Here is a 144179-nt window from a genome sequence, read left to right on the forward strand (position 1 = left end):
TAATCACCTGAAAATAAAAACAGTTCAGTCTCCGTCGCCTTAGAATAAGTCTTTTATGTGTTCTTTAAGGCGAGGGCCTTGCTCGATGTGTTTTCACAGCAGCTTGGACAGACGTGCAGTTCATGTTGTGAAGTGGCAGCTCACTATGCAAATGAAGAAAAACATCAGAGGTGTGGGGTGAGTGTGAGAGCTTTCTGGTATGCGAAGGCCGGAGTAGGTGCGCAAGAGTGCTTGGTCTGTTGAGCTGTGTTTCCATCATGGTACAGTTCATTTTGGTACAGAACAGTACGGTTCGGTTTAGAATGGTGAAAAGCCTTGGGTCAGGCTTGCATTTCGACTGAGAAAGGTACTTTACTTGTAGTCGACGGCTGCGTCAGCGAGATGCGTAAGCGTTGCACGTTGCGTTGTACCGGTGCGCCGACAACGAACAACAACGTCAAATGTGAAACAACAGACTACAAAGGAGGACATCCAGCAGCTCGCTGTTAGCATCTTCCTCTGCATGTTAGACACACTCTCTCACTGTCCACTTTTAAAATGCTTTATTTGTGTTGTTTTGATACATTCTACAGTATCTGATTTTTTTTATTGTATGTTTTATTGCTTGTTTTAAGGTCTATGAAGTCTTTTTTAAGGTCTATGAAGTCTTTTTTGAGGTCTATTAGGTGCTTTTAATACATATTTTTTTTCTCACCTCTACTCCAACTTGTTTGTAGTTGGCTCGCTTTACTAGCGCAATGTTGACATTTCCTCTCTGTATTTTGACGTATCTTATTAGAAAATAACTATGGTAGAAGTTGAAGTCACTTTGTTTCAGTTGTTTTTAATGTGCTTTTTAAATAAAAATTGGATCGGATCGATACTGTTCCTAATGAAAACGCAAAAATAAAAGCATACACTACCAAAACTGTTGCACTTGGTGGAAACACATCATCGTATTCTGCATGTTTTACACACTGGACCTTTAATAGCAAATGTATAAGAATAAGAAATACTACAAGTGGCTCTGTGAAGTTGCACATTACATGTGTCGACCAGGTTAACCTGGTTAAGCCATTAAAACATGTGTATTTCACAATAAAAGCAGATGAGATAACTGATATTAAAAATATAAATCAGTGTTTGCATAAACCACAGCTCGTCAGTACAGGTGGATAATTAATAGCTTATGTGTGTTTGGCTTAAATGCAAACATCAATGAGCTCATGCTGAAAATGCTAACATGCTGTTGTAAATATTTGATGTTTATGAACCATCTGACTGACATTGTTAAATAACACCACCGTGATTAAAAAGAATCACATAAATGAGTAATATTTTTACTACATAGCTTCACATCGACTCATTGATCTGATTGATTGTGTTGCCATAAATCCAGTTTATACAAACAAGTGTATGTGTACTTTAATCTGAGAATAGCCTGTACATCACATCTCACGTTCCTGCATATGAGCACAACCTGTGGGGACCGTACGGCCGTTAAATGTCTGGTAAGGAAGTAGATCTTTTTAAAATGTTGCGTGGGAAATGTTTATTAAAAAAAAGAAATTCTCATAATAAATTCTGTTTAGTTTGGGTGAGTTTCGTTTGAACTGTTTCCCAGGAAAGCACACAGAGAGATGGAAGAACTGGGAAGAAAAGACGAGAACGTTTCAAGCTCACGTTGTCTTCTGTGTAGACTCAAGTAGCAGCTACCATACATATGGTGAGCAAATGTCCTCAAGATCCACTCGCAGAACCAAAACACATGATTAACTAAATAAATTCAAACATCTGACACAAGTGCAAAATAAATTGGAGTGAAGTAAAAACAATAAACCAAAAGTATTCTGATATTTTTCTTAGTATTTCTTTTTTTTTAACAGTACAAACATGTATATACTGTATGTATCCAACACAATAATGCTAAAGTGTCTTGGCTCAAGGACACATATAGACGAGCAGAGCCGGTAATTTAACCCACAACCTTCCAGTTGAAAAACAACTTGCCCTACCCCTTTTACTTAAAGGCGCCATATGTAAGAATGTGGCCAAAAACAGTTACTACATTCAAATTCAAAATACCGAGGTCTTTTAGGTTTGGTTTTCTGACGTAACTGGCAACCCGTGGTTGCTCGGCAGCTGAGACTCTACTGACTGCAATGATTGGTAGATGGCGGTAGGTGGCGCCACATGCCAAAAACATGATTTCAAAACATAAACATGATTTGCAGTCCGCAAAAAAAAATTTTTTAATGCAAATATTTTGTCTGTACTGTTGTTGTTGGTGAGTTCAGTTTGTTATATGAACATTATTCCTGAGTCTCTGTGACATATTAGGAGGATTTTATGGCCAGTTGCTTTAGATTTATTACATAATGCACCTTTAAGTAATATTATAAAAAGTGACTTCAACTTCTACCAAAGTCATTTTATAGTAAGATATGTCAAAACAGACGGAGGAAACAGCAACATTGCGCTAGTAAAGCGAGGCAACTGCAAACACATTGGAGTGTTTGACTGAAAACACAAAGAAGTTTGGCAGTTTTTTGGGAAAAAATCCTTCTTGCCCCCACCTGACAGTGCACTGCTGCTGTATACACACAAACTCCCTCAGTCAAGTCTGATAGTTTTGCTTGACAAAGCCCACTCATTCAAATAATTTTTACTATGTTTCTGTTCATGTGGACCAAACTGACATCATCATCATCATCATCAACAACAACATCAACAAAATCACCAACATCTACACTCTGCAGCTTTAAGTAAAGCTTCTGACCTTTTGCTTTTATCTGATAAAAAGAAGAAACAGGATGACAGAGCAGCAGAATGACATGCACTGAATGATCTGGCCCGGGCCTGGAATCGAGGGGCTTGCTGTTCCAGACGTGGCGTTCACCCATGTGGCATGCACCCCAAACCATTTGGCTTTTAATTCACCCCAACTTTTTAATATGTTTCAGTCCGTAGTAAAGAGGACAAAACTACATTGCCATCTAAAGAAGAGCTGAGTCTGTTCAATACGAGACAACAAGCGATGTCTGTTTAGTGTCGAGATCACGTTAACGGAGACGGAATATGTTGTTCTGTGTCAGATTCTACAGTGTGTGTATATACATGTCTATAGTAGGCTTTGGGGATACATTTAGATTTAAACCTATCTTTGTGAGGACATTTGGTCTGTTCTGCAACAGGCCTTTTAAGGGTTTAAGGGTTAGAATTGGTTTATTCTTCAGGGTTAGTTTGTCATTCAGTTTCAGGTGAGGGGCTAGGGAATGAGTGCCTCACTACAAAAGGGTCCTTCTACGAGGGCTGAGGTTCTACCTGGAACCATTTGGTTTTTCAATTTCAATTTTGGTTCTTGGTGATCCAGAGAACCCTTTAAAACCCCTTTCCTGAATAAAGGGTTTTAAAAGGTTCTTGGTGGAAACCCTCCAAAATGGTTTCCAGGTGGAATCTTTATGAAAAGGTTCTACCTGGGAGCCAAAAAAAGGTTCTACTGTGAGGACAAGCCGAAGAACCTTACATGGTTCTACTTAGCACTTTTATTTCTAAGAGTGTAAGAATGCTGTCCAAGAATATATATCTCTGTGAATGTGTGAAACCTGTCTTTGTGGGGATATTTTGGCTGGGCCACACAACTTTGAAGGGCTTTTTGAGGACTAAAACCCAGTTTTAGGGTTAGGGTTAGGGTTAGGCATTTAGTTGCGAAAGTTAAAGTTAAGGTAATGTAAGGGAATGCATGTGTGTGCATGTATGTCCTTGTATGGGTATCTTTGTAAGGAAAAAAACCCATAAAGTGAGGACATTTTGCTAAGTAAGGACATTTTGGCTGGCCCTCACATTCTGTCAACTCTTACAAGGACTTTTTGAGTATAACAAACTATGAATCTGTTAACAACACGTTTGTGCTGAGCCATTATAAGCGATCTCAAGAAAGACGCAATGATCCAACTGTCACATACAGACGAAATAAACGGTCCACAACACGACTCAGCTAAAATACTGCTGCTGATTTGGGTTTTAAAATTTTACAGTCTGGATATTGGACTTATACCAACACAGACAAATGGTATTGGCTCATCCCTAGTTATGCATTGGTTTTAGGGTTTTAATTGGGTTAGGGTTAGGCATGTAAGTTGTGATGTTTAGGGTAAAGGGGCCTAGGAGTGCATTATGGGTTAGGGTTAGGGGTTAGGGTTAGGGCCTAGGAGTGCATTATGTCTATGAGTGTCATCACTATGAATGAAGAACAAACGTGTGTGTATGTCTCTCTGTGTGTATGTGTGTGTGTGTGTGTGTGTGTGTGTGTGTGTGTGTTCAGGGTGGTCCTCTCTGCTCTGTAACATCCCCCTTTTTCTTCTTCAGCCCCCGCCCAGTACAGACATCTGTCAACAGGGCCGCTCATCACTTTGAAGACGAGGAGTCGCCTGACAGATCAGACTGATGGATTTTCATCTGGAGAGACACAACTTATTATGAACAAACGCAGATTTATGTCTTCTGCGTTTTGCAGGGAACGAGGAACGCGCCGGGAGCTTGTTACTCAATTGGTGTTTGTCGGATCAGTGAAGTATTGTTCTGCTATTTTCAGTGTGTTTTCTTTGAACCTTTTTACCCATACTGTCCCAAATAACGAAGTTTCCTGCCTTTGGCTCGACTTAACCTGTGTGCATTCTGCTTATCTCGGGCAAAAATTTGTAGACTTACAATAGGCCCACTCGGGACATTCATGTGGCACCTCAGGGGTCCGCAGATTCTAATCGCCAAACAAAGATATGAACTTTTCCTGTTTTTGCTCTCGCTTCCCCTCTGAATTAGCGTTCGCTCAGAGATTCAAAACAAATGTCAAGCAGGAAGAATGCGGAGGAATCGAGACACACGAGCCTCAGAACGTATCCACGTACAGATTAAGTGAATAAAATATTTGGATCCTTCCGTCTCAACACTTAATCCTCGCTCCGTGAGTCACCGACTGCATGCAAACAAACAAAGAGAGCTGGGATTTACTGTCGCTCTCACATCCAAAGAATTTATGTACAGTTAAATGGACGGAGATTCACAATCTCAGACCATGACTGTACATCATATTAAGACACTGTTGTTTTATGAAGAATATTATGACCATGTTATCATAATTTAAAGTACTTCACTTAGCATAGTGCACTAGCTGCTAGTGAAGGTTGTGCTTTAGCTGCTGATGCCAATGTGACTCAATGTTTCTCAAATGGTGACCAAAGAACCGTGACGTCACACGATCTGAAGCCTCCGGAATCACAAATTTGTCCAGCACCATGAGGTCATTTTTGCAAAGAGAGATTCAGAGGCATCAACTACACTCATATGTGCCCGTGCTTTATCATCTATATTCCTCTAATCATGACGCAACATTTACAAAATTGACATTGTGTTCTGGGCCACACAGTTGGTGTAGTGGTTAGTGCTCATGCCTTAGAGCACGTGTCAAACTCAAGAGTCGTGAGTGACGAATTGGTCACGAAAAATCTGTGTTAAAATAGGTCTATGCTGCTTTAAAGGTGAAGTAAGTAGTTTATAGTGTCATCTAGAGGAGAGGCTGAAATTTACAACAAAGACCTGCTGCTCTGCTCACCCCCTCCCTTCCCTGAGCGCTACGGTATCCGCAGCCGGTCAAATGTCGTCCTCGTCGTCTTTCTCCGTGTCAGCAGATGAGGTTCGTGAGGCGAGGGAGAGGGCGAGCTACCGCGGCCGTAGCAGACGAAGCGGAGAGAGAGGAGGCGGGACTTCCGCTACAAGTAAAGAGACGCTTGATTTGTTCTCTCGCGTTTGTCCTTACAGGCTCCGGTAGAAACATGGCGTCTCGCTGCTAACAGTGGCTATGCAACCACGGCCCGCGACCGTGTTATTTTACATGACTTTTTGAAACACTACGAAAATGAAACAAAAACTATTATACAGCAACTAGACAATGCAGGAGCACATAATATGTATAAAAAAGTGGATTTTGGGTTATATAAACCCATAAATACTACATATTGTCCCTTTAAGGCGTGTGTTGACCGTAAACTACATTTCCCACAATGCACAGGGATTGCGTTACCCGCAAAGTGACGGCACCGCCACTAGATCGCAGTGTATCATTGTATATGCATCATGCAACGAGTGAAATTGAATAAGTAATAAATACAGAGAGTTATTTAGCAAAATGTTACAGAGTGTAACCCCACCTTTGACCCTATGTCAGCTGGGATTGGCACCAACGACCCTCATGTGGAGGATAAAGAGGTGAAAGATGGATGTTCTATTAAAGAAGACCTGAAACTAGTGTTTGAGACCATTATCTCCTCAGGAAAGAAAAAACTAAGCTCATTTTCCCATTGATATCCATTCAAACGGACTTCTCTTTGCAACCGGTGGAGTCGCCACCTGGTGGCTATTAAACATACATAATATAAAGTAATCAATGTAAGTCTTTGTAGTCTATGCTTGTGCTGCAGTGTGCATGCTATGCAGCTCATTATGGTGCAGATGGTTTTTACTATTTTTCCCAATTTTTTTTTTTAAGCGTACAGCAATTAAAATGTGACATTTTTGATTCACATTTTAGTTCCTTTAGCTCGCTTGCCACACTTTTCCACACTGATCTAAAATTGCATGTGTCTTCTTGTAGCAGTTTTGGTGCGACGTGTCACTAACAACCTCACGGACTCCAACATGTCGCAAAACTTGTCTACAAGAGGCTTCGCGAGCGCTGGCCAAGCAAGTTTTGGTCCCAAACAAAATTGTGATTGGTCACATTTCTGAAGAATAACTCTCCGTGCAGCTATATGTGAGCAAACAGTTTATTTGACATGATTTCAACGTCAAAACGTGCAGCACATTATTGCATTAATGTAAGAAGACAATGCACAAACACGAACTGAGTCTCACAATCCCTATGTGACATGTTATTTTTTTTGAAAAAAAGAGTATGTTCTGGCCTGGTTTGAAGGGGTTTGATGCAATTTGTGCAAGTTGCTCTCAGCGGATCAGCGCTGTCACACGGAGGTTGATCCCCGTACACTGCGGTTGCTGTTGTCCTTTGCCGAAGCCTGTGACAATCAGATTTAGTGCTGGAACAGTGGGGGCGAACACGTCCTGGAGAAAGAGAAGAGAGGAGAACCATAAGAAAGACAAATTGATTCCAAGAAAGTGGAAAGTGCAGTTTACTTTGGCAGCCGAGCGTTGCTTATTACTCCCTGTTAAAAAAACACATAACAAGCAACAGATGAGAGCGCAGCGGCTGAACAATGTGAACCACTGTACGGAGACAAATTAAAGGAAAAACCAAGTGTCCTGGGTAAGACGCCGGGCCATCGAGAACTGCCAGATCCGCATTAATGTGCCTTAACGTTGATTCCGCAAGTGCATGACCTCTTCTGGAGGAACGGACGACGTTTCTCTTGAAATGAATTATACAACATATTCCCCTGTTTGGTGTTTCCATGATGATGCCGGTGGAGGGCACGCTCTGAAATGCTCGTAGGTGTTCAATTAGGTTTAGACCCAGTGACATTAAGCGTATTACGGTGTGTGTGTGTTAAGACGCGTACACACCGCCACGTTTGTATGCGAGAGTGTGCCGATCATTTGTGCTGCCTGCTGGCTATGTGATAAGAGAGTGATGATTTTTGTGCAAACAGCTGGAGCGAGTTATTCTGTCACACGTTGATGAACCTGGCGATAATCAGGACGCTGTTGTTCATCAAAGGATCACTTTTTGTGTGTGTGTTTGTCATTGCAAAATAATGTAAATGTGCACCCAGGATTTATTTGCATGTATTGATCAATAACTCCATAATAACCCGTCAGCACGACATCAACCTCCAAAGTAAATTAAAGAGAACGACACTCATGCAGCTCCTCATGCGCTTTTAGGAGATTTTTTTTTCATTTTTCACAGATTGTCCATGGTTTGCGACACAGATCTAATAAACTCAAAGTATGATGTGTGCGAGCTGTTTCGTCGCAGCCTCCCGCGCGTTATTAGAGCAGATCGATAAAACCTGTGCGCATGCTGTCGAAACGGTTAAAGACGTTTCTGACGTCATCTGGAACTCTTTGGGGTCATGAGATAATGACGTTTGAACCTCTGTGTGATTATTTCATGTTGTCGTCTGGGACAGACCAAAATCACCCTATGTCAGCTGGGATTGGCACCAGTGACCCTCATGTTGAGGATAAAGCATTAGAAGATTTATGGATGGATAACTGGGCAGTAAACTCTTAGAGATAAGGGTTCCAAAAGTGTTCTTCTACAAGGGCTGAGGTTCTACCTGGAACCATTTGTTTTTCAAGGGTTCTTAGTAACACTAATGGTTCCAGTAACCATTTTGATCCAGAGAACCCTTTAAAACCTCTTTCCTGAATAAAGGGTTTTAAAAGGGTTCTTGGTAACATTAAGGTTTTCTTTATAAAAAAAAAGGTTCTACCTGGAACCAAAAAAGGTTCTCCTATGAGGACAAGCTTACAACAACCTTTATATGGTTCTACTGAGCACTTTTATTTCTAAGAGTGTGGGGAAACTGACCAATCACAGGGTCATTCATAGAAAGAGGGTCTGTGTGTGTATTGATATGTATACACACACAGCAAAATCACTTTTTTTCAATGAATATAACATTAAATTAATCATAAATACACTCTGTACATTGTTAATGTGGTAAACGACTATTCTAGCTGCAAACGTCTGGTTTTTAATGGAATATGTACATAGGTGTATAGAGGCACATTTCCAGTGTTCTAATGGTACATTGTGTTTGCTAATCGCGTTAGAAGACTATTGGATGATTAGAAAACCATTGTGCAATAATGTTAACACAGCTGAAAACAGTTTTGCTGGTTCTTTGACGAAAGGGCAAAATTAATATTTGGAATAAAAATCATTATTTCTAATCTTGTCAATGTCTTGACTCTATTTTCTATTCATTTCGCAACTCCTTTGATAAATAAAAGTGTGACTTTTAATGGAAAACACAAAAAAATTGTATAGGTGACCCCAAACTTTTGCACGGAAGTGTATATAGTGCTTTTCTAGTCTTGATGACCGCTCAAAGCTGCTTTATACTACAGGGGCAACGTGGGATTAAGCGTCTTGACCAAGCACATGTCAGCATGTAGACTAGCAGAGCAGGGAATCGCACCCACAACCTTCAAGTTGAGAGGAGACTCGATCTACCGCTGAGCTACCATCGCGCTTTAGTGAAAAAGTCACACCTAGAGCTTTAGTAGCACCTGCCTATGCTGCAAAGCAACCTGCAAAAAAAAAAACAAGAGTCAGACAAGATGCAAACATTGATTAAAACGCGTGTCTTCACATCACCACACACACAATCATACGTCAACTTGTTGGAATCATTTATGTAATTCTTCACTTTAAAGAATAACACAAAAAACGCCTGATGCAATGCCGCGTGCTATTGGTTAAAGATGGGAGTGTTTGGATTCAAAGTGGAGCCCCGTGATATTTGTGTGTGCTCAAGGTGTTTGCGTGTTGGCAGGCGGTCGGAGCGCAACAAAACATCTGCCGCCGCCCGCATCACACAGCTCCGCTCGTTCTGTTCCTGTTTAAACCAAATCAAACAACTAATTACACTGAGTCACATCTCAGTGTTTCATTTAGGGCATCAAATATTTCCAAAGAAACAAAGCACTCCGTTGTCTTTCTCTCACCATTTGTCAGTGAAAATATTTACCCCTGACCTATGTTCTTCTCTGTGATCGTTTCGGTGACTCTACCAGGATGTACCACCCCAAGTGTCAACAGGGTTTTGGCTATGGATAAGCTGCAGAGAATGAGTGAATTCAGTAAAGAGAAAATAATAGTATAAAATGAAGTAATTGCAATGACACAATGTAGACATGACATTAAAGTAGACATTCACATAATGAACATGTCTGTGACATGCTTTGGTCAAAACACCTTAAAGATGAAGCACCACAGCAGTTCATTCACCCTGCCAAAGCAGCCCTGTTCAGAATGCTCTCTTTTGAGTTCCTGTCTCTTTAAATATGCAAATGAGACACAGGAAGCTATGTCAGCGTCACTGAGGCTCCGGCAGCTAACAGCAGTTAGCATTTGGAAAAGCCATCATTTGCCGACTCTAGTCGTCACATTGCCGTCATATATAAAATGCAAATCCTCCGAGGCTGGAAGTTTGTGTAGAACTGCACCGTGCAGCCAAGAATAGAACACTTGGCCGATTTCCGCTCTTCCGCATACTATTGCCATCGCCTGCACTCTCACGTTCTTTTAGGGACAAAGCAGAGCTCCGCGAGACAACAATTCCATGAATGTGTCATTGTGACGTAGCAATTAGCCCGGAAGTCAACATTGCGTGTTTTATCTCCTGTACTTAGGCTGAGGAGAACCAAAAAAACATATTTTTTTCACAATTTGCAGACTCATAGGGCCTCCAGAGTCCCAAATATAAGGATTAAAATGATTAAAGCTCACATAGAGTGGTCCTGTCGCACATATATATTAGTTATGGAGGTCTACTTACATACTAACTTGTTTTTATGGTCAAAAACCTCCTAGTTGCTGTAAACGAGCCGATAGAAATCCTCTTTTCTAATGCTGTTCCTCAGCCGCGATATTTCAGACATAAATCTCACACCCAGAAGACAGACTGTGTTGTGATTGGCCAGCCAGCATAGAGGCTTCCCAACAGTCTTGTTATTGGCCAATACCAGGAAGTGACATATTCAGCACACCAGCTCTCAGAAGCGCAGCTCCCCCCTCTGGAACGGTGGATGCACTGCTACTCATTATCAAAACATTGTTTTAACAGTGTTTAAAAAATAGCTTTGTCACGACTCCCCACCGCAGTCCCTTTTATGACTTTGACCCAGAGTCAGAAGACACTATCGCTCGTGAAACACCTCCACAACGAACGTTTTTCTTCTTCTGTGGTTCAATGTACGCAACTGGATGTGCCCGGACTAGTGCCCGGAGCAGGACGATCTGCTGTTCAGGAGAACCGATGTTTACGTAACCAGAACAGGTTTTTTCAGAGATCTCGCTGAGCCCAAGAATACAATAAAACACAGTGTTCTCAGCAGTGGCGGAACTGTTTGTTTGGAACCTTCAGGGCTTCTTAAACAAGGTAATGACGCAGATACACACTATAAAAACAGCGTTAATTGGAACTTCCGGTCTAAGTCCGCTTTAAAAAGTTGATTTAGCACAATATGTCTCCTTGAAGAGCAGGTACACAGCGGCGGTTTGTTGTACTTGGACGCGGCAGAAGAATGAACTTGTATTCATGTGGTTCAGGTCACTCCTCATTTCCCCATGATGTCATTCTTTCCCATCAGCAGACAAACGAACGGGGGGGGGGGGGAATAAAAGACGACGATGATCCACACACAGATGTCGGCTTGGATGAGCTCTGGAGCCTCGGCACGTCCAAGTGAAACAAAAGGACACTTCAGGACACAAACATTGTGGTGACAGGAATCCCTTTCCAAAGGCTTGAAACCTGCTTCAAACATACACAGCTCTGACAGAAGCTCAGCCACTGCACCGTCTGTGCACCGACATCCGTGCGAAAAGCTGTGACGCGATGGAATCCACGTCTTCAAACACACACTCTCACATTTGACGAACTCATTAACCCACGTCGATGAGAATCATCGCTCTCATTTCCACTTTGAGCTGACGCCGTCACCTCCAAACTCTCCAGGTCAATAAGAATCGATCCTGGAGGCCGAGCCGGTGTCATAAATATGGAGCTCCGCGTGTAATTAAAGCCCGTTTTGTGTCAGGTTGATTGTGACTCTTGCTGAGCTTGAGGATTATTGTTCCGCCTCATTAAATCTGAACCCAGAGCAGCTATCGTTCATGTTTTTTCATTTTTTTTTTTCATACGAACATGTGGTTTCTTTCTTTATTTGAAAGTGCTGCTGGTGATAAAGCATACACTTGGCTTCCTGCGTGACAGCGACACGCTGCAACCGACCTCTCTGCATTTGACTTTTTTTTTTTTTTTTTATTCCTTTCACCAAGGAGGTTAAGTTTTTGGCTGCATGTGTTTCTGTCTCTTTGTGAGCAGCGTAAATCAAAGAGGTTTTTCTAAGTTATGGGTCCAAGGAAGGAATGATTCGATTGTCACGATGATGTAAACATGGACCCCGATTCAGGATTTGAGGCAATCAAACAAACAAAACAACTGGTAATCTTGCGAGACAGGAATGTGTAACATCACTGTTGGAAGGCGAGCGGACCTTGGTGGAGGTTTTGAAGTCGTCTTTTGAAATCTGTCGTGAGAGCGTGTACGTCTGAATTCAATGGAGTAACATAAAATCATTAGTAGACGCTAATATCTGGCGAAAGTGATCGACAGCTATTCAAAGAACTCAGAACAAGTGGTTTTTCAGTACGGAAAAACACCCGTTAATTAAAAAACGACTTCAAGTAGTCATTAAAATAGCAAGATTTATAGCAGACGACATGGTTATAAACTGTTTACACATTTGTGGAGTCATGCTGACGATGGAATCTTCAATATTTACTCTCCTTTTAAAGCTCATTTCAGCCCTGAGGCAAACTCTTTGACTGTTACACAGCTCAAGGACCCCGATATGTTGCTGTTGCTGCTGCATTTCACACATTTTGATTAAAAAAAACAAAGGAAAACTGTTGCTTAATGTGGCTCAAAATGCAGCAAATCATCAAAAATTGCATATTGTTTATCTAAAAACAATATATGAAAATGTTGCTTATTGCAGCTTCAAAAATAGGGAGGAAAATGTTAATATAGGCATGTGTGGACAGTATATAGGCGGCTCATCATCACCATCACCATCCTTTCGCCCACTCGACGACGTACAAAACTCCTGCGTGATGAACCGAAGATTTCAAACTTTGATTCTTCAGTCCATAACACCTTCTTCCAGACTTCAGTAGTCCATTGGCGGTGTTTCATGGCCCAGGCGAGCCTCTTCTTATTATTCTGACGTCTTAGCAATGGCTTTCTTTGCTGCAACTCGAAGTCTTCTCAGAAACTCGTCTTCTGATTCTGGTGTGGCTTTGGCTCTGCCAGACCTCTTCCTGTCAGAGTTTCTGGCAAAAGGAAAGGAAACTGTACTCACTGACACCTTACCTTTGTACCATTTACAAGCTATTTATTGGACTCGAATGGCTTGAATTTCAATAAAACCAGAAAAATTGGTGTGTTCTAAAACTTTTGACCGGTAGTGTATATGCATATCTGATGTAAAATACCAGCTTTTATTATCTATGACATGTGATATATATATGGATTATTATCTTAATCATTTTTAATAAACTGCAGCAGGAGTGAATGAAGTAAGCCCCAGTGGAGATCATTTCCACATTATGGTCAATGATTTGCCTCCATTTCTTCTTTCCAACTATTCAAGTCAAACCCATAAAGATGAAGCTGCAGCTCCCCCTAGTGGCCACAGCCCATGTCAACCCAGGAGAAACAAATAACTGAATGACCTAGAAAGCACTCGGGGAGCGCAGACCTCCGCCAAGGCAGCTCAGTGCCTACAAAATGTACAGATCACGCCCACAATTTAAACCACTTGTTCCTGGTCCCATTGTGGACATTTCCTGAAGATTTCATCCAAAGACAGACAGATAAAAAACTCCAGTGAAAACGTATATACTTCCTGGTGGAGGTCAATAAAGAATGTGATGCAGCGCGTGTGAAATTGAAATCACATTTATTGTTTGTTCTGGAGTTGATTCACTTAAAACTTACCCCCTTTTTGTGTACAGTACAGTTCTTTCCTCGACTGCATCTTTTTCTTTATCGTCACCGTCATCGTCTTTTACGCACACACACGCACACGCGCACACACACACACGCACACACACTAAGCAGCCAGTTACACTGGCCTAGGCTTTTTCAGGTCATCTTAAAAAGGGGGAACTCTGATGCACCTCCCATCTCACTCAGAGAGAGAGGGAGATAAGCTCAAAGTGCAAAGTCGTCCCCTTTAATTTAAAACGTCTGCTTATTAGAGTCCTCTGATACCAGGACGTGACAATCGCGTTACAATGTTTCCCCCCCTCGTGTTTCAGTCACTCTCCATCTCTGACCTGCAACATTCTCGCCAGCACCAAAGTTTCAGCTCGGAGAGACTAACGCATTACAAATTAAAAAATACTCTAAAAGATTCACCTTGCAGGACTGCAAATACAGAAATTGCACAGAGCAATAAAAATACATTGATCAAATGTTGAACTCAAATCACACCAGAGGAATTAGGATCACTTAATTTTCACTTTTTTTCTTGTTTTTTTTGTTTTTCTCTTTTAAAACTACCTCGCTATCAGAACTGCGGCTAGCTCTAGTAGCATCAACAGCTTCTTAAGTACATGTAGTTATATAGTATGTATCTATACTCCATAAAAGGGGTCAGGGGGGGGTATCATCTGGATTGAACAGTCATGTTTTCAAACACTGGAACAAACTTCAAAAAAAAAAAAAACGCCAGCAGCCTAACAAGTGGACCCTTTAGTTATTGCTTCAGCTCTACGTTTGATATGAACACACACTCTGAAGCATCGTAGAAAGACACACAAACGCAGGCATCGGCGGCGTCTCTGACCTCTTCCACAGAAGGTCGCGCGGTTTTAATCTGTGTTCAAATCCAATTGGAATAATCTAACCCTATTGTAACAACATGAGTCCCATGAAGCTGCGAGTCTTTCAAACTTGGGGGTGGTGGGGGGTGTGTGGGGGGGGGTCACCACTGGTTCAGTCCATTGTTCGGTGTGGAACTGTGCAGAGTTTCCTCCACCATCAGGTCCAATGTAAACAGCTGTTACAGAGGCAAGACAAGGAAGTAAACAGACTCTTTGGCACATCCTAACACGATGATGGATGCAGTAAAGTCCTGACCACACTACGTACAGACGGGCCCCTCCCGCATTTTTGGTTCGCCTTGAACCGCGGAGGTGGAGGCGTCTTCCTATCAAGCAAGTTTCACTTCAGGTCTTTTCTCTTTCAAAACGAGAAACCAAAAACCACTTAGGTTTTTTTTTTGCTATGTATGTACACAAACGTACAAACTAGTGCTGGGCTACTAGGCTAACGCACGCTAACGGCACGACGCGTTTTCATGACGACCGACGTGAAAAAAGACGCGCGTGACGTCATGTTTGCGTGCCGCGACACCGGAGTCCAGGCAACGATTACCAGTTAGCTCCGTTAGCTCCTTTAGCGCCGTTAGCGCGCCTACATCAGCGATACACATAACCAGCATACCTGTGTACTGCGTATGTGTGCTTCTGTTTTTAAAAGTTTAGCGTTACTTTAGAGACTAATTTTTACAATCCTTCGTCACACTTCGCTTCTTTTTCCGGTCAGTCGTCGATGGAAATGCGTCATGCGCTAACGCCGTTAAACCGTCGCTATCGCGTTAGCGCGCCCAGCACTCGTACAGACTAAGACAAACACTCGGCTCGCGCGCTAGAGCGAAAGTGCAACGCTGATCTATTTTCTCAAAAAACATTCCAAAGATCTACTTTAGCTTCAAAAAAGGAACCGAACCTACCCGAAACATTCGGATGCATAATAACAATAAATAAATAACGGTCTGGGCGACACTGAACAATGGCAGGAAGAAAAAAATGGCAACACTGTGAACGGAGAGACTCAAAATGAAACATTGTCTATGGACCCCCCGGCTTCTGATATCACAAACATTATTGTTTTTTTTTTAAAAAAGCAACTGTGTCAGTGACACAACAGCAGCCCTATCTGCTGAAAACAGCAAACCGTGGAGTCAGCAACATCGTAAAAGGCAAGAAAACGTCAATGGTGTCGTAACATGGGGGCGTACGTTTGATTGTGCGCATATAAGGTTTCAATAGGTGCTTTTTTAGCTACATTCAAGCAAAATGTACTGTGTTTTGTTTTTTTTCGGGGGGAGTACTACATTACATGAGGAATATTCCCTTTTTTGGGGGCGTGTGCTTCCACTTCTTGCTCCTTTAACCAATAGCTCGATTAAGTCAAATTTCACCCATTTAAATGGGTGTTACATTAAGTGCTGAGTGACTATGTCAATGGTAAAAGTGCCTTCTTTTTTTATATATATATATATATATATATAACACCAAGTGTTAACGTAAGATTAGCATGATCATAAATGTCATTCAATCTCAGTCCAGAGGTGGGAATGAGGAGTTGGGGGGGGGGGGGGACAAGGGAATGAAGTTTTGATTAATCCCCCCTGAAAACTGCCCAGGGAATGAAAGGAGAGCCACCGTCCAAATCATCGCATCGACATTCAGTATAAACAAGACACAAAAAAACACATTAGTTCTTCCTTTCTTATAACCTTGGACAGTTCACACACAATTCCCAGTGTGCAGATAAGCCAGGAGAGCTTTGTTCCCATGGTGACGGGACTTACTACCAGGCTAGAAAGCTGCTTCAAAAAGGTGCTTGGGGAGCAGAGGGCTCTTTGTCGAGGGGGCGACATTCCTCCACAACAACACTTTGTAAAGAAACAGATGGAACGAAAAAAAGAAAGTATAAAAAGGCAGGAGGAAAACAAGAGAGGCTAAAATGACAGTGAGCGATGAGTCTGAGCTTACACCACCTGTGCGGGGAGGGGAACAGGAGTCGCAGTTAGGGTGGGCTGCTCCTCCGAGACCTTTACGATCTCCGTGGCAGTGGTGGTGCGAGCGCACTCGGCTACAGGCGTAGGGGAGCGGCTGTTAGGTGCTGTGGTGGTGCGTGTCGGGGTGGAGGCGAGGGCGAGCGTGGCGGAGGTGGTGGTGCTGGAGGTAGAGGTGGAGGCTGGCGCAGAGGCCTGGGCTGAGGTCGGGTCATCCGTCGGGGCAGGGAGTTCTGCGGGATCTGCTTTGGGCGGAGCGGGCTTGCTGTAGTTCATCTTGAGGATGTGCTGCTGGAGGTGTCTGATCCAGTCCTCCTGCACCGACATTGGACCGTGAAACTCGACCTCGCAGAACCTGACGCAGGCAGAGAAACACAGTCAAAGGTGCATTATGTAATAAATCTAAAGCAACTGGCCATAAAATCCTCCTAATATGTCACAGAGACTCAGGAATAATGTTCATATAACAAACTGAACTCACCAACAACAACAGTACAGACAAAATATTTGCGTTAAAAAACTGCAAATCATGTTTATGTTTTGAAATCATGTTTTGGCATGTGGCACCACCTACTGCCGTCTACCAATCATTGCAGTCAGTAGAGTCTCAGCTGCCGAGCAACCACGGGTTGTCAGTTACGAAACCTAAAAGACCTCGGTATTTTGAATTTGAACGTAGTAACCGTTTTTGGCCACATTCTTACATATGGCACCTTTAACCCTCTTATGATCATCACCTCATGTGTTCAATGAGTGAGTTCTTCTGACCCTTTTTCCAAGACAACCTTCACTTTCCATATCTGGCAGTTATTCAACTCTTTGGGAATTACGGTACTGAGAAGCTAACGTAAACACTCTGCAAATTCTCGTCTGTGATTTGACGGTGGTTCCCGCAGAAGTCCTGAGGTCTACCGTAATGACCAAGTACAATAATGTTCAAAAGTTTGGGGTCACCTATACAATTTTTTTTGTGTTTTCCATTAAAAGTCACACTTTTATTCATCAAAAGAGTTGCAAAATTAATAGGAAATATGAGAAATAATGATTTTTATTCAAAATGGTTCACTATTCAAAATATAACATACTACCGCTGTAGTGTTCAGTGGGGGGCGATCGCTGCTTGGGATTAAAAGACTGTGCTGCTGATGCACAACCTCCAACTTCAAAGTGATAGTTATTTTCTATCTTTTTTTTTTTTATGAGCTACTGTCACACCGTCAGTGCTAACGCCACCATTCATGCTGCGAGTGCTTGTGCTGCCTCCAGCAACAACTTTAGCCCGACGACATTTGCAGTAAATCGCCGTTTGGTCCATGTCAGACTATGTTGTACTGAAACGTGTATGGAAACCTCAATTTCTTCAACTTTTGCCACTCGAAACCTGTTTTTACTACCACAGTTACTTCTTCAGCTAAGTCCTTAGCACTAGCTAAGCCCTTAGCACTAGCACTGGTGCAGTGGTGAAAAGGCTGTGCCAATGCTCTGTTTTCTTGCAGTATCTGAAAAATGAATATCATAAAATAATACCAGTGTTCATTATGAACCAGTATATGATGTACGGAAACCTCAATTTCTTCAACTTTTGCCACTCGAAACCTGCTTTTGCTAACACAGTTACTTCTTTAGCTAAGCCCTTAGCACTAGCACTGCGGCAGTGGTGAAAAGGCTGTGCCAACGCTTTTCTTGCAGTATCTGAAAAATGAATATCATAAAATAATAATAATAATAAATGAATACCAGTGTTCATTATGAACTAGTATATGATGTACTGAAACCTCAATTTCTTCAACTTTAGCCACTCGAAACCTGTTTTTGCTAACACAGTTACTTCTTCAGCTAAGCCCTTAGCACTAGCACTGGTGCAGTGGTGAAAAGGCTGTGCCAACGCTCCGTTTTCTAGCCGTATCTGAAAAATGAATATCATAAAATAATAATAAATGAATACCAGTGTTCATTATGAACCAGTATACCACCTAGTTTGTGTCAAATACATCCAAAGTATTTCAAACTCTCAAGTCACAAAATAAATGTGAAAGCTAATCAACAACTCGCTTATTTTATTGTGTGCCATGATGTAAAAATCGCTGATTTTCTCTATGGACTTTGGTACGGGAAGCGAGGCAAGTGAGCGGTAAACATATTTTAAAGATATAGTCTTAAGAAGGCATTTATTTTATTTAGTCAGCCTCATATTCTGCTCTAACCGTACAGGTGTCACTCACCGGCACTTCAGGGTGTAGAACTTGCCCACCAGTTTGACCAGTGGGTAGGAGGGAGGTTTGGGCACCAGGGCAGGGACTGTGCCTGTGCGGGGGGGCTTAGGGGGGCCGCTGTCCCTTTCCATTCCATCTGGACAAGACGGATGCTTCAAGGGTCGTCGCTCAAAACCTTAGCAGGAGGCAAAGTTTGGTGAAAAATGGCGCTTCACCAGAACTATCTAAACACAAGCTAGCAAATGGGTCACATGGATAACAGCGCAAGACCAGGGACGACTGAATCCATAAACCAGAAGTCAACAACAGGCGCCAACTGACAAGTGAGTGAACACATAATAAATACAGGCACATGTATAGGAAACACATAGATGCTGGATCGTCACATACCTCTTGGCAGGCGCACGTTCAGCTCACTGCGTGCCACCTGCGCTTGAAGCGGGAAGCCGCTCGCGAGACGGGAGGGACTGGGACTGCTGCGGGCCAACCGGACGGCCGCGGCCCGCAGGTCGGTGCCGGTCTCGATGCCGTCCACGACCTTGGACGACCCGTAGCTCGCGTCGCGGCTCGGCGGCTGCACCAGGCTCACGGCCAACGAGGAAGACCACTGCGAGGACGACGAGGAGGAGGAAGAGGTGGTCTTCTGCGAGAGGAGAGGCGAAATGTAAGATCAGAGATCTGCTTCACTGGCAGATTGGAGAACCCATCTATTTAGGCTGAATCCCAATTCCGCTCCTTCCCCCTACCCCTTTGTCGGAGTTCCCCTTGGCCCTCAATACAGAGTTGAGGGTGCTAGGGGTGAGAACACACCTCAATTACGTCATGACGTGATCCGGACTTGACGCTCGCGGACTGCTAGGGGTGGAATTGGGATTCAGCCTAAGTAGCGTATTCAGCAGTGTGTCTCAAAACTACCAGGACAGCATGCGTCTGTAAGGTCTACCTCACAATATTCTGCCATATATATATATTAAGCAAAGCCCTAGCCTGGTTTAACCTACTTAAAGGGATAGTTCGGAATTTTGAACATTAGACCTATTTTCCAACTCAGCCGGTGTGATGGAGACGTTTTCCAGAAATTTCATTCAGTTCTTCTAGTTGCAGAGTTCGCTGATGCTATGGCTAGCGCAAGTCAATGGTACAAGTTAGCATAGCATTAGAAACACTCATACCGACTCCACAGTGCACCCGAGGCAAATCGATTGTAACGGCAGACTATCGATGTACATATCTGTGTTGATAGAATAATATTTGAAACAAAACTAATGTCGCATCGCATGAATTTTTGAGGGACTACTTTCTCAGCACTATACTACTATATGCAGCGGAATCAGTTCGCCGCTGCCGGAAGTATGACGCGCTGCTGTTGCTGCTGAGACATAAATCCTTCAAATTGCAAGGTTGGTTTTATTTCAAACATTCTAAGAACTAAATGAAATTTCTTGAAAACGTCTCCAGACGTCTCCATCACACCGGCTGATTTGGAAAATAGGTCTTATGTCCAAAATTCCAAACTATCACTTTAATATGACAAAAGGTGGAACTTTTGTGGCTTAAAAGTGTCTGATAGTTTCATGTAACGTTGATAGAGAAATGGCACCAACCATTGCTTTGTGAAAATGTGAAAATCTGACAATAAAACCAAGTACATCCAAGTTATTTCCATCACTGATTAATCTGACAAATTAGAAGAAAGACCACACCTTTTTTCCTTGAGAAACTGGGCACACAGACGGTTTCTGTTAATCCAACAATCGATAAACAGTCTATAAATATGCTTTTACAATACGACAAGGGCATTTAAAAGGCGATCCATTCCGTATGTGTGTCACATCACATTCAGGGAAAAAGATATGAAGGTGGCGCAAATGCACCAGAAACTAATTCAGCAGGGAGAGGAGAGGGAAAAAAAAAAAGTACATTCTCTTCTATCAACGGCATGCCATAATTTATCTGAAGATGAAACATAAGCTGCCAGGCACCCCGGTTACTATGGCAACTATCAAGTCAATAGCCGAGTTGTTCTGGCATCTGTCCCCACAGTGATTTTCTTTTGCTGGGTGTAAAAGGCACAGGATCCACAGTGAGACTCAGAAAGCTGTTAGACAACACGTCTGAGGCTTTCCAACACACAAAATGTCTGTCTGTGGAGCCACCGGCTGAGGAACGTTAGATTTCAGAAGCATGACGTCTCTGTTCAAAGACACCGGGATGGGAAAAGTGAGCGTTGTCAGAAAATGTAGCACACAGTGGGTTTTTTTTTATCTTTCATTGCGATGCTGCTCGGCTTTTTCTACGTCATTTGCTTGAAAAGGGAAAAAAACCTCCTCCAAAATTTATACACGCAGTGTGTCTTTTTTTTGCTGGAATATCTGAGAACAAAGATAACTCCATGTGAGGCCCTGATTTATCTTTCTACACTGAACAAAAGACCTGCTCAACCCCCCCTGCTTTTTTAAACTGGTTACCCGAGTAAAATGAGGCTCCAGGCAACAGTGGGAACCCAAGACCTGGACGAATACATTAATGTCTTCTTAATCTGCTTAATTTTTTGGAATTTGTGCAACACACAGATGCACAGTCATCTTCTGAACCTTAGTTTTTACAACGTTACATCACTCAGTATTTAATAGTTCATTTTATTAGCGACTTAAAATCATGCATTCACCACTGAGTTTTTAAAAGGTACATACACTACAGTTCAAAAGGTCGGGGTCACTGAGAAATGTTCTTTTTTTTTCAATGAATATAACATTAAAGGTGCATTATGTAATAAATCTAAAGCAACTGGTCATAAAATCCTCCTAATATATGACACAGAGACTCAGGAAAAATGTTCATAAAACAAATAGAACTCACCAACAACAGTACAGACAAAATATTTGCATTAAAAAATATATATTTTGCAGACTGCAAATCATGTTTATGTTTTGAAATCATGTTTTGGCCTGTGGCGCCACCTACCGCCGTCTACCAATCATTGCAGTCAGCAGAGATGCTGCAAGATATGTCAGAAAACGAAACCAAAAAGACCTCCGTATGTTGAATTTGAATGTAGTAACCGTTTTTGGCATCTTACATATGGCACCTTTAAATGAATCAGATATACACTCTATACATTGTTAATGTGGAAAACGACTATTCTAGCTGCAAACGTCTGGTTTTTAAGGTGTATAGAGGCCCATTTCCAGTGTTCTAATGGTACATTGTGTTTGCTAATAGCGCTAGAAAGCTATTGGATGATTAGAAAGCCCTTGAAAATTTTTGTGCAATGATGTTAGCACAGCTGAAAACAGTTTTGTGTTTTGTTTCCCGTACATTTCTGACATCTCATCTTATGCAGGGTTTAAAAAAACACCAAAGCCAGACCAACCGCTGGCAATGGGAATGGTGTTAATTGGCTTTTTTTTTTTTTTTGAGCAGGTCCACCCAGGTAAACCCACTCATTTTGCTTCCCCCTCACCTTCTTCAGGGCAGAGCGGCTCCCCTGCATGTAGCTGCGGTGCATCTCCAACACCTTCTGTGGCCTGCTGCGTATCCAAGCGCTGAGCGTCTCGATGGGGGATCCGTTGACACACCACTCGGTCACGCCAAACTGCCTCAGGTGGGCTCGTGCGTGGCTGGCCAGAGCTTTTCTGTTCTCAAAGTAGAACCCGCACAGCTCACAGCTGGGATCTAAAAAAAAAAAAAACACAAAAAAATATTAAGCGTCGTGTATAACAGGGTTCTTCGAGCCTGGACCTGGGGAGATTCAAATGTTCAGCTCATCAACAAGCTCTGCAAAAGCCTGATCATTTGAATCAGGTGTGTTGGAGCAAGGAAACTTCTAAAGCATGCAGCCATGGAACATTGGTGAAATACAGACTCTGCAAATCAAAGACTCACCTCGGTGTGCGTGCTTGTCTGGGGAGGGTTTTCTTTTGTAGGTGAAATCACGAGGCAGAGGTGAGAAGGTCTTCAGCTGATGTGACGGCGAGTGGGACGCCTCCACAGACAGGGCCTCCTCCGACAGAGGCCTTTTCCCCAGCGACGTCATCCTGAAAAGCTTCCCCGCAGGCGAAGCGGAGGATTGGCCCAAAGACGCCAGGCTCTGCCTGTGAAGTCTCAACCCCGACTGCAGCAAACTGAGCGGCGATTTGCGGAATTTTGGCGACTGGTAGCTCGAACCCACCAAACCCTCCGAACCGCCGGCGGTCTCCCACCGGGGACTGTTGGCTCCCTGGATCGACTCCTTCTTCACGCCCTGGTCCGAGGAGGCGCTCACTCCTCTCTTGTGCATAACCTCCCGCAGGGTGTCGATCGGCGAGCCGTTGACGGTCCACTCTGTGATACCCATCTGGCGCAAGTGGGAGCGGGCGTGACTGGAAAGGCCTTTGCGGTTCTCGAAATATTCCCCGCAGAACTCGCAGCGGATGTCCCTCGTTGGCTCCACTTCATGGGCCAACGCTGAGGAAGGACCAGAGGAATATTGACAACATATTTAACCAACAGACACCAACTTTCTTAACTAGCCCTTTTCAGATATCAACTCCGGGTCATTGGGTTAGGGTTGGGGTTAGGGTTGGGGTTGGGGTTGGGCTTGAGGTTAACCCATTTTTTAATTCAGTGAATGACTAAAACCAGTTAATAAGTCCATTTCCCAAAGGGTCCAACTATTTCTTTCAGTTATAATAAATAACAATTTACCCAGGTTGAGGGGAAATGCACCGTCCGTGTCGCTCCACCTGCAGCCGAGAGGTTCAGCGGAGAAGCTCGCAGATCTCCCCACAGCTCCAGGCGTGGTGACCTCCAGCTGCACCGGCTCGGGCTTCAGCTTGAGGACGAGCCCGCCGGAGGGCGTCGGCGGAGCCGAGCTCGATTTCGACGTGGCGGGCGGCCGTGGACTGGAGGGCCGCGCGAAGGCAAAGGGCAGGCGACCGATCAGGGTGGAGGAAGGCGAGGAAGAGGTGGACAGAGGAGAGCGAGGAGGTCCCGGAGAGGACGGAGGAGGAGTTTTGAGAGGTTTGAGGGGAAGGGCGCATGGCAGGCCCCGTCTCGCGATGACCTCCCTCAGGGTGTCGATCGGGGAGCCGTTCACAGACCACTCGGTAATGCCCATCTGGCGGAGGTGAGAGCGGGCGTGACTCGAGAGCCCTTTGCGATTCTCAAAATACTCCCCACAGTACTCACAGCCTATTTCCTTTGGAGGTTCACCTAAGATTTTGATGTTGTGTAAAAAAGGAACACATGAGAACACATGGAACTCTTATCGCACTTTCCACCACATCTCCTCCTCCAAGCATTACAGTTCCATATGTAATGAAATATTAGCATTTGGCACTGTAAGCCATTACCATGCTGTCCTAACCTTCTGTTTGGGGAACTAGCACAATGTTCCAACACCCAAAGGATGGATCTGGACTCACTGCAGTCCATTGACTGCTTGAGAGACAAAGCTGTTAATTATCTGGAAGTGGTCCAGGTAATGGAACGGATAAAGAAAATGCACAAAAACATTGTTTTTCCCAATATTCTGTGCTGAAAAAATAATGTAAGGACACAGCAGTGACCCATTTTTTTTACAGCAAAACAACACAACATCACAGCATCTTATTTTTTACAATGAGCCAAGAGGGCATTCAAGCTGCATTCACAGCTCCCCGTGTTGGACGATGTTGTAATGATTACGACAGACTATCTGAGCACTTCTAGGCTGTATATTTGGAAACAAAACATTTACAGTTTGAGTTTTAATAGTGCTCCCTAACCCCCGGATTCCCACTGGACACACGTTACAAACACGGCACGTCAGTGGCACGGTTCTGCTTCGACCTCTGCCCAGAGGCAATCCCCACAGGGAGCGTTACAGCAGGGGCGCGGTGCCTTGGGAGCCAGCGGTATTCACGGAAGATCGTGAGATAATCTCGAACGCTAGTTCGCGAGATCCCGCGATAGACTGTGTGTATAAAGGAAACTACAACACGGCTTCTTTTCATTCTCCGACGTGGAAGAACTGTTGATCTGGTGTCATAAATACTTTTATGTTTCTCTACTTCAACAATCAGTCTCTTGTCGTACATTAGCGAGACGCTCTTATTAATTGACTATTGACCAGGCAGCACCGGTCACAACGTAATGTTGATGTGAAGTTGCGTTAGGCTATATGACATACGTATTGTGTTTTATTTTGAAAGGGGGGGCGGGAGTGTTTTACTTTGAGTCTGTGTCGGACTTCCCGTCTGGTGCGATCTGCTCCGTTGAAATTTACGCGATTCAGCAGCGGCAACAGCAAAAATAGAACTGCTACCTATCGATATCGCTGTGGCGCGGCGAGCCGCTTCTGGGACGCTGCTGTAACGCGTCCATGGTAAGTCTGAACGGACATGTGAACTTCAAATAAAAAGTGACAGCCCTAGGCTCAGATTGTACCATTCCAAACCATACCATAGTGAGTTGAAACTGCACTGTACCGCGTGACGGAAACGCAGCTTCTGTGTTTTATCACTTCATACAAAACAGGCATCACTTACTGTGCGGAAGAGCCATGAGCTCACCACTACTCAGGCGGAAGAGCTGCATGGAAGAAGACTTAAGACGCTTGGCAGGTGGGCCAAGTAAAGACGAGGCAGAGGTAGCTTTGGACGTGGAGCCTCTTCCGGCTGTGGTCACCTTATAGAGGAGGGATGAGGGCGAGGAGGAGGAGAGGTTCAACAGGGACTGTTTTGGGGAGGAGATGGCGGCGGCGACAGGGCTCCGCGGTTCTGCGTCGCCGTCAAGCTGCAACGCGTTGGCTTTGTGCTTGAAGTCGTCAGTGTCAATGAGCTGGTTCAGGAGGTCAATGGGTGAGCCCTTGGACTCTGAGTATTCCACGCCAAAGTGTCGCAGGTGTGCTCGCGCGTGGCTGGACAAGCCTTTCCTCGTCTCAAACCAGGCGCCGCACAGCTGACACACGATGTCCTTGTTGGGGTCCACATCTAGAGCTGCAGATGAAGATGAAACAAACAATGACATTGTGTTACTGAATTGGAAGTACGATCACTTCTACTACAAACTAAATTGAAATATCTGCAACGAGGGATGTTCCAATAACACTTTTTTGTGCCCGATACCGATGCCACAAAGTCGAGTATCTACCAATACCGATATTATTCTGATACAGTCATTTTTATTATTATTATTATTATTATTATTATTATTATTATTATTATTAATTACATTTCTAGAGTGCTTTTCTAGACACCCGAAGCGCTTTACAAATTGGCTATTATTAATTAACACATTCTCAGTGGTGGTGGTAAGCCACAGCTCTGCTCTGGAGCAGACTGACGGAAGCGTGGCTGCCAATGTGCGCCAAACGGCCCCTCCGACCACCACCATCATTCATACATACATTTATCGCATGTTTTTTCGAACTGTGGGAGGAAGCCGGAGAACGCGGAGAAAACCCACGCACACACGGGGAGAAGATGCAAACTCCTTGCAGAAAGGCTTTTGTTTCAACTGGGGTTTGAACCCCTGAACTCAGGCCTAAAGGCGAGAGTGCTAACCACTACACCAACCATGGGCCCAATTTTAGGCCATTATGACCGCTATGACGACACATTTGTCATTTCAAAGACATCATTCTCCAACTTTGTAACAAAAAGAAGAAATAAACAGCCCAAACATGACTTGGCTATAAATGCTTTTGCTCTTTCTGGATTGTATCGGATTTTACATTTTTATCCGTCCGATAACAGATACAGTGATTTTGACCAATATCGGACCAATAGCGATACCGATTCCCATCCCTATGTAAAACCAAAGCATCAGAATGAGGACAAAAGTTGGTTTAAATGACTTGAGCATGAGTATTTTAGTTGTCAGGATGAAAATGTATTGATGGAAGAGATCGTAGGAGAATGACCAGACTATATAATATATAACAATAACTCAATGAATCACATTTTTACAACCAAGGTATAAAGAATTCCATCTCTAAACACTTGAAGGAGCACAGTGGGAAATTTAGCAGGTACACAGAATACCATTTAGTCACCAGTGAGTGTTTTTGGAAAGGAATTTCTATTTTTTGCCAACATTTCCACTCCGCTCTCCAAAAATAGCAGAAGTACCAGAGACATATTTTAAGGTCAGCGTAAAAACAGAAGGAAGCGACACTCACTGAGATTGAGAGGAGCATCGTTCTCCTGCGGTGCCCAGAGGGGTTTGGACGTCGTCATGGTGGCAGAGCCAGAGAGGTTGGAGGTTACGCTTTTCATTCCCCCAGCCTTGTGCTCCAGGGAGCGCAACGGGGAAGACGCCGGCAGCAGAGAGGAAATGGGGGCCTTCCTGACGACTGAAGACGGGGAGCTTGAATGAAGCGGAGCCGGAGAGGCACCGGGAGAAGGTGTGGGTGTCGACGAGGAAGAGGGCGCCGCCGCTTTCGCCGCTTTGGCCAGGATGGAGAGAGCGATCGGTTTCTCGTCCAAGTCCATGTCTTCTAAATCCTCATCCTTGCGTGGAGCAGGAGCGTCGGGGCTCTTGGCCGCGAGCGGCTCCAGAGCGGAGGAGCTTATTTGGCCGTCGATGTTCCGCTCCTTGGCGATTTGGTAGAGGAGTTTGATGGGCGCTCCGCTGCTCTCCGAGACGCTGATGCCCAGCTGGCGCAGGTGCGAGCGGGCGTGGCTGGACAGTCCTCGTCTGGTCCCAAACTGGGCTCCGCACACCTCGCACTTCAAGTTGTGGACTTTAAAAGAGGAAAAAAAAAAAAAAAAGGTAAGATGAGAAACTTTAAACAGCATTTCCAACATTATTTATATTCCGTTTATGTAGAAACGACACAAACGGGCGTTATCGCAGGTTCTTTTAGAGGCCAAACATATCCCGGAGGACGCGTCACCTCACTTACCCTTCCTGTCTACATCTTCACCCAGTCTGCGGGAACACCGGCAGAGTTATCGCCGCTTTTATTAGCTCCTACATACATTTGTCTACCTCTCAGGATTTCCCCGGGGAAAACCCTTTCTGGTGGAGCTTTTTGCTTCGCCTCAAACGCTGACCTCCGGTCAGTTTTACAATTCCCCCCCCCCCCCGCCCCGCTGACAGCTGTGATAAGGTTCTGCTGTGGCAAATCCAATCCTTTTGTCAACACTCGGGGAGGAGCTCTGCGTTCCTGATATTTCTCCCCTCACCCTTGGCGTCTGCATCCTCCTCAGGAGAGAGGCCGTCTGTCTCGCCGCGCAGCGCCGGTTTTCGCCGGCTCGAGCTCAGGTCGTCTGGATGCTGCAGCTCCTGCTCGTCGTCCTCCTCCTCAGCTGCTTCCTCCTCATCCCCTGAAACCCAAACCACAATATCCATCACCTCACCGATCGGAAGCCACTTACTTTTCACTTGTTTATTTAAATAAATAAATAAATAAACTCTCACACTCAGAACGCACCTGCTCGGGCTTTTAACTAGAACTTAAGAGACGCAGCCGTGCCATGTTTTAGCCTCACTTCGCTGGGTTACCTGCTCATTTATTTTGCATTCAATTTAATTAAATTGCATGAATTTTTGCGCCCCCGATTATGGCCAGGCTCCCAGCTCCATCACGGCTGAGTTGAGGCTGGGCACAGCCTCAGAGCCGCCGCAGGATCTGCATACGGTGCCTGAATCCTGCTCCAGGATTGTAAAAAAAAGGTGACTGAGCTCCCTGTGGCTCTGCAAACTCACTGCCTGAGGAACTGAGGCTGCAGAATCAGTGTCATCTTTCACATCTTTCTCTCTCTTTTTTTAGCCTTTTATTCATCTGAGCACATGGTTTTTTACTGCAAGAACTAGTTAGTTCTTTTATTATTGTATGTGCAACTGGCAGTTTAAAAACAGCAGTGTGCAACTTAAATACAATCTATTATCAAATGGATTCACACGATAGAAAAGAAGCCGCATGACGCTGTTTAAAATGTCTCCGTGTTAGAGAATAACATCACAAATGACAAATATCATGACCCTTTTTTTCCCCCTTTACATTCATAGACCGTAACCAGCAAAGAAAGACAGAAAACTGATATATGCATCTCCTTATAAGGCACTTTATAATTTTTTTTTTTTTTTTTTAAAGAGTGACACAAATAAAGTTATCTTGTTTCCTATATTGTTATAATTAGCATTATTTTTGATCGGGGCTGTGGATGTAAATTGGTATTATTGCCATTATTGACGCACTAATCCTATTAAATGCATTTGAGTGTTAATTATGGCGGTCATAAATAACCTTTGGTAATAATGTGTCCAGACAGTGTCTCTGTCAGTCTTTTAAAAGCGTTAGAATATATTCATAGGAAATAAAAAAGGCAGACAAGAATACTGTAATAAAAACATATCGCATCAAAAACGCATAAAAAACACACTGAGAACCTGTCACCAAGGTAAAAAAACATAGAGGAGCCGCCGCTGCTGCGTCCCTGCAGTCAGACATTCCTGGGTACAAAAGTGCCATTTTCTGCGACAAATCGTTAAATCAAAAGAGACGCGGAGACAGACAATGGTTTTTGTCTGGTGGGCGGTTCTGCGCTTGTCACTTCATCTCCTGACTGTAAAGGAGCAGCGATGTGACACCTCACAGAGAGAGAGAGAGAGAGAGAGGAGCGCTGTTAGAACACCGTGGATTAGGAATAAGGAGACAATAGAACACGATCATGTGCGCTATTTATAAGACGGAGCAAAGTGGCAGGAGTTTTGACTTTGTGCTCGTGCAGGAGGAGGAGGAGGAGGAAAATAAAAAAAACGCTGAGAGGAGTAAAAGTGAGACTTCGATTTTTTTTGATTTTTTTTTAAAGGGATACTTGATCCGGATAAGTTGTAATAAGGTTACAGTGCGCAAAGTTGCCATGTTTTACTGCGCCAACAGTTTGGGTATAAAGAGACACAAACGTGTGCACTTGAAAGCACAACGTGTCCCACCCCCCCCCCCATCACAAATATCAAAGTAAAATGGCGAGGATTGGGCAACAGTGAGGGGGAAATGTAGAGATCCTGCAGCAGCGGAGAGTCTGGACGCTTCATCCCAATAACACGCCTCACATATCACACACACACAACACAATCACACAACAACGGAGACAAGAGGATGAAAATCACTGCAATTTACCCGCGCGGCACAGGACGTGAGACACGCGGAACGAGCCCCAGAAAACGTGCGCTGACGTGCGCGTCAGGGGCTACCTGCGACACCCGCTTCTCTCTACATTGCACACGATAATAAAGAGTTTCTCTTTTTCTTTTTTTGTTGTTGTTGTTCTGTTGTCTGGTTCACACAATGTGACAGGAGAAGATGCTGCGGCGGCGGAGACGCGCGGTCAAACGCCGCCGCCGCCGCCGCCGCCGCGAGACGCGAGGGGCAACCGGGGATTTAAAGAGCGAGAGAGAGACAGCGCGGTACTCACCGGTCCGCCGCCGCCGCAGTGCATCGGACTCCCGGCAGCTGAAACCAGACAGTTTCTCCGCTATTGTTTGGGTCTGCGGGGAGGTGGAAGCAGCCATTTTGCCCCCATATGCACCGCTACGCTAAGGCGTGACCAATCGAGTGGAGGCGGAGGTTTGGATAAATGCACTGAGTGCCACATCTACCGCCAGCATCAGTAACTCTCACTCACTCACACTCTCTACACACACACACACACACACACACACACACACACACACACACTTTTGCACAGCTTTTCTTTTCTTTTTTTTAAGGACAGTCTGAACACACTGGTATCTCTCACCACTGATGTCTTAATCCTAATTTTAACCTCACCACAATCCCCAAATTTTAGCCTTAAACTAGACCAGTTCCTCAGAAATGAGGTCCTGTCTCATTAGGGACCAGGTTTTTGGCCACGGAAATGGTCCTAAAGAGGTCACAAATTCAAGTATTCACACATAGATGTGTCATATCATACATGACCCTTTAACCCTTCAGTCTGACATTATATCTTAAGTAAATGCCAAAGTCTAAGCTCAAGCCCAATTTATACACCTGCGTGAAGTGCTCTACGTAGGTTACGCAGACCCCTCTACGTCGCCGGAGAGTCTCTCCTTCGTCTCCGGCTGCATTAAATACTTTTTAAGTGTCCGTCACTCTGTCAAGGGACAACAGAGACGACAAGGGCTGCCAAACTATTAATACGTCATATCTTCATACACAAACCACATGTTTAGACTCTAAAATGGCCAATTTCTCACACAAGATCACAATGATCTTAAAACTGCGTTTCGGGACACAGAAAAGGTGAGAAACAGCCACTGTCAATGTTATTGCACTGCAACAACAACAACAACAACAACAACAACAACAGTCTTTCTCTCTTGGACGCCATTGCTCACTGTAGCCAGAAGCACAACAACCTTGCGCAGCGACCCCTACTGATCGGTGCGGGAAATTGCAGTGTGTATCCAGCACCGCGACGGGGAACTACGAAGGGGTCTGAGGGGTCTCCATGGTTACGCAGTCGGATAACGCATTACGCAGACGGAAAAGTATACTGCCATTGGCAGCCCATGGCCAAGTGGAAATGGAACTTGTCTTGTAACTGGAGGGATGCCGGTTCGAGAAGGTACTCAATCCCCATTGCTATCCAACCCATCTAAGGTTTTCTAGTGGACGATGGGTTAAATGCAGGGAAGGAATTTCCCCCGTGGGACTGATAAAGGACTCATTTATTATCCTTGACCATTAAATCCAACCTCAACACAGACATATACACTCATATTCACGCATGTATGAAGAGCCACATGCGCTCCCATACGTCAACTCGTGCACTCATGACTCTGTAATCTGTCACCGTGACAAGTACGGCTTAAAGACTTTTCATTACTTAAGTGGCATCGCTCCAGGAATGGCTGTCGGTTTCAAACTCGTTTTTGCCTTCGAGTGACACGTCTCAACTGTGCTTGTGTGTGTGTGTGTGTGTGTGTGTGTGTGAGGCAGAAAGTGAAGACGGGACAAACTAAGACAGGCCGTTCTCACTCCAACAGAGTCATATACTGACACTCTGTCACATCGATCACTCCATCCACACTTCAACAGTCAGTCACCGACAAGTAAAATATACTCTACTACTTCTATATGAGTTCTTATTGGTCATGGAAATCCTTGCTGACGGTTATCCCTGTAACCCTAACTTATATCTTAAGGACGTACGTTTGGTTAGAAGACTGGTGGGGGACCTCCCACAGTCCAAAAACATGCGATATGGGGATTAGGTGAATTGGTCGCTCTAAATTGACCGTAGGTGTGTGAGTGAATGGTTGTTTGTCTCTGTTCGTGGCCCTGCGATGGACTGGCGAACTGTCCAGGGTGTACCCTGCCTATCGCCCAATGTCAGCCCCCGCGACCCTGTCGGTGGAGGATAAAGCGGTAGATAATGGATGGATGGATGGACGAAAGCAATGCATTGCTTCCTCATAGTAAAATTGTGCATGTGCTTCATACTCTTAGCCTCTAAAGGCTCGTCTCTGCACATAAACAATGAGAATAACGGCGTAGTAAGTCATGTTAGTTAATGCGTGTTAAGCGCAGTACATTACTAGTGTTTTAATTGTCAGTCGCAGCCCTGATTACAATCACTAATTAAAGTAACGCTGAGTAACAGCATCACTAAGATCAGAATTTGTATTTTCTGCCTTTTAGATCACGTTTATCTAGTTTAAGGTCACCAGGTAACGGCCCACAAACACACACAACAACAACAACAACAACAACACAGCAGGACGTGGTCTAAGTGGTACAAGACGGTTTAATTCAGAGAGCACGTACCTTCACACTTTTCTGCCTTCTTCCAGCGTTGAGGGGATGCTAAAGGCACGGCGTCAGAAATGGCAGCATTCAGCAAACGCTCAGTCCTCTCGAGCTTCACCTGAGTGATTCCCTCCTCCTCCTCTTCTTCCTCCTCCTCATCATCCTCATCATCCTCCAGCGGCGAGCTGAGGCTCCGAGGAGGCGCTGTGGGGATGACGAGGTCGGGCCTGCTGGAGAACAACTCCCTCAGGATGTGTATCGGCGAGATGGTCACGTCCCAGTTGGTGATGCCAAAGTCGCGCAGGTGGGCGCGGGCGTGGCTGGACAGGCCGGCGCGCGTGTCGAAGCCGGCGCTGCAGAACTCGCAGTGCATCACGCTGAAGGTGTCCGGGTCAAAGTTGGCAACTGCGGCAGAGGAGAGGTCAGTGAAATGTGAGGCGAGAACACGGATAACAAACACAACAAAGGGGGGAGGAGAGGCGAGGGGAACACGATACGTTACATACAATACTAATGCATTTGTCTTAGAGTTGTGCTTTGCACAGATATAAATAGAGTTGGTATAAATACACATGTTCACATGTGCCTCACACATACAGATGCAATCACACTCTACACTTCACTCTACCAACAAATACTAATAATATAGTGTATGATACATGCATGTGACGATGAGACTTATAATAGAATGAATCGGTCAAGGTGACAAGTTCAATTTGGTCAAGAGTGACATTTACCTCAACTACTAATGGAAAGAAGGTCTTCTTGCTCTCCAAACTCTTAGAAATAAGGGTTCCAAAAGGGTTCTTCTACAATGGCTGAGGTTCTACCTGGAACCATTTGCTTCTAAAAAAAAGAAACTTTCCCAAAGAAAGGGTTTTTCAAGGGTTCTTGGTAACACTAATGGTTCCAGTAAGAACCATTTTGATCCAGAGAACCCTTTAAAACCCCCTTTCCTGAATAAAGGGTTTTAAAAGGGTTCTTGGTGAAACCCTCCAAAAGGGTTCCAAGTAGAACCTTTATAAAAAAGATTCTACCTGGAGCCAAAAAGGGTTCTCCTTTGAGGACAAGATGAAGAACATTATATGGTTCTACTTAGCACTTTTATTTCTAAAAGCGCAGAGGATGAATCCCACATTTTGATGCGCCAACACCAGGTCCAAATAAAGTTGGGTTGGATTGGATATCTGCAACCATCAATCATATCCTTCTTACATGACCGGTGGCAGACGACTTTCTTTACCGCACGTGGCCTTTGTTTAGTAAGTTTATTTTTACTGTATATAACTTTTAGGATTAACAAGATTGTATCAGTCAGTATTTGGACCAGGGTATACCCCAACCGTTCGCCCTATGTCAGCTAAGATTAGTGCCAGAGTAAAGGTACAGTATCGCATTGGTTCATCCCCTAGTCACCAAACATGTTGAGATGTGTGGTATTTGAATGAAATATTGGATGGATTAATGCTAAAATTGGATCAAAGTGACATTCCACCTTCTGCCTCAGCTGCAATTTGGGTGAATTCCAATTCCTTGCTTAACTCTCAATCTTAACCCTCAATCTCAAAAATGTGCGCTCCCTCTAGTGCAAGTGCTGTCCCGATTCTCAGACAAATTAAGTTGAGGGGCAAGTTTAAGGGCTGTATCGTCCTCAATATTGAGATTTTCCGAGACCACCCTTGGGAGCAAGGGCTACCCAGAATGCATTGCATGTTTTGACAAAACAAAGATGGTGTCGAAAGCAGCGAAACGAGTACGCTACTAATTAAGTATTTTCTTTGTTAATAGAGATATAAAAATGATGAAAACCATTATATTATCTTAGTTTAGGCCAATATTATGGATTACTGACGTCATTGTTGCATAACATTTATTTTTATTTTACGATATTTTGTCAATAGTCGGCCGGTGCGGACAAGCGATGGTTTGCTATGGTTTACTTTTCAATAAGTCGTGGTGTGTGGTAACTGTCAGCTGAATATGTCTGTGGTTGTGGTATTTGTATGAGTATCATCTTATAACTAACTGACAACCTAATAACTTGACTGACAAACGGATCTTAATAAATAATCCTGACGTAAATGTGTTCTTCTTCTTCTTCTTTTTTGAAGTTGACAGACTGGACGCAGCTTTCGCGTTATTCTGCCCCCTACAGTCTGAAGACGTATCTGCATTTAAGGGGTATCCCATTATTAAGTGACAAAATAACCCTCAACACTTGGTTTTGAGGACCAGTTAAGATTAAGGGTTGAGCTTGAGGGTTAAGATAGGAATTGGAATTTGCCCTTTGTCTTCTGTGTTCACCAGCAAATGCTAACACAATAAACCCCAAGTGCAGTAATCAATATACGTGCAAAACCTGAGCACTGATCATGTTGACATTTACCTCAAAAAAACCATCGTGTCCATCATGAGTTATTGACCCGTTAAGCTCGACCGTAGGCTTCATAATATTTCTATAGAGTAAATCTTAAAGGTCCAGTGCATACACATTAGTGACATCTACTGGTGATTCTGCAGATTCTAACAAACAGAGGATATGTAAGAGAACAGCAGTGGCCTTGACATACCAGAGAGACTGTTTACACCTCGAAATGCATAACGCACACTTTGGCTGGTTTGTGCTGCGGTAGAAAAAAAGAAACGGTAAAGCAAGGTCATTGTCTTAAAGCTCTTATACGTACTTTGTGGTCGTGTATTCGTGTTCTGCTGAAACCTTTGTAATCGTTATACACTGGACCTTTAAGACACGAGGGCTTTGTCTGCTATAGTTGGAAGAATCTGCACTGAAAACATCGTCACAGCCTGAAACAGGTGCAATAAGCTGCTGACCTTTCTTCTTCTTCTTCTGATAGGAGAACTTCCTCTCGATGGCGTTGACCTCCTCGGGGGAAATGAAGTGACGCACGTTGTAGCTGACGCCCACTCGGTTCAGGTGGCCTCTCACGTGATTGGCGAGCCCGATGCCGTTGTGAAAGCGATCGGGGCAGTAGGGGCACTTCCTCTCCACGGTCCTGAGCGCCTTTTCCTGCTCGTCGCTGTCGTCGTCGTCGTCGTCGTCGTCGTCTCCGTCCAAGATGGCCTCGGACAGGAAGGCCCGCACTCGCTCCTCGTCAATGTCGTCGTCCTCATCGTCGTCGCTGTCAGTTTCAGCGGGCGTGGCGGTGACGCGGGTGCTCCTCCTCAAAATTAAAACCTTTCCACCTTTCTGCACTCCCTGCTTGACTTCATCCTTTACACTCTTGGATAATGTGGGACTCTGCACATCTACGACAAAAAAAATAATAATATAAAATAAAAAAATCAATGTTGAACAACCAGACATGTACTCAAACTGAATCAGTAGCACCTAGCATGCTGTGTTTCAGGTGAGAGCTCCTTCAGAACTCCACTGAGGACTGAATTTATCACTATTATGACTTTTTTTAATGTGAAAAAAGTCACTGATTTCAGCTTAAAGGTCCAGTCTGTAACTTTTAGGAGGGGTTTATGGACAGAACCTGAATGTACCACCAGTGTTGTAATGTAACGAAGTACAAATACTTTGTTACTGTACTTCACATATATGTACTTTACTTCGTTATTTACATTTCTGAGAACTTTTACTCCACTACATTTCCTAAATAGTATGTGTGTACTTTTACTCTGATAGGTTTCCCTTAAAGGTGCCATATGTAAGAATGTGGCCAAAAACGGTTACTACATTCAAATTCATGGCCAGTTGTCACATTACATTAGCCGCTCAGCTGTTAGCCGCTCAGCTGTTAGCCGCTCAGCTGTTAGCCGCTCAGCTGTTAGCCGCTCAGCTGTTAGCCGCTCAGCTGTTAGCCATTCAGGTGTTAGCCTCTCCGCTGTTAGCCGCAGATTTCGGCTCCGAGTGGACTTAAAACATACCAGCGGCTCCTTATTTACTTGTTACTTCTAATACTTCAGTACATTTTAAATGTCAGGTACTTCAAGTAATATTGTGAAAGGCGACTTTAACTTATACCAAAGTCATTTTCTGGTAAGATACTTTTACTCAAGAATCGCTTTCATGTACTTTATGCAAGACTGTGTACCACCCATACTTATGTACAATAGCCATAAAATAAACATGTACTTGGTTTCCATTGCCTTTTATATGTACTTCGTGCAAGGGCCTTACTCGATGATGTACGTATTCCACCATCTTTGTCGTGTCTCTACAGCAGCTCAAACACAACAAGCAAACCCAGCCAGAGAGAGTGTGTTTCACATTTGGAGGCAGAGGCTTACAGCACAAACAATGCAGAGGGACATCCTGTCTGGTATGCAAAGGCCACCATACTTGATACCTGATACGCTGGGGGTAGGAAAGCAGGGGGTGAGCGGAGGAGGCTGCCCTTTTTAAAATAAAAAAACACAATCCTCAGTCACAATTAGATGCCACTAAACTGCATTGCATTGCATTGTATGGATGAAATCAAATCAATGAATGAAGAAAATAATGTGATGAGTGAATGTCCTCCAACTGGAACGTAACTATGGGTCGTATGCTGGGATTACGACCCATGGGTACGTTTTTAAAACACACGCCCCCTAGCTGTAGTATTAATAACAGCCATCTGGTACCTTGGGTGTGTCGTTATCAAGTAGCTTCGATGAGGTTTCTGCTGGCGGTTTTGCTTAGTGGTTAAAGCATTGTATTTTTATTGTTTTTAGTGGCTCTGTGCATCTGTTTGTTTGTGTTTCCGCACTTGCACTTGCCAATATGACCAACAGAGGCCGCCAGAGGCTTGTTTGAGAGAATGGGGTGAAGTCTGCCATCTCTGATTGCCTTGTTTTTTTAATGTTATTTATGTTATTTACTTTTAGCCTCAACCTCACCAACACTAAACATACCTATGGGTTGCATTCAGGGCCAAAACGATCCATATTGGAAACAATCGTTAGCTGCGGCCCAATAATAATTAGTAAAAATCCAGAGGAAGTTTTAGCTGATGTACAAATAGTTGACATTACCTGTGACCTCTTGAATAAAGTCAACAAGCTGAAGTCTGCACACACTGTTTATGACATTTACACTGAGAATTTAGTTCATGCTTCCCCCTGACGACTGTCCCACATTGGCCCTTTTCTTGCATCATTGCAGCACATTGGAACAGATCACTGCCACTCCTGTTTCTGCTAAACCTTCTGCAGTCTCTCCTCCCAGCACACACACACACACACACACACACACATGCACGTTTATGTGCAAGTCCCCTCTTGACTTCCAAAATTACCCTTAACTGTAATTTCCTAATGGCATTTTTGGCACTGGAAATTTCAGTGTGGAAGTAGAGAGCCTGCTTCTCTTTTGTAGTTGCGTACGGGAAATCGGGTTCATGAAAAACACACCGCGGTGACTGAATGTTAGCAGAAGGGTTTATTAAACTCTGGAAAAGTCATTAGCTGACAGCTCTTGAACCGTCTTAGCTTTTAAGGATGAGGACGTCCAAAACTGTGACTTATCAACATTAAAGGCGCCATATGTAAGAATGTGGCCAAAAACGGTTACTACATTCAAATTCAAAATACCGACGTCTTTTAGGTTTCGTTTTCAGACTTAACTGGCAACCCGTGGTTGCTCGGCAGCTGAGACTCTACTGACTGCAATGATTGGTAGACGGCGGTAGGTGGCGCCACATGTGAAAACATGATTTCAAAACATAAACATGATTTGCAGTCTGCAAAATATTGTTTTTAGAGTTCAGTTTGTTATATGAACATTATTCCTGAGTCTCTGTGACATATTAGGAGGATTTTATGGCCAATTGCTTTAGATTTATCACATAATGCACCTTTAAAACTGATGATCTGTACATATCTTTACCAGCATTCTGCAGCTTTATATATATATATGTGCATTACAACTGTCTCAGAGTGTCGGCTGTGATTTTAGAGAAATCACACTAATATCCTGACATGCATTATTGATGTATGAGGGAACATTAAATTGCATAGAAACTCAGGTCCATGAGACATGTTAGAGAACCTCACCTGTGTTGGATCGAGCTCTCGCGTACCGTTTCACTCCTGCAGGTGAGCTGGCCTCTCGCTCTGTGCTCTCCCCGTACTCGTCCTGCTCTTCTTTGTCGTCCGTCTTCGTCAGCTCGGTCCAGGCCTTTCCTCTCCTGCTGAACCTCCTGTTCCCGGTGCACGTGAAGCCCGCCAGGCTCGCAGGCCGAGCCGCGGCCGATTGCTCAGACTCTGCGCCGTCCTCGGGCGCAGCGAGTCCTCGCTGGGTTTGGCCTTGAGCTGCACCGGGCAGGGATCCAGACTCGGGGAGGCGGTCAGCATTAAGGAGAGGTTTGGAACCTCGAGCGATGACATTATACTCTGAACCCTGGCCAGTTTCGTCAGCCGACGCCCCGCTGATGGAGAGCCGTCCCGGGTGAGTTCGTTTCTGGTGTTCCCTCAGCACCGTCTCGCTTGACGTATGGAAGGCACAGTGAGCGCAGGCCAGGGAAGTGGGTGTCAAACACGACGGCGAACCAGGATACGGTGAGTCAGCCTGAGCAGTGTTTTTCTTCCTGTTGTGTGTTTTGGAGTGATTGGCCAGCGCCTGCGAGGTCCTACCATTGAAGCTGCACTTAGCGCAGGCAAAGCGGCGGCGGTAGGAGACGGCGCGGCCGGGAGCCGAGGGTCGAGCCGAGTTTGAAGGAGTCGCGTCCGAGTCGACGGCTCCTCGCTCCGCTTTGGGCGTTGAAACATGCGCGGGGGATTGAGGTGGAGACGTGATCGTTTCTGGCTCTGACTCTTTGCCTGGATTCGAGACCAGGCTCGAGTCTTGCATCACAGCAGAGTCTGAGAGGCTGAAATCCGCCACCGCCGCCGCCTCGCCGTCCACTTTCTGAATCTCTCTCGTCATCCCGTTTCCGTTCAGCTTCTCGATCTCCCCCAGGATCTTCAGACGCGACTCCTCGTGTCTTTTGCGGTGCTCCGCCAGCGACGGGCGACTCGGCAGGTTCCATCCGCACTCGGCGCACCGAAAGCGACCGACTTTCCCGGCGACGCGCCGGCCTCCCCCCGAGCCGCTCTGACAGTGTTCGACCATGTGCTCCTGCAGGTGGATCTGTTTGTTGAAGTAAATGCTGCACTCCACGCAGGTGAATATGTCCCGTCCCGACTCGGCCTCGCCCTCCTCCTCCTTGTCCGCCGTCTCTCCGAACTCTATCAGCTCGTCCGCCGCGCCCTCTCCGAAGCCGACGTCGTCGAAATCGTACACGCCTCCGTCTTCGGCCGCCGGCGGCGCCGCCGTCTCGGAGGACCTCGTCTTCTGGAGAGTCGCTCCCGTCTGGTGGCCAGTGTCAGGTAATGTGCAATTCAAGGTGCCAGAGAAGGGCCTGAGCAGCACTCTCTTCTTTCTGCACCGCTGAATGAATGTGCAATGAGCCCAAGGAGCAGGAGGGGGACTCTCTGGGTCCGAGTCTCCAGGGAAGGTGTAAACATCTCTCTCTGACTCCTTAGTTTCCTTTCCCTTGGGCCTCTTCTCTCCCTCATTCCCCTCGCTATTGTCCACCTCCTCTTCCTCCGTCGGGCAGCCTCCCTTTGGTTTTATCTTGGACAGAAACAGCTCAGCTCCCTCGGATACGCTCCAGATTTTGCTCTCTGCCACTGCGAGAAGAAAACGGCACATTTATTAATTGGGGGGAGGTGGGGAGGAGGACATGCCAAAGATGTGACACTCGGCGTGCAGGCAGATTGTGTTTCTCTCTGTAAGGCACTCACATTCTGTTTGGCCGAGCTGAGCTGCATTCGACTCCTCTGCCTTTGCGCTCTCATTGTTGTCGTTGTCGTCGTCGCGCCCCTCCTCAGGGGGAGATGGATTCATTTTACTGTGCAACGGCTGCAGTTTTTCAGATTCTGGGTCATCTTCGTTATCAGGTCTAGACAGCATTGAGAGGGAGAAAACACATTTAATTCATTTAATTTAATAAGTAAAGGCTGAGCATCTTTGCCAGTCATACACGACCGATCAAAAGTTTGGGCTCACTTAGAAATGTCCTTATTTTGGAAGGAAAAGCACTTTTTTTTCAATGAATATAACATTAAATAAATCAGAAAACACTCTATACATTGTTAATGTGGTAAACAACTATTCTATCTGCAAACGTCTTGTTTTTAATGGAAGGGGCCAATTTCCAGTGTTCTAATGGTACATTGTGTTTGCTAATGGTGTTAGAAGGCTATTGGATGATTAGAAAACCCTTGAAAACCCTTGTGCAGTCATGTTAGCACAGCTGAAAACTTTATTTCTAATCTTGTCAATGTCTTGACTATATTTTCTATTCATTTTGCAACTCTTTTGATGAATAAAAGTGTGACTTTTAATGGAAAACAAACAAAAAATTGTATAGATGACCCCAAACTTTTGAACAGTAGTGTAAGATCTTTGACTTATTAGACGTTTTTAAAATGATCTGTGTCATATTTTGTGGACACATCTTCCCGTTTTATCTCCTTCTGTCTCGTTTGTCGATTGCATTCACCTGTGTTGTGTAAGTCACACCTGCTCCTTGTTGTCTCAGATCACTTCATATTCTGAACACCTTGCCTATTTTTGGATCTTCCATGTGTGTTTTTAGACTCTACCCCTTGTGCCTTTTCTTGTTTACAGATTATCTTGCTTGTGACTAGTCTTTTGTTTTTCGGAGCCTGCTTTATGTGATTGAATTTGGATTTTTTTCGTCCTGCAGTCGTCCTAACCCTAGATACATCCATATGGCAGCGTTTTTCACATAAAAATTAATCTGCGTCCATACTACCACGTCTGAAATCACACTGGAAATGCATGTGATGGTAGTTTCAGAAAGTTTTTGTTGTTGATAGATCCTACAACTAGTCTGAAGCTAATCCAGGAACCACCAGATGCTAACAAGTTGAAAGGTGGGTGTGTAGCCACCCCATGGAGCAGAGGTAGACACACATCAATCAATCAATCAATCAATTACCCCACTAGTGCATGTACACAGGGACAAGGATGCATGGAAAATGAACAGACGACTAACTCTTCCTCCTTCAGCTCCACCTCACCTGAGTTCTGCGGAGGGAGATCCTGGGCTGTGAGCAGCCAGACCGTGAGGGTTAGAAAAGTGCTGTAGCTCCTCCTCTGACACACGAAACAGCGCACAAAAAAACACACAACCACAGAAACGTCACTTTTGACAGCTCGACAGTTAAAACAAATAAAACAGGTTACACACAGAGAGAGAGAGGTGAGAGACTTCTGACTGCAAACAGACATTTAAAACAAAATTAGGAGAACAATGATAGTTACACTGGAGCGATCATATTCTGTAGAGCACGTGTCAAACTCAAGGCCCGGGGTCCAGATGTGGCCCGTCAAGTCATTTTATGTGGCCCGCGAGTGATTAATCGGTCTTAAAAATCTGTGTTAAAATAGGTCTATGCTGCTTTAAGGCGTGCGTTGACCATAAACTACATTTCCCACAATGCATGGCGATTGCGTTACCCGCAAAGTGACGGCATCACCATCGCGTACCGGGTTACATCTATAATGCATCATATTTGTAACGTGAATGAGTAATAAATGCAGAAGGTTATTTAGCAATATGTTACCTTTATTTTACATTATATCTGGTTACATTTAATTACATTTATTCTCTATGACGGTCACATCTGGCCCTTTGAGGGTAACAATTATGCCAATGTGGCCCTCAGTGAAAATGAGTTCGACACCCCTGCTGTAGAGGTGGATATTAAAGCATGTGTTACCATCTAGTGTTTCTTTCTCCGAGTCAGAGTCCCAGCTGAGGGAGGAAGGAAAGGCTGAGGACCTGAATCTCCTCTGTGCGTCCTTCCCCAGGTCTGCGCCGGGCTGAGCGCCCTCACTCTGAATGGAGGCCTCGTCCCCGGCGTGGCCCCACAGGCTTTTGGCAGATACATCCGTCACATCGGGAGGACATGAGGACTATGACGAGAGAGCGGGAGAGAGAGACGTTTCATAATTTTACCACCAAGAGCAGAGGCATGACCGTGCGTTCGTTGATCTTACCTGTAAGGTGCAGCTGAGGAAGCCTTGTGCCGCGTCGACGGGTGGGGGCCCATAACTGGACCCTGGGGTTAGTGGTCCCTCTGGCTCCATGTGTCCCCCAGAGAACAGTGTATGGAGTCCCACTGGTGAGCAGCCTGGCTACATCGTGCAGCCTCCTCTTTTTCTGGGAAACGGTCACACAAAAACATGGAAGAACATTTAAAGGTGCCATATGTAAGAACGTGCCCAAAAACGGTTACTACATTCAAATTCAAAATACAAATTCAATATGACGTAACTGGCAACCCGTGGTTGCTCGGCAGCTAAGACTCTACTGACTGCAATGATTGGTAGACGGCGGTAGGTGGCGCCACATGCCAAAACATGATTTCAAAACATATAAATCATTTGCAGTCTGCAAAAGATTTTTTTTTTATGCAAATATTTTGTCTGTACTGTTGTTGGTGAGTTCAGTTTGTTATATGAACATTATTCCTGAGTCTCTGTGACATATTAGGAGGATTTTACTGCCAGTTGCTTTAGATTTACTATATAATGCCCCTTTAAACAAGTCAGGGTCTGATAGTGTTGCTTGACAAGAGCCACATGAAGGATGACAAGAATCACGGAAAGTTATGCACTTATTACAGAGTGATTCAGACACACTATTTGTCTCTGTAGATGTTATTTTAAGGGCTGTGTGGACTCAGAAATCCAATCGTCAGTTTCCATTTCACTTCAGATTTGGGTCACTTTAGCATGTCGTCCTACTTTGGATACAAATCCAATATGTGTCTATGTAAAAGTGTGAATTAATCGCTTTTTGCCAATGCATAAAAACAAATAAAAACCACAAATGAGAGTTCACAATTCAACAGACAACTCACATGACAGTCAGAACCAAGACAGCTTGAAGTAAATCCGATCTACATCGTTTCAGAACACTGAGGCCGGTAATGTAAACATAGCCTTTGTAAATGTAATTCCTGGTCCGTACTTTAACAGATCTTCAGTTCAGAGACTTTTATTTGTGTGTCCCCAAAACAACCTGAAGGACCAGAGTTGTTCTGTGGAACACACTTCCCTCCCTCTGTCTTTGCATTGTTTAAATTGTTTGGATTCTTTTAAACAAAGGTAGCTAAATACTCTTTTATGCAAGAAGGCTTTTAGTTAGACGAGATCTATTGTATTTTTATATTAATATTTATATTTATATATATATATATATATATATATATATATTGTATTTATTTTACTGTAAAACTTTACTTTTACTTGACTTACTTTCACTAATCAGTGCCAACAACGAGGTTATATTTTCATGTGAGCAGTTTAATTAACATTTCTGAGGATGTAGGTTATTGTCCAAGGGAAGAAATTATAATAGATTCCTACATTATTGACCACACTGGTTGGTGCTTTTGTATATTTTCTGTATATTATTATTTCTATTTAATCTGTGTCACCCGAATAGTTGAGCCCTTACATTCAAACTGGAACACCCGTCTCGTAATTAGTGATGTACTTCTGCGTGATGTGATTTCTGAGCGTGGCTTTTCAAAATGATGTTGATTGAGAGTTTGGTGGTTTATTAAGTTTATTTGGGCCACAGGACACTTAAATTTCATTTAATTTAATTTAGTTTAAATTGAGCCCTGGGGGGATGTTACATTTTGGGAATAGCTATGGTATTAGATGATGATGATGATGATGATGATGATGATGACCTGGATACAGTTAAAGGTTTGTGCGTGAGCGGCATCGCTCGACAAAAGCAAACAACAATATTTTGATGACCTTTTCTGGGGTCAGAGGTTAAACGCCCAAGGATTAGTGGCAATTAGTGCTTTCCCTGGTTTGTTTATGTGTTTGTTTGTTTGTTTGTTTGTTGATGGCATGTCAGGACTCCGAAGATGCAGACACACAAAAAGTGTGACATCTGCAGAGTCGTCTCTGCCCTCTCATCTGCAGTTCTCATCTGACCTATTTTTCGCAGGAAAGAATGAAACGGTGCAACCCAAATGCTTCCATGAATAAGTGGCCTTTATATTCAGGCCCATATCCTCCTCTCCTCCTCCTCTGCTGCTGCTATTGCCCCTCCACGAAAAAAAACACATAATAAGAGCAAGGTATAATGTTCCGAGTACGTGAAGGTGTCCCGCAGCTTTGGAGGACGCAGCCTGGTGTCGGTGCAGTCGCTGTCAGGTGAGCGTTAACAACAATGCATCCATGCACAACGCCCTTTAAACTCAAAAAAACGCCAATGAAGTGCATTTTTTTCCTCCCTCCCTCTCTCTCTCTCCCCCCACAGTGCAAATACTCACTGAAGTCGGCCCTGTTTGCGGATCGCATGCAGCGGAGAGAAGAAGAAGAAGAAGGGGAAAAAAAGAGGGGTCTCTCTCTCTCTCTTTAAGCTCAGTTCGTCATGTTTCCAGGACGCAGCGGAGGCTTCACGCCTCGACGCGGTGTTCCCGTGAATGTGTTCCCCCCCCCCCCAAACACACACACACACTCCGCGTGTTCCCGCGTGGCCGTGGACGAACTTGTGTGCGTGTCTTTTCAGTCGCTGCTCGCCGTTTTCGCTCGGATCCCATGGAGATGCCAGACAGCTGAGGACTCCATGTTATTTGGCTCGCGGTCACGCCACGGCTGTGTGCGTGCGTAACGTCGACGGGGGAGGAGAGTTCCGAGGCGCGCACGCAGCGGGGCCAATAAGTTTATTAACTTTAACTTTTTAACCGCTCATTGATTTCTTTTACATGTTGAAAATGACACTATTCTTGTTCTAATTGAAAAAAAAAAAAACATAATATGGAATAATACATTTTTGAAGCAAAACAAAAAGTATCTCGGAATGACTTGAAATTTACCATCATAATAGTCGACATCGCCCTGAACAAGGATCCGTTGAAAATATTTGCAAACCTCTTAAGGAATCATTTTAATGATTTTTTTAAATTTAGGAAATTATCCATTTGCCCTGATGCACTTTGACTGTGAGCTGACTTTCTTACAAAAAAAACCAAAAAGTTTCTTGGAATGACTTGAAATTTACCATCAAAGTAGTCAGCATCACCATGAACAAGGATCTGTTGGAAATATTTGCAAACCTCTTAAGGAATAATTTTAAGGATTTTTTGAAATTAAGGAAATGATCCATTTGCCCTGATGCACTTTGACAGTGAGCTGAATTTCTTTTTTTTTAAAAAAGGTTGCACAGTGTTTGTATTATGTTCGCCTTTGATTTCTTTTACATGTTAAAATTACACTATTCTTGTTCTAATTGAAAAAAAATAAATATATATATATAATAGAAACATAAACACTGACCAGTGTTTGTTCACAGTTCATATCGATATAATATCCAGGGCCGGCCCAGGCCTCCATGGGGCCCTAAGCAAAATTTGATTTTGGTGCCCTCTGTTACTGCCAATAATAATGATTATTGATCATTCACATGCCTACTTATTCTACTCTGTCACGAATACACTTGTAAAACTAAATTAGAGAACTTTTTGAGAAAAATCTTTCAATTAATATTTTGCAAAATTTAGCAACTCCCCCTACTGGCAACACAGAGAATCAATACATAAAACCAAACGGTTTATAGATAAAATATTAACATATTAAGGTCTGAAAATCTAAAAAGGTGCACAATTTATAAATAAAATATAAAGTTAAATAAGCACATCTAACAACTATGTAAAAACTGTGAAAAAGCTTTATTAAAAATGGGGAGAAAAATTCTAAATAAGCTACAGCAATTCAAACTTTTTTTGTTGAGTGAATTGCTCTTGGGGGCCCTTTATTGGTCACGGGGCCCTAAACAGCGGCTTAGTTCGCTTATGCCTTGGGCCGGCCCTGATAATATCTAATATAAATTGTTATTTGTCATTAGTTTTCACATAAGTTTCTAATTATAACACATTTAATCACAATATTAAATGACATGCATAGCAAATATGGTATTGTACATCAATATTTACCTATGTGTGTGTGGTGTGGACTCTTTTATATTGACTTTAATTTCAAAACATCCCATAAATGCTTCTTTATTGCTCGTTATTAATTATTACATGGTCAACTGCTTCCCTCTACTGGTCATAGAGGCCACAGAGGTGTTTGTGTGTGTGTGTGTGTGTGTGTGCGTGTGTGTGTTAAGTATCAAAATATATATTTTTAAATATTTCTCTAATGGTTAATACACCACTAGATAGAAGCTCTTTTATTTTTAATGCTAAAATATATTCCATGCATTTTCAATTTTACTGTTTTACAGGGGAAAAAAAAACAGGAAAAATAGTAAAGCACATTATTATTTCTTGATTAAGATGTTAAAAGATAGTTATTTACAGAAACATTAGTTTTAGTGGTTTGAACGTTATGCCGGATTAATTTCTGCCTCAAATTTGCATATATGAAACAGTTGAATTCAGGTTGTTATCTGGCATACAAATAACAATAACATGCGTTTTTGGAAAATTCTAATTTAGAGCTTTTATTGTGAAAATATTTGAACTTTTTCCAATAGATTCTGTTGCTAGATTTGACCCAGAAGAATTCAACTGAATGTTTGGTTTGAAAAATACAAATAAAAACACTGCTGTTGTCATGGAGACAGCCTGGTTTGAGGAGTAAATACATGTAATAATAAAAATAACTACAACATCCACATTATTGTTATATTGAGGCAGCAGATATGGATTTTTGTTTGTGCCTGAAGACGTTTTAAGGCACTTTGTCTGATGAAGATATGATGTTTTGGCCCAAATATCCAATTACTTACAAAAAAAATTGGCCCTCGACTTCATTTACTTGCTGATCCCTGCTGTAGACGATGTAAGGACATTTTCACGGGCTTATCAAAAAACTCAATCAGACGTCTTATTCATCATCCAGCATATAAACAATCGCACAAACACAGAGAGCTGGCCCTGAAGTCTCATCCTTGGCTTCCACTTCACCACAGAATTACATTTAAAATGCTGCTTTTGGTCAAACAAAGCAGCGAAGGTCTTGTCACTGTGTCTAAAACGAGGCTTTGGTCCTTTTCTTTGAAACGAATTGCTGCTGCTTTTAAGATCCATTACTAAACTAAATGTGCTACTTAAATAAAATTGCCATTGCCCTTTAGACCTGTTACTGAACTGAGTGAGGAGGACGTGGAAACTTTGCACACGTGGATTTGTCCAGTTTATTCCTGGCAGATCCTAGCATGCTCGTTCAGCTCCGATGGGAAAATTATGTGAATTTTCAGATTGGTGCACAGATGTTTTACTTAATACTTTGTCTGGGTCACTCTGGGACACTCAGATAGTCTTTTTATAGCTATTGGTGGAAAGCTCCAGGTCACTGTACCTGCTGAGAGGTGAATAAGGAATAATATTAATACATTTTTGAAACAAAACAAAAAGTATCTCGGAATGACTTGAAATTTACCATCATAATAGTCGTCATCGTCCTGAACAAGGATCTGTTGAAAATATTTGCAAACCTCTTAAGGAAATATTTTAATGAATTTTTGAAATTCAGGAAATGATCCATTTTGCCCTGATGCACTTTGACAGTGAGCTGACTTTCTTCAAAAAAACAAAAAGTATCTCGGAATGACTTGAAATTTACCATCATAATAGTTGGTATCGCCCTGAACAAGGATCTGTTGAAAATATTTGCATATGTCTTAAGGAATATTTTTAATGAATTTTTGAAATTCAGGAAATGATCCATTTGCCCTGATGCACTTTGACAGTGAACTGACTTTCTTCTCAAAAACGAAAAGTATCTCGGAATTACTTGAAATTTACCATCATAATAGTCGGCATCGCCCTGAACAAGGAACAGTTAAAAATATTTGCAAACATCTTAAGGAATAATTTTAATGAATTTTTAAATTCAGGAAATGATCCATTTGCCCTGATGCACTTTGACAGTGAGCTGACTTTCTTCTCAAAAACAATGAGTATCTCGGAAAGACTTGAAATTTACCATCATAATAGTCGGCATCGCCCTGAACAAGGAACAGTTTAAAATATTTGCAAATGTCCTAAGGAACAATTTTAATTTTTTAAATTAAGGAAAGGATCCGTTGAAAATATTAATTTATATTTTATTTTATTTACTATTTTCATCATAACCATGGTACACAAAATAGGATAAAAATGGAAATAATTTCAATAAAAAGACCTCAAACTGTTTTTATATACACAGAGAGTCTGTGTTCAAATGGAAATGACAGATTCTTGACAATAATGTATAGCAAATATTTATTGTGTGATTTTTTTTTGTTTATCCAAGTGTCTTCCTCTTGTCCTCGACCTCCTAAAAGAAAAAGGAAATTAGCATTAACATTATTTATATAAGCAACAGCATTTCTGTTTCGGTGTGTGTTCCTGATATTACTCTGTATCAGGGACACACGTTTGTGTGTGTTTGTTTAGTTCAGCGGTTCCTATAACTGGAGGTCAGGTTTGTTCAAAGGGTCAGAAAACATCTACGGCGCTCATGAGTTCATTAAAGGAAACATCCGTGGATTGTTTTCTGCTGAACGACTGCATTTTTTAGCAGAAGAATTCACTTTTTCGTGGGCGCTTCTTTGAGTATTCAGTCGTACTTTCTTCTCAAAAACAAAAAGTATCTCGGAATGACTTGAAATTTAGCATCATGATAGTCGGCATTGCCCTGAACAAGGATCCGTTGAAAATATTTGCAAACCTCTTAAGGAATAATTTAAATGAATTTTTGAAATTCCCGAAATTATCCATTTGTCCGGATGCACTTTGATAGTGAGCTGACTTTCTTCAAAAAAACAAAAAGTATCTCGGAATGACTTGAAATTTACCATCATAATAGTCAGCATCGTCCTGAACAAGGATGCGTCGAAAATATTTCCAAACCTCTTAAGGAAATATTTTAATGAATTTTTGAAATTCACGAAATGATCCATTTGCAATGATGCACTTTGAGTAAGTCAGCTCAAAAAGTATCTCGGAATTACTTGAAATTTACCCTCATAATAGTGGGCATCGTCCTTCTTTGAGTATTCAGTCGTACTTCAACCTGTGTGTAGCCGTCTCGCTTAACTAGCGCCATGTTGCTCGTTGCCATCTATCTTGTTGTTTTTCTGCCCTGTTTCTATGCTGCCTCTTGGCCATGGTTGTCATTGTGAATGAGAATTTGGTTCTCAATTGAGAAGTGTAGAATGTCCACATACCCCAAAGTGCTGCCATGTTTTAATCTCGTGATAGAAAGCATCTCCAGGACAGGAGGTGTTCACCACCTGTCTGTGGCCCTGCAGGACGAAGCTGGGCACCAGTCGCCCACCGCCGACGGCACAAGATGCCAGTTGTTCCCTCACCAGCGCCATGGAATGCCGCGAAGGCAAACTCGTCATGTAGTCTCCGATGAAGGAAACACCGTAACCGATTGAGTTGTGTCCAAGGGTGTGAGCTCCTCGCCAGTGCCAGCCCCTGCCCTCGTAGATGTGTCCATCAGAGCCTGCGACGTAGCTTCAAGAACACGAACTTTGGTAAGTTGGAGGCAGGATTTCGCACATTTATGTTTGAGTTGAGGGGGGAAAAAAAGAGCTTTTACCTGTATCCGATGTCGTCCCAGCCTCGGTCCTCCTGGTGGAAGCGCTGCATGGAGAGCATGTCAGCAGAGCACTGCTGGAAGGTGAGACACGGTTTACCCGGTGTGGAAGTGTGGTGGATGTACATGAAGGACAGAGGCAGGCTCAGGTTGGTGGGTGTTCCTCTGTAAGGTGCCGCGCCCCACATGCACCGAGGAATGATGGGTGGGCAGTCTGAAACAGATGTTTAACCACAGCTGGTTAAACTCTTTGAAATAAGGGTTCCAAAAGTGTTCTTCTACAAGGGCTGAGGTTCTACCTGGAACCATTTGCTTCTGAAAAACCCTTTCCAAAAGAAACGGTTTTTCAAGGGTTCTTAGGAACACTAATGGTTCCAGTAAGAACCATTTTGATCCAGAGAACCCTTTTAAACCCCTTTCCTGAATAAAAGGTTTGTAGTGGAGTGTAGTTTGCTCATGAGGTTTAAAGGCGCAGTGTGGTATGACATTACTGACATCTGATGGAGAGACTATTAGCTTCAAGCCTTGCCGAACTGCATTGTGGGTCAGATGCTAGCACGTCAGAGAGCTTTACCAAACGTTGTTCTTCACTGGCTGTCTTGTGTGTTCGAGCTGCTGTTACAACACTGCGGCACAAAATGGTGGCCTCTGCAAAATAAGACCCTTGATTAAAGTACGTATAGGAGGCTTTTTTTCTAGACCTGGTGGCCACTGAGTATCTCATTTGGCCAGTAGGGGGCGGCTCAAGTGAAAAAAATTCATAATTTTTGAGTAAAATACATCTGAATAACAATATTCATGATGATATTTCACATCATTTTAAAATGAAAGTGGTTGTTTTGATATGGAGCGATAATTAGTTCACAATATAAACGTATTTATAATTTTAAAAAAATACAGAAATAACTAAATGTGATTGACTGAACCTTTAAAGTGTCTCTCAGTGTCTCCTGCTCACCTATGAACATGTGGACAAACACCTTCATCCCCTCCTTCACCACAGCCATCAGCTGCTTCTTCTCCGTCGCCTCCATCTTCGGCTGCGTGCTCAGCCTCCGCCGCAGCTCGTCCGCTTTCACCACATGTCTGCTGAGCACCGGAGGGAGGACCAGCTCTCTGAAGTTGTCCCTGCGGCGGCGGCCGATGAGACGCGGGGCGGCGTCCAGTCCTCGGTTGTCCAGCCGGTGGCAGTAGTACTCTGTCAGCAGGCTGCTGAGCCTGAGAGAACTTCTTCTGCTTTTCACTTCCATCCCTAGAATCACACCGTCCATGCCTCCGTTGACGTGAGCAGCCGTGAGCAGAGTGGGGCTGTCGGAGAGAGTGAAGACTTGAGGAGAGGTTAAACTGTCCCAGCAGCCGTCAGGTCCCACACGCCGGGTCAGATTAGAGCTGTGTCTGAGAGCCAGGCTGAGGTCCTTGGCCAGAGTGAGCTGGTGCAGGCCTCGAACTCGCTCGCTGAACCTGGGGATGAACCCGGCCTCGATGCCCAGGAGGAGAGGCCCGAGGGCGACGGTGGTGCCCTCGGAGGTCAGCACCACGCCTTCCTCTGTGCCGTCGTCCCTCACCTTGTGCTGCACAGCCTTTCTGACGTAATCCAAGAGCCCGGCGTCCATTTCAGAAGAACCACTGGAATCCACCTGACCCAGGAAGTGCTGAACGAAAGGATCCTGTAGACCAGCAGCCCAGCGCAGCCTCTTCAACACAGCCACGGGCTTTGCTCCGGGGTTCTCGTCTTCTACCTGCTTCACTGCCCTGATGAAGTCATTCATGTGCAGGGAAAATGAAGCTGGAGAGATAAAAAACACACACACACGTCAATGGTTCTGTCATTCATAAGAAAATCTCCTCATTTGTGACACACAATTTCAAAGTGAAGTCACCTGCAGAATAGATGTTAACATAAGGACCAAAAGGGTTCTTCGACAAAGGCTGAGGTTCTACCTGAAACCATTTGCTTCTGAAAAATCCTTTCTTCAGGAAACACTAATGGTTCCAGTAAGAACCATTTTGATCCAGAGAACCCTTTAAAACCCCTTTCCTAAATAAAGGGTTTTAAAAGAGTTCTTGGTGGAACCCTTCAAAAAGGTACCAGGTAGAACCTTTACAAAAAGAGGTAATACCTGGAGCCAAAAAGGGTTCTCCTATGAGGACAAGCCGAAGATCCTTGTATGGTTCTACTTTTATTTCTAAGAGTGGGGGGAAAGACCTCAGAAAGACTGGAATTAAAGTTTTTGTTTTTCTTGACTGAATATAGTATATATATATGTATACATATACATATATATATTTTTTTTTTTCATGGCAACATGGTAACTGAAGCTTATAATTATTATTTTAAGTTAAAGGTGCCATATGTAAGAATGTGGCCAAAAACAGTTACTACATTCAAATAATAAAAAAAGAGGTATTTTCGGTTTCATTTTCCGTAACTGGCAACCCGTGGTTGCTCGGCAGCTGAGACTCTACTGACTGCAATGGTTAGTAGACTGCGGTAGGTGGCGCCACATGCCAAAACATGATTTCAAAACATAAACATGATTTGCAGTCTGCAAAATATTTTTTTGAATGCAAATATTGTGTCTGTACTGTTGTTGTTGGTGAGTTCAGTTTGTTATATGAACATTATTCCTGAGTCTCTGTGACATATTAGGAGGATTTTATGACCAGTTGCTTTAGATTTATTACATAATGCTCCTTTAATTTCTTATAGAATAGAATAGAATAGATCTGCCATCAGCTGCAAGTTCAAAAGCCAAAATGTAGTTAATAAATGAATAAATAAATGAAGTAGTTAGAGCAGTTGCTCCTGTTAAATCCAAGTAACTAACTTTTTGCAGATAGAAAAACCGCTGAAGATGAAACGCTGCTGATCGTCAGTGTCCTTGTGTTTCTTGTGGCAAGAGTCAAATAAAGAACTGAGAAACTATATATGACAGCTTCCACATTTGAAAAATGTTCCCACATAGCGTTATAGTGTAAGGTCGTGGAAATGACAACCTTTCATTACTTCATAGAATCCGAATAATACATCTAATGTAATACTTTTAGATTAAATTACAATTAAAAAAAGACAAGAAACAGAGTCTGCTGATCCAGGCCCAGATTCGTATGTGATTTCTCTCATTGTTGATGTTGTTATTCTGCGTCTGCTGCGTCAAACCAACCTCTGTCAAACACTGTTATCTGACCTTGACCACCTGACTGTGTGTATACACTGGCAGTGCAGGGGGACGCATTAATCCACCCGTCAAACTCTTAAATTAAGCTTATTTAATAGTTCACTACGCAGTATTAGATGCATAGAGGTTTTATTATTATTAGACACTGTTCATGCTCAAATAGTATATGCTCAAATATGTACATATAGTGTATTTTAGACACAATAAAACAATAAACATTCTTACCGTCTGTGTGGTCGGTGCAGGCCCAGATTATAACAAGGACCAGGGAGAGTTTGACGTTATCCATCCTGAGTCTCTGTCACACTCAGCTCCAAATGCCTGTTACCTTGTTTCCTCTCTGTCATTTATACACGTGCACGGTTACAGTGGGTGGGTGGTTGCGTAACAGCTGTATGCATATACTGCAGATTCTGCATCCGCCTTTATTAATCCCCCTTTGGCGTGGCCAGCAGCAGTGTGGGAAAGTGGCACCTGCAGAACTTTTACAGCTGTGTACATGGACACGCACCTCAGACGGCGTCAGAGTGACCGACCTGGACATTTTAGAGGAATTCACACATTCTGCAAGAAATCTCAGTCATCGGTAAATGTGGCCGCGACTTCCTTGGGAATGCATGCCAGCCACATTATTGTGCTAATCCTCGGCACTCCTCGCTGAGGCAATAAGTGTTCTCCTGTCCAGAGTGTGCAAAAGTGAGGAAGTCCCAGAAACCACGACTCACTGGGTTGCAGTGACAGGAACATACATACTGTACACTGTGTTTGATGTGTAAGTTTTGTGTGAAGTTTAAATGTGTTGGAAGATCTGTAGCACTTGTGTGCGTGTGTGTGTGTGTGTCCACAAGAACAGGAAGTGGACAGAGTATTCTGGATGAGTTGGAAAACACGTTGCAGAAGCTCTGAGCCAAAGTCAGCGTTACAACACTTTTATGAGTGCAATCTAGACATATAAAGACATTTATGAGAAGGAAACAAGAGTGAGAGACTAAAATAAAATATTTACATATCCTTTTGGACTGGATATAGATTGGAACTATATTTAAAAACATTTTTTTTTTTTACATTAGATGTCACCAAGAGTGTAACAATAAAAACACAATGTTTTTTAATCCGTGTTAGGTTTCACTGCTCATCCTGCAAGTCATATACATTCAAATGTTGTTGTTTTTTACTTACATGATGCTCATTGGTTCACTAGTTTGATTCAAAAATAAGTAACTAATATAAACAACTGAGTTTTCTGAGATACAATTAGATAAATAATAATAATAATAATAATAATAATAATAATAATAATAAAGACCCAGTATGATTTTTAATAACAAATATTTAAATAGTTGAGTCATTATACGCACTTTAACAAACAGGAAAGCTTTATAAAGCAGTACATGTACTATGTTTTATAGTGTAATTGCTGCTCAGGTCCAGCAGGTGGCGGTAAACGGTTAAAACTCTGGTTCCTAGTCATTGACCCTTATGGAAGAAAGAAGAAGAGAAACAAGGAAACTGGACGTTAGCCGATTTACTGTCAACCAAGGTTTGGTCTATACTTATACTTTCTACTGGAAATGAGATAAGGAAATGAATTATAACAAGTCGCTGTCTGTAGTTTGTCATTTTAGAAATGTATATCGCGTCCGCGCTGCTGAAAGAGCTCGCGTTATGACAGTATACACCAGCTAGCATGTGTGGCTAGGTACGGTAGCTAACAGAGTAAAGCTAGCAGGCAGTGTTTACAGCTGTGTGTTCGCTTTTAAAAGTCTGACAGCACAATTTCAGCCAAAGCCGTGGTGTTTGTCAAAGTTACCTGCATGTGCACGTTGTGTTTGTACGACTGAGTTACACAACAACAACTCCGTGGTTTTTAGTGTAGAGAGAGAAGCTGTCAGTGGTGCCATTTGCACAGCAGCCATTTTGACAGGTCAGAGTAGGAAAATAACACAAGAGTTAATAAATGAATTATTAATGTTTAGCTTCCTCAGTTTCAGGGTTTTCACGCTGGTTCAATGTCGCACTGTCCTGAGTGATTTAATGTGATCAGTAACACTTGCTCAAACAATGACACATGCTAATGCTATATGAAAACCTAGTTTGTGCCAAATTAAAGACGATATGCATACATTAAGTGATTTAAAAGAAAAGGTTAATCTCGTACATGGTCAAACAGTTGATGAGGTACCATAACTGCTGTTTACAGTAATATTATTTGACAATTTTGCACAAAAGGATGTGTGGTTTGGTTAAAATGTGTTCAGTATGAAATAGCTTTTTAAGTTAATGAGGCAAACCGTTTAGCCATTATGTTTAGCTATCTCCACCTGCAATCCATTACTTTAAGCTAACTAAGAAAGATCATTATTTTGAAATGGCTGTTTCACTTGTTTGTTTTTAATAGAAATATTACTACTTTACTCAAACCCTGTATGAGAGTAGATACTCAACTCGACAGCTGTCATTTCTCAACAGAAAATGGACACACGGTTCACTCGAGGGAAATCCAGCATCTTAGAGCGACCGCTCACACGACCTAAGACTGAGGTCAGCGTGAGCGCCTTTGCCCTCCTTTTCTCCGAGATGGTCCAGTACTGTCAGAGCCGCGTCTACTCCGTGTCCGAGCTGCAGACGCGTCTGGCAGACATGGGCCAGAGCGTAGGAGCCAGCATGCTGGACGTGCTGGTGCTGAGGGAGAAGAACGGAAAGAGGGAGACCAAAGTCCTGAACATGCTGCTCTTCATCAAGGTAAACCTCCCGTAAAGATAAGTGTTTTCCGAGCACTTTAACTTTGTTCTTTATGCTTTATTTGTTTTTTCTCTTTTCTTTACGTCAGGTCAACGTGTGGAAGTCTTTGTTTGGGAAGGAGGCTGACAAGCTGGAGCAGGCCAACGACGATGACAAAACTTACTACATCATAGAGAAGGAGCCACTAATCAACGCCTACATATCTGTACCCAAAGAGAACAGCAGCTTGAACTGCGCTGCGTTTACCGCTGGCGTCGTGGAAGCCATCCTCACGCACAGCGGCTTCCCTGCCAAGGTCACTGCCCACTGGCACAAAGGCACCACGCTCATGATTAAATTTAACGAGTCGGTCATCGCCAGGGACAAGGCATTGGATGGCAGATAAATAAAAAAGACTTTAGAGACTGCCTTTTTTTATGAATCTGTACAGGATGAGGATGAATCATCCAGTTCCAGGCTTGTGTTAATATATATGAAGTAACTGTGACTGAATGTCTTTGTGGAAACTAATGCAAGAATGGATGTGCTGAGCCACAGAAAAGAAAAGATGCAGCTGGTTTGTTCAAAATTTCAGGATTTATGGGTATGTTGTACATTAACAGTTGTAAATTACTTTTAAATATCATGGTGTTTCGTTGCTTGCAGTGATGCATTGTTGTAGAGCAATTCCTACTGCAATGGTGCAACCAACACAAAATTGTCATGTTTTTATCAGACTCTGTCGGCAGGAAGAATCCCACATGACACCTTCTGGTCCACATGAGAGCCTGCAGCATAGAATATTAGATTTATGTTCTGTCTATTATGTCGTCTAGATCGAGATACACACTCACTTTAATGTGACCAGGAAAATAGTAATGGCTCAGTTAAACTGTAATTATCTCCATTAAAAACAGTTAGATACAGCGTAATTGATTGTTTTCTCAATGGTCACCAATGATTTGTAAAATATACTGTATTTCACAGTTAGTTATAGACGAAGGTTTGTTTTCTGTTATCCATCCCAGTTCAACTCCAGCTACATTTTTCCCAGTTACAGTCAGGACTGCGGCTACTTGACAACACTGAGGTCATTTGTGTTATGTTAATTGTTATTGTCCAAACTCTATGTAGCTCTGTCACATGGTAAGAAAAGCTTCTTAAAGCGCCTCTAAAGTTCATCTACTCAAACACCCCTCGTAGTTTAAGGACAACCCTTAAAAAACGCTAACCCTAACCCAGGTATTTGGGTCTGTTTAAGGGGTTTTGGACCTCAATATATCAGGATACAGCCCTGCTCATGTGTTCTTGTGCTTATTATCAATACCACTGTTGATCTTGAATAAAACTGTTGAAAAAAAAAAAGGATTTTGATGTCAACTGTATTAATACAGACAAAATGCACGGATGAGTTTACATTTAAAAGCATGTAATAGTTTAAGAATGAATAGAAACAATTCTGCTATTTGGAAAATGATATGTCATGTGATCATCCCCCAGCTTCCAACTTTCAGGTGGTGGATTGACACAGTCGGATTAAGGTTTCACAATTTCATTGTGCATGAATCACTGCAAGCGTCTGTGTTGTCGCTATTTGTATTTCACATGAACATAGATTAAGAGGAACAGATGACACATTGGTTACAAAGGGAATGCAATTAATGATCATGAACACAAATACAGCTGCAAGAACTGACTTTAATTTCAGAATTCATGCTGTTTATTTTATATAAATCATAGTATTTTATTAACTTTTCTGTCACAGGGGCTATATTAAAAAAAAAGAAAGAAAGGAAAAAAAAGAATGTAGAACTTTATTTTGTAATTTCTAAACCCAGACAAGCTCCGCCCCCTGCGTTTGTTGTGTTTGGTTACCCAGCAGCAGCAGCGCGGAGCCAGTCAGCGGTCACGTGGTGGCGTCACGTGACCCGGAAGCAGCAGCAGCGATGTGTTGTTGTTTTGCTAAGGTGTCGTCCATACATTGCGACACCGAGCTTCTTCTTCTTCTTTTTTCTCTTTAGCTGAGATGATTTTAATCCAGACACTGCTCCTCACTCCTCTGTGATATTCCAAACATCTTTTTATTATTATCCACCGCCAACAACAACAACAACAACATGGCGTCTTCAAGTTACACCTGCATCCAGGACAGCGCCACAGGTATGTCACCTCTGCTGATGATGATGAATGCGTGAGTGTGTGTTACTCCAATTTTCGCGTGATTAAAAACTGACGTGACGTCATAACATCTCATTTGTGTCACTGTGATGGTGTGTGGTGGTTTCATTTAAACAATGACCGCCGAAGAACCAGATCTTAAAGGTGCACAACGACAATTTTACACCGTTAATGATGCTCTTAAGTGGTAAAAACACGAGGAAGTGTCAGTTATATGTGTCCTCCAAAGCTATTTAAAAATATATTGTTTCTAAAAGAGTGTCCTATGGGTCCCTATACTGTTCCTACATGACAGTGTCCTAAAGGGTGTCTTTAGAGGACATTATATTCACTGCTGTTTAGGAAAATGCGATAGAAAGTGATAATATTCTGGTTGTAAAGGATGTCCCTTCCCTCTATATGTATACACAGGTGTGTGAGAACGTTTAATAATCACCCACATGTTCTTATAACCAGACCTGATGTCCAATATAAACAGCCATAACTTATGCTAAGACACAAACGAGGTGCAGGCATCTGCGAGGATGGTCCATTGTGGTAGAGACTCTCCTTCCATCTAAAATCAACACATTTCCTTGTATTTCCCAGAGAAGGACCAGCTGCTCTCCTCCATGACCAATTACGGCTCCCAGGACCTTCTTGGGAGCGGGAGTCCTCGTCCCAGTGTCCTCGTGGGCTCTGGGCTCCACCGGCAGCAGGATGAAGAGGAGGAGGAGGCTCTGAGGAGGAAACTCAAGTACTTCTTCATGAGCCCTTGTGACAAGTATCACGCGAAAGGGCGAAAGCCTTTCAAACTGGGCCTGCAGCTGCTCAAGATCATCATCGTGACCGTGCAGGTTGGGTTACCATTGATCATCAAATCCATATTTTGACTCAGCCCTAGTCAAAAAGTATAGTGTTCTATACCGTCCTATGTTTGCGTGGCTGTTGACGTCCGTGTCTCTGCTCAGCTGGTGCTGTTCGGACTCAGCAACCAGATGGTGGTGACGTTTAAAGAGGAGAACACGGCGGCGTTCAAACACCTGTTCCTGAAGGGTTACCAGGACAGCACTCCTCAGGCGGTCCACACGCAGAGGGAGCTCTACGACCACATACACTTCGCCATAGAGCAGGTAGATGCCAAGTTTTTTTGTACACTACCGTCCAAAAGTTGGGGTCACTTACAAATGTCCTTATTTTTGAAGGAAAAGCACTTTTCTTTTTTTTTTGAATTAATCAGAAATACACTCTATACATTGTTGATGTGGTAAACGACTATTCTAGCTGCAAACGGCTGGTTTTTAATGGAATATGTACATAGGTGTATAGAGGCCCATTTCCAATGTTCCAATGGTACATTGTGTTTGCTAATCACGTTAGAAGGCTATTAGATGATTAGAAAAGCCTTGAAAACCCTTGTGAAATGATGTTAGCACAGCTGAAAACTGTTTGGCTGATTCTTTGACGAAAGGGCAAAATTATTGTTTTGAATAAAAATCATTATTTCTTATCTTGTCAATGTCTTGACTATATTTTCTATTCATTTTGCAACTCTTTTGATGAATAAATGTGTGACTTTTAATGGAAAACACAAAAAAATGGTATAGGTGACCCCAAACATTTTGAACAGTAGTGTAATGTGTATAATAATCCTAACACTTCTTGCAGCGTTAAAGCTGCAGTGCGTAACTTTTTGCAGATATTGTTTATGTTACTATTCTGCCTCCGTTTGGTTGTCGTGAGCAGAAACCATTGATTGGCAGGTGCAAAAAAGTGTTTATCCTGTAGAATGACTGTTTTTTTTTGAGCAATTAGGAAAGTTGTGGCAATTATTTTGTAGCTGTTTTTGCTTTACTGACATATTGTTACTGTCACACTGGCAAAAACGACATAGAGACTTGTTATTCCAGAGTCGTGCTGAGCTGATAGGCTTCATCATCATCGTGTCAACTGATTTGACCACGTTTTAACCTGTTCATATTTGAAAGTTGCACACTACAGCTTTAAAACCTACTCGGTTATTCTGGTTCTTTCTCTTTCTTTCTCTTTTTTCCGTCCAGTACATGGCTCTGCCTGAGCTCACGCTGGGACAGTACGCCTACGTGTTGGACGTCGGCTTCAACCGGAGCGCTCTCTCCCTCTGCCAGAGATACTTTCAGAGAGCCACCATTGACCCCGTCAATGACACCTTTGACATCGACCCCCGCGTTGTCACTTGTAAGATTCGCACCTTATTCTACGTGTCCGTGAACTCTGCTTATGCTACGTCACTAGCGAGTAACGACACAGCCCTGTTTTCATGCAATTTTCATGCATATTTACTTTGCCCTTAAGGAGGTGACTGTGAGTCACCGTGTCCCTGCAACCTTGCTCTACTTTTAGAGGCTTGGAATAGTTGCTATCATAGAAGACAGAGCATCAAAAGCTTTATTTCTACCTTTAGGCACACACACACACGCACGCACGCACACACACACACAGAGAGAGAGAGAGAGAGAGAAAGTGGTGATTTAAATGGTCTACTGATTTGGCAGAAGTGAAGCAAAACCAAGCAAAAAAACTGCAAGTAGCTGATTTATATACTTATGAGGAAGTGTATAAGTGTGGTTAAGGCTTCACGTGATATGGAATAAGATGATTTATTATGTGTTTCATAATATTACTTCCCCATGTGATAATTTTTAGTTCCTCTCATGCTATTTTCTGATTGTATTTGCCTTTTTTCTTCTTCTAGATTGTGTCGGAGTGAATCCACTGAGTTCCGGAAACGGTGACTACAAGAATTTCACTCTCCAGTTTTACAAGTGAGATATTGTTCTTTTTTTTTTAAAACATCAGATGAAAAACTAAATATATTTTCCTGTTTTACTGTGTTAATGTATCTCAATCAAATCTTTTTTGTTTTTTTTTCCAGGCTGATCAATATAACTATTGACTTCCAGCTGAAGGCCATTAACATTCAAACCATTATAAACAATGAAATCCCTGACTGCTACACCTTTGCCATCACGGTAACTTCTTTCTCTCCCATTTGTTGTGCTTCACTAACCAGAATAGATACACTACCATTCAAAGGTTTGGGGTCACCTATATAATTCTTTGGTGTTTTCCATTAAAAGTCACACGTTTATTCATCAAAAGACTTGCAAAATGAACAAAAAATAATAATTTTTATTCAAAATAATAATTTTGCCCTTTCGTCAAAGAACCAACAAAACTGTTTTCAGCTGTGCTAACATCATTGCACAAGGGTTTTCAAGGGTTTTCTTATCATCCAATAGCCTTCTAACACCGTTAGCAAACACAATGTACCATTAGAACACTGGAAATGGGCCTCTATACACCTATGTACATATTCCATTAAAAACCAGACGTTTGCAGCTAGTCGTTTACCACATTAACAATGTATAGAGTATATTTATGATTCGTATTATATTTATTGAAAAAAAAGTGATTTTCCTTCAAAAATAAGGACATTTCTAAGTGACCCCAAACTTTTGAACGGTAGTGTAAAATAAATCAGAAATGCAATCGAGTTGGACCTTTTAAACTAATGTAGTATATAACTATACCCAGAGATTTTACTGGTTTGTCCGTGTGCTATCAGATCTTCATGGACAACAGGGCTCACAGCGGCAAAGTTAAGATCAGTCTACAGAACCAGGCCTCCATAACGGAGTGTAAAGACCCCAACGTGTCTGGACACGGTGAGTAGCTCGCGGCGGCGGGGGCACATGATGGACACATGGTTTATGTAAACGCTCATTCTCCTGTCTCTCCACGTCAACTCTAATAATCCGTAATTTGATTCCTGCCTCGTTTTCTCCGCCTCTCTTCACTCTGGCAGCTGAGAATTATGCCCGGGAGTTCTTTGACGTGCTGGTGGCCGTCGTCTGTCTGCTGTCTCTGCTGCTGTGTGGCCGCTCCGTCCTCAGAGGCATCGTCCTGCAATATGTAAGATGACAGCCCAAGCTTTTTATGCAATATGAAACTTAAGGGGAGGGGTTTATTAGTAGAAATTGAATGTAGCGCACAAGGAGACATATTATACCCTATTTCTCCAAGTGAACCTCGTTCCCTGGTGTCTTAATGAACATGTCTGTGACATGCTTACTAACCCTGCTAACCCAGTTAGCATTTGGAAAAGCCATCATTTGCCGACTCTAGCCGGCACATTGCCGTCATATATAAACTGTAAATCCTCTGAGGCTGGAAGTTTGTGTAGAACTCTGTGCTGCACTATGCAGCCAAGAATAGAACACTTCGCCGACTTCCGCTCTTCCGGATACTATTGCCCTTGCCTGCACTCTCTTTGCCTACACGTAGGGCCTCCAGAGTCCCAAATATAAGTATAAAAATCATTCAAAAGTTTGATTTTGCACAATATGTCCCCTTTAAAATAGGAATTGTTTGGTTTTTGTGGCCTTAAATTCAATGTAAAAATAAGAGACGCTGTCTTGTGCTGCCATGTTTCTGAAGCGGCTCCAGGGGACAAACCAGCCAGAGCGTGCATTACATTTCATGTTTTAAAATTTTAAGCTTACTATGCAAACATGTGGAGGTCACTGTAAATCCCTCACACACTTGGGGAAACAAAGGAATCCTCTGTTTATTGCAGTCTCACCATTTCATGTCACTAATTCTTACACACTGGACCTTTTAAAAGGCAAACTTCTCTTCTCTTGATGAGACGCATTAAATCGGGTCAACCGCAGAATGTTTAGTGGGTTAGGAAATGAAAGGTGCCCTGTGGAGTTCTCCCTCTGAACACAGTGTCTGTTTATGTTTAAGCATTTGTGTCTATGCTCCAGTTCAAACGTGTTAAAAATGTTCTCCGCCTTGTAAAACATTTTATTTTCAAAGCCAAGACCGTTTGATTTTTTTTTTTTTTTACTTTGAAAGCATGTGATTTGCTTCATTCTCGGCTTATTACTGCGGAGCCCGTTTGTCTCTGTGCGGAAACGAAGATAATGAGCGTAAAACATTGTTCCACAGCTCCACTAATGGTCAGAAAATCTCCACAAGAACAACTGTTGTAAAAATGGGAAGCTAGAAATACAGTAATGTAGCACTAAGATTACATGCAACCTTTTTTTAAGAAGGTATTTATGCCACTGTGTTTGGTAGCTTTGTGCGCAACCAAGGTCTGATGAATAGGTCAGCGTCAACGCAAATTTGCGTGTGCAATCCAGTTTTCACACGTTTTTGCACGCGCAAAGCTTATGTAAGTCAGGCCCATGGTGAGGTTTTTCCAACTTTGCAAAGCTGCAGCACTTTTAGTTGCTGGAGGCCATGCTTTTTCCCACTGGTCTCATTCATTCATTCGTCATCTTGTACTACTTTATTCTCCACTTGAGGGTCATGGAGGGCTGTTGTCAATCTCTGCTGATGGGTCAAAGACTCTACAGGTCTCCAGTCCATCACAGGGCCACAAACAAACATCTACCCTCACACCTATGGTCACTGTAGAGCGTCCCTATTGTCCCAATCCCCCAAATCTGCATCTGTCTTTGGACTGTGGAAGGAAACCGGAGAAAATCACACGGGCAGAACATGCAAAACTCGGGTGGGTCTTCTTCAAAGGCAAGAGTTTCAAACCACTACACCAACCGCGTGGCCCTGGTCTCATTCATCAACATTAAAAATGGCTGAATACCAAGTGTGGTCAACTACTAAATGAATGAACGGGATCAGGGCCACATGGTTGGTGTAACACTGTTCATGGTTGGAACAAGGGGCCTTTCTGCAGTTTGCATGTTCTTCCCTTGTGTCTACCTCCAGGTTCTCTGGGTTCTCCAGGTTCCTCCCACAGTCCAAAAACATGCATAGGTTAAATTGGACACTCTTAATTGACCATAGGTGTGAGATTGGATGGTTGTTTGTCTCTGATTGACCCTGTGATGGATGCACTGGCGACCTGTCCACGGTGTGACCTCGCCTTTGGCTGTACGTGAGCTGGGATTGTCACCAGCAGCCCCGCGGCCCTCATATGTGGACGGTAACATGTAGATTAGAGCTGCGACTAACGATTATTTTTGTTTGCGTTGATTATTTTCTCCATTGATCGATGAATCGATTGGTCCATAAAATTTCAGAAAACGTTAAAAACGTCGATCAGCGTTTGTCAGAACTGGATGTGATGATCTTGTCGAATGTCAAACCAAAACTTGTTAAATAACAAACTTGAACATTGTGAAAAACACATTTCACAGGAATATGGCTTCTCACCTGTGAATCCTTTCATGAATTATCGAATCCTTTTTTTGCTTAAAACCCTTTCCACGTGTACGTCGCCCAGATTGGCGTTACGGGGGCCCCACCCTGGAGGCCCGGGAGTGGGGCTCGCAGGCGAGCGCCTGGTTGCCTGCGGGACACGGCCGGGTTCAGCCCGAAAGAGCGACGTGGGCGCCTCTTCAAGTGGGCCCACCACCTACATGAAGGGCCATAAGGGGCAATGTGATTTGGGTGGCAGTCGCGGGCGGGGGCCCCGACGGCCCAATCGCGGGACAACAACCCTAGCCAAACGAGTCAGTTTTAATGATTTCTTTGTTATGTGGAGCAAAGAAACAAAGAAAATATTCACATTTAAGAAGCTAAAACAATCAGAAATCTTGTTTTAATCAAGAAAAAAAGCTTTCTATCTTTCACTGGATTAAAATAACACAAATGATCACTGAGCAGAGATTAGCATCATGAATACAATTCATCGCTCTTCTTATTATAGGACTGGAGTGTAAAGACTTCATTGTCGTGTTATTAATAGCTTCGTTATTGTCTCCGTTCCCAGGAGTACGTGCAATATTTCAGCGACAGACTCGGCCGCAGCGTCGGCTGGGGAGAGCGGATGGAGTTCATCAACGGCTGGTACATTCTGCTCATCGTCAGCGACTTCTTCACCATCGTGGGAAGCTTCATCAAGATCGGGATAGAATCCAAGGTAACGTGTAGGTGTTATTTACTGAAACTGCCTTTTCACGACGCTGCCACAGAAATAGATTTAGCATCTCACCAGCAGCTCATTCAGTTCTTTGTAATAAAAAATAAAAAAAAAACACTGTGTCTGTGTTGTGATGCAGAATTTGTCATCGTACGATGTATGCGCCATCCTGCTGGGAACCTCCACTCTGCTGGTGTGGGTGGGAGTCATCCGCTACCTCAGCTTCTTTCAGAAATACAATGTATGTGAGACACACACACACATATACACACACACACTGGCACTGTGTCTGCCTTGCGGCTTTCTTTGAATTGTAAATGGATTTTTTGGGGGGTTTTCCCCTCCCTCCCTCTCGCTCTGCTCTAACCACAGATCCTGATTGTGACTCTGAGAGCTGCTTTTCCCAACGTTATCCGCTTCTGCTGCTGTGCAGCTGCCATTTATCTGGGCTATTGCTTCTGTGGATGGATCGTTCTGGGGCCTTATCATGCTAAGGTAGTGAACACACGCACACACACACACACACACACACACACACACACTCAGCAGTGTCTCTGACCAGAAATGATGTGGCATGAGTCATTCAGATCAGGCCACAGCGTACAGTACACGTCATAATTATCATAAAATATCTTACGGGAAGACGTGTGCACTATCGTTCAAAAGTTTGGGGTCACTTAGAAATGTCCTTATGTCTCGTTTGGCCAGTAGGGGGCCGCTGAAGTGGAAAAAAAAGAGTCTAACTTATTGAGAAAAAGACATCTGAATAACAATATTCATGATGATATTTCACATCATTTTAAAATGAAAGTGGTTGTTTTGATATGGATCAATATTTAGTTCACAATATAAAGGGATTTATGATGGAAAATGTATGTATTCATGAAAAAAACATACAGAAATAACTCCACATGAAATGGATTGATGTATGTATACACTACCGTTCAAAGGTTTGGTTCACTTAGAATTGTCTTTATTTTTGAAGGACAAATACTTTTTTTTTCAATGAATATCACATTAAAGGTGCATTATGTAATAAATCTAAAGCAACTGGCCATAAAATCCTCCTAATATGTCACAGAGACTCAGGAATAATGTTCATATAACAAACTGAACTCACCAACAACAACAGTACAGACAAAATATTTGCATTAAAAAAATATTTTGCAGACTGCAAATCATGTTTTGGCATGTGGCGCCACCTACCGCCGTCTACCAATCATTGCAGTCAGTAGAGTCTCAGCTGCCGAGCAACCACGGGTTGCCAGTTACGTCAGAAAACGAAACCAAAAAGACCTCGGTATTTTGAATTTGAATGTAGTAACCGTTTTTGGCCACATTCTTACATATGGCGCCTTTAAATGAATCAGAAATACACTCTATACATTGTTAATGTGGTAAACGACTATTCTAGCTGCATCCATAGAGGCCCATTTCCAGTGTTCTAATGGTACATTGTGTTTGCTAATGGCGTTAGAAGGCTATTGGATGATTAGAAAACCCTTGAAAACCCTTGTGCATTAATGTTAGCACAGCTGAAAACAGTTTTGCTGGTTCTTTGACGAAAGGGCAAAATTATTATTTTGAATAAAAATCATTATTTCTAATCTTATCAATGTCGACTATATTTTCGATTCATTTTGCAACTTCAACCCCAAGCTTTTGAACGGTAGTGTATAATTATTACTGGACAGGAAAAACTGACCTTTATTTCACATCTAAATCATCTTCAAAGAGGTCAAATAAACAGTTCTCTGTGTACCCGTGTGTCTAGTTCCGCTCCCTGTCCATGGTTTCCGAGTGTCTGTTCTCGCTGATCAACGGCGACGACATGTTTGTGACGTTCGAGGAGATGGAGCGCAGCGGCACGCTGGTGTGGATCTTCAGCCAGGTCTACCTCTACACCTTCATCTCCCTCTTCATCTACATGGTGCTGTCGCTGTTCATCGCGCTCATCACCGGAGCCTACGACACCATCATGGTATGGTACACAGTGTGTGTGTGTGTGTGTGTGTGTGTGTGTGTGTGTGTGTGTGCTTTGGTGTCATTGTTCCGTGTGACTTTTTTTGTTGTCGTTGTAATTCGAGCAGGATGTTGCTCGGTCAGTAAACCAATCTGGTTCATGTGTCAATTATTAAAGCAGCAGTAGTCGTGGTAAACGGAGCCTCTGTGACTCTGTGAGAAGTTTGTAACCTAATGATCGATGAGTCAACCTGACAGAATGAGGCCCAGCAAGTTCAAGAGTCATTCTAAACTCAGAATGGACTTGAAAATCAGTTCTCTGCATTACATGTTTGGTACAGAAATATCGTCTTTTACACCTAAACGAGTGGGTGAAGCTGTTCTTCCTGTTTCGCCAGTATAGGGTTTTGTCTTTTTGGATTCCAGTGAGTCATGTTCGACATCACGTACGCACCATAAACAAAAGAAAGCACCAGGAGGCCTATACTGACAATGTCATGATGGTTCTACTTTTATATAATGTTATATAATGTTCTTTTATATCAGTCTATCTTTAAAAATCAGCAGCAACTGAACCATTTCAGATTGGACACTCTAAATCAGAGCTTTTCAAACTGCACCATCTGCACTGTCAGAAGACTACTACTAATACTAAATATTACCATGGAATTACATTTTCAAGCATTTCTGGTGTCTTAATTTACAGTAATTTTAGATTTATTGATTTATTTGCATCACAAATATGTTAAGATTGTGAGGTATGTGTCCTTCCATATCAAAACGAGCGCTTTTACTTTGAAATTCTGCAAAATATCATCATGAAAGTCTCTAATTGTGATATCATGATGGAATATTGTGTAGGAAAAAAAGTGGTTATAGTGATGCTTTAACATGGTTGCTAAGAAGCTGCTAAGAAAGAGGATGACTGACTTCTTCCTGTTTAGCCAGTATAGGATTTTGTCTTTTTTCCATTTTTTTCCCCCTCTAGTGAGTCAAGTTTCGACGTCACGTACGCACCATAAACAGAAGAAAGTCACGATGGTTCTACTTTTATTTAATGTTCTATTATATCAGTCTATCTTTCAAAATTAGCAGCAACTGAACAATTTCAGATTGGACACTCTGTTACTATTAAAACACGACCCCGCAACCTTCCTTTAAACACAGCATTTGTGGCTACGGTGATAGAATATAGACAGAATTTAATACTAAATATCATAGAGTGTCTTAATTTACAGTCATTTTAGATTTATTGATTTATTTTGCATCACAAATATGTCATGATTGTGAGGTATGCGTACTTCCATATTAAAATGAGCACTTTTACTTTGAAATTCTGCAAAAAATATCATCAGGAAAATCTCTGTTGTGTAGGAAAATGGGTTTATAGTGATGCCTTAACATGGATTTAATTTAAACAGATTATTAATCCTACTGATTTTGGTTGATTAGCTTCACTAAGCCTCACTTGTACTAGCATTTTGTGCAAATTAGCACTCATTTGTGCGATTAGTATGCACTGCACAGACAGTTTATGATGTGATGCTATCATGAAGAAAATGTTCAGCCTTTTGTTTGTTTGTTTGTTTGTTTGTTTTTGCCCCACAGGCACAGACACAGGAGCAGGTGCGCATCACTGACCTGCACGCCTTCATCGCCGAGTGCACGGACACTCCCAGCTCTGGAAAGTTCCGCGGGCCTGAGGGGTCGTCGTGCTCTTTCCTCTGCTGCTGTGAGTGGTGAGGAGGAGGAAGAGGAGGAGGAGGAGGAGGAGGAGGAGGAGGAGGAGGAGGAGGGAGCACAAAGGGAGTAAGTAGTGTCTTTGTGGATGGGAGAGAAAGAGATGCCATATTTCCAGTCCAGTGGCAGCTCATTGCAGCTTCACTCTTTTCCCCCAGAAAGCCAACAGAGACGATGATTGAGAGTGAGCGAGAGCGACTGACCTTGGAACACAGTGTCCTCTCTGTGCCCGTCTTTGAATGTGTGCATTTAGATGTTGCTACGGAACAGTAGAAACGCACTGTACAGTCACACACACAAGCGCAATTACCTGTGTTTGTAGTGTATGAATAATTTATTCTCTCTCTCTCTCTGAATTTTTTTTTTTGAAGTGCCAGGAAACACATTTATCGCCTCAGACTGGAAGCAGCGTCCACCGAGTAAAATGGACGCTCATTTAAAATGCTCCACTATGTACAGGGTTTTTATTGTTTTATTGTCCAAGTGGCTGCTTATTTAGTGATTATCTATATATATTTATGTATGTATATACATGTATATATGTATGTGTGTGTGTGTTGTCTGGATCTTCTGGACAGACGGGGAATGTTAAAAAGCAGATTGATTATTAACTGGTGAATGTATGCGTTAGCTGCTGCCACATTTTCAGTCAAGTCGGTCCATTCCCATTTTCATTCTCTGCTCATGTTCACCTGTGACGAGGCCCCGCAGTCGCTCATCAATAATGTATGAGCTGTTTCTGCTGCACAGAGTCTGGGTTCTCTCTCTCTCTCTCTAATGCACTGCAAGGTTGAGGCTTTTAAAGTGACTCAAAAAAAACTCTATACAAAAATCAGGATTCAAACAATGTCACGTGATACGGAAGCGCATTGCATTCACTTGAAAAAAAGATTGGTTTGTTTTAGTATTTATTTCTGTTTTCCTGTGGGAATTTGAAACAATTAACACATTCATTCCTTTATTGTGAGTTCGATTTATACTAACATGGACGGCTTGTTTAGTTTAGTGTTTAGTTTAATCAAAGTTTTGATTAAACCCTTTAATCTGGGTTCAAGACACTGGGAGATCAGTCCTGTCCTTAAGTCACATAGATGTATTAGCATTAGTTTGTCGACTTTACGCAGGTACCTTTGCACTTTGCACCATAAGGTCTATGGGAGTCACCATAAGGTCTATGGGAGTCACCATAAGGTCTATGGGAGTCGATGGGAGTCATCATAAGGTCAATGGGTGTCACCATAAGGTCTATGGGCGTCACCATAAGGTCTATTGGCGTCACCATAAGGTCTATGGGCGTCACCATAAGGTCTATGGGAGTCACCATAAGGTCTATTGGCGTCACCATAAGGTCTATGGGCGTCACCATAAGGTCTATGGGAGTCACCATAAGGTCTATCGGAGTCACCATAAGGTCTATGGGAGTCACCATAAGGTCTATGGGAGTCACCATAAGGTCTATGGGCGTCACCATGAGGTCTATGGGAGTCACCATAAGGTCTATCGGAGTCACCATAATGTCTATGGGCGTCACCATAAGGTCTATGGGCGTCACCATACGGTCTATGGGAGTAACTTGCAGTTTGGAGGTTCTCGTGAGAGTTCTTGATAATTCAGGAAAAAAAATACTCGGAAAAACTGAAAAGAATTAGCACGAAAAACAGAAAAAAATTACTCAAAAACAGAAAGAAAATAGCATGAAAATCCAAAAAAAAATTTACTCCGGAAAACAGGGGGGGAAAAATTGTCAGAAAAACAGAAAAGAAAAGAGCGTGGAAAAAATAAAAAATAAATGTAAAATTAATAATAAAAAAAAATGTAAATGCGCTTCCGTAACGTGACACTTGATGTTAAATGTTTTGTCGTAAACTTCATCTCATTGAGTTCCACTCTGCTGCCTTTCACAAAGGCAAAGAGCGCTAACTCATCCAAACTGTGCTGACACATGGTAAAATCTTAATATTATGCCTTTTTTATCATAAATTATCATATTTCAATACAGGGAACATGCCTCAACAATCAAAATGTAAATTATTCTCGTCTCCGTCTTACTTGACTGTGGTTCCACTGCACTGATCTCAGCGGCGTTCATTGCATCTCGTGTTGCTGTTTTATTTTTCCGTTGTGTTTTAATGATTAGCTTCTGCCTTATTTATATTTTATAACAAGCTCAATTACATATTATAGTCAAGATAAGATGAGAAGTGGATAATTAGCTTTAATTCCGCCTCACCACCAGCTAAGAAGCCACTGAAATGTTCAGAGTTCACTCTATTTTCTTCATGCTGTTTTCTTTTTTTTTTAAAAACTGGACATTTCTAATGTTAAATGATGTTTCATGTCAGAAAGCACATCTTTATTATTGAAAAGAAATATCACTGTTATTATATTATTATATAGAATGGTGTTGAAATGCATGATGTTGTTCCAGCATGCTGTGTTGGGGTCAAACGAAGGGCGCTGACACAGAGACGTTCACTGCACAAAAATCTCATCAGGATATAAAAGGGAACAAAGAGGATTTGAGATGCTACACGTGTGTTTGTTTGCGTTTGTTTACTTACGTTGACGGATATTGTTTACAGGTCACGTCTGTGTCCGTTTTTTCTGACTCGTTTGCACTTGATGAAGACTTATGTAGAGCTTCCTTTGATTTAAACGTGTCACCTGGGAGCTGTACGGCCAAATGGAATGAACCACTGTGTGTGATTCATCTGTTAATGTTCCACTGGGAAGGTACTCGGATGCATTATTGTGATCGACTCGCAGCTACGTATATTATTGTTGCACTCTTTATTCTGCCTTATTTATTTATTTTTGATCTCATTTTGACAGGGTTTTGCTAAATTAGTGTTTAGTATGAAGTGTTGAGTTCATGTTTAGTCGAACGTTGTACAGCTTTTTACCCTCATTTGTATTGGATGTTTTCAGTGACGATGCTGCTTTCTGAATGAAAGTGCAAAATAAACTGGAAACTAAAGTGAAGTGGTTTGGATTAACCATTGTGGTTTTTTTTTTCTCAATCCACAGCTGGGATTTATTCACAATACAGTGTTACTGGAGAGCTCAGTGACCCAAATTCTTATTTATAGTGGTCTGTTTAAGAATTAGTGTCACAAAATACCCCCACAAAATGTAGAAAGTAGATTAGTCCAATAGTGTAAACTTGTTTGTCTCTATATTAGATTTAAAGAGGACATATTATACTCTATTTCTCCAAGTTAAACTAGTTCAGACTCACTAAATAATCAAATCTCCGCAACAGTAACTAAGTACAATACTTGAGTCAACACGTCTTTAAGTAAAATACAAAATCCTGAAAAAAAGTATTCAATACAGTAACTTGAGTAAATGTATTTAGTTACTTTCCACCGCTGGGTGTTTCTTTCCACTCCTGTATGCTGTGGTGCTTTGACGCCACTAGAGGGAGCGAGCAGGGTCTGTCTGCAGCCACCATGCAGCTCAACCAGTCACAGAAAAAAAAAAAAAAAATCAATGCAATCCATATAGGCGATGAAGAAACAAGATGAAGCTTAAAACGCAGGCACTTTGAGGAGCGGCGGCAGAGCGACGCATTAAGAACGAGCGCAGTTTGCTTCCTCCATTAAAGATAAATAATGCTGCACATGCACAGAGTATAATTAAAGTGCTTCACCTTCAAAAAAAATGAGCCATTATCACAAACTGTCTCACCTCTCAACACAAGGTTAGCAGCAACAGAGTTGCAGCCAAAGACTTGCAAGGCACATAATACTGCACACACCCAGTCCTCTTAGTGCGGTGGAGTGGTACAGTTAGTCCAATATGCTTAGTGCTGCCATGCATTATTTACTCCAGGAGGCTTCCATGGCTAAGACAAAGCACTTAGAATCAGAGTGACAGGAGCTGGTCAGCCTGCCCTGGACTTCATCAGGTTTCAAGGTAGAGCTGAATAAAAAATAAAGACTCGAAGTCGACCTTTTGGCCACTACCCAGTTAAATGCATTGACATGGCAAACCCCGCCTTCATTAAATGATTAAAAAAACAACAACAGGAATATGAATCCTGAGTTTACAGGTTGACATGTTGTTGCATTTGCATTGGAATTCATGCACATACACGATCTATAATAAAGTGTGCATTAGTGAGGTTTTCTCGTGTGTTCTCTGTCTGTGCGTCCCCTTTCATCAGAGGCGCAGCTTGTGAACAGGCAGGGCAGGCAACTGCTTGGGGCCCCCGAGCCGATAGGGGGCCCCCCCGACACTCAGAGCACTGAGGGCTGTTTTTACTGAAATGTGCAGTGACCAGCCGCCTCCCCGTCCCCCTTAAACAACAATGGGCGATTTGCAATGACATCTCAGTAGGAAACCTCCCTAAAGGGGCCCCACCTCACTTTAACCTGTGTGAAGTTATCGTTCTGCAAGTTGGAAAATGAAGAGGATTATTTACAGTGTAATGCATATCTTTTTTTACTCAGTTTATATATGTTATTTTCAATTATTTACAGTATTTTATGATTCTATATATTTATATTGTTTTATAATGTGGGTTCTTTGCAGTGTAATGTATATTTTTTGACTAAGTTTATATTGTTTTTTAAAAGCTATTTACAGTATTTTATTGTTCTTTACATTTATATTTTCACATACTTTTTAATTACAAGGTTTTTCCATGTTATTTCAAGAAAAAAAAATATTTTGAACTCATACATTTTTCGTTGGTGTCAGATTATTTATAACATAATGGTGATGAACACTGGTTGGAAGGAAGGGCACCCAGGGAATTTTTGCTTAGGGCCCCTACAGACTCTAGAATCGCCTCTGCCTTTCATGTGTTGCTGTCAGCGAGTGCAGAAGAAGGAAGCATTCTGCATGTTAATGATATGCTGTGCTGGCATGTTGTTGTGCTCTTCAGGGAGTGAGCTCTGTGCAGAAGAAGAGAGCAGCCACACCGGCGAGTGCGTGAACCTGTGTGTGTGTGTGGTGTTTACACACAAACACAAACACAAACACACATGGCCATATAGAGTCGCAGAGACATAATTATGTTCACATTAGCGACGTGAAGTGTTTTACGTTTGCACAATAACACGTCTCGTGCATTGTGGAGCCACTTGAGGGAGTTGATGATTTATGAATATCTGGAGAAAAAAGATGGCAGCTGTGCGTGATGCGGTGGGTGTGTGCTCTGGGTATCGTGCCCCCTCCCTTCTTGTGTGTTTTTGTTGTGTTGTTGTAAGGTCGACTGGTTAGTATGATAAGCATAATCTGACTGTACAGAAATCTTATACTAATACTATACTTTAAAGGTGCCATATGTAAGATTGTGGCCAAAAACGGTTACTACATTCAAATTCAAAATACAGAGGTCTTATAGGTTTCGTTTTCTGACGTAACTGGCAACCCGTGGTTGCTCGGCAGCTGAGACTCTACTGACTGCAGTGATTGGTAGACGGTGGTAGGTGGCGCCACATGCCAAAACGTGATTTCAAAACATAAATATGATTTGCAGTCTGCAAAATATTTTTTTTAATTCAAATATTTTGTCTGTGCTGTTGTTGTTGGTGAGTTCAGTTTGTTATATGAACATTATTCCTGAGTCTCTGTGACATATTAGGAGGATTTTATGGCCAGTTGCTTTAGATTTATTACATAATGCACCTTTAAGTATAAGGTTGTTGTGTGAGGTCGTTGAAGACCGTCTGACCGGAGGCCCCAGGGTTTTTCGGAGAGTTTGACTGAGTGCCAGCTCTTTTTGTTGCTGTGGCTGCCCCAGCTGGACTGTTGGTCAGGGGGGGGGGGGGGGGGGGACAATGAGATAAATAACACGGGAACTGTGACACAGGGTACACACACACAGCCCTGCCTCTTCCTGCCTCTTCCTGCCTCCGCTGCCGCACACATAACTGCCTATGTGTGTGTGTGTGTGTGTGGAAAAAAAACCCACCTTCCGCTCTTTGTTGAGCCTGGTGGACCGTGCCAATACGTCCATCAGCATCAAGCCAGCAGGCACCTCAAGGAATCCCACCCTCTTCCTGCTGTCTCCATCCCATGTTTGCTTTCACACCTGCGTGATCACATCCACTATGAAAATACATTATAGCTGCAGTACAGTACAGAGCATCTGTTTTTATTACATTCATATCTATACTTTATATATACCTTTATATTATTATTATTATTATTATTTCTATTCTGCTAATTATTATAATAACGACTAATTATGGGTGTGATGACCTTGAATCATGATTCAATAGTAAGAAACACTTAGTTTACATTTATCGCCATCTTTTTTCATCAATGAATGTGTTTTTAGCTTAAAATAAATTTCATTTTAATTTACTCTTCTTAAATGTGAATATTTGCATGATCACGTGCACTTTGAAAATACACATACAGCTGCAGTACTGTATAGGGCATCTGTTTTTATTACATTCATATCTATATTTATACATTTAGATCTTGTTATTATCATTTCCATTCTGCTAATTATTATAATAACGACTAATGGGTGTGATGACCTTGAATCATGATTCAAAAGTAAGAAGAAAACAAGGGCTGCTACTACTTTTCTACTATGTGTTTTAGTTTAAAATAAATTATTTAATCTTCTCAAATTAAATCTACAACAGCAAAGATTTAAGATTATTCACCCATTTCTGACATGTTATGGGCCAAACAGCCAATCAATTCATCAGGAAAATAATCATAAAGAAAATACTTCTATCCCTAGAATAAAAAAAAATTCACTCCTTTGAGCTGTAAAGCAGACTGAAGTCAGTCCACTCAAACAAAACTTCCTTTGGGAATCTGAAAAACATAGATAGACACCAAGCAATGAGGGTCTTTTTCCAGCCAGGTGCATTGCCAGAGTAGAAGCAATGTCTGGCCAAATCCCCCCACACCACCACCACCACCACCTTCAGCGTTTGGAAAAGGGTGCACCGTCGTCTCCAGAACGGAGCAGCACACACAAAAGCCTGGCTCATGTAGACACTGGGATTGGTGGCTGCTGTGAGCAGCAGCAGCAGACAGACAGACAGACATACAGTCAGACAGACATACAGTCAGACAGTCAGACAGTCAGACATACAGTCAGACAGCATGCCCTCTCACACTCTCTCGCTCTCTGATGAAAAGCCCCGCTCTGGTGAGGAACGTGGCACACAGAAACAAAAGCATTTAAGCCATGAAACAACGCCCCTCAGTGACTGACTCATTGTGACTGCAGAGAAAACACAAGACTTAAGACTGTCACACTGTATCTGCTGCTGATGAGATGAGCTCAGCTGGTTTCTTCCCATTTTCATCCCGAGCATCAGCTCTAAACATCTACGATTGCTGTATTAAGACAAAGGACGTAATTTGGGTGTCTCCTGGAAATATCTTGTATAAAAATATATGTAAAAGTGTGTAAAATAATCATGTCGCAACAGGTCTGATGTGCGTTTGAAGTCGCCACAATGAGGGAGCGACAGACAATGAAGGCAACTTGATGCATGTGAAGCGGCTGTAATGCACCGTTTAAGAGAGAGTGATGTGTGTGTGTGTGTGGGTGTGTGTGTGTGTGTGTGTGTGTGTGTGTGTGTGTGTGTGTGTGTGTGTGTGTGTGTGTGTGTGTGTGTGTGTGTGTGTGTGTGTGTGTGTGTGTGTGTGTGTGTGTGTGCAGTCATGCATGGAGGGAAAAAAAAGAAGAAGAAGAAAAGGGCTTGAAGAGGGTAGAGAAAGGGGGTGCAGGGGCCTGCGAGGGAGGGCAACAGACAACCGGGAGAAACTCAGGCAAGACAGTAGGGTGACTTGCAAGGGGGTGACATCATCCCCCATTTGAATAATCCCCCAGCCTGTGAGGCAATTGGCTGCAGCGGGAGAAAGCAGGGTCCCCCTGCTATTCGCTATTCACCCCTTTCAATTTCAGTGTGGCGCGCTTCGGTGACGAATGTTGCCTTCATGGTCTTGCAGAAAGCTCCTGGAAGAAGAAGAAGAAGAAGAAGAAGAAGAAGAAGAAGCAAAGGGTAAGTCATTTTTATTTGTTCAGATTTAAGCTTTCAGCTGCATTTATTGTAGTATTATTATCACTATTTTATTGTTATTCATAAAGGTAAATGGACCTCTGTAATCATACTTACCGGATTAACAATATATATGTTGTTGTCAGTGATGTTTCTATTGAATTTTTTTAATAATACATTATGTCTGTAATGGTTGAACCTAATAAATGTATTTAATTTAAAGCTGCCATATGTAAGAATGAGGCCCAAAACGGTTATTCAAAATACCGAGGACTTTTAGATTTCGTTTTCTGACGTAACTGGCAACCCGTGGTTGCTCTGCAGCTGAGACTCTACTGACTGCAATGATTGGTAGACGGCGGCAGGTGGCGCCACATGCCAGAAACATGATTTCAAAACATAAACATGATTTGCAGTCTGCAAAATATTTTTTTTTATGCAAATATTTTGTCTGTACTGTTGTTGTTGGTGAGTTCAGTTTGTTATATGAACATTATTCCTGAGTCTCTGTGACATATTAGGAGGATTTTATGGCCAGTTGATTTAGATTTATTACATAATGCACCTTTAACTGTTGTATTTCACTTAGGTGTGTAAATACTACTGGGCATAGCTGGAACTAACCTGTAATGGATCCACAGTGAACCGATGACCCCTATTAACATTCGGCGCATTACTTCAGTGTGTGTAGCATGTTAATTATACTCATGTTGAACCTCTAGACACCAAGGAATGATAATGTGCAATAACAGTGCAGGGCCACCATGACTTTATTTGTTTTTAGCAACGCTATAATGAACCAAACAAGTCAGGATTATTTCTCAATCACTTTAGTGAAACACATCCAAATACAGGAAACTGTATACAGTAACATCTCTGCTCTCTATGGTACACTGACCACAGTTTGAGAACCTTACCATCAGTGGTACATTAGCTTCCTCTAGTGGTACTTGGAGGAAAATAATACAGAAATACTGTTATATTTCCCAAAATGTTATGCTATGTTTTTATTTCTTTATCAAATAATTGCATAATCCGCTGCTGGTGAATCATTAGAAGACATGACGGATAATTGGAGCCACAGACCCTTGAACTTGCAATTCGGCTTAGCTGACGCTGCTATGCTAAGCTGTAACCATGGATGTATAATATGAACAGGGTTAAGGTTAGGCTAACCCTAACACACCACGGCGCGCGCACAGCATACTAGCTAGTGGTGCTCGATAAATTCTCACCGGGCAGCACAGGTGGCCTACGCTAGTTCCGTGTTGTAGTTATGTTATCGCATCCTCAAAAATAGAAATATTTCAAAGCGAAACTGAAGTTTATGCATGTTTTAAATAAAAGTAACGTTAATAGATTTTTAAGACCTTTCAAAATTGTATTTAAGACCTTTGATGAGATTTTTGGAGAATTTAAGACATTTTAAGGCCTTAAATTCAGATTATTGGATTTAAGATTTTTTAAGACCCCGCGGATACCCTGATCTCACACTGAAAATATAGCATCTTATGAAAATAATAATGAAAAAAAATCTAATTCTGGGCCGGATTCGACTCTCTGGTGGGCCAGTTTTGGCCCGCGGGCCGTACGTTGTAAAGGGGTGTAGCTAATAACGTGTTTTATTTTATTTTATTTAAACAAAACACGTTATTAGCTTCTTTCTCTTCTTCCGATTTTCTTCACGGGCACCTGAAGGCAGCAGCCCCTCTCCTCCGCCTGTCCATCCATCCGTTCACCGGTCTACGCTGTGTGTGTGTGTGAGTGTGTGTGTGTGTGAGTGTGGTCTGAAGCGTCATTCTCCTCTTTTCTTCCTCTCAGCGTGTGAACGCGCATCACTTGAGAGAAACGGCGCCGGAGACCCACAAGTTTCTTGTCCTTGTCTGTCGGCTCAGTTCGGCTCGGCTCGGCTCGTTCCACTCCGCTGTCTTTTCTTCTTCTTCTTCTCCATTTTTATCCCCACACTCTCCTCCTTCTTCTTCTTCTTCTTCTTCTTTTTTTGTGTGCCGTATCTTTTGTGGCTCGAGGATCCGCTCGGGGTGTTCACGCTAACACTGGGCGTAGCTGGGAGAGAGAATTTTGCTAGCTCTGCCGCTGCACTGACTGACTGACTGGTAAGGACGAGATTGTTTTAGCGGTAGCTAGCATGCTAACGCCACATTAGGTGTCGCGTCTCTAATTGTCATGAATTAAAACTGACTTTGTGCTTCTTTTTGCTGCCTGCTATTGCAAATGTGAGAGCCTCGCGTGTCCTACACGTCATTTACTTGTAGCTGCTAATTTTCCACACACCTAACTTCGCGTAGGAATTATCGCTATATGTCATTATGAATGACTATTTTTTAGCTAAATATGCCACATAAACAGATTTGGTGTTATTTAATACACGTAATGGCTGAACCGTGCTCGCTTTTCACTTCGTCTGGAAAGCGTCTGATGGGGCGGTGGCAGACAGCGTGAGGGAGCTGGAAGAAGTGCTCAGCAGGTCTTTTGGTGTTAATCTAAAGCATATTATATGTTTAAATGAACGCCGTTTAAAAAAAAAAATGTTTACAGGTCACTTTGCCCCTTTTTGAGTGTGAATATTGAGTCTGCTTTGGCTCTTTTTGTGAACTTTTTGTTCCGATCTCGCCTCCCTCTCCATCCTCCATCGCGGGTGCCCATTGTTCTGCGCCGGGGCCCAGTGTTGTGTGAGACATGTTGCAGTCGCCTATAGTAAATGAGCCGATGCTCATACTCACTTTACCCTTTAAACAAGCAGAGTTTACAGTTGAAAGCATTTGTAGAAGCAACAATTCCATCTGATGCTTTTGGAGGTTTAACCCAAAAGAATGTTTTTGGGCCAATTCCAATTCCTATCTTAACCCTCAAACTCAACCCTTAATCTGAACTGGCCCTCAAAACCAAGTGTTGAGGGTTATTTTGTCACCTTAGAAATGAGACACCCCTTAAATGCAGATACGTCTTCAGACTGTAGGGGGCAGAATAACGCGAAAGCTGCGTCCAGTCTGTCAACTCCCAAAAAAGAAGAAGAAGAAGATCGCATTTACGTCAGGATTATTTATTACGATCCGTTTGTCAGTCAAGTTATTAGGTTGTCAGTTAGTTATAAGATGATACTCATACAAATACCACAACCACGGACATATTCAGCTGACAGTTACCACACACCACGGCTTATTGAAAAGTAAACCATAGCAAACCATCGCTTGTCCGCACCGGCCGGCTGTTGACAAAGATCGTAAAATAAAAATAAATGTTGCGCAACAATGACGTCAGTTATCCATAATATGGGCCTAAACTAAGATAATACAATGGTTTTCATCATTTTTATATCTCTATTAACAAAGAAAATACTTAATTTGTAGCGTACTCGTTTCGCTGCTTTCGGCGCCATCTTTGTTATGGCAAAACGCGCAATGCATTCTGGGTAGCCCTTGCTCCCGAGGGTGGTCTCGGAAAATCTCAATATTGAGGGCGTTACAGCCCTTAAACTTGCCCCTCAACTTAATTTTTCTGAGAATCGGGACAACACTTGCACTAGCGGGAGCGCACATTTCTGAGATTGAGGGTTAAGCAAGGAATTGGAATTCGCCCTTTTACAGAGACTTCATCTGGCATGTAATCAGTGGTGATTAATGCCACCCCCCCCCCCCTCAAAAGTGATCAGCTATTGTGGAGTGTGAGTTGAGGCTGGAGGGGGTGCTGCTGTAGCTGAGCCTTTTTTGGTGAGTGAATACAACAAGACAGATTACACTGCTCTCTGCACAACAATAGGGAAGAGAAAAAAAAAAAAAGAAGCGCTGCCAGCTCCCAAAGCCTGTCCAAGAGAGAGCATTTTATAAACGGCAAACATGCAGATATATATATAAAAAAAAAATCTTTATCCTTAACCCACAGCTTCATCCGCTTCCTCCGAGGTGCCACAGACGGCGACATAGATTGTCTCGCGCTTTGTGGCCGCAGTGGGCACGGGTCAGGGCCAATGATGTGGGGTGATCGACCATGGGGTATTGATGTCAGCCTGAGTAAATGGCATCCCAGGGCGACTAATATGAGCACTTTTTTTTTGTGCCGCACAGGGCTTGGAGCCACTTCAGGACCTCTTTAGTCAGAGGTGGGCTAAGCCCCCCCCCCCCCTCCAGCTAGTCCACAGTCCACACCCCCAGTGCGTGGATGAGAGAAAGGCTGACTCACAGTGTTGGTGGATGAGGCAGGGAAATGGAGGACAGACGGGCAGCGTAATGCAATAACGACAAATCAAATTTAGCTGCCATTATAAGAAGCATTCTGTTCTTATGAAGTTATTTTAAAGATTAGGCGGGTGAGGATTATGACCACAAGGATTCTGTGTATGTGTGGAGGATTATTCTTACTATACTGATAAATGTGTAAAAGCCTCAGTTGCGACGTGTGGACTGCACTTTCTTCTGCTTTGTGTTTTTTTTTTAATCATGATTCCTCACTCGCTCTATTGTTATGAGTAGACTACAGTTAATTGGAGGAGCTAGAATAAAGGAGGCGAGTGTCTACGCTGTGAGACAGTGAGAAGAATGAGAGCAGACTGCCACTGTCTGAAACAATCCCTCTCACACAGAGATGCTGGAATCGTGATTCATTTTAAAGCGGGTTAATGATCACTCATTTAGTAGCTTTAATTCATGATAATCAGACTGATAATAAGTGTCATAAATTAGATTTTTAAGTCTTAAGCTCTTAATCATTTCTAATATTGTAGTCAAAGAAATTTAAATTCTATTTTTCTTTAAATTTAAAGAACATTTTTGTCAGATTTGTTAGATAAGTGAGGGTGTTATTTTCACCCCCAAAGTCATAAAATTATAGGTACACAATGACGGTCCTTGGTTTCAGTTCTAGATATTCTAGGTTTTTTGTGTAACTACCTGCATATAATAACTGTCAAAATTTAGATGTACATTTTAATAGAGCTGGAACAATTAAGCGATTATTAATCGATTACTTAAGTTAATCGTCAACTATTTTGATAATCGATTAATCGGTTTGAAGCTTTTTTTTCATGATTAAAACGAGATCTCTGATAGTTTTAGCTTCTTAAATGTGAATATTTTCTTTGTTTCTTTGCTCCACGTAACAAAGAAATTGTTAAAACTAAAATCGACAGATTAATCGATTACGGAAATAATCGTTGGTTGCAGCTCTACCCAACATTGTGAGAACATACGTGAAGGTTATCACCAGATAATGAATTCCAAATAGAATGTCTTTCATGAGCTTGTCTTTTAGGGGCAATTTAAATTTTAATGACCTGTTTTACCCCCCAGCTGGCTCCTTGACCCCTGCCTCAGTCTTGAGAGAGGGAGATGATTGTTGCATTAATAGATCTCTGTATTAGTTTGTGCTTAGCCTAAGGACTGGTGTTGGGGTGTGTGTGTGTGTGTGTGTGACTCAGAATGAAACCCCCTCCCCAGCTTTCAGTTGTGACAAGGGCAAGCCTGTGCTTTTGGTCATCCACTGGCTTCTTTTCAGCCTGAACCTCGTGACCCTTGCTCTTTAAAAAGCCCTGGCAACGGCGGCACAATAATGTCTTGTTTTGAGATTATCAAAACAGCAACAGAAACTGTGTGTTTGGCATGCGTTTCCGCCGCTGTTTTCTGGGTGATTGAGGTTTGCAGGAAACCACCAGGGGCACCACGGTCAATTTGCACAGCGAAGATAAAGCAGAGATAAACTTCCCCCCGTCGCCTGTGCTCGCAGTCACAGTAGCGGCCGGCGGTGTCACAGTTGTCGGGGCATGCAGTTGGCAACTGGCGGCGCGTGGCTTTTGAGGCTGCATTTTGCCAGCAGCTGCAGTAATTTTCTGTGTTTGGACGCTCTGAATTCCTCTGGTGGGAGGATGGATAATGGATGTGGTTCACAGCCCTGTTGCTAGGCTTCAAGACCAAAATTTTTATGGCACAGCGTGGTTGTTTGGTGTGATGCAGCCTTGGAGATGGTAAAATGCGGCCAAAATGACGTTTTCTGTCAGAAATCCACCATCTTGTATTTATGCTGGCGTTGCTGTACGTCTACTGGTTTGGCCTGGTGTCTGATGAGGTCATAATTATTCTGGAGGATGCCCAGCGTGCCCTCACCATCGCCCAGTGTGGAATGACAGGCATTTGTGCCAGACACTGTTGCTGACACAATGATAGACTACTTATATTATACGCAGCTGTAGAGGCCAATTTGTTAGCCTGTCATTTCAATTTCTCTTGGCGATATTGAAACCGAGTCTGGCGTTCTCCGTGCACGTGTTTGTATGCTGTAAGGATACGCCATTATCTCTGTGTGAAATGTTAAATGTACTTGGTCAGATCGGCATTTTAAGAGCGGCCGTTTCCTCCAAAAAGCTGTAAGTTAGTAGGTGTTAGCGTGGTCAGCCGCTCAACCTGTCCGTCTTCCTTTGAGAGATTGGATTCCATCTGGAACGTGCCTCGTTGCACTTCAAACGCGATGACATAATCCTCTTACGGACACGGCCCGTCCCGCTCCTACTTTGTGTTCATGTGTCCGTGTCTCTCGTGCAGTATCTCAAGAGAGCACCAGAGCCTCTCGGGCGTGTTGCTGCCACTCCACGTCCAGATGCCTCGGTTCTGCCCTCTTCCTCCGTCTCTGTATCTGCTCTATCTGGTGTCAGTGATCCAAGCCACCAGCTGGTCCTGGGCTGGCCTGATCTCATTTACCCCCAGAGAGGAGCTTGTTTGTGGGCAGACGGCCCATTATGGAGATGATCCAGCAGCTCTTCAAGTTACAAATTAGCCTTAGATTCTCTGTTGGGTCCTCTACAGTATGTCGCCTCTTGTCTTGTTGTTTCTTACTCTTACCCCCCACCCCTCCATTTTTTTATCGTCCTCTCCTATAACCTTGTCACTGCCATCTCTCTCTTATCTCCCAGGGGAGCTCGGACTAACAGCATCAGAGGAACCTGCCTAATGCACTTCCTCTGTCTCTCTCTTTCCTGCCCATCTGTGTAGATGCTCCCCACTTTCTTCTGTCCAATCAATATCCACGCAGTTTAGCTCTGCACTTCCCTGCTGGTCGTTACCCTGTAGGCAGTGGCGCTCAGCCAGGCTGTAGTAGAGTCCTCACTGGTGGGGCCTTTTTGTTTTGGGGCTGATGGGCCCTCCAGCCTTGCCCTCCCCACAGTATTGTCTAGTTTCTGGGACATACTGAGGCGTCTGTTTCTGCTGCTTTGCTCTTGGGCTTCTCTATGCTCCTCTTGCTCTCTGTCCCTGTAGCTGTGTACTGTTTGAGGACAGTCAAGTCCAACTGTAGGAGATTAGCATCTCTTTGTCCAGAGTTAACAAGATCTGCCATGTGTTTATCAGCTGTCCCCAGGGGGCCGAGTTTCTCAGAGAGTGGACACACCATGGGAGGGCCGAGTCTGTATGTATGCATTGTGTGCATCAACTGGTGATGGTGGCGTGAATGCACACTACGTACAGCCTTATGAACTATGATTGGCTTTGTAATTCTTCATCACCAGTGCTGGACCTTATAACCCTCTTGATGATTTGTTTGTTTTTGCACTACTTCAGTATGTGGAGCTTAATTAACAAAGATTTGTTTTGTCTCTTTATAGGCTTATAATCCCTTAATTTCAATTAAGTATTCACCTGAGAACATTGTGTGAGAACCTCCAAAGAGTCCTGCGGATTAGTGCCAACCTTTCCTGATCACATGTTTGCGTGATCCAGGTGTCTGTCACACAATCTGCTGTCTCTCTCTCTCTCTCACACACACACACACACACACACACACACACACACACACACACACACACACACACACACACACACACACACACACACACACACACACTAGCAGCCAAGTAAACAACAGACACAGAGCAAGACTTGTTCCTTCCTCTCAGCGGGGCCTTTGTCCTGCCTCAGTTTGTCTTGTTGAGCATCGCAGCAGCCCACTGACCCACTGGACATCACTGTGAAGGAATGACAGTACTACAAAGTTTTAAGGATTTCAGTGTGGGAGTTGACTTGGTGTATGTTGTTGAGGTCCCTCTGTCTGGATAAGTAATGGAATTGGAAGACATCTTATCTTCATCTGAGGTTACATTTGTAAGTTTTCATTCAGCTGTTTTGTGTGTCTTCTAGTCTAGTTCTATTGCATGCTAAAATATCAGTGTCTAACACCACAGTTTCTCATTATCCAGCTTGAGTAACCCACCTTCTTTCACTCTTGGTTTACTGACACACTCACTTGCCCCTGCTTGCTGACCTCTCCCACTCTTTGTGGTGAACACCATGGAGAGCAGAGGGCTTTGTTTTGAGTTTATTTGTGTACAGGACAGCGGCAGCTTTCTGACCTCACAGGTCAGTGGTGTGTTTGGGCAGTGTGAAAGCTAAAGCTGTGATTAGCATCAAGTCAATTGAGGCGGTGATGTTAGTGGTAACCCCCATGGAGAATTCTTCTCCAGATTTGTGTGCCTTCCACATTACCCGGTTGGTTTTTGAGTGCTGAAAACAATCGAGAGACATTTGAAAATGCTGGCGTCTCAGTTTTAGTCTTGACGGGCAGGAACTAAGACCTATGGGAATGATGAGAGTGTTACATTCACTTCCTGATTGGTTTTGACTGTTGGCCATGGATGGAAAAAAAAAAAAAAGCATAATAGCTGCAGAGGATAGATGCCCATGATACCTGGAGGGTCATCTGGTAAACAACACATATCGTTATTGTCTGAAAACTCTATACACTCTATAAACTATACATCAACAGTATAGGATAGTAGTAGTATAGTGCAAGCCCACCATTTCATGTTTTAATCAACATTTTTCTGATTACTGGTGCTTAGGAGCTTCCTCCGGAGATCAGCCATGATGATGTGTGCTGAAGCTGAGGAGGAGTTGTTGGTGACATACGGAGCAAACCTTTTAGTGGCTTTGGGGAGAGAGAGTCTGTGGTTGTGGACATGGTGGGCAGAAGTGACGCATCATCTTTGAAATGGTTTGCTGTGATCCTGTGAGTGCTGTTACATAAGTCCTTTACAGTCATGACAGAAGAGTCCCTTCCTTTACAGACAGGATGGATGTCTTCTTCTTTAATCGTTGTATATGTTGCTATAATTGATGGCAACTGTTTGTGTAGCGCTGGTGTTTTGCCAGGAAGTGGCTTAGCGTAAATGAAACATGGTGCGACGGGGAGTGGTAGCTTTACATATTTGCTTTTGATTCACTTATCTAAGCAACAAAGATGGATCTCTCTCTCCTTGTCAGTTCCTGTTGCACTTCTCCTCTTGAATTTACATCTATGCCCCTCTTCCAGCCATTTACCTCACCGCCAGAATATCCCTCCATTATCTATACAGTTCATCCTTTGAGTGTTTTTTGCGATATAAGTAGGAGGAAAATCTTAGCTGACACGAGGTAAGTGATAGGGTACAGGGTGCGTCTGTGGGAGGATGTCAGAGAAAACCCATGCATGGCAGAATCCTTGCAGAAATTCTCTGGTTGGTGTGAGCTACCACACATGATGTGATGTTTTAATAGCGAACTAACCGATTCGCTTATTGATCTCAGCTTAAACGTCCATAGTCCCATGTGTGTCGATTTTAAATTGGAGCAAACGTAAGTGGGTGTTGGACTGTTGTTTAAATGAGACATTTAATGAGACGTTGGTCATCGATCATTATCTGTGGTCGGCCTACATTCAGTTGATCAAAAGGATACTTATGTGTCTGTGTAGCTGGAGATAATGGTGGAGACTGGACTGAGAAGACATGCTGTTGTGATCTGGGATGAATAGACAATGTACGGCCCTGTGCCAGAGTGGGGCATCTTGTGTCTGACATTGCACCCATTGCAGGGAGCCCAAGAAATAGGCACCCTGAGTTAAATCACGTTGGTTTGTAAGAGCCTTATCCAAATGTAGGTGGTACTGTAACCTTTTTGCACTATACGCAAATTGTTTTGTACCTGAATGTTGATGGCTTTGTTACTTACCTTTTTAGCACAAAACTAGCAGCTATTTCAATAAATAAGTGCAAAATAATGTATAACATTTTGTATCTATTTGTATCCGTTTACTGTACATGCAACATGCAGCTGACCGGCCCACTGGCCGTGGTCACGGTCACAAGTAAAATCAGCCAACTTAACCCATGAGCATGAACGCAGTAAATAATAATAGCATGATTAAATAATTGAAGTACCTCCGCAGAGTTGTGCTCCTTCCAACGATGAGCTAGGAACTCCGTGTATTTTCTAAATGTATGACAGACTATCGTAAAATCAATTTCCTCACAAAAAAGCATTAAAACGATATTTGAGTGTGTTATGGTTTAATTCATTGTGCCCTAATCGGTAAAAGTAAATGAACAGCTGAAGCTGCTTGAATTTGTCTGCCATTTGGCATTTGTTTTTCTCCGCCTATGAGGAGTGCTTTGCAAATTCAACATTGGCTGTGTCCCATGAAGGATGACGGTTTATTAGCAGTGTCAAAGAGCAAACACTGCTGCAAAGTATCCAGTGTTAGCTGCTTGCGGAGATGAAAGCATGTCAATTACAGGGTCAGAGGCCGATGAACGCTCATTAAAAGTGCCTCCAAAACCAGCTCTGGCAAACTAAGGTTCTCACACCTCAGCATCTCTGCGGCCCTGCTTTGAAGCTTCTATTCTTATTATTTATGACAGGAGTAATTATATCGAGCTTGCATGAGTAAATGCCACCATTAGCTATAGGGTGATATCGGCCACAAAAGCTCACTTTCTTTTTGCATCTTTTCTGCCATCTCCCCTCCCCGACCCCCACCATGGCTTCCTTCCCCCCACAATCCCTCTCTTTGACTACTATTTAGAGTAGGCCCCGGGGATAGAAGAAGGCTCACAGAATGCATGTGTGAGTGAGTGTGTGTGTGTATACGCAGTTGTGTACTGTGAAAGCAGAGTCCAGATTCTACCACAGCAATTTGAACATGGTCTGTAACGGTTGGCTGACTAAAGAGGGCCAGCCCCCACACACACACACACACACACTTTGATTCCAGCTTGTGTGTTGAGAAGGCGAAGAGTCTTTTGTTTCAAGCTGACAGCGGTTGTGATTAGACGTGAACATGCACCACAGCCCACAAGCAGATTCCGCATTAACATTTAGCTTAATTACCGGCTTTGCATCTGCTTTAATTTTCATCTGCATAGAAGATCTCAGCAGCTACCCCTTTACACTCTATTCATGAGCTGTTTTTTAAATGCAGCCTCTGTTATTTTTAACCGGAATGGTTAATGCATGTGTGCTGGTACACACACACACACACACAGTAGTAGGTCAAAGTAGCAGTGTTTAAACACTGTGTGTTGATGACCCGATTTATTTAAGAACAGCATCTTTGTGTCTAGACGGTCAGAAAAGCTTAGATCCCTCTGTGGAGCTGGATGCCTTCCAGATATTGATAGTATTGGCACCGTGGAGAGAGCCTGGGATACACATAAAACAGTTGAGCTCACACACGTTTTTGTTTATGTCCCATTGTGGGTATTACGAAGGGATAATGACCAGAAGGATGATCTCACCGAACGGAGCTAGCTTGTCCATCATTAGCCCTCCTACTTTGAAGCCTATTAACTGTAATAATAATGACATCAACAACAGGAGGAACTGGAAAGTGCTCCGAGAGAGCTTACCTCTATTAGTACTTGCTTCTACCAACAACCAACCCTTTTTTTACACCAGCATAGCGACTTAAAAATGATTTCATAGTGAGTTGTGCAGCGGTATTATTGCAGTTAAGCCAAACATTAAACATTAGCCAATAGACAAACATTGCCTCGCTATCACTGTGCTGGAAACACAAGCCCGGATGAAGGTTTACTGTTCCACGGTGAGCTGAACTACTCTTAGTAGAAATGTAGCTCTGGGCTTCAAAGTGTAGTCTGAAGGTTTAGGATTCAATTTACTCAACTAGATTTAGGTCATTGTTTGGGTTTAGGCATTAAGTTGCGATGTTGAGATAAGATAGAACATATGTCAGTGAGTGTCCCCCACAAAGATCTACACAAAAGTGTGTGTATGTGTTCCAAAGTCCAGTCCACTGCCTCTGGTTTTTGTGTGGGTTTCTTTTGTTCTCAGTGACTGTGTAGCTCATCATTGAGGCTTGCAGGGAATTTGGAGTGGGACGTTGCTTGGAAGCTGCAACCACATGACTCGGACACTTTGGCCACCAAGCACATTTTTGCAAAGTTAACGACATTCAAAAAGTTTACAGTGAAAATCCGCTAAAAACAACAAAACAGTAGAGAGTAGAGACTCGCACTTTGCTACCACGCAGCTCTGATTAATCAGCTATTGTTTTTAGCCCGTTGAATCAGGCATGTGTGTGTGTTTTTTGTTTAGACCACACTAGCTCGGGGCAGCTGATAGACACCGTCCAGCTGTTTGGTTGGATGTAATTATTATGACCGGAAATTATTTTCAGATTGAAGCAATTTTATGCTCTAAACATTTTCACACAGTGCATGGTGCCGAAAATCACACATGTTTTGAAATGAACTTAATGTAGCTGACAAAGCCATCTGTTCGGGGAAAATTTGTGCACAAACTCACAGACCATTATGTCTCAGGTCATTGAATTCATTTTGTCCCACATGGGTTTAAAAATGCCTGTTTGTGTGTTACAGCCTGGTTTGTAGCCTTGGCAAAACCGTAGTTGGTGTTGGAGTGGATTTCCCGGAGCCAATATGTGTTCTTTTTCCATTGTTTCTTTCGAGGAAAGTGTTGAGACTGTTGGGGTGTAGTGTGAATTTTACCTTGGAAACGAGCTAAAAGCTTCTGTCAGTGATGTCGTCTTTAGGCTATCCTCCTCTCAGTTGCTCTAGTTAACATTCCCCTCTCTGCTCCTCCCTACGTTACGCCATGAACACGTTTGGCAAGAGGAGATCTGTAGTCGCTGACAAACGAGCCGAGAGGACCACCTCTCTGTGGAGAGTTCTAGCTAGTGATTGGACAAAGTGGTGTGGGATACCTAATAATTGAACACTTATCCTTTTAAGTATTTAAATAAATGACCGCAGCTTCAATGCCACACTTGATTCATTCTGATTTATTCATGTCAGTTTGGTTTGTGCAATTTAATGCTACTAAAACTATCATCCAGACTATCATTCACGCTCTGGAAATTAACTTACTTATTTACGGTTTGATCCTGTCCTAACGGCCCCGTCAGTCCCTTTAACTATCCTCAATCTAATTATGTTAATGAAAACCTGTAATTAGTATTAGTGGGCTGAAGACTCAGTTGGGCGATCCAGTTGGGTTACCACCTGTAGTAATTAGCAATGGAATCTAATACAATATAAAGCTGCTGCAACACACCCAAGGTGCTGTGCCTTAAACCAAGGAATTATGTCTGTCTTACGCATGAAGATCTCACATTGCTCTTTATAATTTAGGTTACAACCCACAGAAGCCCAATAGTTTAGAGCAGGGCTATTCAACTAAGATTTCCGGAGGGCCAGCTTTTCGGAAGGCTGTTCAGCCAGTGGGCCGGTCAGCTGCATGTTGCATGTACAGTAAACGGATACAAATAGATACAAAATGTTATACATTATTTTGCACTTATTTATTGAAATAGCTGCTAGTTTTGTGCTAAAAAGGTAAGTAACAAAGCCATCAACATTCAGGTACAAAACAATTTGCGTATAGTGCAAAAAGGTTACAGTACCACCTACATTTGGATAAGGCTCTTACAAAATTAGAGGTAACAATATAAACAACATTAAGGTGCAATGGCCACAATAGGCTATTTTTGCAGAAATATAAGCAACAGTACCAATAATATTCAGGTACAGTTGGCTCATAGTGCAAACAATATTATGCAAAATATTCTGGTACATACATAGGCTGCCTACAATTACAGCTGTACTAGTATTTGCCAAAAAGGGACACAAAGTGTCACAAAGTGCAAGAATAGGCGAAGCTATGGTTTGTTTGGCTTTTTAATAATACATTCATTATGTATGGGTTAATGGGCCGGTCCAAATTGCCTGAAGAGCCTGATCTGGCCCCCAGGCCTTAAGTTGAACAGCCTTGGTTTAGAGAGTACGTTGGATCATTTTCTGTCTGCTGCAGTGAAAAAGCCGACACGCAGCTTGGTTCACCTTCAGTTTCTGTGGAGACGAAATGAAAAAGTGGGCTCCTGTCCTTGTGTGTGTGTGTGTGTGTGTGTGTAGCCTGTTTATGCTCACCACTGACTGATGGTCCAAGTGATGCGGGGCCGGCTAAATGAGCAATAGAGCCAGAGCGAGAAGTGCAATCTCACAGCTGTCTGGAGACTTGCAGGAGAGAGAAATGTTCCTCTGGCAGTGGGTGTGCAATCTGGATTTATCACTCTGACCAACATGTGTGTGGGTGTTTGTGTATCTGCACACCCACACACACACGCAATAATGTAGGGCACTGTGAAGAACAGCAGTCAGATGCTTTAAACTACTGTGGGCAGAGAGTCTGAAAGATAGAGGAGGGGATGATGATTAGGCAGCTTTAATTCCTGCCTCACTGTGTGGTTGTCTCCTGCGTTAAAATGGGTTCTTAGTCAAGTACTTTTAGTAGAGATCTTGAAGTATGAAATCAGTGGAGTTTGATGCATGACCGGATATCTGGGATCTGTTAGTCAGGCAAATTAAAATTGTCCTAATCTCAATCACAGCCTAAAATCAGCAGTAATAATACACACAGACATTCAGGTTGACTACTCATTCATATATTCTATTTATGTGTTCCCCCTCTGCAGTTGTTGATTTTACGCTGCTGTTTCTTCTTTTATGTGTGTAACTGATATGTCTGGTGATGCGTATTAGTCAAGAGTCAAATTTTCCATTGCAATGTTCTCACAGTCTTAATGCGCGCTGTTGTTTTGTGCAAAAGTAGTACGTTCCATTCAGAGATGATGACTTTTCACATACATAAAGTGCACTATTTACATTTTGTTCACTGTTTCATACCAAACAAAACACTTGGCTTTCATTCTGCCTTTACTGGCTTTACTTGAACCGCTACAGAAGTTGCAGGAACACAGAAATGTCGTCGTTCAAGTTCTGCAACATGATCATAGGTTGCTGTCATCTTTCCTGCCACCGTTTCAGACTATAACAAAAATGCTGTCTTCTGCCGTGTATGAGCTGACCTCCTGGTCAATGATTTAGGGAAACTGCTTGGTCTGGTCCCGAAATAGCGCTGACTTTGCTGTTTTCTTCTGGGGAGTGTGATGAGGAAGTCTCTCTGGGGTTCTGTCGATGGCCCAGCTCCTCCTGCTTCACTGCACTGCCAGTAACTGCAAAACATTATAAATAATGTGTAATTTATGCTCAAGAGAGTGTGTGTGATGAGGTCCTTGGAGGCAAGAGGCTACATCCAAAAAGGCAGGGATTTGAACTTTGGGTCAAGGACTGTAACTCTCTGGATTCTCACATGTCAGGGTCTATGGAACAGGTATTTTACTTTGCTTCTTTGATGGCTTCGTCCTCATGTTCAGGTGCCATGAATTTGAGGATCATTTTCTTGAGAGGCAGGATCATTGAGATCAGTTTAAATAGCTGAACCACTTCCTTTGCCAGTTTCATTTCACTCTTTGTTAATATGACAATGTCTGTGACAGAACACTGACTTGTCCATCACTGCAGAGTAGATTGCAGGCTGCTGCTTCACCTTCAACATTCAAGCGTGCACGCCATGTACTAGCACGTTGAGATGTCCTAGACTCTCAAGACATCTCAAGGAATTACCTTGTTAACAAAGTACGTCCAGGAGGGCACAGTATGTAATGTGGCTCAAGCTTTTCAATAGGTGGTAAAATTCCACGTCAATCACTCCGTCGCTGCCATGGTCGATGATGCTCAATCCAAAATGGTCCCACGCACAGCGGATTTAAAAGAAGACAGTGGACCTTCAAACGTTTTATTTTCACCTCCACTCGCCATTCTCTGCTAAAATCAACTCTGCAATGTTTGCCTTCCGCTTCATTTCCCTAGAGTTTAGATTCTCTATATGCCGGGCCGGGTTGCGCTCTTGATCAAGCATTTGTGTTTTTTCTCCCTCGTCGTGTTTGCGCGGTATGTTATAGCACGTCGTATTGTGTGAAGGTGTAAAAACCTGCGGCCGTGAACGCATCATTTAAAAACCAGGAAGTGTTTTGTCATTAGCAAAATGCGTTCATCGAAGCGGAGCTCAGCGGCTCTGTTATTGTTGTAAATTAGACTGTGGTAGCAGGTACATCAAGCTCCTGCTGTGGGGAGGACCTGGACGTACATGTACGTGTAAGAAAGTTAGTTCCAAGTATATTAAACTGTTCATTTAGGACAAGATTACCCACATTTAGCGTCCGTTCTAAAACAAAAATATCAATTCTCTGTCCCAAACTTATTCTCCCACTTCCCCCCACACTTGTCACCAGTCCCTCTCCTAACAGCTATGACTCGCTGCAACATAATTAAACCAACTGTCCACATTTTGGAACCTCACTGGCATTTAAATGCCTCTTGTGAACGGGTGCGGCATCAGTCGCTCCTTTTTGCATCTCCACGTTGCCTCCCTGTCAGCCTCCTCGGCTGGTTTAGGTCTGCAGCCTGTTGCACTGGCTGTGTGTGTGTGTCTGGGTTTATGTCTTGTTTGGGATACATAGATCCCACATTTTTTTGTTGTTGCTGTCTCTTATTCCCCCTCTGGCTCAGCTCAGCTGCTCTGGCCATCTGTGCAAAAGCAAACAGAGAACAGAGGGATGGAAGGAGAGTGGGAGCTGTGGGGGAAGAACCAAATCAAGGAGGGAAGAGTGGCCGAGAGAAAGGGAGGATCAGGGGGATAATCAAAGAGGTCCTTTTGACGTGAAATTTAGTCCAGAGAATGAGTAAAGGATGACCAAAGAGGCAAATAAAGACGGTGATGCGTGTTAGAATTGTTTCCAGGAAGCTAGCAGCACAAAGATGACGCCTGTCCTAATCTAGGAATAGGACGGTGAGTGTGTGGATACAAGTTTAGGTCAGTGGAAACTGGGATGACTTAGCGACGTCTGGATTTTACAGTCCGACCGGCAATCTTCAGCCAGCAGTGAGCTCATTTTTTACGTCTTGTTATTTTCCTCGTCTCCTTTCTCCCCCTCTGTCCCTCAGTGTCCCACCTTCTCGTTCTGTTCCCATGCTCCATAGGCCAAACCTCTTCCTCTGGGCCAGCCTCTGTGTTTGCCTCAGAGTTTGTCTCACCAGAGCCTCCTGCACGGCCAACTCCTTGCTCTGTTTGTAAACTTTGACAGCACAGTTTCCTGCTGCTACTCCCCCTCTTCCTGACTACAACTTGGAAAACAAATCTCTTTCCTCCTCCCTCCTTTTTTTTATTTCAAAGGTCCTGAATGGGGACATTAGACAGTCGTCTGGTGTAGGCAGTGGATTGCAGGATGTTGTATCACAGTCGGTTGCCCTTTAGCAGGCCTCGTATGCTTCACGTCCCAATTTCGTGTGTCTCTGACATCTTTGTTTATGACTAATGAGTCAAACCGTCTTCAGGCTTGTTGTTCATGACTTGACCCATATGTCGGTTCCTCACCTTACTTTTCTTTTTAAAAAAAATATAATAATTGAAAGTGTTAACATTACCGCTGAGAAACTTAAAACTAGTGGAGGGTAACACTAGATTAAAACTAGTCTTCCACGCTAGTCACTTTGGTGCCATGGGAACCATTTGCAACTGCATTGAAATTAATGAAGCCTGTGTGTACAATGTGTTGTTCCAGCAGTAGTCATGTTTTCCGTCATGAGCTTTTCCTTTTTGAGGCCCCTGAGACATCCCACACACATTCAACTGATCATAAAATGTGTTGATCTGTTTGTTTATCCTGAAGGCCCCGAGTGTGACTTATGAAAGTGATCCATTTTTATAGCCACTTATGTTTGTGTGCACGTCTCCTCTCAGCTGCTTATTTAAATATATATTTCAGTGTGTGTGTGTGTGAAATGCTGGTGCTGTGGAAAGACAGAAACCGTTAGTTTATCTGATTTCCAACAGCATTCCTGAGGCCGTCTTTCAATAGCAGAGAGACGATAGCAAACAGCTTGTCGTGTCTGGTCTTGCTGTCGTCTAACAGTGTTGTACCGTCTGTTTTCCTTTCTCTCAGCAGACCTCGTCTCCAGAAAGCCTGTAGACCTGTGGCCATCCTGTGAGATTCACGTCAATCAGCCCTGCCCTGCAGAGGACCACTACCACTCAAGGGGAGATGAAGCCGGATGGGGTTGTCACGGCAGCACTGGATCCAATGGAAGCATTGGAGTCAAATCCAGGAAACGAGGCAGCGCCGGCTGTTGGACAGGAGCCCAACCAGGCAGCTAGTCCAGTGGGAGAGGAGATGCCACTGCAGCCTGTTGGCGATGCAGGACAGGTGAAGCCCAAACCAGAACAAGCCAAGGAAACCCCACCTGCTAAGACAAGCAAGACCTCAGGAGACTCCAAAGCCAAGACTACAAACAAGGCCGCACCCAAGACAAAATCAACCACCACCAGCCAAACAAAAACCACGGCTGGCTCACGGCCCAACACAACCCAGAGCCGCCTCTCCAATGGCGTGTCTAAGCCCCAGACCAATGGATTGGCTAAGAAATCCACACCTTCTCTAGACAAAAAGACCACCCCGACATTAGCACCCTCCAAAAAACCAACAGGTACGTCCTCGGCGCTGGCCCCCAAGAGCAAAGTGGGTGAGAAGAAACCCGCGGGGGCTTCCTCTGCCACCAATGGTGGGAAGTCGACAACTGGACCAACAGCAGCCAAGAAAACGCCATCGACAACTGCCAATGGCGTCAAAACGAGCACCGCTGCACCTGCGGCTAAGAAGCCCCCAGGTTGGTGAAGATGTCATCATACACAAGTATATTTTACATTGTTTTGCTGTTGTTGACAAACGCATTCATAGTAAGTCTAGCATGATCTGTTGTCACAGCCTTCAGTCTTCTGAAGAGTATTTATCAACGTGTCATGTGATTACATGCTAATAGATTCAGCACATTATATTAGACATGCCAGAGTGACTGCAGCTGATCTAGAAACTTATTTGCCCTCGATCTAATATGACGCACTGAGTGAACGATGTATGTGCTTGACCTTAATCGGTGATTGGCGATGTGTGATTAACTCTAAATAATACTGTATACGTTATGTGAAACTGATGTTGTCTCATCTTATTCTTATTATTTTTTACTTCCAGGTCTCAAATCTGCAACTCCCACCAAGCCGAGCTCGACTGCCTCACCTAAGCCCCCTGTTTCCAAGACAACCAGGTAGGTGTAATGTTGATATAATGCATGCTACAGCTATCTATAACAGCAGCGGATCTGATGAATAGAGTGATAGGAATTGTAGAATGATGATACATCTCTTCAGTGAGAAGCAGATGGGTCAAAGGGTCTCACTTGGCGTCAGGTTCAAAGAGCTCCCTGTTTGAGAAAAAAAAAAACTCCCTGAAGGAGTGAGGGACAAATAATCCCCCCACATAGAAAGGCCAACAACACGCTTATGTTCGAACAAGCCTGAGAGAAAAGCCTTGTGGTGCTTTCACCAGAGCAACGATCATAAAGAATTATTAATAAACAAACATGGATGGAGTGGGGGTTTTACAGAGGGGAGGAGGCACAGTTAGGAGAATTAACTGAGAACAAGAATATTCTCTTTATTTCTCGTGTGTCTGTGTGAACATGTGTTCCTCACCTGGGTCACGCTGTGTGCAGCGTGCGTGGTGTTGTGGTCCTGAGGAGTCTTACTGCTCAGGACCAGGGTTTGGATGTTGAATGAAGCCTTTGTCGGATGCAGTGAGCGTCCTGATCAGATGGAGCCTCCAGGAAATCGGTGTTCTTTGAAAACAGTCTTATCATGCTGCTGTGTTTTCGTTTTAGATGTTTATGCAATAACCTTTCTTCTTTAGGGTTTTGCCACCACGATGGTATGAAATGATATGCTATGTCACCACGTTGGCATGTCTCGATGTAGATATGATAAGAAGGATGTCTAGGAGCCATTTTTTTAAAAAAGTGCACACAGTCACTAAAAGATGCTTTAGGTCTAGGTTTACTTCCTGTTTTGCTTAAAGTATAACATACTCACAAATTTGACGAGGCTTTGTGAAAGCTAATTGTCTTATTAATGGATGAGCTTTCATAAGTGGCCCTTTTTAAAAGCAGCACTTATTGCACATGTCGATGTATTAGTGAGAAGGCTCTGCTGCTACCAGTTTGACTGGTGTTAGCATTCAACTTTAAGATGCTTTAAGGTTTTATCTACACTCTTAGAAATAAGCGTTCCAAAAGTGTTCTTCTACAAGGGTTGAGGTTCTACCTGGAACCATTTGCTTCTGAAAAACATTTCAGGAAGAAAGGGTTTTTCAAGGGTTCTTGGTAACACTAATGGTTCCAGTAAGAATCATTTTGATCCAGAGAACCCTTTACAACCCCTTTCCTGAATAAAGGATTGTAAAAGGGTTCTTGGTGGAGCCCTCCAAAAGGGTTCTCCTGTGAGGACAAGTTGAAGAACCTTATATAGTTCTACTTAGCACTTTTATTTCTAAGAGTGCACCATGTTTCCATTACATGGTTGGATCACCTCTTATCAGAGCTCTGATAACCCCAATCCAAATGTTGTAGATATGTCTTTTTGGAGGTTATCCTATTCCATACATGACAGATAGACTAGCATAAAAGGTGCTCGCTCCATCCTGTCCTGAAAGCAAGGTGCTCCCTGCGCCCTAACCCCATTCTTTCACGCTCCACGTGCCATGTGTAGCAGTTGGACTGCGGAGATTATACTCAGATTACAGTTTTATACAATGATTGATGTGCCAACACCTAATTAAAGGGCATTACGCGAGGGCATGCAGGTAATCCGCGCTGCCGCACAGAACACCAATTGTGCGCGCTTAATACGTTTTATCGGAAATCACTGACAGCTGTCACAACTTTGTCAAGTTCAACCGGTTCTCTGTGAAACAGGAATACCTGACGTTTTGTAAGTGTTTCATATTGTAACTCCATAACAGAGCGATTGTTGATACTGTTTAACATCCCTCAGCACTTCCCAAGGTCAGCTGTTTTAACATTTGAAAATGTGTATAAACCTAACTCACAGTTGCAGTGTTTTTCATGTATTATACATAACAGCAGCTCTCTACTTTGTCTTTTTTACACTTCGTAATAATAACTTAATATATCTCTCATTTAGGATTTTATTCTGTTGCTTGTTAAAAAGCTGCAGCACAAATTTGCTGTGCTCACTCACTCATGCTATCACTCATAGAGTATTTACTGCCCACATAGACAATTAGACCGCCTACTTGTGCAAGTGGCTCACAATGTGTTTTTGTATTTCATGCAAGAATTTCGATTGCTAAATTAATCATTAACTATTTTAATAATTGACTCATTGATTTGAATCTTTTTTCATGATTAAAACAAGATTTCTGATTGTTTTAGCTTCCTAAATGTGGATATTTTCTTAGTTTCTTTGCTTCACATAACAAATAAATCATTAAAACTGAATCATTTTGATTTGTGGACAAAACGAGACATTCGAGAACATCGTCGTTTCCAGGTTTGACAAACACTGATCAACGTTTTTTAACATTTACTGAAATTTTATGGACCAAACGATTAATCGAGAAAATAATCGACATATAAATTGATTACGAAAATAATCGTTAGTTGCAGCTCTACTGTCTACCTTTTACCTATGGACACATTTCCCTGTTTCTGCCATAGTTTGAATGAATTTCTGTGGGAAACATTGAAGCGGATGGAAATAAATGTTGTGGCTTGGAGGCCAAGTACATTATAGACTATAAGTAGGTTACATGGTCAAATTTATTTTATAATGAGCTGCAATCAAACCGTAACTGATCATCGTAATCTCTCTGAAATCAGACTTTTATTGTGTTTTTAAGGGCTTCATTTGCGATATTCTTGTTTCGGCGTGTGAGTCAGTTAAGTGTGTTCTACTCGGGGGTTTGTGAAGCGCAGGGAAGCATTTTACTGCAGTAGACCTATATACAAATCCCCATGTGAGAGGTATAACCATTACTGATGATAGGCTCATCTGACAGCAGCACCGTGTACGCTTGAAGGCAGACTATGTTAAGTGTGTGTGTGTGTGTGTGTGTGTGTGTGTGTGTGTGTGTGTGTGTGCGCGTGTGTGCGTGTGTGCGTGTGTGTGTGTGTGTGTGTGTGTGTGTGTGTGTGTGTGTGTGTGTGTGTGTGTGCGCGCACATCAGCATTAGTGTATGTGATGTGCTTTGACAGGGCCATAAATTTCGACTTTAATTAGATTTTGCCCTTTTCCTACCTCGTTCAGATCTTTGTTCAGGCCACAACAGACGTCCCCCGCTTCTCCTGTTGCTGCGAGACACACACACACACACACACACACACACAGCTGGTCTATCAATATACTTAGTGTCACTATATGGCTCAATTGATTTAATTCCATCTGCAGCAGGTTCAACTCATCAGAGCAATACGAGTGCAGAGGAAATGCAAGTTCACTAAGTGACATCCGTTCAATTTAAAGCCACTCGCGGGTATTTTGTTCTTCTGTTCAGCCAGAGGTTTTAGCAAATTAAATTAGATTTTTTCTTCTCTTTTTTTTTAACATATCGTTGCCAGTGGCTATTACAGCCCATTCTTTGTCCAGCTGCACAGCCAGGCTCTTTTAAAATAAAACCTCTGACAGGTCACATAAAAGCTCACATAACGATAGAACAGAAGTTCCAATTCAGACTATGGCCAAAATACTGAGGATTTACCTGGTAACTATATAGTAAATTATAGTGTATTATTGGGTTATATGTTGTATAAACTGGTTGCTACTAGCCATTTACCCAGTAAATATATGGTAACAAAAATGTGTTACTCAGTATTACCCTGAATACCTATTATTGCCGCTGTAGATTTGCTGTATTTACACACTTATCACCAGTATTTATTACCATTAACGCTTTTTAATTTACTGGGTAAATACCCAGTATTTTGGCCATGGTTTCATTGTTCTTACCTACAGGTTAATACCTCGTAACACATTTTTGTTACCATATATTTACTGGGTAAATAGCTAGTAATTAGGGGAACGGGAGCTACCTGGTTATTACCAGATTATAACCTAATAACACACGATCATTTACTATGTATTACTATTACATTGGTAATTAGCTCGTAACACTTAGGTGTTACCATGAATACCTGGTAATTAGGGGACTGTGAAAGAAAGGGTTACCGAAATCTTAGGCTTACACATACTGAAATAAAAAGTCAGGGTGCAGAAGCAGAGTTGGTGGTCGTGCCATTGCATATGCACCACAAGTTGCAATTATGTCGGTAAACAACAAGAATAAAGAGCTTATACGTGGTGTAAGTGCATGCAATATACATGAACATGCCTACATGTGCTCCCTTTAGGTTAATTCTATTAAGTATTAATGTGGTTTTTCCTCAGCGTTTGCGTCTTGTGTTTGTGCCGCAGAACTTCTTTATGTATTCTTCATGAAGCCGTGCTGTGCATGTTTGCACCTGTTGTTTCAAAAACGATTGCCCACAGCATGCAGCTCGTTGTGACGGAAAGCATGTGAGCCCGACGAGTGAGCGCGCACATGGAGAACATCTCAATTATTGTCTATGAACGACGCAGTAGTGAAACGGCTAATGTGTCGGGGTGTACACATGAATTTTTAAAAGCGTTATTTTTGGACAGCTGTGCAGAGATGATTTTTGATTTTGTTTTTGTTTGGGGGACAAGCTGAAAAAATAATAGGTTTTTGAATCAGGGGTTCAACGGTGTGTGTTTGTCTCGCACTGTCATGGTACATACACTACTGTTCAAAAGTTTGAGGTCACCTATACAATTTTTTTTGTGTTTTCCATTAAAACTTACACTTTTATTCATCAAAAGAGTTGCAAAATGAATAGAACTAGGGTTTTCAAGATTAGCAAACACAATGTACCATTAGAACACTGGAAATGGGCCTGTATACACCTATGTACATATTCCATTAAAAACCAGACATTTGCAGCTAGAATAGTCGTTTTATAGAGTGTATTTCTGATTCATTTAATTTCATATTAATGGGAAAAAAATAGCTTTTCCTTAAAAAATAAGGACGTTTCTAAGTGAGCCCAAACTTTTGAACGGTAGTGTATGTCGCAGACGGGTGCATGCAGTGACTCTGTGTGTAAATAAGCTAACAATTAAGCTTAAATGTATTATTATCACGTCACTTAAACTGAAAGTATAGTCATTGTTACTGGAAATGACACCAGAAAAAAAGAATACCATCTGTATTGTAACCTAAAATATGATGTAAATGCTCCACTAAACACAGGGAACATGCTGTAAAAATTAAAGTCATGTGACCTGAACATGATTGACGGCTCGCAGTTGGAGCGTTATGTTTTTTTTTTTAAATGGCTGATTATAGGTGGTAAACACATCGTCAGTGTTTTATTAACAGCCAAGTCGTTAAAAAGAGGTAAAGACTACGTTGGTAGATGCAGCCATGCCTACTTTAATGTAGATAATTAGCCACTGGTATGCAGCATCTCATCGGGACTGCGCATCAATCTGTGCTTATGCTGTACGCTGAATACTGTAGGTTCTGCACATGCTGTGTGCGGATGCCTGTATACTATAGCAAGAGCAGCATGCAGTTAGAATGCAGAGCGTGTGTTCATTTTACCGGTATAATGCACAGTGCGATGTGGAGGTAGGGATGAAAAGGGGGAAGGGATTGCAGGCGCACGTGCCAGAGCGCGGGGACACGTGGTGCACGTGCACACGCTGCCAAGCGGCCCTGCTGCCTGTGAACGCAGCGGAGTGATGTTTTAAAAAGAAGAGAAAAAAAAAAGAAACGCAACACTGTGGATGTAGCGTATGGAAGCTACATGGATGAATTAGTCATGTGCCCCCACTGAACTCTTATAACTGCTGCCAAATATACATACTGTGCGTGTCAGAGGGCGTGTCATCTGTAGGGAAATATTGGTCTTTTATAGATGAGAGAACAGAGCAAGGATATTCTGTCCTTATTACACAAATTCAGATCCAGTGAAGACGTGACGAGCTCGCTGACCGCCGCGGACGATCAGGTGGCGTTGTGTTTCTCATGCCATCCACCGAAGCCTCTCATGTTCCCACATTAGTCATGCTGTTGTCTTCATTGATGGTCCCTCGGGGATGATAAATTTTTACTGCAGTGGGTTGAATGCAACGCTCTTCACGAGCTAACAAATTACTGCTCATGTAATGGTCCAGCACTGATGTAAGTGTGTGTGTGTGTGTGTGTGTGTTGTCTGGGCCCTTGCCCCAGATACTGATCAGTTGCCCAGCGCGAGGAAGGCGACATGTTGCGCAGCCTGTAAATCTTCTCTTCTGTGATGGGTGTGGTCAATGACTCTGTGATGCAGAGTTTTTTCTGCTGCCAGGATTTTTATACGGGTGAAGCCAAAGAGCCAATTACCAAATGGATTTAGTAGAAACGAGTAGGCGGAAAGGGGAAGGACAGAAGAAGGCGGGGTGTGCATTTCAGAGTGTGTGACAAAGGTTTGTGTTTGTGAGGGTGTGTTTATGGGTGTGTTCGCCCATGTGACAGATGGGGAGGAACAATGATGTCAAAAGTAGTGTTTTCTCTTCAGCACACATGAACTGCTCTATTTTTTCAACATTAAAATGAATTCTATTATATATTTATTGTGAATAAATCCTCCTGTTTTTGAGTTTTTACCTCTTTTGGATGAACAAAAAGAATCCTCTCAACTCGTCTAAATATTTGAGTGCGTCTACATCTCCTCTTTGATTAATGAGAATGCAATAAATTAGTTAAAAAAGTGTGTCTTCAATATTTTGTACAGGCTCCAGAAAAGGCTTTGTTGATAGGAACAGCGTGACTTATGTCTTGCATTTTTGATATAGCACATTTCATTTGTGATGATTCTGAGAAGCTGAGAAGTTCTGATCGTTCTACCGTAAAATAAATTAGTGATGGGCGGGGAAAAAGACGTGCGTGACGTCATGTTTGCGTGACTCCGGATTGTTAAAATGAGTCTCTAAAGTAACGCTAAACTTTAAAAAACAGAGGCACACATACGCAGTGCACAGGTACGCTGGTTATTCGTAACGCTGCTTTTTTCGTTTAATAAACAGACGAGTACGCTTAAGGAGCTAATGCAGCTAACGGAGCTAACTGGTAAACGGTGCCTGGACTCCGGCACGTAAACATGACGTCACGCGTCAGTCGTCCTGAAAACGTGCCATGCGTTAACGTGTGTTAACCTAGTGCCCACCACTAAAATAAATATACATATTTCCAGATTGCAACCCAGATTGAAATCCTGCCTGAAATTAAATGTCTTTAATTAAGATGATGCCATCTTAAGAAGAGGGAGGTCGTATTTGCTGCAGGCAGCATGTCTGCCTCCATGCTCGCTTAGCCCCCTGCTTACTCATTAACCCCCTGTTATAGTCCATCTTGTGATTTGAATCATAGCCACTTGTATCTTCACAAATCAGCACCAGGAGGCAACCATGTTGTCACACGCACTAATCCTCATTCTCAGCTGGGAAGTTTTCAGGAAATGTGCAGCAGCTCCAAAAAAAAAAAGGTTAACTCGATTGATGGTTGAGTGCATAGCTGTGTACGTCACGGCGCCTGTAGCAAGTAACTGTCAGAGCAATGTGATGTTTCAGCTCCACTGCATTTCAGGGCATTGCGTTCACCGCTTGCTTTAATCCTAATTTATAGTGTTTGTAATTTATAAGGCAAGGCCTGCGGTGAACAGTTTTATCCCCGCTTTGATACGAGCTGCTCATCAAGTTCAACGCAAAGTGGCTTCATTTAAAGACTCCAACACCCATTACAGTGTGCTCTGTCATCAGCTGACAATGAGATTAATTCCAGAATGAATCGAGGCTTGAAACAATTCAGGCGTATTTGCATCACTGCATTGTTTCTTTTTTTATATATATACATCAAGTGTTTTCAAACCACCTCTCATCTAAAATCCATAGTAATCTCTCATTTCACTGTAGCCCTGCTCTCTTAAATACTGCAGTAATTACTCAACTGTGCAGACTGCCTTCTTCCCTGAGATAATGTGTAATCGGATGAGTATTATCTGCTTCCCCTTTTCCTATCGTTCTTCCCTCTTGTATGTTCCATTTCATTGCTCCCTGAAGCACTCCTGTCTTCCTGAATTACCGATATTCCTTTTATCAGACTGAATATTTGGAATACTCTCCCTCCCTCTCTCTCTATCTCTAAATACCCTATCTCCTCACCATCCTGTTGACACTCACTGTATCTCTTAATTCTTCTTATCGTCCTTTCCCTGTAATTCTTCTCATATCTTTGTCTCTCTATATATGCATGTATATATATTTATATATGTGTATATATGTGTATATATATACATATATGTATATATATGTGTATATATATATATATACACATATACATATACATATATATATATATATATATATATATATATATACACACATATACATGTATAAAATTGTATTTATATCATGATATATTAAATCAAATCTTAACAAATCACTCACTGTTTCCCAGCTCAGAAGATAAAGCTTTGCCTGAGTTGCACGCTATTGAGAATAAATTACTTTGGTGCAAGTTTACAGTTAATCACTGCTTGCTAATAATCATTTTTGTCGGTCTTCATGATAATGTTTTATTACCGCGTTGGCATGTTTATGTTTTCCACATCAGCACTTTCTCATTTTCCAGGCAACCAAATAAAAGGCAACGCGTCTCGCATGAGTCAGTGGTTTTGCATAACCTGCAGGGTTTTATTTAGCAAAACTATTCAGACATGATCCTACAATCTCCATATCAGTAACACACCTTTCACTGCCCTAAAGCCAATTATAAATTATGTGGATTAACTCTTAAGGCTGGTCTGACCTCCTGACATGGCCACGCCCCTATTGTGTTGCCACTCGTTGTTCGCCGGCTTTAATCTCATTTCGTGTTACCAAACAGTATTCCATTACATTTGCCAGGTTATTGATGGCACGCCTTACCTCACTGGCCGTACATGTTGAGTGCGCTTCAAACACAACCCGTGGTTTCACAACTGGGGGATTGGGATAAGTTATTTTTGTTCTTCTTTCAGTATTAAAGATTATCATGCTCCTATCCATCTCCTCTCGCTCTCTACCTCCCTCCCATCCCCATGCTCTCTTTCTGCTAGTGCTAACTCGATTCTTTATTTAGAAACAGGCAGTTAGTGTAGCGTTGGCCCAGTAGATTACACATCACAGCCTTGTCAGGACGACTAGATGTAGGTTACTTTGCTCAAATGGGACAGTGAAGGCAGTTTCTGGGCCAGGCAGGCAAGCCGATACATACTGTACCAGTGTCATTCTCAAGTGGGGATGGTGTATACAGACTAGAGATCGGGGGTCATGGGGATGTAAAGGTGTGAGCCGGGTCTGGGCCTGTTGTCCCTAGTGTTTCAGATGCAGATGGAACATTAGAAAATGCTATTTCTTCGCACTCTGCTATAATGTGGTGTTTGCATTTGCCATTCTGACTTTGAGAGTGCCGATTTCACATTATGTAAAATCATATATACATTATTTAGGTCAGAGCTTGGCCTGCCAGTGCACACATTGAGAATTGTCTGTTTTCTCCTCACAAGGTGAAAAACCTACAAACCTGTGTTCTGTTAGTTTTGCCAGCTTTGAAAACAAGTGTTTGTCCTGAGGTATTGTTTGGCAGTGACCTATGAGTGGCTTGACAACCTAAATTCATGAGTCACCTTTCAGTTAACCTTCATCCGTTGGGTTTTGTAAATATCAAAATCATGGGGCATTAGAAAGACTACAACCAAGCCTATAGTGAATGAACAGGGAGATATTTAGATTATGATCTAGGAAGACATCGATGTTGTATAAATATTAATAATTTCCATTGTCTTTTATCTTCAGGCCAACGACTGGCGCTGCAGCATCACCTCGTCCGGCCACTGGGTCGACCCGGCAACCCTCTGCAACCACCACCAAGAGCTCCTCAGCGACAGCCAAACCTGCCACTCCTAAAACCCCTTCCACCACAAAGCCTCCTGCCTCCAAACCAACATCCTCTACCCCCTCTGGTGGCAAAGCTCCAACACTGCAATCTAAAAGCTCAACCCCTTTGAAAAAAGGTATTAAAAAGATGATTTCATGAGAGTAATTTAAATAAATTAAGTATTTTTTCTGTGTATTTAAAAATGCTGTTTTTAAGTTTCATAATGGCACTCATCATTGACCATTCTTTGTGCTTTGTTTTCCTCTAGATGTGACCAAACCTGCAACCGCGGCAGCCAAAAAGCCTGCAAATTCTCCCCTTACCCGCCCTTCATCCACAACAAAGCCAGTAAAATCAGAGGCCCCCAAATCAGCTACAAAGTCAGATGTCGCTACCAAAAAGCCTACTACTACCAAGGTGGCAGAAGCAAAGACACCAAGTCGCCCAAAAACACAAGAGAGTAAACCCACACCCTCTAAGGATGCTTCCAAGACACCTGGCTCCAAAGCAAAGCCCTCCAGCCCCAAGAAAACTGTGGGCAGCAGCACCCCGATGCCTGTGAAACGTGGACCCAAAGCAGCAGCATTTGGTGAACCTGCAAAGGAAACTGTTGCAGCTGTAACAGCTACAGCAGCTATTGCTACTGCTGCAGCTGTAGCGGCCATTGCTGGGCCAGAGGAACCAGAACATCCTGCTGTAGCAGCTGTGGAACAACCTGCAGTACAAGACAAAACTGCAGAGCCCACAGCGGAACCAGTTCCAGCACCAGTGGTAGAACCAACCCGTGAACCAACTCCAGAACCAATACGTGAACCAACACCAGAACCAATGCGTGAATTGACGCCTGAACCCATACGAGTACCAACACCAGAACCGATGCGTGAATTAACCCCTGAACCAATTCGGGAACCAACCCCTGAACCCATGCGAGAAGCAACACCAGAACCCATGCGTGAACCAACGCCAGAACCCATGCGTGAACTAACACCAGAACCCGTACGAGAGCGAACACCAGAACCTGTACGAGAACCAACACCAGAGCCTGCACGAGAGTGGACACCAGAACCTATGCGGGAACCAACACCCGAGCCCGCACGAGAGTGGACACCAGAGCCCGCACAAGAGTGGACACCAGAACCTGTACGAGAGCGGACACCAGAGCCCGTACGAGAACCAAGCCCATACCAAATACAGGAGGCAGAATTGGGTGCTGAATCATTCCATGAACCCCCCTATAGCGATCAGCTGTCAGCCCAGTTGGATCAGTTCAAATTTGAGGACTCTGCCAATGACTCCGTTACTTCCTTGGGAACGACTGTCATGTCTCCTCCTTGTTCCCCACCAGGCCCTGTTTCTCCTGTCAGAGAGTCACAGAACGCCTCCTCTCTGCAGGACATGCATCTTCAGTCTGATCCTTGGGATCAGAACCAGCACCTGGCCTCGTCTGATACTGCTTCTCAGCGCACAGGCAATATGATGAGTTTCCAGATAGAAGAGGAAAAGAAAGATAAAGAATACTTTGCATATGATACAAGGGAGGAGGAAGAGGAAGAGGAGGAAGAAGAAGAGGAGGTGGAGGAGGAGGAGGAAGAAGAAGAAGAGAAGAACCTGTTAATGTCTGCTCCCACAGCTCCATCTGCAGAGGCCTTTCATATGATGGCACAACCGCACTTGTTGGGCACTTTGCCCATGCATGATGATGCATTCAGGGACCTGACCTCACCTAATGAAAAGGAGGTGGCAGTAGAAAAGGCTGATGAGGAGATCAATGATGACGACGATGAGGAGGAGGAGGAAGAGTATGAAGATGAGGAACAGAGGAGACTAGGCCATCAGCCTTCGTCCATGATCACTGAGATGAGCATGTCCCAGCCCTCTGAGGAGTTCCAGGTCTGCTCCCCAGCATTTGGTAGTTCAGCGGGTTGGCACGGTGACGATCTCTTGTCAGGGATGGACTCTGAGGATGGGAGCAGCTGTGCCAGCAGTCGGCAGCAGGGAGTCTCTGACCTGAGCAGCACCCTGCACACAGCGATATTAGAGGGCACGCAGAGCTCAGACGCCCTGGTCGACTCGAGTCTCCGCGGCTCTGAGGGAGATGGGAATCTCATGGGTTCTCCCAACGTAGAAACCCTGGCCAACGAGGAGGAGGACGAAGAGGACGAAGAGGACGAGCGGGTGGATGAGATGGACCTGAGTTCGGAAAGAGTAGAGGAGCACCACAAGGTGTTTCAGCAGCAGGAGCGCGACGAGGAAGACGACGACGACGTAGAAATGCACAGCGAAGGTGTGACGGAGAGCTGCGAGAACGTAGACGAAGACGAATTCAACGAGGAGGAGCATTTAGACAACCTCAATCGCTCTGTCCCTCCGCCTTCTGTACCCCCAGCCTGTTCCTGGAGCGAGACCAACCCCTTCTCTGATACCTGGGGTCAACCAGCCTCGCACCTCGCTATGTCATCTCCCAGCCCTGTGTCGGACCATGACGCAGCCGAATCTGAAACACCCACTCAGTCTCCTGCTCAGACATGTTTGGACAGCAGTGTTCCCTCATTTGCTTCCCAGTCAGAGCAAGACCCTCACCACCATCAGTCAGCCCACGAAGACATGGAGGACGACCTGCTTGCTGCCTCCGCTGTAGGCATGTCTCGTTCCAGTGGCCCAGGTCTGGCTGCCCACAGCAGCAGTGAGACGAGCACACCAGAGGAACCCTGCGACTATGACAGCAGCTCTGGAGTGGAGTCCCGTTCAGACAAGCAGCAGACCCCAGTGCCTGCTTCACTCCAGCCTGACATGGACCAAGACCTGGGAATTCACTTGGAGAAAGGCGATGGAGAAGAGGAGGAGGCTGAGACGCTCCCTGCTGATGAGGTCCTGGGAACAGGACCCCCAACTGCTCCAGCATCAGCCCCGTCTTCCCCCTCCACCTCAGGAGATGAAGCCAGCGATACAGAGGGCGAGATGCAGATAAACGACCCAGATGCTCCAATGATAATGGACGACATTGCTGGCTTCGAAAGCCCCACTCCCAACTGTAACCTGCCTTGTCTTGACGAGGACGAGGAGGCAGCAGGGACACCTGCCGGAGACGGTGAGGAGGATGGAGGCGGGGCCACACCTCAGTCGGCTAACTCCGTGGCGTCGTACGGCTTCGACTGCACCACGTCCAATTCCAACGCCCACTCGATGGCCGAGAGTTGCGGGAAGAGCCCGGGGATCTTTTCCCTGGAGAACGAGGAGCAGCTTCCCGAGGAGGCCAAAGACCCTTCCCTCATCAAGGAGCTCACCCTGCCGTCAGCTGCTGCCGCTGCCCAGGCAGAGGACCTGCTGGGGCGACCCGTGGACCTGATGCCGCTGGGCCTTCCGGGAGGAATCCAACCGACGTTCGACGAGCAACACTACATGCTGGGGGGAAAGGTCGCGGTGGTGGACCACCTTGGGGAAGTCGATCCATCGGAGTCAAGTCACCACTTCGGGGCCCGGGAGTCTGAAGACACCGACGACAGCCAGCCGCCGTACTACTCCACTATTTGTGATAAAACTGATAGTTTTCTGGCAGGTAACGTATAAGCCCCCCACGTTTTACCCCCTGGAATGCACCTTTTCCCCGCAACCCTCCCCCTTTTACCTGTTGTTTTCTCTCCAATTGAGTTAGATGACATAGAAGAGAAAAAAAAAAAAGAGGAGCGTAAGATTGTAGGAAAAGATTTTAAAAATGAACAAAGGAGATGAGGAAAAAAAAAAAATGACTGTAGCAATTTTTAAATGAAGCCTCCCTCTTTCATACTGTTATGGTCATGGTTATGAGTGTACGGCTTAAATTCCTTTATGTACAATAGCTAATACCATTTTCTAGTAGAATGTTCTTTTTCAGTAACACTGCATATTGTGTAGCCCCTGATGATGGGGTAATGACTGATTGGTCCAATGTGACTGAGCTTTTAAATCGAAAAAAAGGAAAAAAAAAAAAAAAAGCAGATGGAAGGAAATGGACATTGTGTATTTATCCTGCTGTTTTTACCTGAACAAATGTCAATGATTTGGTTTGGTTTTTTTGTATTTTGCTTATTTGTTGTTTTTGTTTGTTCCGTTCTGTTCTGTTGAAACCTGGTCCTCCCTACCTTGTGTACACATGCTTCATGTTCAACAGCACCATAGCGATTAGTCACACGCTTCTTTTTTTTTTAAAGGTTGTGTACTTTAAGCTTTTCAAAATAAAAGGCTAGATATTAACCGCGGCCGTTTGGCCCAGACAGGTCTGTTTGTGGTAGGTATGGGAGTGTTAGATAGGAGTCGGTGACGTTTTTTAAATGTGTGCACCGAGAGGTCGTGCGCTCTTTGCATAGGTTGTTAAGGTAAATAACGTGCAGTCACGTACAGTATGTGTTTCAGGCTTTTAATTTTAAGTGGCTAAAGCTTCGAGCCTCAGTTCGCTGATTACGAGTGTTCCAGGAGAGACTAACAACGAGTCTATTATATGTGACGAGACCCTGCATTGTCCTACATCGCTATCACAGCTTTACACTCGCTGAAACGTTTTCATAGTGGGCGTTTGGTTTACTATTTCAACAGTATATTGCATGTTTAACTAACAAAGAGACTGTGTACTACCTTGAATTTGAAACAGTTCTACACTAGTCATGTTCATAAATAAATGGTTCACTCTAGGTTATCTTTCAAAATTCCATTAAAACATCATGGCAAGGCATTCTGTTCCTGTTTCTTATTTTCCCTGTGGATCCAGCATGTTTGAACTTAACTGTCCTTGTGTTTGAATCAAAGTTGTGTATTTGTATGTGTGTGTGTGTGTGTGTGTGCACAATGTATTTTCCATGGTATCTCAAAAATATTCAACATGGGAACAACATTAACATTGTATGGTGTTGTATCTCAAGTGGAATTTTGGTCAAAACCAAAAGGTTGTCCCAGTGCCTTGTTTTCCCAGCATGCCTTGTGCCATCACAACATTTCAGTACAAAATCACATTGTAGGACTAATCTAAAGATGCCCTTTCGAGTTCTCTTAAAGGCTTAAAGGCTAGCTTTACACGACAACGATCTGAACACAAGCTGCAAAAATTGGTGTTGCGTTCCCACTTTTTATTTCGCGTTTAGATGAGCGTCTTTGGGTGGAAGTGTGTGAAATTTGATGTAGTATGCATGCCAGGTGGCTAGGTGGCACAGTGAAGCACTGCCATACTACAACACCAGGAGCGTGTGCATGCGTTGAAACTTCCTTCTACTTCTCTCTAGTAGCGACTGTTGTCCGACTGATGAATATAATCCGACGTGTTTGTTGTTGTTTGGCTGTACTGCACATGGATCCGATGTCAACGCGTACGGGTCGATAGCTAGCGTTAGAACACACTTTTGCGTTTTAAACCCTTTAGACGGGAACGTGACAGTGGAGCGTTTTTAAGATTTCCACTCTGGAGGGCGGGTTCATTTTTTTGCGTTTTTAAGCCCCAAAAACGCTGTCGCCGTCTAAACGAAAGGCACATCTGATAAAATATTTTGTCGGTTTCACCCGGGAGAGTTGTCATGTAAAGCCAGCCTTACACACAGGCACTTTGTTGATATATTTTTTCCCCATATAAAACAATTGCAAAGCTAAAAAAATGTGATATCTACAGCCATGTGTCCAAGCGGGCAATCTTATTGGCCTTTCTTTGCACATTGTCACCACCACCTATAAACAAGGAATCACGTTTAACAAGTTGGCCACGTATTTGTACAAAACATAACAGTGACCCAATGCAGAATATATTCTTTAAATATATTTTAGTAGCACCTTAAGTGGTCAAAGTGCTTTATACGTTCAGAAAAGGATGAAAGCTGCTCGCGTCTTGAGTCTTAACTCCGACGTGTCCAAACCCATGAGTCTAAGTTACACACACCTCTGGACCTGGACCTGGACAGCTTAGATTGTTTTTGTACGGTTGAGACTATTTAAATCCTGGTTCCAGTTAAATACAGGCACTCAAAATAAACACAATTGGCTTCAGAAGTACAGTCTTTTTGTAAAAATGTTTTTGTGTGAGTTTTATTCCCTGTCTCCATTTGTCTGTTCCAGTACTTGGTGTTCTGTGTGTGTGTGTTTTGTGTCTTGCATGACGACCAAAAGCGTCCTGGAAGGACAAAGCAGAAGAGTTTTCTTCTTATTGTTATTATTATTATATACACTGAAGTAAAGCAAACACAATCGAGAGAAAACATACAGTGACCACCTTTACGCCGTGTTCCTGTTTCCTGGTTTGTCGTTGCAGTTGTTGCAGTATTCCTGTGTCATGGATGTCCCCCTTATTTTAAGAAACCCTCTTTCTTTTTGAGTCACACCTCTGCCCTCGTGTCAGAACTCTCCTGAAACCCCCCCGTTTTTTCCTGGCCCTTGTTGTTCCTCCACCTGTACGTACTGTTTGATGCATGCATCGCTAATGGATGCACCCAAGTGATCTTGACTGTCTCACAGGAGACGAGAAGAGCGAGGCACTGGACGGAGACCAGAAGCTGCAAATACAGTCACAGGAAGACAACCGGAACCAGAACCACAGCGCCACCGTGCCCATAGCCAATGGCCACTATTTGGCATTGGTTCCAGGCAACAGGAGGCCCATTGATCCGACTCTCGCAGCACATTTTGCCAACATCGCACCTCCTCCTTTCATAGAGACCGGCACTGACGGTTGTGCCGGTGGAGAGCAGTTGAGGAGGCTGGAACAGCACCAGCAGAAGCTGAGAGAGATGCACCACCGTCAGGAGCAGGAGAGGCAGAAGAAGCAGTGGCTGGAGGACGAGCGGTTGAGGCTGGAGCAGCAGAAGCACCTGGAGACGCAGCGCGAGGAGCTCCTCCAGCTGCAGCTGCAGCAGCAGGAGCACCGGCAACGCAGGCAGGTTCTTCAGTGGCAGCTGGAGCTGGAGCAGCAGCACCGCATGCAGCAGAAACACACGCAACTGCAGCAGCAGCAGCAGCAACAGCAGCTGAGGAGGAGCCCGACCGGCGTCGCGCTCTCCCCGTCCTCCGGCCTCTGCACCATCTACGAAGCCATGGAGACCAGCGACGAGGAGGACGAGGCCAGAGAGGAGCAGAACTGGAACAGACAGGTGGCAGGAACGAGGGTGGCGTCCTCCGAGGGCGTCCGTACGCAGCCGCATCCGGTTCCTCCGCAGGATCTGGAATGGAACAAGAAGGTGGACATGGTGCAGCAGCTCATCAACCAGACCTTGATGCTGTCTGGCGACGGGGGCTGCCCGCCGCTCCTCCTCCTCCCTGTTGGGACGGGGGGCACCCTGAGCCCCCTGGAGAGCAGCATGTGGCCCGACATGCTGCCGCAGTTTAGCCCTCCTGTCGCCACGGTCACCTCCGTCAGCAGCTACTCCCCGGACAGTCGGGGCAGCTCTCCGCCCGGAGACTGGACTGTGGTGGAGGTGGAGACGCAGCACTGAAGGCAGCCATGGATGATCGAGCAGTAATTAAATACAGAATATGGAATAGGCTCACCTTCTGGTGGAGAATTAAGTCAGAGATCAGAGAAAATTGGCCACACTCTTACTTGTGTAAGGTGAATAGGAAGCTATTGCGTGCAGCGAGTTAGCTTAGCTGAACGTAAATAATGGAAATGGGGAGACGGCCAGTGTGGATCTGTCCAAAAGGAACAAAAAATTGGTTGAACAGCAACTGCAGAGGTCACTAATTACAGTTTTCAAATCTGTGACAAAAGCAGAGAGTATTGGTTGCACATTTACATAAATGCACCCTTTGCTAAGCTCATGTCTTAGCTGTCTGTAGGCAAAATGGCATATTTTTCGTGCCTTTTCATGGCAGACATTTTGACAGGTCACAGCGACAAGATTACAGGTGTAAATCATGAAATGAACAACGGCTGAGTTCCATTTAGCTGTCTCAGTTTCAATCGCACTGTCCTGATTAGCATAAACTGAACAGAGCCGATCAGTATTAGCTGTGCTTTTGCTACTTAAAAAAGCATATAAAAGCGTCATTGTACAGTGTTTACTTTATGGAGTTTAATGTGATTATTTGTATTTATTTGAGTATGTACTATACACTAAGTTAAAGGTTTTTACGTGGTTTGAGTAAGGTTGCTTTTCTCAGCTTAAGTCTCCACCAGAAAGCTAGTAAGCATATTTTTTCCAAAAAAATAACTATTCCGTTATTCACGAACATCCAATCCACTCTTACACCGAAATTAGTGACATAATATGAAAATCTAGGACAAATAAAATCATCATATGACCGACTACTGTCAGACAAACAATATTAGACTGTGGATAAACTGTGTCATTGATCGGTGTAACCTCATGTTAGATGTGCCCTTAACTGGGGGCATTTTAACAGTACACTCTTAAATAAAAGTGCTATGTAGAACCATATAAGGTTCTTCGGCTTGTCCTCATAGGAGAACCCTTTTTGGCACCTTTACTACAAACACTTTTAAAACCCTTTATTCAGGAAAGGGCTTTTAAAGGGTTCTCTGGATCAAAATGGTTCTTACTGGAACCATTAGTGTTACCAAGAACCCAAGCAAATGGTTCCAGGTAGAACCTCAGCCCTTGTAGAAGTACCCTTTTGGAACGTTATTTCTAAGAGTGTGCATGTGCCGTGTCTTCCTCCTGTGACATAACACTGTAACACTGTAGTCTAGTCTCTTTTTTATACAAACCTATAAAATGCTGAGACCAAATATCATTGGTCGTCCTCTCAGATGAGAGATTATGCTATGACAAATTGCACTTCTGATTATTTGTGTGTGTGTGTGTTGCGTCAGGTAAGTGACGGACCGTGTTCTTTTTAGATAGATTTTGTAAATGTTCGATGTTTTAAGCCTGTGGGACGATGATGCTGCCAAATAACCTCCACTCCATCACCCAATCTCCGGTCAGTTACTCTGACTTCACTGGACGACCAGGTTTTTGATAGACTTAATAGAGTCGTCAGTCATGGAGGGAAAAGGGGGGGAGGCGAGGGAGAAGAAGGCCCTATTTGTTCTGCTGTAAAGAGAGAGAGGGAAGGGAGCGATGGACGGTTAGGAGGGTGGTGGAGGGTGAGGGTGGTGGTTGTGGTGATAGGGGGGTGTTGTTGTCGCCTCGCTCGCATTCCAAAGTTGTAACCTCATTTCCTGGGTCGCCCACCATTCAGGGAGTCTCCGAGGTTACAGATGATGTCATTGAGTGGGAGAGGGAAAGGAGGACGACTGGGGTTTAGACAATGTGCAATGGAGATGGGGGGGGGGGGGGGGGGGGGTTTAGTACCAACACACCAAGCACTATAATATATCACTGAATATGATATGCACATTTTTCATATACATGTATTTTGCTGTGTTTTGTGATTTGTGCAATACTGACAATACGTACAATATATATATGAGAGAGAGTACTTTACATATACTCTACTTGATTCTCCTAACAGTTATATATCAGAACATATCATGACATTTTAATATCAACTATTAATCAATAATGTCTTGTGTGTTGGCAAAAAAAAAAGCACCTGTGTTTGTCTTTGTCTGCACAAGCGAGGTGTGGCTGAGACAAAAGTAATATATATATATTATTTAAAAAAACAAACACTGCCACCTGTTGGCTGAACGACTGAATCACTATGATGTAGAATTTTGTATGCAAAGCTAAAAATCTAAGGCTGTTTTTAATTTCACATTATGCTTCTACTAATAAAATGCACGTTATATATATATTTAAATTTTAAAAAAAAAGATATATTTCAATCTAAAAAGTTACATGAAAATGCCAAATCAGTATTTATATTTGAAAGCAGCATGTGTCGAATCTAGTTTTCTACATTTATACTGCAGCCACACTGTGCATGTGCCATCACAACCTATCAAACTATCATAAAGTTCCACTATTTTATCAATATATATTTAACCTTACATTACATGTAGGTAATAATAGCACTAATGCATGCATTCATACGTATAAGTGACCCCTATATTGTTTTAATATTGTCAATACAGTGCCTAAACATTCTTTTGTTAAGAAATGTGTGCACAATAAAAATCCTTTTGTCCATGTTTTGTGTTGCAGTCTGACTTTGAATATGCATAAATATGAGAGAAGGAAGCATTTCTCATTAAGCTTCATACAGTAGTCTGTTATGTGACAGATACTTGAGTAGCATTAAGTTTAAAGTGCTCGATTAAAGGACAGTCAGGTAACAAAGAGAGGCTGTGATAGGGAAACAAAATGATGAGAATTAGGGGGACACCAAGTGGCGGTAGAAAGCAACTGTGTATATAAATTGTTTTAATATATGGAGCAGAGCTGAGGCCACACTCAGTCATATGGATTACATGGTAATTATACACACCTGTCATGATGTCCATACATCCATCTTCTACCACTTCCCGATCTCAAACGGTGGCGTACACAACTGGACAGGTCACCAGTCCATCACAGGGCCACATAGAGACAAACAACCATCTAATCTTACTCTACGGTCAATTTAGAGTGTCCAAATTGCCTGTAATCCACCAAATCTGCATGTTTTTGTACTGTGGCAGAAAAACCCACTAACCCATAATCCGGGTCTTCTTTCTGAGACCATGATGTGTCTCAGATTTTGAGATGGTCGATGATAGATTTTTGTTTCCACATAATGGCTCACCTAAACATTAGCACGCACAACAGCAGAGAAAAAATGGTTAAGGTGCACTGCTGCACGTCACTTATCGTCTCTCTCTTATCATTTCTGTTTCTATACAGTATAACGATGAGTAAAAAATAGGCAAAAGAACAACAACAAAAACACTTGATTCATGTCAAAATACAGCATTCTCAGTTTCTCACACTGACCCTGAAGGACAAATACTAACCAAATGTGGCTTAAGACTTAAAGAAAACAACATGTAACACTTCAGTTATACGTTGTTTTCTTTGAGTAGTAGCTTTTCATACATGTTTAATCAAAGTCAATTCACTTTTATATGCATAGCAAAGCATCATCTGTCCTTTGGTTTGGGTTAAGGAAACAAACCCAACATGGAGAAAATGAAGGAAACCTCAGGAAGAGCCACAGAGGAAACAGACGTGATGGATGTTGTGTGTACAAAGTAGATTTTACACACAATTATGACAATAACGGTGACATGTGATAATGCATTACTAGTAGCGTGATGTTTACACAAGAACAATAGTGGTACTAATTCTAAAGTATGCTTGTTATTGATGGTGGAAGCTCAGGACCTTGGTGCTGAAATAAATATGGAAATAAGTAATGTTATTTATTCATTTTTCAATGAATAATTAAGAGCCAGGCAGTTTTTTTAGCCCTTTAAAGGTGCCATATGTAAGAATGTGGCCAAAAACGGTTACTACATTCAAATTCAAAATACAGAGGTCTTTTAGGTTTCATTTTTTTTTACCTAACTGGCAACCCGTGGTTGCTCGGCAGCTGAGACTCTACTGACTGCAATGATTGGTAGATGGCAGTAGGTGGCGCCACATGCCAAAACATGATTTCAAAACATCAACATGATTTGCAGTCTGCAAAAGATTGTTGGTGAGTTCAGTTTGTTATATGAACATTATTCCTGAGTCTCTGTGACATATTAGGAGGATTTTACGGCCAGTTGCTTTAGATTTATTACATAATGCACCTTTAAATGTCTGTGAACACCACTGTCTGAGTGTTCATATTGTTATCTACACATGATGTGCTCATGGTGCAGCTTTACTCTCTCTGTGGTGATTTGCTGACCGCAGACATCTTGCACAGCAGATGGGGTTAAAAAAAACAATATGTTGTTAAAACACATTACAGTATGACAAGTGCAAAGGGGGCACTCCATCAGTGTTATACACAAAGGGGATCCACGACTCATTTTTATCTCAGAGTGGGTTCCATCTTGTTCTACACTGTCTGCACAGTCATTAAATCTGTGCATCAAAAAGCCACAAAGGCTCTCTGTTACTCTATAGAATATATGAATGGGCAGTGTGTTTGTACAACACACACACACACACACACACACACATATATATACATCAACTGTAAACATTCAAATGTGATCAACAGGTCTCAGGTGCTGCAAAGGTCTGTGCCGTTTATAACTGCAAATAAAAGCCACAGCAACAGCACAGAAAAACCTGCACTGCTTTCAAAATAAAAGCACAGATCCTTCCTTCACCTGTTGTCAAGTGCAATACACTGACTTTTAATGCGAAACGAGTCATGTTTCACATCAAAATATATCTCCATGACACTTTTATCCTAAAATCAGTCACAGTTCGACTTTTTTCCCCGAGTCGGCTCAATGATTCTGCTCGTATTTGAGGAATTTATTCAATTAATTAATTAATTAATTAATTAATTAATTTAAGGCCTAAAGCTGCATCATCAGTCTGCTCTGATGTTTTCTTTGTGCATGTGTTCAATTGAACTGGGTTAAATGTTGAGATATGAGGGATACAAAGCAACTTTATTATTATTAGGCTTGTGTCTGTATTATTGTACATTGACCAGTGATGTTACTTTGGCTAATGTTTACTAAGCTTTTCAATAACTATTATTTGTTGTTCTTGGTGATGATTTCCCACATTATGAACATAGTGTAGAAAACAATCCATTGAATAGCCATTTTATGCATTTACAAGTTTTCGGTCATCCTATAATATCCAGGAAATATACTTTTATTAGACCTAGTACTAGGGGATTACCAATATAGTACATGTCTTTACAACAGCTTTTTAAACATGTATCGTCGCTCATTATTTCACAAATATAACCATTTGTATAATATACATACCATTAAACCATTTTGTATATTATACAAAATGGTTAAAGGGTATTATACGATCATACGTTATATGAAATAATAATATATTTTATGTATTCATCAATGTGTTATAATCAGTAAAACAACAAATAAATTTAATGTGGACTGTTTGAGTGTATATATAATTTGTGTGTGTGTATATGTATATATGTGTATATATATATGTATATATATATGTATATATGTATATGTATATATATATATATATGTTGCATTTCATCAGTCAAAACACTAGTAAAACTATTAGCCAGTCAAAAAGGGAGGAAGATTAGTTGAAATACAACTTTTATTTTGAAGGGGAGTCCCGGAAGTCGTCTTATTTCCTTATCCTAACTTGACCGACCACTTGTTCCCTCCTCCCCGGCAGCAGCAGCAGCAGCACCAAACACCGGCAGTTTGTGTGCAGACAGAGCCGAGCGGGAGTCACACTCCTGCGGGGGAACATGGCCTCAGTTCCGGGCTGAAAGACATTGGACGGAGTGCGTGCGTGAATCCTGGAGGAGTATTTTTTTAATTCTTTAGATTTTTGGTTGAAGATGAGGAGAAGAAGAAGCTGCATCTTAGCTCGAGCTCACATCAACACTAACACAGGACACAGCAGCGCAGCGACGTGATGCACAACACAGTCCAGGAGTTGACGTCCTGTTTCCAGGAGGAGGAGGAGGAGGAGGTGGTGATGATGGTGGTCTCCTCCTGCTCACCTGCTCCACTCAACATCTCACTCCTGTCATCGTGTTGCTCGGTGCATTACCGTTAAACCGGGACTCCTTTTCATTTTGTTTTGTTTTTAATTGTATTGAATTGAGCAGGACACATCCGTGTTTGAGTCTCGAGGACTTCACCATGAAGGAGACTAATTAACGCTAATTGCAGACACCTGGAGTCGCGCTCTAATTGGCTGTGCGCGAGGCACGTGATGGCGAATAACGAGCTGCAGGTGAGTTTCACAACTTTTTATCAGGCTGACAGAGGCGATTCTAGAGTGTTGGGGATTCCCAGGGGGCCCTTCGACCCGATCGTTATTATGTTATAAATAAACTGACACCAACGAAAAATGTTTTTATAAATTAAATTATTGAAAATATATATAAAAGAATAAAATACTGTAAATAACTTAAAAAACCTATATAAACTTAGTAAAGAAATATACTGTATACCAGGGGTCACCAACCTTTTTGAGTCAGAGAGCTACCTTAAGGGTAAAAAATAATATGGAGGGCTACCATATAATATTTTTTTGTTTGTTTACCATTTAAATGATTAATATTATGCATTCAACTGCATACACATTAATTCCAGTGCTTACTCCTAACGATTACCAGTTTTTATAAACAATATCAAAGATATTTTACTGACAGATCATACGGATACATGCAAGTGAGGTGAAGTGAAGTGAGCCCGCGGGCACCGTATTGGCTGCCCGCGGGCTACCAGGTGCCCGCGGGCACCACGTTGGTGACCCCTGCTGTATACTGTATACACTGTAAAGAACCCATTATAAGACAATATAGAACAATAAAATACTGTAAATAACTAACAAAAAGAAAATGTATATTAGAAAAAAAAAAAATATATATTCCACTGTAAATAACTCGCATTATAAACTTTAAACAAAATATAAAGTATAGAAGTTGAATCGTTTTCTTGGGGATACTAAACCCACAGCAGGCAGTTCCTCATCAGCACCTTTTAAGCACTGCTTCTACTAGTTAGCATTTAGCGATAGCGTCAGCTAGCGTTCTGACGCTAATGTTAGCTGCTGTTCAAGTCTGTGTCCCCATTAGTTAGACGAGAATGTCTCTTCTGTAGCACGATTTTGACCAATCACAGTGCAGCTTGGAGAGCGTGGCCACTCCCACTGCAACTCAAGGACTGACAGCAACTGCTTAGGCTGCAAGGAAATGTAAAGAGTTTAAGGTCTTATGCATTTATGTACGATCTCTTTCTCTTTTTTTCTTCTTCAAATGTTTTCGTAAAACACGGCGAAGTTTCAAGAAATGTTTACATACGCATGAAACCCTTTAGAAACGCTGCAGTATACATGCCAGGCCTGTATGTGGCACTGTAACGCTGCCACAGAAATACACTAAATGTACAAAATACGAAGTATACGAAAACACAAGAGTGCCGCTTCGTGATTTTTTTTTCTCTCTGGGACGACCCGTATTTCCAAATATAGCATTCTAGCTCTTTGGTCTGCTTTAGTAAATAAGATACAACCTGCTTGGCATTTCCTAGTGAGGCTCCAGTGTGCCAATTAAATTATTAAATCCAGGGTTTTTCCCACCACTGAATAAGGTCACGGCTGATGCTGCAAACACGGATACAGTCAATCAATATAGTGCTAGTTACCACTTCAGCAGGAGTTGAATTTTGAGGAAGTTTCACTCCAAATGAGTGTGTTGTGAGTTGTTGTTTTTGTAGTTGAAAAAAAAAAAAAAAAAAATGTTGAGACTGAGGACAATGAAAACTGAAGTTAAAAATCTAACGATTGTTGGAGTATTTTCTCGATAAAGTGAGTCATCGTTAGTGGTTCGAGTAACTCGATGACAAAAAATATCGTATTCGTTTGTATTCATTTAATTCCCGTCTCGCGCGGCCTGTTCATCGCAGGGATCATTGTTCCACACGGACCGTTTTAGCAGACGCACACCCGGATTTCAGCAGGAAATGTCCAAAGTGTGGGACCATTTCACACTTAAACAAGAAGCCAACAAGGTTTAGAGTAACCACTGCAAACTACAACTGGTTTAACCCTTTAAGGTACTACTCAACCGTTTGGTCGACCACTATTTAAGTCACTATATCTCATTAGAAAATGCATCAAGCTGAACTCACTAACACTTAATGTGACTTGTTCTGAATGTTGTACTTTATGAATTATGCAAACAATGTTTATTATGAACAGACATCTCAACCGTTTGGTAGAGTAGGCCTGTATCTGATTTTCGTTAATGTTATCATGAGTTAATAAAATAAAATAATAAAAAAATGCAAAGAAAAAATGTTTCCTTTGCTTTTTTCTTGGTGTGTACCTTTTAAAGGGGTTAACCACAACAGCACGTCCTCAATGATCCAGCATCTGAGCCGATAGCATCCAGTTGCTAACGCTGCCGGCACACGCTAACGTAAACATTGATGTTAGCGGATTTAATTTAGCTTACTAGGGCAGCAGCTATCAAATCTTTTTTGTAATCGATTATTCTACTTTATTTATTTATTTATTTATGGATTAATCAAGTAATCGGATTAAAAAAAATATATATATATACATATATATATATATATATATATTATTATATATATATATATATATATATATATATATATATACAATCAAAAAAATAATAATAATATTATTATAATATATATAATATATACCTTTTGTGTCCTCAGCTATCGAAAATATTTGATAGCTGCAGCCCTAGTCATCGTTTTGGTCCATAAAATTAAAACTTACGCAATAAATCAATGTCAGAGTTTCAGTGTTGCATGGATTCCCTCTGTTTTTGTGTTTGTGTATGAATGTAGTGAGTCTGTGTGATCATCTTTTGAGAGGAGCTCAGGACACAGACACATAATCCCTGAAACATTAACATCCAGCACATGAACTCAATAGTGGAGTGTTTCTGTAGTGATCCGACGTAGTGCAGCTTTAAGTGTCAGACTCTGAGCTTCTGCCTCATGATGTTGTTGTTGTTGTTGTTGTGTGGTGGAAATGCTCTGCTTGTTTTTGATGTTTTAAATGATGATGAATAGGGATATTCCCAAAACAATTCATTTTTTACTAGCGCTGGTTAAAATGCAAATATACTTGATAAGGAGAGAGATCAGTGCAGATTCAGCTCCGCTCACTCACATTTCTACCAGCGACCTGTTAAAATGTCTTGTCCGTGTTGCCACACTCACGTGGAGCAGACGGCGTACAGAGATGGGACACATTCCCACATTTGTGACTCAACAGCTTGAGCTGGTTTGAAATGTTTATTATTTATATTGTATAATTAATTGCTTGTAAAAGAGAGCCTAATTTACCCAATCTCCCAAACCATGCATAGTGCATGCACTCTTGCTTTGTTTAATCAGTGGCAGATCTCACCCTCTGTTCCCAACAGTCACTCTGACTCACCGTCTCCACATGTAACTCACATATAGCGTCCACAATGGCCTCCATTCAGACCTGGCATTAAAAAACGCTGCGTCCTGCATGTGTGACCACATGACATCAGGTCTAGCGTCCCGTGTCCTTGTATTCAAACACACGCGTGACATCATGTCTGTTTCATGAGAACGACATTGTTTGTGATGATGTGTTGGCGTTGTGCGTCTGTGCGTGCAGTGTGTGTGTGTGTCTGTCTGCACTAGTGATGAGAAGTTTGCACGACTCACGCTGCTGTAACATGAAATACGATGCGTTTGAGCCGCCTACAATTACAGCTGTACTAGTAGTTGCCAAATAGGGACGCAAAGTGTCGCAAAGTGCCAGAAATAGGCGAAGCTATGGTTTTATTGGCTTTTTAATAATTCATTCATTGTATTATTGTATATACAAATGTAACTAAATGTAAACCATGTAAAATATAGGTAACTACTCCGTAACATATTGCTAAATAACTTTCTGGATTTATTACTTATTCAATTTCACTCGTCATATGATGCATATACAATGATACACTGCGATCTAGTGGCGGTGCTGTCACTTTGCGGGTAACGCAATCGCCGTGCATTGTGGGAAATGTAGTTTATGGTCAACGCACGCCTTAAAGCAGCATAGACCTATTTTAACACAGATTTTTGAGACCAATTAATCACTCGCAGGCCACATAAAATGAGGTGGCGGGCCATCTGCAATGTTGTTTTGATATTTCTGCTACTTCCTGTCGTCTTCTGACGATATTTCCTGTTTCTTACCTATACTCTTTTTCATTGGCTGTCGGCAACGTGTTTGCAGTCGGGTCAATAATCCGTACACGCCGCCCGACTTGGCGTCCAGATTTGGCTCAAGAATGTTTGATTGACTGCGACTGAGGTTGGCTCCGTTACCCTCACACATTAACAGATCTCTGTGTCGACTCATCATGCCTGCTGAGGCTGCCGGTGAGGAGGCGGTCTCTAATCCATCCTGAGGACAGAGCGTGTGTGAGCATTCACACCTGTTCTTGTGTGATCTGGGCGTGATCAGATCACTCTGGACGGACGTTAATACGAGGCGTGAACAGGGTCCATGTCTCGCTGTTGGCTTTGCAGTGGTTGTGTCTCTCGCTCACTTTCCTGTTCTTTCTCGCCGTGTGTCCCAGATGTTTAGTTACGACACTTTACTTTGTGTAAATCCGCACTTTTTAAGCCACATCGTGGAAATTCCTTCACCACAATGGTCCTAATCGGGGTTCAGAGTACTGTATGTTCACTTTGCGACTAAACCAGCTTTATGAACTTCTCTTCATACATAACTGTGTTACATGCCACCCTCCTTGCACAACAGTGCCTTAATAGAAAGACGACAATAAGCCTCATTATAGGCAGAGCATGTGTTATGAAATAAATGTATCACAGACCGCTGCCGTGCCCCTGCTTTGACCTCACATCGCTGATCAATACATAACAGCTGATGGACAAAACAAAGCGTGCAGTGGTCTTTTCAGGACAGGACGCTGCACTTGCATTATTCACGAGGCCTCGCTTCATGTGCAAAAGTAGGTGAACGTTTAAAGGGTTTCGCGAGCAGAGACGTTTTTCTATACCGTAACCGCTTCCACTGCATCAGATTTCATCAGAGACATGAAATAAAATCTGGTTTGTGTGACCGTGTGTTGCAAGGCGTTATGTGAGTCATGAGGAGGCTTGTGGTGTGAGATGCTCCGGTCTCATGTAGAGGGTTTGGGTTCCGGTTACGCTGGTGTCTCAGTGCAGCTCCGCACAGTGGAGCAGAAATTAAAAATTAAAGGCAGAGTTCTGGCTCAGCTTATGCCTGTACATCACTCTGTGGTTACTAACTCACTGACATGAGGTGGAAAATAGTTTTACAGGTCCAGAGCGTAACATTAAGGGGAAATTGAATATACTAGCCTTTAAAATATGAGCCTTTTTGTGTTTCACATTTGGCGCTTTTCCACTACCCAGTTCCAGCACGGCTCAACTCAGCACGAATCTTTTTGCTTTTCCATTAGTGATTGTACCTAGTACCTGGTACTTTTTTTGGTACCTGCTCTGGCGAGGTTTCAAGCGAGCTGAGCCGAAGCTATGCGTGACGTCGTAAGACTCCCGTTCACTGATTGGTCGGAGAGTGTCGTCACAGGAAGTGAGTCATGAGCGCGATGTACGACACAGGAATCAAACTGAACAGTCGATCAAAGATAGAAAGACTTAAAAAAAAAAATTGTTGGAATTGTTTAAAATCTCAATATTTAACAGAGAATAGTGTATTTATGGTCATGCACGAAGTAACCGAGCGATTCTGTGAACAAATCTTTTTAATGAACTGATTCTAATGATTCAGTTGCACCAAAAGCAACTGCTTTGTGTGCGTCGTATATAAAATGATGTCACAGCAGTTTCATGCAGCAGTGTTATGATGACTCCGCCCACATTGAGGAGGTACTATAGTCATAGAAAACCATACCAAACTGTGTGGAGTCGAGCTGTGCCGGTACCGTATAGTGGAAAAGCGCCATAGTATTCAATTCATCCACCTTTAAAGCTGTAGTACGTAACTGTGAAATAATACAAAGATGACAATCAAACCATTGTCAATTGCGTTCACAATATTAAGTTTCTCTTGTGTGTTGTCCTGGGACAATTCTTACACCATTGATGTTGTTTATCTATCTAATGATATATCTATGACCGCGTGACAACAGCACACTTCCCTTCATTTCTATCTACAACCTGTTTTGATCTACAGTGTCAATCAAGTCACTTCTGTGGTCGTTAACCAACAACTACATGGGTATATCTAAAAAAAGAACGTCTTTCCCAGCAATCAGCTCACTCACACATCCTCTGCACGACACAGTGACACAGCGGAATCATGTTGTTTTGAGTGAAAACTGACGTTCCTCCTTGACATTTCGCAGTTTCCGCGAAGAAGGAAATGTGCCTGAAGTGTTTCTTGGAAAGTAGCGTTTGCCCGTGTGGGCACGAGGATCAACAGTAACCAGATAATGTAGGTCACTCTGCACCGTCCTGTGACAATGGCTCTTTCACTGGCAAAGAAGTGCTTTAGTGTGTTTTAAATGGTGCCCTTTTTAAATTAAGATATTTTAAGCCGCCCGCAATCAAAAAATGTTATTTCTATTACATTAGAAATATTAGATTATAATAAACTATAATGACAATGATTTTTCAGCTTCTTAAATGGGAATATTTTCTAGTTTCTTTGCTCCATATAAGAAAGAAATCATAGAAACTGAATTATTTTGGATTGTGGTCAAAACAAGACATTTGAGAACATCATTTCCATGTTTGAAAATCACATTTTCTGACATTTTATGGAGCAAACAATTAAAATAATGGACAGGTCAATCGAAAATAATCGCTAATTGCAGCCCTAAAAACAATAAAATCCTTCAAGGCTGAGATTGAGTGTGCAAGTGTATCAAGGAAATTAGACACTTCTTCCTTCTGAGGAGTTCACCTGTTAAATATTAAAATTGCAAATTACAAACAATGTGATAAAAGTTTCCCAAATGCTGCACTTACATAACACAGCTCAGACTCAGGGTTTATACTAAACTGTGCACACTAAATAAATTCAGATCATTTCCCCGTGTGTCATTCATGCTCCCCGTGCTGCTTTTGTGAATGACCTGGTTTCAGCGTCGTGGATTGTTTACACACGGATCCAATTATTTCCTCCTTTGAAATTTGTATTTATTGAACTCACACACAGACTCAGCCACAGCGTTCGTGATGAATGATTCAAAGCATGTGAGGTAGTTTCAGGCGGTCCACTCGAGCGTGTCCGCACGTCCTTTTCCACAAAGTTTTGGTGTTGATCCGTTTAAACCGATTTCCCAGCTCTCCCTCTGTTACCCTGTTATACTTCGTACATGATCGTGAGACTATCACTGTGATATTTTTACCCAAATTGTTAAGTCAAGGTCCCACAATTGGTCAGGTGCTCTCCACGTTGCGTTTGGGGGACTCACAAGTGGCACGTTAAAAAGTATATCTTTGGTCAAAGCTTCAGGGCAGTACCTCTATCGCCCCCTGTGGATATGTGAGCAATTACCAAAACAGTCTCTAAGACTCTGCAGTCTATGGCCTAGTTTTTCCACCAGATAAACAACTCATAACTTACTAAAACATCCATACTTTAGTAAGTTATGAGTTGTTTATCTGCCTTTTAGCAGAGCAATACTTTTACACAGACTATTCACAAAACTTAATTGGAGCCGCATGGTAAAGTAAACAGCAGCACCTGTTATTCACCCCTTCAGAAATGTATAGGCAAGCGCTTGGTTGTCAATCGCTTTCATGTGAAGCCAAAATCGAGATTGTGATTAAAATATGACCGTAAAATCCTTTCCGAACGTCAACATTAGCAATAGCACCCACTTCATGGGCGCCTCTTGTTGTTTAGTGCTGCTCTATGAAGATATTTCACTTCTTGAATCTTGAGCAACACGGATTTAAAGCTCAGAAAATAATGCAAGCCTTTCAAAAACCTGTCTCAGTGGTTTTCTGTCTTCTCTCTCAGACAGAGTTGTTGACATTGACCATGGATGGAGCTCGTACTCTAAACCACATATAGTAGATCGTGAGTCATACAATACAAATAGCAGGATTTCTCTTGACCCGCCGCGTCGATGGTGCATTTACAACACGTTTATGGCCTCATGATTCACTTCATAACTCCATAAATGGCCGCCTGAGCTGCACCTGAGCCATATCTGTCCAGTCTGATGAATTCTGTCTTCCGTCTCTGGCAAGCGACAAAGGGGTATGTCATTGTTACTGGGCGGCCGGCAGGCGCGATTGAGATCGAGGAGGTCACGGTTGTGATGATGACAGAAAGAACCTGTTGAACAGAGCGCTGTGGTGATCGCGGTGCTTGTTTGATCACTGCCCTCGCCCTTTTATTCCTTCCAGAATAGCCTCATCAAGGCTGCGCCGTCGATGACGCTCATCCCATTCGATGTCACGCCCTCTCTTTCCGCAACAAAACACATTATCCCTGTGTGCACAGAGCGAGGCCATCAGTGTAAAATGTAGTTTAACTGTTAGTGCCTTTCTGCACTCCAGCGTCTCCATCGTCCTCCTCCTCCTCCCCGCTGACGCCGCTGCACACATCGATTTTCAGCCTGTTTATTTGTTGGCCCTCCCTCTCTCCTTCAGATGGCTGTGAGGAATGTAAATCAAGCCTCCTGCGCTGAGCTGATAACATAACCTACGCTCTGTGACCGCCCGCCCGCCCTCTCATCCATTCTTTATTTCCCTTTAGTTTGCCGTCATCTGTAAGAGTTCTGCAAGTCGGTAGCAAACTCACAGTCCAGATGACTGACTCTTATTGATCTGGCCATGTGAGTGGGAGCAGCTTTGCTCCATTCCTTTAATGGCATCATGAACACGCAGAGGTTTGTTTTGATGGTGTCACACACGTCGGAGTTACGCGCTCGTGTCTCGCATCACTCTCGCAGTAATGTGCGTCTCCTGCTGCCGCCGCCGGGATAGGATTAAGAAAGTGCAGACTTCACTGTGTCTGTGACCTCAGAGGAGGAAGGGAGTGTCGACATAGAACTCGACATAACGTAGTTGAACTATAGTAGAGTACTGGCCTTGTACACAAACACAAGCCGGGAATCAATTTATTGAGTCTATGCTACAGTAGGCGGCAATTGTAGTTGACCTTTTCTTTCAACCTTAGCTCGTTGGTACCACGTTGAGCATCATTCTACTGTCTATGGGTGAATTCCAATTCCTTGCTTAACCCTCGATCTCAAAAATGTGCGCTCCCTCAAGTGCTGTATCGCCCTCAATATTGAGATTTTCCGAGACCATCCTTGGGAGCAAGGGCTACCCAGAATGCATTGCGTGTTTTCACATAACAAAGATGGCGCCGAAAGCAGCGAAACGAGTACGCTACAAATGAAGTATTTTCTTTGTTAATAGAGATATAAAAATGATGAAAACCATTGTATTATCTTAGTTTAGGCCCATATTATGGATTACTGACGTCATTGTTGCGTAACATTTATTTTTATTTTACGATCTTTTGTCAATAGCCGGCCGGTGCGGACAAGTGATCGTTTGCTATCGTTAACAATGCAAATATTTTGAATGTACTGTACTTAGGAGGATTTTATGGCCAACTTTGTGTTTTTTTCATTTTATTTTAGAACCCTGCCTTTTTTAAGTCTGTCTTATTGCATTTAATAGTTGATTCTACTCTTTTAGTTTAATCTCTCAGTATTAAACTAAGTATTTTACTACTTGCTACTTATTTATTTGTTTTTTTTGTGCTGCAATTTTCTGTTTGAAAAGTGAATAAAGTCTGATTCGTTGATGATTGATTGATGAGCATGGTTTGCAGTGTAGAAACGTATATAACTCAACTGCAAAGTAAGTGGATAAAACAGCAGAAAGTTATTGTGTTGATGATTTTTGATGGCAGCACTCGGGGAGCTTGATTTACAAAGGGTTGATTTTCGCTTGTTTTGGCGAGAAACTCGGTTTCGTTGGAACCTGTGCCGCGTGACCTGATTGTGGTTTTTACGCCCTGAGGCACTGGAGATGAGTTTTACCACCGCGTTGCAGAGGTCATGTGATCCAGCCTGTGCACTGAGCTGCAGGAGCGGTGTCGGATTTAAGGGGAGCGCAGACCTGAGGCTTCACTGTTGAGCAGCAGCGGCGCTCGACGACCGCGTCTCTGCTGCTGCTCAACAGTGAAGCGACTGTTCTGTCAGAAACACTGCTTTTGTTACCTGTTTGAGACTCAGAGGGAGTAGAAACCTGCTCTTCAGACTGTAACCCAAACTGCTGCCATTGTTGTTAAAGTCTCTGTGGTTGAGTTGTAAGAGATAGTGAAACAAATAGCAGCCAGGTCCAATTGTGAGTTCTCCACCCACCATCAACAAAGCATATGAGACGATCAGAGTTGTAAGAGCAGGGATAAAAATAGTCTAAAGAATAGGATGCAGCGTTTGAGAGGGAAAGTCCAGAAGAGAAGATGGTGAGACGTTTTGAGTGAAGTGCTTTCTTCAAGCTCATCCTTTCTTCTTCTTTTTTTCATAGCTACTCGTAGCCTCATTACAAAATGAGGCTTGTAATTTCGGCTTTGCAAATGTTAAAGGTGCCATATGTAAGAATGTGGCCAAAAACGGTTACTACATTCAAATTCAAAATACAGAGGTCTTTTAGGTTTCGTTTTCTGACGTAACTGGCAACCCGTGGTATATATATATATATATATATATTATATGTTATCTGTGACATATTAGGAGGATTTTATGGCCAGTTGCTTTAGATTTATTACATAATGCACCTTTAAACGTTGTTTTACTCGATAAGAAATCCCAAAAAAGGACCGGAACAAGTGAATTGTGTCCATTTGCAATAATTGTCTGTGCTGCTGAAGATTAACCAACGTCTCATACGTCAGTGCTGCAGAGCTCCACAGTTGCTCAGAACCTTTAAAACACGTGGCTGATTTAACCATTTGCTTCTCACTTGAGTAATGCCCGGTCATTGACCAACGCCAAGGAGGTCTACGTTTTCGCCGGAGTGTGTCTGTCTGTCTGTCTGTCTGTCTGTCTGTTAGCAGCATAACTCCAAAAGTCACGGACGGATTTGGAAGAAATTGGATGAACCAGGAACAAGTGATTGAATTTTGGCCGTGATCCGTAGACGCTATCACTATTTTTATCGCTATTTTGTAGGCACTGCGCTGCCTTGGTGGAAGTCTGCGCTCTCCGAGTGCTTTTCTAGTTGAACAGTTTATTTGTGACCTTAAATCACGCCTTTAATATCACATTTGCCTTTAATAGCGGGGGTTTGTAATTGGAATAACACAATTGTTGTGTTTTCTCCCTCTGTCGCCATGTGTTTACGCGAGTGCCACGTTACTGTAATCAACAGCATCAGTAAAGCGGGATAATCATCTGCATTATGGAATGGACCTCTTATCCCCCTCAGCTCTTCTGCTATAATCATTTTTAATCTGCTTTCCATGTCCATTACCATCATTCCTGCTCAAACATTCCATTAGATAACGGGACTCTCATGGCAGCAGACATCATGGCCCCGTCACACAGCAAAGCACAGCACAGCGCTGGGCCTCATGCTGCTAAGCTGCTAACGATCAAATATGAAGAAGCTAGTAGTCAAAGATTTACAAGTTTCTTATTCATTCATGTTTCTGTCTTCATTTAGTTACACTACCTGGATTGTACTTTGAATTATTCAGGCTATTGTAGTCTGTTTCCTATCTAGGGTGGCCATTTTCATGTTAACGTGCTAACTGCAGTTAACGCGTCCGCGGTAACGCACAACGTGTTTCCATGACAACTGTACGGAAAAAGACGCGTGTGACGTCATGTTTACGTGCTGCGACACGGGAGTCCAGGCACCGTTTACCAGTTTGTTGTGTTAGCTCCATTTGCTGCGTTAGCTCCTTTAGCGCGCTTACAGTCGAACTGGAGCAGTCGGTTTGTTGTTTGCTACAAATAACCAGCGTACCTGTGTACTGCGTATGTGTGTTTTTAAAGTCTAGCGTTACTTTAGAGACTCATTTTAACAATCGGGAGTCACGTAAACATGCGTTAACGTGCGTTAGCGTTGAAGCCGTTAACCGCCGTTATTACGTTAACGTGTCCAGCACTAGTATGAACATAAAAATCGTCCAAATAAATAAATAAAGCTGCATCATATCAAGTAAATGCGTAATTAAATGTCTAACTGCAATATTTTTGCTCTTTCCTCGCAGCACCCAGGAGTATTTTTGTTGCCGTGTAAATTCTGCTACACGTATGTGCAGGGAAAGGTGAAATAGACACAAACTTGGCGTATTTTGACTGTTCATTAGCCTCTGCTGACAAACAGCAGCAGCACATGGAAGCCTTGTTAATGTTTTCAACCAATGATTTATCAGACATTTGATCGCCACAGCTTTCAGGCCATTGATCTTAGATCTTAGGGCATTGGAAGTTATGCCCGTGTTCCAGTGTAGCTCCAAAAAGGAGGAGGCAGCAAAAGGTGCTTAAAATCTGGCCTAAATCTGCACATATAGCCACCCTACTTCCATCTCTTGTAGATATTCTTTCCTCTTTTTAGTTGAACTGTGATTGCGTGTTTGATTTTATACACAGCACTATAGATTATGACGTTCCACTTACTGAGAAACCAGTCTATAAAGCCAGGAGATGCCTATGACATCGTCTGCTGCCGCCTGATTTCCGTTGCACCCAAACCCGATGCTCATGTGCAGGTGGTGCCTCTACAGGGAGTTTGGCTCCATCTGATGTCTTTTGAACTCATTATCAGTGCTGGTGGAGTTGGCTTTTCCCAGCTCATATGGATGAGTGTAGTATGGGTTAGTGGAGGATGGTGAGGAGGATGCAGAGGAAAACAAGACATTACCAATCAAATTGTACTCCAAAGCTCAGCTTTTGGGCAGGAGCATTGGTGAAAACAGGCCATAAGAGGAGAAACCCAGCTCCTTCCAAACCTGCAAACACAAAATCCAGAGCCTTAGAGTGAAAACGAGTGCCTCATCCATAAGTAAGACCCTATTATTGAGGTTGACTTTTGTAGGTCAACACTTTTGTATGGTGCTTTTATATGCAGGTGGTGGTCTGAGTGAAACAGTTAGGATTCATATTTATATTCTTTTATCTTTGCACATGCTTTACCTGCTTGTAAAGATCAGAAAGTGATTTTGTGTCCTTCACCTGCACGTATCGAGTACGTGAACGGAGGTTTTGTGGCGCTTTATTCTGCACACAGTGACTGTTTTGTTGCAGAAGAGTTCACAATGGACAAAAAGTGGGGAACGCAAACAAACACACGAGCATTTACTGAAGTCTCCAGAGCAGATCAATCTTTTCACAAAGATGCTATTCATGCCGATCTGCTCCTCCCCAGCTGTTGAGCGGACACTGCTGGAACACACACACACGCACACACACACACACACACACACACACACACACACACACACACACACACAGAACACTCTCTCACCTCCAGCACAGTCTTTCTCCTGTATCCTCTACAGTCGTGCACGTGATGCTTTCATCCATCACACTCTGGTTGTACACAGGATATAGTACACGCAGCCACGATGCTCTGCACAACGGCAAAATTAGATTTGGCAACTGAGTTTCCACTGGAATATGAGGGGATTTTAGGGATTAACTGGGAAAAACACATAGTCCAAAGTGCATCATATAAGCTGTTAACGCACTCGCAGAGAGCTGGAGTTTGCAGAACAACACTCGTGATTTAAAACTTGGATTTTGACGACTTAGAAATTTTTGGTTACTTTGGTTTTGAAAAATAAACCCTTAATAATACATTTAATTTCTCATTTTTAGATGTGTGGTATTTAAATTGTGTTGCCTTCAGAATAAAGAATGTATTCACTTATGTAACCCTTTAAGGTACACACCAAGAAAAAAAGCAAAGGAAAAATGTTTTCTTTGCATTTTTTTATTATTTTCTTTTATTTACTTATGATAAAAATAACGACAAACGATATTTATGTTTATTTTTTTTAAATAAGACCCTACAGTATTTCAGATACAGGCCTCTACCAAACGGTTGAGACGTCTGTTCATAATAAACCTGGTTTTGCATAATTCATAAAGTACAACATTCAGAACAAGTCACATTTATTTAGTGTTAGTGAGTTCAGCTTGATGCATTTTTCAATGAGATATAGTGACTTAAAGTGTGGTTGACCAAATGGTTGAGTGGTACCTTAAAGGGTAAAAAAAGCTGTTTACTCCAGGGCGGTTTTTCTTCCTGCAAATTCATCATGATCTGCCTCACCCAAAGATTTCAGAATTCTCAGATTGTACGCATCGACTGTGCACGATACATGCATTACAATATAAGAATACCCCCTGAAGGAAATTGGGGGGAAATGTAGGATCCGGTATGCATGGACGCACTGTTCAGATATGTGTGTGTGTGTGTGTGTGTGTGTGTGTGTGTGTGTGTGTGTGTGTGTGTGTGTGTGTGTGTGTGTGTGTGTGTGTGTGTGTGTGTGTGTGTGTGTGTGTGTGTGTGTGTGTGTGTGTGTGTGTGTGTGTGTGTGTTGGCTCGATCACCATTAAGAGAACATGTTCACATCCAGTGCAGAGTGAGGCTGTGTAAAGACACTAGGATGTGAGGAGAATTTAAACGCGCGTTTCTTCTCCCGAGGTCTCTTTCTGTAGCTGCACACACACACCGTAAAATACAACTGCACGCACACACACACATGAACTCCCCATGTTTTCCTGTTATAGCGTTCAGTTTCCTTTTTTCTACCTACTTCCCACGGATCACGTTCATCTCTGCAGCTTTCAACAACAATGTAATAATGTAAAATAAATAACTACAAAATAAAACCGTGTAAAAACACACACTTTATCCATTTTAAAGACATTTTCATCAACAGTAACGTCCTGTAAATCTAAATCCCTCTTTCCTCCACACACACACACACACACACACTCTCTGCCTGTTTTGAAATAATTATTTTTGCCGATGCTATTATTAATGATCAGGTTACAAGTCCACGCACAAGCCCAGTCATTACTACAGCATCATGTGAATTGCAGTTGTTGTAAGTAGGTGACAGTGAGTGAGTAATGTAGTGATGGTCCTGGTCACATGGAGCATTCTCCTTCTTCTCTTTCTGCCTCGACACAATGGACCGAATCTATTTATAGAGTCGGAAACGACAGGATGAACTGACGTGGGTTGTTAAAAGTTAACCAAACCGAGGCGCGAGTCTGCTCACCAGGATGTGTGAAAGAAGATGATGTAGCAATGAGGAGAGGGAAGACGGCAGGAAATAGGATTGTGTTCTTAGAGTGATATTTCAGTGTGTTTTTTTGAAGTGTGGTTGTACGAGGTGCTGACTGTGACTTTTCTGGAAGGCATTTGTAAAGTTGTCGTGTCACAAGAGGTGAAAGACTTTGGAGTCTGAGACGTATCTGAAGGCCACCATATTTAAAACTGTAGAGAATGACTGACTTTTAAAGGTGCATTATGTAATACATCTAAAGCAACTGGCCATAAAATCCTCCTAATATGTCACAGAGACTCAGGAATAATGTTCATATAACAAACTGAACTCACCAACAACAACAGTACAGACAAAATATTTACATTAAAAAATATATTTTGCAGACTGCAAATCATGTTTATATTGTGAAATCATGTTTTTGGCATGTGGCGCCACCTACCGCCGTCTACGAATCATTGCAGTCAGTAGAGTCTCAGCTGCCGAGTAACCACGGGTTGCCAGTTACGTCTGAAAACGAAACCTAAAAGACCTCGGTATTTTAAATTTGAATGTAGTAACCGTTTTTGGCCACATTCTTACATATGGCACCTTTAAATAGAAACAAATGCTTCTTGAGACGTTCCCACGCTGCTCAGACGTGGATTCTACTGCTAAAAATGAGTGCTGTGCAAAAGGTTAACCCACGGCACGTTTCCACGACGACTGACCGGAAAAAGACGCGAATGACGTCATGTTTACGTGCCGCGACACCGGAGTCCAGGCACCGTTTACCATAGCTCTCCGTTAGCTGCATTAGCTCCTTTTAGCGCCGGTTAGCGCGCCTACAGTGGAACTGGAGCGGTCTGTTTATTAAACGAAAAGAGCAGCGCTACAAATAACCAGCGCACCTGTGTACTGCGTATGTGTGCCTCTGTTTTTAAAGTTTAGCGCTACTTTAGAGACTCATTTTAACAATCGGGAGACACGTAAACGCCACGTGCGTCATCATGGAAACATGGAAAGTTTGACAGCACTACTAAAAATAAACCGTGACATCAGTAGGCAAATTTTTTTTGGCTTTGCATGAACATAATATTGAAAACGTGTGCTCCAAGAACAGAACGTAATAGCTAAAATAAAGCACTCCTTAAACCACTGCCAAACACAACACGGCCGCTGCTGTTCACTGCATCACACAGCTCCAAATCTCATGTCCATTGCATGGATGAATAAGAGACAGATATGCAACACAAATGATTTGGTAAAATAAGTCCCACACTGGAGCTTTAACACTGCAGCCTGTTCATGTACTTTGGTCTTTATCATGTACAGTCTGAACAAGTGGTTTCCAAACTGGATGCTACATTTTGATGTCGTTGAAAGACTGGATCGTTATTTGCACCCTGGCACCAAAATTCACAAATTTTGCACCCAGCAACCTTGATCCACTTAGTCTTCGCTCTTCTCGATCCCTCCATCCCTCGTCCTCAGCTCTAACTGAGAGTCTGCACAGTATTGTGGGACAGTCAAACCCAGTGGACAGGACGAGACTGTAACTTTAAGAGCTCCTATCTATAAAGTGAAGTGCTCACAGTTCCTGATAATCTAATAGTCGGCAGAGTTTAAGCAAAAGAGCACCTGCTGCACAGGGTTTGCTTCTATATCCATCACTCCACGCTTGTGATTCGCTTTCATTTGTGAAAGATACGGTAGATTCCAGCAGCTAATAATAATAATAATGAGAGCAGATCACATCCATGTGAAGGCAGACTGACAGTATGGATGTATGGGGGCTGCTATCTCTGCAGCCACTGGTCCATGTTACACAGGAAGCATTGAGACGCAAAACAGCTCGGTAAGGAAATATTTTACCTACTACCTGATGATCACAGATATGAGACACAGACAAAACTTTGTGTTTTATCGAAGCCATGTGAAGAAAGAGCAGCTGACTGTGTTTTAACTTCATGTTATTTCACTTCCTATTTCCCCTTTAGAAGAAGAACTAGACGTGCTTTTGTGCCTTTTTTTAGAATGCCATGCTCTTCGTGTGTGTGTTTGTGTGTGTGTTAGAGCTGAGTAATCATATTTTTTAAACAGTACAATTAGCGCTAGTTGCAACATCTGCAATTTCATCGTTCTATGCCAATTTAAAATGCACTACATAAATCTTTGAAGCCGCTAAAGCGCCGATAGACGAGAAGTTCCAGTTAATGTTGTTTTTTGGTGTGTATCTGCGCCAGTGCCTGGTTTATGAAGCCCTAAAGTGAGGAAACAAACAGTTCAGCCACAGCTGAGAACGCTGGGTTTTATTGTATGACGCAAGGATCCCGTCTCCTGAACAGCAGATCCTCCTGCTCCGGGCACATCCGATTGTGTACATTGAACCGCAGAAGAAGAAGAACCTCCGTTGTGGAGGTGTTTCACAAGCGACAGTGTCTTCTGACTCCGGATTAATGAGGGACTACGGCGGGGAGTCGTTTTGATAATGAGTTGCAGTGCATCCACCGTTCCAGAGGGGGAGCTGACGTGCTAATTAAGTCACTTCCAGGTATTGGCCAATCACAACACAGTTCTGTCTTCTGGGAGTGAGATTTCAGTCTGAAACAGCGCGACTGTCGAGAGCTTCAGTGAGGAGTGATTTCTATCGGCTCGTTTGCAGCAACTCGGAGGTTTTTGAGCATAAAAAACAGTTAATGTATGTAAGTAAACCTCCATAACTAACATATATGTGCGATAGGACCACTTTATGGGAGCTTTAATGCTTTCATTATAGTGTTTAATATTTTGATTGTGATACTGTGTGTGTGAGGTTGTGAGGTACAGCAGTGAGGGCCATCTGCCACACAGTGAGGCCTCAGGAGGGTCAGTGACCCCCACACACGTGTGTGTGTGTGTGTGTGTGTGTGTGTGTGTGTGTGTGTGTGTGTGTGTGTGTGTGTGTGTGTGTGTGTGTGTGTGTGTGTGTGTGTGTGTGTGTGTGTGTGTGTGTGTGTGTGTGTGTGTGTGTGTGTGTGTGTGTGTGTGTGTGTGTGTGTGTGTGTGTGTGTGTGTGTGTGAGTGTGTGATATTTCTAAGTGACTCTTATTCATGCTACATTCAAACTGCTGCTATGTTTTAGTGTGGACGGGCAAAAAAACCCAAAGACCTTTGGAAACAATGACACAGTTATCCACATTCACTTCCTGGTTGGTCTTATCAGCCATGTCCACTTCATCGATTCATCAGCTCCAACTGCCAGTGTAGAGCACAACATGGCGTTGTTTGAGGATGTTGTTCTACAGTGTTTTTCACATATTTTGTTCACCCACCTGTGACTCTCAGCTGTTGCATGTGTAATAAGACCATAGTTGGTGACTTTGGCCCTGACTGGCTCCTCTACACTATTGATGTTTTCTGGGTTTTAAGTCTCTTTGAAGCAACCCCAGTGCTTTTTTTGCGAAGCTTAACTTAAAGCAAAAGATTCTCTCTTCTCACTTTGTAAGAGCCATTTGTTATACCCAAATGTTGGTGGTACTGTAACTGTGACCTTTTTGCACTATACGCAAATTGTATTGTACCTGAATGTTGGTGGTTTTGTTACTTACCTTTTTAGCACAAAACTAGCAGCTATTTCAATAAATAAGTGCTAAATAATCTATAACATTTTATATCCATTTGTATACGTTTACTGTACATGCAACACAAAAATAGTAGTACAGGGTTTGACTGGCCCACTGGAAATTTTAGTTGAACAGCCCTGGTATATGAGCTAGATACTTCAGGTCGCCATCCCTCATCACTATTAACCACTTCCTCATCCTTTCTTTCATTCACTCTTTTGCGTCCTCCTCTCACCATCCTTCTCAAGAATCCGTGCCGTATACTTTGCATCTTACTCTGTTCCTTCTTTGTCAATTGCCAGGTGTGGACGCTCTAAAGCAGTCGAGATCTCGCACACACATTCAGAAATGCCTGACCTCTGGTGGGCCTTTTTTAATATGGCGATCTGCGAGGCCATGCTTCAGTTTTCAAAACGCTGAGCCAATTCTGAGACCGAGAGACTTTGCGTTTTCTGCAGTTTTGTGCTGCGATCTATTGCAACATCCGTCTCTCACTTTTAGAAACCCAGAACCAGGAAGCAGAGCGTCTCTCTCTCTCTCTCTCTTACCAAACCAGCCCAATGTGCATATGTGGATGTGTACAAAGTGCATGACTCCTCAGTCTCTATGTGGCCACGAGCAGAACAGGAAGCAGCGGGGTGGGGTTCAGTCGACGCTGCTCTCTCTCTTCCTCTCCTCCGCCTTCACTCAGTCGCTCCAGATTTAGACGGGCTTTTTGATTCCTGGCGGGAAGGACATCCTGGATTTTCGAGGAGGCAGGAATAGCACTCAGTGGTGCCTGATTGGCACAGTGTGTGTGTGGTTTTCTCTGTGTGTGTGTGTGTGTGTGTGTGAAGGAGGGGCCCAGCGTGAGTGAGCGAAGCCAAGCAGGAGGCCGAACATGGCCAGTGAGGACGTACTGGAGGAGCTGCCCGACGATCAAGCCCTCGATTCCCCGCTGGCTGCAGAGCAGAATGACGCAGAGTCTTCGGTAGGCAACCGTTGCCACGCCGGGCCCCTCGACCACGGCAAACCTCTTTTCTGTTTTTTCCCCATCCATGACTGTGGGCCCTTCTCTTTTCTCTCAGCTTCCTTGTTCACTTCCTGTAAAAAAACATCTCCTATGATGGCAGCGTTTCTTTATTCCTGTGTGCTTTTGTGATCGGGCCCCTCTGCTGTGAGCGTGTCTTGCACCTCGCTCCAGACGCTCTTTTGTCGGGGGGAAAAAAAAACACACACCAGGGATTGAGTTGTATTGTGCTGCACAGGAGTGCGTCACAGCACAAACTCTCCCTTCCTGTCGTTCACGGTGCACTTGTGCTCACACTGATGTCTAAAGGCCACATTATACTTCTCCGACTGCGTAATACGTTATCCGACTGCGCAACCACGGAGACCCCTCGAGCTTTCATACTGACGGATACGCACTGCAATTTCCCGCCCGAACAGTAGGGGTCGCTACGCAAGGTTGTTGTGCTTTTGGCTACAGTGAGCAACGGCGTCCGAGAGAGAAAGACTGCCGAGAAATTAGCCATTTAGAGTCTAAACATGTAATGTGTGTGTTAATATATGACGTATTTATAGTTTGGCAGCGACGTTGTCGGACGGCACAGAGCAGCGTTATCTCGGCCTGTCCTGAGGACCAGTCGCAGTCCTTGTCGTCTCCGTTGTCCCTTGACGGAGTGACGGACACTTAAAAAATAGAGTACAAATTGGGCTTAATTCATCAAGTACAGCATTCATATTATAGGGCTGCATAGTTAATGTGTTGTGTAGTAGTTTGTTTGTTGTATCGAGCAAAGAAACCAGAAAATCAGAGCTGCAATTAACGATTATTTGATATCACAGATTTGTTCGGTATATAAAATGTTGAAAAACGTTGATCAGTGTTTGTCAAACCTGGAAATTACGATGTTCTCGAATGTCTCTTTTTGTCCACAAACCAAAATGATTCGGTTTTAATTATTCCTTTGTCATGTGGAGCAAAGAAACGAAGAAAACATTCACATTTAAGAAGCTAAAACAATCAGAAATCTTCTTTTAGTTGACGATTAATTTGGTAATTGATTAATAGTTTCAGGTCTACAGAAAATACTGAAAAATCACAAGTTTCACGGAAGCACAATGGTATTAAAGTATCAAAACGACAGATTTTTTGTTGAAATCAGTGCAGGAATCACTCTCCGTGGCGTTGCGTAACGTGGCCCCCCCTCCCCCTGCCCCTCCCTCTCCAGGTTGGCACCAGCAGTCGTGTTTTCGACGACACGATGCGGTGACTTTTCAGAGCTGTAATTGCAGAATTGCATACCGTCTTGTGTACTGGTGATTTCTGATTTCTTCAGATTTAGAATTCCTTTCAGTGTGGCATTAAAGCAGCAGTTAAAAATAAAAAAAACCTTCCTGTGCTCCGTGTGCTTGGATTGACACGAGGGACTGTCGTTGTCGCTGTGTTGTGTTGCACGCGTGGATTATGGCGTTGACGAGAGCAGATCGTGCACGTAGCTGAATGAACACGGAGAACTAAGAAGTTGTAATCAGATCTGCTAAGCTGGACGGCTGCTGCATGCTTCTCTACACTCTGTGTTTGTGCGTTTGGAGTAGACTGAGAGGACACACTTTTGATACAGACCGAACGAAGGGAACCACATTGTAGTTAATGTCTTAAAAAATGCATCGTATGAATCAAAAAGTACATTTTAAATTGAAGATAAAGCTTCTCCATCTCACACACTAAAGGACATTCAAACAATAACGTCGTATGGTGTAGTTTCTGCCCTCTAAGTCTCCTAAGTGGACGTTTTCAATGGCGGTGCTTAAATCACACATGTGGAGGTTGCTAGGAGATAAACTGTCAACTTCCATGGGTTTTATGTTTTTATACCTTCCTGCAGCGGGGACCGTAAAACACACACACTTTAAGGCACATGTGCCAAACTCAAGGCATGGCGATTGTGTTATCCGTGAAGCAACGGCATTATTGTATTATTGTGGCTGAAAAAATCACCTGTGCTTTTCTGAGGGTTTGTTTACATTGAGTTATATTTATTCTGTATGACGGCTACATCTGGCCCTTTGAGGGCAACCATTATGCTGACGTGGCCCACAGTGTATTCTTTAATCTGAAGGTCGTCATCATCACAGCCATTTATTAATACCTGGAGTCCTAAAATCTGTGTGATAAAAATAACTTAACACAAGCTTGATCATTTGTGTTGAATTTCCTCGTGTATACACTCTGTGTGTGTTTACTCGTGACCCGTCCAGAAGCAGACAAGCCCCTGATTGATTTTAGTCTACATTAATGCAGTTCTAATCTGCTGTAATCTGATTAGCGTTGATCAGCAGGAGAGCTGATGTGAGCACTCAGCCCTTTTATGCACTTGAACGCTGCCTCTGCTTTGATGCTCTGGCCCACAGTCTGCGCTCAGCGGGTTTCACATTCACTCACAGAGCGGCTGGTTTTGCCTCCCACACTCGCGTCACTCTGTCAGGACCCGACACAGAGACTGGTTCCACTTTTATGACCTGGACTCAGCAGCTCTCAGCGGGAGACGTCGCCCTTTTGAATCACTTTTTTCCCTTTCAACTCCAATTGACTAATCCCCCGCTGACACACAGAGGGCTAAATATACACTACCGTTCAAAAGTTTGGGCTCACCTACACAGTTTTTTTGTGTGCGTTTTCCATTAAAAGTCACACTTTTATTCATCAAAACAGTTGCAAAATGAATAGAAAACAATAGTCAAGGCATTGACGAAATAAGAAATAATGATTTGAGCGAGGTGATAGAATATAATATATGTTTGCTAGCAATGTTTTTTATAACAGTAATAAGACATTTGGTCATAATTATCCCATTATTAAATGCATCATATACAACATTCAATTACATATATAAATACACTTGTTAGGGCCTGAGCCACGAATGGCAGTGGCCGAAACGGCTCCTGGTACGGATTTTAATAACAGTTGTCCACACTATTATTTATGTAATTTAAAATAAATGTCTGTTTTTGATATTAATACATTAATCTTGCATCATAAAAAACATTATTAATTATGCGTGTGACATCATGATGCAATATTGTGAACAGCCGGCCCCCTCTTGACCACAATAGATGCACATTGGCCCCCAGGTCATTTGAATTTGAGACCCCTGGTATAGTGTGTATATTAATTGAAAAAAAAGTGATTTTCCGTCAAAAATAAGGACATTTCTACATGACCCCAAACTTTTGAATGGCAGTTTAGTTGTGTAACTTTTAAATATAAACAAATGTTACATTCAAACCAGCGAAAAATCACCATTTCTGTTCACAAAGGCAGAAAAATCAATCAGCTTTCAGCTCTTTTGACCCACCACCCTGTCACTCCTTCCTCAGAGCGACCCAGGCGGGCTGTCCGTGCTCCAGCAGCTCGGCCTGGACCAAAACTCGGACTTCTCCGACTCGAGCGTGCAGCAGCGCCTGGACGAGCACCGCGAGAGGATCCGCAGAGAGATCCGCAAGGAGCTGAAGATCAAGGAGGGCGCCGAGAACCTGCGGCGGGCCACCACGGACAAGAGGAATGCCCAGCAGGTGGACTCGCAGCTGCGCAGCTCCAAACGCAAGCTGGAGTCCCTGCACACTCAGCTGCAGGAGCTGGACGCTCACATTGTGGTCAAAGGCACGGATGACGACAAAGGTAAGGAGGAAATGAAATGTACGACCTGTAAATCCAAAAAAATATTTTTAAAATCCGCCCAGCAACCCCACTGAATGAGACTTATTTTGCAGCAGTCACCAGCACAGATTGTCTTGACACTCTTGAATTAAAAGTGTCTTTTGTTTTATGAAAAATGCAAATTTTTTCTTAGTTTTAAGAAGGTCTTCTTGTTTACAACTTCTCTTTGAGGCTATGTGCATAAATGCTAGGCTACCATGATGATATTTATCAGGAGCATGTATAATAAATTTACCATAGTCACCTCCTTGGTTAAAAGGATAGATAGATAGATAGATAGATAGATAGATAGATAGATAGATAGATAGATAGATAGATAGATAGATAGATAGATAGATAGATAGATAGATAGATGGAGGCAGATAATAACAGATATTTGGAGCCGATATTTGCAGTAAAAGTGAAAATACTGGTGTCAAAATGTTGAATAAACACCAGCACTTAACTAACCTTTAAGTGCCTTTAATCATATGTTTAATGAACAGCTTTTCAGATTTGCAACATGTTTTTTTTTATCTTAGAAGATAGATATCTTTTGTTTTAAAATTCAAAAAAACAAAAAAGGCTGATATGCTTCAAAAAGCCGAATATCGGCACCAATAATCATCCCTAGTTAAAACTGATCACCTATGATAAAGAAGTCAGAAGATCATCTTTATTACATTTGGTCGAGGGGGAAACATAAAACACTGGTAACTGATTCACTGGAAAACATAAATATTCTGTGTAAAAACAGTAAAAGTCAAGAAACCAACAAAATGCAGATGTAATTGTGTAAAAGTGGATGCATTGACCTGAGGTAATGACAGTAATACTTCACTGTGTCTTGCTTAGAGACAGAAAATCAATATCAAAAGCACACAATATTGTTAGTCAGTGAGAGTGCAGAATGACTCTTCTTTGGTTTTGTGTGCTACTGAGAGACAATTACATGACTTATTCACTTCCCCTCGACCCAGACGCCCCTAACTCTCCCGGGTCAGTGGGTCGGAAGTCGGCCACTCAGCAACGCATCGCAGCTCTGGAGCGGCAGCTGAACATTGAGCTGAAGGTCAAACAGGGAGCGGAAAACATGATCCCAATCTATATGAACGGAGGCACCAAGGTAATCAGCTGTGACTCTGTGTCCTGGAATATTTAATCTCTGCCAACTTTGTCCAACTATGTTTTTATGTTTTGTTTTTTTTTACTATTTCAGGACAAGAAGCTGCTCCAGAGCGCTCAGCAGATGCTGCAGGACAGCAAGACAAAGAT

The 144179-nt window shown here is 42.8% G+C and overlaps 6 protein-coding genes across 8 annotated transcripts in view; 4 read left to right on the plus strand and 2 right to left on the minus strand.

Moving 5' to 3' along the window:
* Positions 1 to 16188: 16188 nt before the first annotated feature.
* On the minus strand, positions 16189 to 45017 carry wizb (WIZ zinc finger b). The gene is made up of 17 exons (XM_083896794.1): positions 44866 to 45017; positions 42563 to 42725; positions 42283 to 42478; positions 41581 to 41656; positions 40276 to 40433; positions 38545 to 40161; positions 35374 to 35808; positions 32560 to 32946; positions 27968 to 28108; positions 26959 to 27522; positions 25325 to 25774; positions 23502 to 24008; positions 22701 to 23261; positions 22279 to 22490; positions 19206 to 19458; positions 18825 to 18990; positions 16189 to 16957 (listed from the first exon to the last, which is right to left on the minus strand). Exons 2-17 carry the CDS (start codon positions 42650 to 42652, stop codon positions 16576 to 16578), a joined length of 6195 nt encoding a protein of 2064 aa, XP_083752920.1. The 5' UTR covers positions 42653 to 42725; positions 44866 to 45017; the 3' UTR covers positions 16189 to 16575.
* A 3809-nt stretch (positions 45018 to 48826) lies between these two features.
* Positions 48827 to 53596, minus strand: pglyrp6 (peptidoglycan recognition protein 6; the record flags this gene model as incomplete). Its single annotated transcript, XM_083896519.1, has 5 exons — positions 48827 to 48859; positions 49752 to 50046; positions 50132 to 50342; positions 51087 to 51914; positions 53533 to 53596. 5 exons carry the CDS (start codon positions 53594 to 53596, stop codon positions 48827 to 48829), a joined length of 1431 nt encoding a protein of 476 aa, XP_083752645.1.
* A 1198-nt stretch (positions 53597 to 54794) lies between these two features.
* trappc5 (trafficking protein particle complex subunit 5) lies at positions 54795 to 57319 on the plus strand. The gene is made up of 3 exons (XM_083896156.1): positions 54795 to 54847; positions 55777 to 56049; positions 56138 to 57319. The coding sequence occupies exons 2-3, from the start codon at positions 55780 to 55782 to the stop codon at positions 56432 to 56434; spliced, it is 567 nt and encodes a 188-aa protein (XP_083752282.1). The 5' UTR covers positions 54795 to 54847; positions 55777 to 55779; the 3' UTR covers positions 56435 to 57319.
* An 826-nt stretch (positions 57320 to 58145) lies between these two features.
* Positions 58146 to 68827, plus strand: LOC310933516 (mucolipin-1-like; the record flags this gene model as incomplete). The annotated part of the gene is made up of 13 exons (XM_083897025.1): positions 58146 to 58188; positions 58795 to 59042; positions 59157 to 59318; positions 60246 to 60402; positions 60920 to 60989; positions 61100 to 61196; positions 61793 to 61892; positions 62033 to 62139; positions 64973 to 65122; positions 65262 to 65363; positions 65495 to 65617; positions 66897 to 67103; positions 68693 to 68827. 13 exons carry the CDS (start codon positions 58146 to 58148, stop codon positions 68825 to 68827), a joined length of 1701 nt encoding a protein of 566 aa, XP_083753151.1.
* A 9845-nt stretch (positions 68828 to 78672) lies between these two features.
* prr36b (proline rich 36b) lies at positions 78673 to 110532 on the plus strand. Of its 3 annotated transcripts, none has more exons than XM_083896987.1 (5): positions 78673 to 78923; positions 94942 to 95662; positions 96025 to 96097; positions 105798 to 106015; positions 106148 to 110532. In XM_083896987.1, exons 2-5 carry the CDS (start codon positions 95041 to 95043, stop codon positions 109444 to 109446), a joined length of 4212 nt encoding a protein of 1403 aa, XP_083753113.1. In that variant the 5' UTR covers positions 78673 to 78923; positions 94942 to 95040; the 3' UTR covers positions 109447 to 110532. The 3 variants fall into 3 exon arrangements, with proteins under 3 accessions (XP_083753113.1, XP_083753114.1, XP_083753115.1); XM_083896988.1 differs by having other exon boundaries at positions 94945 to 95662; XM_083896989.1 differs by lacking the exon at positions 78673 to 78923 and adding an exon at positions 93820 to 93881.
* Positions 110533 to 139103: 28571 nt separating this feature from the next.
* The window catches only part of pkn1b (protein kinase N1b), a gene marked incomplete at its 5' end in the record, with an annotated part of 19501 nt that continues 14425 nt past the window's right edge, over positions 139104 to 144179 (plus strand). Inside the window, 4 exons of the mRNA XM_083896325.1 lie at positions 139104 to 139193; positions 142586 to 142886; positions 143885 to 144030; positions 144124 to 144179. The exon at positions 144124 to 144179 is cut by the window's right edge and continues 65 nt beyond it. Of these exons, the coding sequence (XP_083752451.1) occupies positions 139104 to 139193; positions 142586 to 142886; positions 143885 to 144030; positions 144124 to 144179 (593 nt within the window). The remainder of the gene's footprint in view (positions 139194 to 142585; positions 142887 to 143884; positions 144031 to 144123) is intronic.

Source organism: Microchirus variegatus (genome assembly GCF_963457635.1).
Source record: "Microchirus variegatus genome assembly, chromosome: 10".
Taxonomy (NCBI): domain Eukaryota; kingdom Metazoa; phylum Chordata; class Actinopteri; order Pleuronectiformes; family Soleidae; genus Microchirus; species Microchirus variegatus.

What these genes read in the sequence shown, in the direction of transcription:
- wizb (XM_083896794.1), bottom strand. Translation starts at nt 42,652, where the DNA reads ATGGAGCCAGAGGGACCACTAACCCCAGGGTCCAGTTATGGGCCCCCA. An exon ending in GGAGAAAGAAACACTAGATG is followed by an intron (nt 41,657 to 42,282) that starts GTAACACATGCT and finishes TTCGTGTGTCAG; the next exon opens with AGGAGGAGCTACAGCACTTT. An exon ending in TCAGAAGAAGAAGAAGAAAG is followed by an intron (nt 32,947 to 35,373) that starts GTCAGCAGCTTA and finishes CCTCTGCCGCAG; the next exon opens with TTGCCAACTTTGACCCGGAC.
- trappc5 (XM_083896156.1), top strand. Translation starts at nt 55,780, where the DNA reads ATGGACACACGGTTCACTCGAGGGAAATCCAGCATCTTAGAGCGACCG. An exon ending in ACATGCTGCTCTTCATCAAG is followed by an intron (nt 56,050 to 56,137) that starts GTAAACCTCCCG and finishes TCTTTACGTCAG; the next exon opens with GTCAACGTGTGGAAGTCTTT.
- prr36b (XM_083896987.1), top strand. Translation starts at nt 95,041, where the DNA reads ATGAAGCCGGATGGGGTTGTCACGGCAGCACTGGATCCAATGGAAGCA. An exon ending in CCTGTTTCCAAGACAACCAG is followed by an intron (nt 96,098 to 105,797) that starts GTAGGTGTAATG and finishes TTTTATCTTCAG; the next exon opens with GCCAACGACTGGCGCTGCAG. An exon ending in CTCAACCCCTTTGAAAAAAG is followed by an intron (nt 106,016 to 106,147) that starts GTATTAAAAAGA and finishes GTTTTCCTCTAG; the next exon opens with ATGTGACCAAACCTGCAACC.